The sequence below is a fragment of the Carassius gibelio genome, chromosome B16 (assembly GCF_023724105.1).
Source record: "Carassius gibelio isolate Cgi1373 ecotype wild population from Czech Republic chromosome B16, carGib1.2-hapl.c, whole genome shotgun sequence".
In the NCBI taxonomy this organism is placed as follows: domain Eukaryota; kingdom Metazoa; phylum Chordata; class Actinopteri; order Cypriniformes; family Cyprinidae; genus Carassius; species Carassius gibelio.
In genome coordinates, this window is record NC_068411.1 from 1731280 (window position 1) to 1875458 (window position 144179).

At 40.9% G+C, this 144179-nt stretch overlaps 1 protein-coding gene across 5 annotated transcripts; it reads left to right on the plus strand.

Moving 5' to 3' along the window:
- Positions 1-25783: 25783 nt before the first annotated feature.
- ca14 (carbonic anhydrase XIV) lies at positions 25784-103304 on the plus strand. Of its 5 annotated transcripts, XM_052577586.1 has the most exons (12): positions 25784-26115; positions 26376-26396; positions 55497-55676; positions 56087-56232; positions 57470-57565; positions 57649-57715; positions 57825-57982; positions 59775-59901; positions 60471-60494; positions 76267-76351; positions 79271-79324; positions 102614-103304. In XM_052577586.1, exons 1-12 carry the CDS (start codon positions 26049-26051, stop codon positions 102711-102713), a joined length of 1125 nt encoding a protein of 374 aa, XP_052433546.1. In that variant the 5' UTR covers positions 25784-26048; the 3' UTR covers positions 102714-103304. The 5 variants fall into 5 exon arrangements, 1 of the variants encoding a protein (XP_052433546.1); XR_008157283.1 differs by lacking the exons at positions 25784-26115; positions 26376-26396; positions 55497-55676; ... (5 more) ...; positions 60471-60494; positions 79271-79324 and adding exons at positions 66858-67121; positions 67435-67476; positions 67578-67610; positions 67700-68130 and having other exon boundaries at positions 68209-76351; XR_008157284.1 differs by lacking the exons at positions 25784-26115; positions 26376-26396; positions 55497-55676; ... (5 more) ...; positions 60471-60494; positions 102614-103304 and adding exons at positions 66858-67121; positions 67435-67476; positions 67578-67610; positions 67700-68130 and having other exon boundaries at positions 68209-76351; positions 79271-83092.
- Positions 103305-144179: the final 40875 nt, after the last annotated feature.

Below are 144179 nucleotides of genomic sequence, written 5' to 3' on the forward strand. Positions count from 1 at the left end.
AAAATGTAATATGTAGTATCACTGTTTCAAGTGACTTTAAGTAATGTAACTGATTACATTTGATTACTTTTCTAAATTTCTATTGTTTTCAAATTTTGATTATTTTGAATCATTTAAAGCAGGCAGGGTTAATGTTACAGTGGTACTCAACACTGATTACTCTCAGATTTCAGAATCCTTCTTCACTTAAATGAAGACTATAATTTAATTGTAAAGTACAACCACCTCAAAATAAGACTTTAGCAGCTCTTTTTACTTTGCAATATTTTTAGGTTAAATACAGATTTAAAATCATAAGATATAGTTTAATAGCTATGATACTGTTTTTGAAATCAAATCTTTGCATAGCTATGACAGGAAACATTGCAATCTAACAATGCTTTGGAAAAAAAGGCAGTTAATCTAAAAATTTAATAAATAAATAAATAATTTACATAAACCAAAATTGTCGGGGATTGGTAGGGGAGGAACTCAAGTGCAGACAGGATTCAACACAAAAGGGTTTATTTACAAAAAGGGAAAACAAAAATCCACGAGGGGGAAAACAGGACTAGGGCAGATACAACAAATACTAAATAGGACTGATTAAACAAGATAAACAAAGACTCAAAACAGGAGAACACTAACTACAAATAACACTCACGGTTATACAGGATACAATATCTCAAAGGGGAATACTCTTTCACAAGGCTGACAGGTAGGAACACATATGAGGAACACAATGAACGGACGCAAGACAGAGCACACTAGGAAAGCTAAATAGGGGAACAATTAAGACACGACAGGTGGCACAGATAGCAATCACGACACGACTAGGTTAACAAGGGGGGCGGGGCAAGGGAACGAGACAACACAAGCACATGGCCCAAAGGCAAGGCCATGTGCTTGTACACAAAACACGGGTCTGTCATGATCCTGCCTCAAGACTAGGAAAAATCAAGGACACGAGGGCAGAATCATGACAGAACCCCTCCCTTAAGGAGCGGCTTCCAGACGCTCCTCAAGGGAACATCAAACACGGGACATGACTGACATGACAGACTGGGACACAGACACAAACCAACAAGACATGACAAATAACAACAAAGGCAAACATGAGTACACAACGGCAGGGTTAGGGTGACAAATCAAAAAAAACAAACAGGGAAGGGGAGGGGGCGGGACCACAAAGTTCATGGGGGACAGACCAGGGCGGGTGGGTGGGGTAGGAATCTTAGGAGGACAGGACGAAGGCTGACGACGGGGGGTACGGGCAGGTCTGGGTGGTGAGGGGCGGGGAGGGGTCTCGGGACAACTGACAGGGGACATGACAGGAGCAGACAAGGGACGCGGGGCAAGACTTACGGGACGCGGGGAGATGACAGCTGGACACGGGGGGACAACATCTACGGGACACGGGGCAACATTAACGGGACACGGGGCCACATCAACAGGACACATGACTACATCAGCAGGACACGGGGCAACACTCACGGGACACGGGGAGACAACGGCAGGACACTCGGGATTTCGGGGGACAGGGTCTGGGGACAAGACAGGACTGACGGGGACTTCTAGGATCCGGACAAGACTAGACAAATAATCTGAAAAGGCTTTAGCAGCTAGGATAATTGGCATCTCCTTACGAGATGAGACAGACTGTACTAGAGTCTTTGCTGCAGAGTCGGCCGCGGCACTCTCCTCCGCTCTCACGACTGCAGACTTGCATACAGCTCTCTTCTTTGCCGGCTCGGGCACGCCAGCGCTCACCGCTGCTGGCTCGGGCACGCTCACCGCTGCTGGCTCGAGCACGCTCACCGCTGCTGGCTCGAGCACGCTCACTGCTGCTGGCTCGGGCACACCAGCGCTCTCCGCTGCTGGCTCGGGCACGCTCACCGCTGCTGGCTCGCGCACGCCAGCGCTCACCGCTGCTGGCACGGGCACGCCAGCTCTCTCCGCTGCTGGCACGGGCACGCCAGCGCTCACCGCTGCTGGCACGGGCACGCCAGCTCTCACAGCTGCTGGCTCGGGCATGCTCACCGCTGCAGGAGGCGACAGTGTCGCAGGACCGGGAGACCCCTTCTTCCTCCTCTTCCTTCTAGGCCGCGGTGCAGAGGTCACCGCTGGGACAGAGACGGGTTGGGGAAGTTCGGTCTCGGGCAGGGCAGACTCTGACGCCGACGCCTCCGAGGCTGACTCCCACGACAATCGTCTCCCTCGCTTCATGGGGAGACTGCTGGCTGTGGAAGGCGCCTCAGGACTCTGGGGGGGATCTGCCTGTTCCCCCAGTGTTGTGACGGCCAGGAGACGACCCTCTGGGATCGTTGGCAGCTGGGGGGGACCTCTGTGGCTCCTCCTGGCAGAGACTCTCCCACAGCCGGGCATAATTGCGGAGGATCCACTCCCCCTCGGGCGAGTAGGGGAGGGTGACCCCCTTCCTGTCGGTGGGAGATGACGTCCAGCACTGCCTCCGGAACTCCGCCTGACGCTGAAGCTCAGAGGCCCTCCTGCCTGCTGAGTTCCTTGGTGGTCGGTTCATTCTGTCTGGGATTGGTAGGGGAGGAACTCAAGTGCAGACAGGATTCTCAACACAAAAGGGTTTATTTACAAAAAGGGAAAACAAAAACCCACGAGGGGGAAAACAGGACTAGGGCAGATACAACAAATACTAAATAGGACTGATTAAACAAGATAAACAAAGACTCAAAACAGGAGAACACTAACTACAAATAACAATCACGGTTATACAGGATACAATATCTCAAAGGGGAATACTCTTTCACAAGGCTGACAGGTAGGAACACATATGAGGAACACAATGAACCGACGCAAGACAGAGCACACTAGGAAAGCTAAATAGGGGAACTATTAAGACACGACAGGTGGCACAGATAGCAATCACGACACGACTAGGTTAACAAGGGGGGCGGGGCAAGGGAACGAGACAACACAAGCACATGGCCCAAAGGCAAGGCCATGTGCTTGTACACAAAACACGGGTCTGTCATGATCCTGCCTCAAGACTAGGAAAAATCAAGGACACGAGGGCAGAATCATGACAAAAATAGGAAATAAAACAGTTATGGAATAAGGATGTGTCATATTCTGTCTTCAACTCCAGAAACATTGGTGTCTCATATTTTAAATATGTATGTGTGAAAATATTCAAATGTAACTCCCTTTGTAATCATTAACAATATCATAATTAACTGTGATTTAATTACATTTTACATTACATTAACAAATTGCTACATTTATTTTGCAATTAAATTACGTTATTTAGTTACATGTAACTAGTTACTGCCCAACGTCCTCCGAACGTCCGCCAGCGAACGTCAAAAGCGGACCAAATCCGGACGTCCCCCGAACGTCCGCCAGCGAACGTTATAAATCGGACGTACTGCAGACCTAAGCAGACGCTCGGAACGTCCGGGGGACGTCCCCTGTTTGCTGGGTATACACGTGAATTTTAACGTGTCTCTGTAAGGGTCTACTTTTTTTTGGATACACACATAATAACAACAAAACTTTGGGCACTTATAAAATAAACATAACAAACAAGGTGTGCTGTCAGCAGCCTTGGTCTGCTCTGATCTTCATTTACAAACACGTCATTAAAATGAACTGTAACTCCATGAATACTCAACGAAGAGACATGAGAGATATATCTATAGAAACCTTGACATGTCTACTTTTAAACTAAACAAGTGCTCCCGAACAAATATTCTGTGATAAAGTAATCCATATCAAAACAACGCGATGTCCTTTTTTCACGTCTCCCTCATTATATCTAATGTGTATGGAAGGCCAAGAGGGTCAAATACACGTGAATTTTAACGCGTCAACAACACGTTACATACGTGTATTTCATGCGTAGACAACACGTATTTAATATTATTTATTTATCGGCGCTGCACAACATGGTAAAGTCATTTATATATATTTTTAAGAGCTTCTTAAAATACTATATTACTCCGATATTATATCCAATATTATTTAACGAGTTAAATACGTGTTGTTTACACGTGAAAAATCAGCAGGTATTTAAGGTGTATTTCACGTGTTAAATACACATGAAATACACGTGAAGTACACGTTCAAAATCAGTTTGAAGAGGTCAATGTCATTGGCTGCTGAGGACTTGGGTCAAACCACTTCTGTGAGCTTAGAGGGGTGTACCATTCATAGACAGGCAACCACCATTTAACATGCTATAGATCAGCTTATTCAGCCTTATTATTTAGTCTTTTTTCTTTTCTGTTTTGTATAGCCTATAGAAATAATATATTTAAGTTTCAGTTTTATGAAATATTTATTTTCTAATAAATATTAATTAAAATTTTGTGGTGATAGTATAAAGTTTATAAAAGTTACAGTATTCTGTAATGAAACAGGACTTTTTGTTTAGCTCTTGACTCGCTGAAGTATACTATATATAGTGTCCCTTCTTTAATTTTTCAGTAATGTGTGATAACTTAAAATATGTTGTCAGTACTATTAAAATAAGATTAAATTGAATGGTATTTAGGAGATTATGGTTTTTGCATGACTTATTTCGCATTCTGCTAGACAACCCTGTCGTAGCTGTTATCATAGCCAAGGCTTTTTATTTAAAAAGAAAACAGCAAGGGACCATGGAAAAAGACTGTCGCAGGTGTATTTTTTTTATGGTATTATTATTATTTTTTTTTGGCAGCGGGGCAACTCAAGAATGCTGGGCACACAAGTACTGTGGCTCTTTTGCCCCATGGCCAGGAGGGCCAAGCCAACATCAAAGTTAGTTCACTAACTTTTAATTCTAGTTATGTTGGCTTGGCAACAAGCCAACATACTGTTATGCTATTTAAACTTCTCCTTCTTATTATTTTTCTGAGACTAAACGCTACTCCTCCTAGGGCTTTAAAGCCACAAGCCCCAAACTCGACAGACACCTGCGGGATAGAGCGGTGCTTGTTGCTATATCTTTTCAGACTGATCAGACTTAAAGTTTTTTTTTTATTAATTTTTAAATATCAATTCCCATAGACTTCCATTGTCTGAGAAAAATCGCGCCCCTACTGGTTGCAATACCCGGAGTTTTGTTTACTTTCACTTTTACATTGGTTAAAAATACAAGTAAATAATACAATTTCCTTCAAACTGACAAGCTAAACCAACATATCTGATTATTACAGGGGTCAGGGCTCATTAATAATTGATTTCTGGGCAGAGAGCAGTCAGAAAGATGAGAGAACAATCAGCTGCTGGTCATGCAGGTGTCTCCACGGAGCTCACAACGAGCGAATTCACTCTTATTTAAGACCTTTTAAAACGGCGATTGCACGCAATCTACCCATTAGAACACCCCAAGAGCTAAATTCAGATGTTTCTGGACTGTTTAAAGTAATAACATGATATATTCGCGGCAGCCAAATGTCCGCGAGTTCGCGATGTATTTCTCTGAACACTTGAAGTCCACATGATAGCCGCGTTTCGGGGCGAGATCGGACAAATAAATAGGCTACACATTTCATTCACACTGACAAGCTAAACCAACATATGTTATTATTACCGGGTCAGATCTCTATGTCTCTGGCCAAAGAACAGAGACAAAGACGAGAGAGAAATGAGCACTTCATCAGCATTTTTTAAGAGCTTCCAAAAATAATATCACAGCAAATGCAATAATCCACCCGTTAGAACACAACAAGAGCTGAATTCAGGTGTTTTTGAGCTGTTCATGTGTGCAAAATGAAAAATAATTTGACATCGAGATAAAGCTTATGAATACTGAAAGGAAAAAAGTCACGACAGCCTTTTAACTCTGGAGTCGATTAACGCATATACGCGTTTTGAGTAATTTTCTCCTGATAACCCCGAAAATTACTTAAATTACACTTTCAGGTTTAATAGTACAGATAACAGCAATACATCAATCGAATCTGTAAAGGGTCCACTTTTTTTGTATACAAACATAATAACAACAAAACTTTGTGCACTTATAAAATAAAGATAACAAACAAGGTGTGCTGTCTCCAGCCTTGGTCTGCGCTGATCTTCATTTACAAACACGTCATTAAAATGAACTGTAACTCCATGAATACTCAACGAAGAGACATGAGAGATATATCTATAGAAAGCTTGACATGTCTACTTTTAAATCAAACAAGTGCTGCCGAACAAATATTCTGTGATAAAGTAATCCATATCTAAACAACGCGATGTCCTTTTTTCACGTCTAATGTGTATGGAAGGCCAAGAAGGTCAAATACACGTGAATTTTAACGTGTCTCTGTAAAGGGTCTACTTTTTTTGGATACAAACATAATAACAACAAAACTTTGGGCACTTATAAAATAAAGATAACAAACAAGGTGTTCTGTCTGCAGCCTTGATCTGCGCTGATCTTCATTTACAAACACGTCATTAAAATGAACTGTAACTCCATGAATACTCAACGAAGAGACATGAGAGATATATCTATAGAAAGCTTGACATGTCTACTTTTAAACCAAACAAGTGCTCCCGAACAAATATTCTGTGATAAAGTAATCCATATCAAAACAACGCGATGTGCTTTTTTCACGTCTCCCTTCATTATATCTAATGTCTATGGAAGGCCAAGAGGGTCAAATACACATGAATTTTAACGCGTCAACAACACATTAAATACGTGTATTTCATGCGTAGACAACACATATTTAATATTACTTATTTATCGGCGCTGCACAACATGGTAAAATCATTTATATATTTTTTTAAGAGCTTCTTAAAATACTATATTACGCCGATATTATATCCAATATTGTTTTGTCTAACTAACTTTTAATTCTTCTCTGAACACTTGAAGTCCACATGACAGCCGCGTTTCGGGGCGAGATCGGACAAATAAATAGGCTACACATTTCATTCACACTGACAAGCTAAACCAACATGTTATTATTACCGGGTCAGATCTCATTTATAAATTTTGTCTCTGGCCAAAGAACAGAGAGAAAGACGAGAGAGAAATGAGCGCTTCATCAGCATTTTTTAAGAGCTTCCAAAAATAATATCACAGCAAATGCACTAATCCACCCATTAAAACACAACAATAGCAGAATTCAGGGTGTTTTTGAGCTGTTTATGTGTGCAAAATGAAAAATAATTTGACAGCGTGATACAGCTTATGAATACTGTAAGGAAAAAAAGTCACAACAGCCTTTTAACTCTGGAGTCGATACGCGTTTTGAGTCATTTTCTCCTGATAACCGCGAAAATTACTTAAATTACACTTTCAGTTTTAATCGTACAGGTAAGAGCAATACATCAATCGAATCTGTAAAGGGTCTACTTTTTTTTGGATACAAACATAATGAAAACAAAACTTTGTGCACTTATAAAATAAAGATAACAAACAAGGTGTGCTGTCTGCAGCCTTGGTCTGCGCTGATCTTCATTTACAAACACGTCATTAAAATGAACTGTAACTCCATGAATACTCAATGAAGAGACATGAGAGATATATCTATAGAAAGCTTGACATGTCTACTTATAAACCAAACAAGTGATGCCGAACAAATATTCTGTGATAAAGTAATCCATATCAAAACAACGCGATGTCCTTTTTCACGTCTCCCTTCATTATATCTAATGTGTATGGAAGGCCAAGAGGGTCAAATACACGTGAATTTTAGCACGTCAACAACACGTTAAATACGTGTATTTCACACGTAGACACCTCGTGAAAAATCAGCGCGCTTCTTATTTAGTCTTTTTTCTTTTCTGTTTTGTATAGCCTATATAAATAATATATTTAAGTTTCAGTTTTATGAAATATTATTTTTTAAATAATTATTAATTAAAATTTTGTGGTGATAATATAAAGTTTATAAAAGTTACAGTATTTTGTAATGAAACAGGACTTTTTGTTTAGCTCTTGACTCGCCGAAGTATACTATATATAGTGTCCCTTCTTTAATTTTTCAGTAATGTGTGATAACTTTAATATGTTGTCAGTACTGTTAAAATAAGATCAAATTGAATGGTATTAGGAGATTATGGTTTTTGCATGACTTATTTCGCATTCAGCTAGACGACCCTATCGTAGCTGTTCTCATAGCCTAGGCTTTTTATTAAAAAAGAAAAGAGCAAGGGACCATGGAAAAAGACTGTTGCAGGTGTATTTTTATGGTATTATTATTTTTATTTTTTTTGCAGCAGGGCAACTCAAGAATGTTGGGCACACAAGTACTGTGGCTCTTTTGCACCATGGCCAAGATGGCCAAGCCAACATCAAAGTTAGTTCACTAACTTTTAATTCTAGTTATTCTTCTTCTTATTATTTTTCTGGCCGCAAAATTTTTGGACACTAACTCCTCCTAGACCGTTCAAGCTACATACTCCAAACTTGGGTCAGACCTTCATACTGTTCTGAATTGGTGTGCTATATCTTTTCAGACTGGTTTGAGTTACGGTTTTCTTAAAAATTAATATTAAAAAGTCGTAAAAATCCCATAGACTTTCATTGACAGGATGTTCAGATGACCCAAGCTCCAAATCCCATTAGACTCAATCAAGCTTTGATGCTAATCAATTTAAACTCATTCAAACTCATCTAATCTATCTATCTGTTTGTCTATCTATCTATCTATCTATCTATCTATCTATCTATCTATCTATCTATCTATCTATCTATTAGGGGTGTAACGGTTCACAAAATTCACGGTTCGGTTCGATACGATACACTGATGTCACGGTTCGGTTCGGTTCGGTTCGATACGTTTTAGATACAGCAAAATGTAAAAACATCTCAACTTTTCAGAATGCCGCAAGCGCACCGCGGGTCATGTGACAAGAACTAACCAATCAGCTTCATCCTTTCCTGTAACAACGTTGAGAGCTCAGCCAAGATGAAGGATCAGCTGATCATAGTTGTATATGGATTGCAATTTTGAAATAAATTTAGTAGCAGAGCTACTGCAAGCGATTTTTAGAGCTGCAAATCCATTTATCCTTCGCTGAAATTTCCGCGTCTCATGGAGAGAGCACGTCATTGTTGCTTAGCAAAGACAGACGCCTCATGAGCGCTTCTGCCCAAGCGCTTTGGAAAGGAGGAGAAAGACGCGCTTAGCGTTTTCCATGCGTTTTTAGGCACGATATGTGAACGGCCCCTAAGGCGCTCGCTCACTCAGCACGCGCTGAAGGCTCGTTGCAAAATGTCGAATGGCTTTAACAGACCAGAAATATAAGATCCTAAAATAACCAACAGGTCTGGTGTTTGGGTTGGATTCCCTGTAAGCTATAGTGTCTAAATGCTGCAGGGATAGTTTGCTGCGTGCATGTTTCTCCTTTTTTTCGTCTTTTCCCAGATAGTACTGACGCATATATCCCAGATATTCCCGCTGGTGTTTTTTTTTTTTTTTTTTTATTCCCGCTGGTGTACCCTGTCATGTTGCAGATGCGACATACCGTTGTTTTTTATCCACCACTCTCTTACCATCACCATTATAGCTTAAAGGGAATCCAAAGTGCACCCAAACACCAGACCTGTTGGTTATTGGAGGATCTTCTCATTTCTAGTCTGTTAAACGCATTGGCTATTTTGCAACGAGCCTTCAGCGCGTACTGAGTGAGCGAGCGCCTGCTGAGTAGCCTAACATAAACATATAAGATGGTGATTTTTTCTTCTTCGGGAGTGTCAGGGGCATTGCCTGTTACGTTGTTTGGGTTATTGGGCTACCTTGTTGAACGCATATCATTATATTTCTCTCTCTCTCTTTTTTTTTTTTTTTTCAAATTTAATTAATTACTCCAACGAACCGTTCGGTATACATAATGCGTACCGCGTACCGAACCGAAAGCGTCGTACCGAACGGTTCAATACGAATACGCGTATCGTTACACCCCTACTATCTATCTACCCATCTATCCTAATATGCTAATCATGCTAAAATCATGCTTGCAACATGCTAGTCGCATGCTAGTCATCATGCTCGAAACATGCTAGCAACATGCTAGTCGCATGCTAGTCATGCTAGCAACATGCTAGAAACATGCTAGCAACATGCTAATCATGCTAGAAACATGTTAATCATACTAAAATCATGCTAGCAACATGCTAGTCTCATGCTAGTCATGCTAACAAGTTAATCATGCTAAAATAATGCTAGCAACATGCTAATCAAACTAGCAACTTGCTAGTCGCATGCTAGTCATGCTAGAAACAAGCTAGCAGCTTGCTAGCAACATGCTAACCATGGTAAAATCATGCTAGCAACATGCTAGTCACATGCTAGTCATGCTAGAAACATGCTAGTCATGCTAGAAACATGCTAATCATGCTAGCAACATGCTAGTTGCATGCTAATCATGCTAGAAACATGCTAACAACATGCTAGTTGCATGCTAGTCATGCTAGAAACATGCTGTCAGGGTTTGGGTAGAGGGATGAGGCGAGGACTCAATGATGCAGAGAGAAGAGCTCTTTAATAGTAATAATAATAAAACAAACAAAAACTACCCTGTATTTAAAATTACATCAATAATCAGGTAACAAGATGGGTGGGGTCAAGACAATTGACGAGAGCACATGGCACATAGGAACTAAGACAAAAGCCATGTGCTCACACAAAACAAAAACACAAGGACATGGCCAGCAAACCAATCGCAAGCCATGTGCTTGAATTGGACACAAACACGCAGCTAATGAGCAAGCTCATAAACCGCGTGTTCACACAAGACAGCACGCAGCCAGTAAAAACTAACCTGCGTGCGACAGCACAAGACAAAGTAGAACAAGAAAGTGCCGGGATCCGAACACCATGCTCCAACAAGAAATAGGACACGCAGACAAGAGTGCACGGCTCGAGCAGCCACCTGGCGTCCCTAACGTGGAATACCCAAAAACAAGAAGGGAACAAGACAGCACAGGCATGGCAACACAAACCTGGTACACAACAGAACACAAGACATGGAGATCAAAATACAGACAAAATAGGGGAGGGAGGGAAGGGAGCCCAGTCAAGCAACAGGAAAACCCAAACAATTATTAAAAGGGACCAGGGAGGGGCGGGAGGGCTGAGCCAAGGAGGCTCAGGCAGTCCAGGAGTCCCAGCAGCGGGCCAGGGTGGAGCCAGAGAGATGAGCCAGCGAGGATCTGGCTTAACAGAAACCCTGACAGACCACCAGGGCGGTGCCGGAGGCACAGACCAGCGAAGCTCCGGCCTAACAGGAACCCCGGCAGACCACCAGGGTGGTGCCGGAGGGACAGACCAGTGAGGCTCTGGCCTAACAGGAACCACAGCAGACCACCAGGGCGGAGCCGGAGGGACGAACCAGCGAGGATACAGCCTAACAGGAACCCCTTGCAAAACCGGCAAGGCACTCATCAAGGGTAGAGCCGGCCTAAGGGCATGGAGCTTAGACAGAGCCGGCATCAGGGCAAGGAGCTTGGGCGGCGCCGGCATCAGGGCAGGGAGCTGAGAGAGAGCCGGCATCAGGGCAAGGAGCTTGGGCGGCGCCGGCATCAGGGCAAGGAGCTTGGGCGGCACCGGCAGGGCAAGGAGCTTGGGCGGCGCCGGCAGGGCAAGGAGCTTGGGCATGACTGGAATGGCCTCCAGGCACGCAGTGGGCTCCTGAATGGCCTCCGGGCCATGTGGGATGGAGGAAGCCTTTCTCCTTCTCCTCCATCTCCAAGGCGGGGGCGCTGCAGCCTCATCAGGCTCCTCTGGCAGTAGTGCTGCAGCCTCATCAGGCTCCTCTGGCAGTGGCGCTGCAGCCTCATCAGGCTCCTCTGGCAGTGGCGCTGCAGCCTCATCAGGCTCCTCTGGCAGGCTCCTTTGGCAGTGGCGGTGCAGCCTCATCAGTCTCCTCTGGCAGTGGCGGGGCAGCCTCATCAGGCTCCTCTGGCAGTGGCGGGGCAGAGCCATTCCTCTTCTTTCCCCTCTTCCGTCTGCAAGAGTGAGGTGCTGCAGTCTCTTTGGCCACCTCTAGGGGTTCTGCACTGTCGCAAGTCACCTCTGGGGGTACTGCAGCTCCTTCATCCACCCCAGGGGGAACTGCAGCTTTGACGGGCACCACAGGCAGCACTGCAGCCTCCTTAGCTGGGGAATGTGCCACGAACTCCACAAATTCCCTAAACGATAGGTGGTCCAGCCCCCTCATTCTCCACCAGCTGAAAGGCTCATCAAGGGCGTAATTGAAGAGGTCCTTGAGGGCTGCATCATTGAACTCCAATCCCTCTGCAGTACCACTGAACTTCAGGGCAAAATCCCTCACATCAGTCCCTTGTTGATGGAGAGAGATCAAGGTCTTAAACTGGAGCATGCGCTGGTAGTGGGGACTGGAGAGAGTGGCATGCTAAAATCATGCTAGCAAAATGCTAATCATGCTAGAGACATGCTAGCGACATGCTAGCAACATGCTAATCATGCTAAAATCATGCTAGCAACATGCTAGTCGCATGCTAGTCATGCTAGAAACATGTTAACAACATGCTAGCAACATGCTAGTCGCATGCTAGTCATGCTAGAAACATGCTAGCGACAATGCTAGCAATATGCTAATCATGGTAAAATCATGCTAGCAACATGCTAGTCGCATGCTAATCATGTTAGAAACATGCTAACAACATGCTAATAATATTGCTAGCAACATGTTAGTTGCATGCTAGTCATGCTAGCAACATGCTAATCATGCTAGCAACATGCTAGCAACATGCTAGTCGCATGCTAATCATGCTAGCAAAATGCTAGTCACATGTTAATCATGCTAGAAACATGTTAACATGCTAACAACATGTTAATCATACTAGAAAAATGTTAACAACATGCTAATCATGCTAGAAAAATGTTAGCAACATGCTAATCATGCTAGAAAAATGCTAGCAACATGCTAGTCGCATGATAATCATGCTAGAAACATGCTAGCATCATGCTAATCAATAGTCGCAATGCTAGTCATGCTAAAAACATGCTAATCATGCTAGAAACATGCTAGCGACATACTAGCAATTTGCTAATCATGCTAGAATCATGCTAGTGACATGCTAGCAACATGCTAAACATGCTAGCAACATGCTAGTCGCATGTTAATCATGCTAGAAACATGTTAACAACATGATAGCAACATGATAGTCGCATGTTAATAATGCTAGAAACTTGTTAACAACATGCTAACATCATGTTAATCATACTAGAAACATGCTAACGACATGCTAACAACATGTCATGCTAATCATCAACAACTAATCATGCTAGAAATATGTTAGCAACATACTAATCATGCTAAAAAAATGCTAGCAACATGGTAGTCACATGCTAATCATGCTAGAAACATGCTAGCATCATGCTAATCATTGTAGCAACATGCTAGTCGAATGCTAGTCATGATAAAAACATGCTAGTAACATGCTAGCAACATGCTAATCATGTTAGATACATGCTAGCAAACATTCTAATCATGCTTGAAACATGCTAGCAACATGCTAATCATGGTAAAATCATGCTAGAAACATGCTAGTCGCATGCTAGTCATGCTAGAAACATGCTAGCAACATGCTAATCATGCTAGAAACATGCTAGTCGCATGCTAGTCATGTTAGAAACATGTTAACAACATGCTAATAATGCTAAAATAATGCTAGCAACATGCTAGTTGCATGCTAATCATGCTAGAAACATGCTAGCAACATGTTAATCGTGCTAGAGACATGTTAGCGACATGCTTGTAACATGCTAATCATGGTAAAATCATGCTAGAAAAATGCTAGTCGCATGCTAGTCATGCTAGAAACATGCTAGCAACATGCTAATCATGCTAGAAACATGCTAGTCGCATGCTAGTCATGTTAGAAACATGTTAACAACATGCTAATCATGCTAAAATAATGCTAGCAACATGCTAATTGTTGCTAACATGCAAACCTGCCCCTTCTACCCCCCAGGTGGCGCCCCCTAAGGAGCAGCACCCAGCTCGCCCCGCCTAGACGTCAGGGCCCCCGGCAAAGGATTGTGCTGGACCTGACGCCCTCTAAATCCTCCTGATCGTTGGGGAAGAAAGAGGAAGGGGCAAAGTCCCGCCGTGGCCGGACCACCCCAGAAGCTCTCTCGCCTGTCTGCTGTGCGACCCTGGCCCAGTGTTGTTGCGTCCACGCAAAGCGCCGTTGTTATGTCGAACACAATAAATATTTCACATTTTCAAAAAGAGAGCAGTTTTCCTCTTCCACACTCGTCAGTGTTCAGGCCCCTAATTAGCGGTCTGCCATCCGAAACTATCCAGCCCCTTGTCACGCGGGCCGAGGCCTGGCAGGCCATCCCGGAGTGTCCAAGTGGGTGTTGGGGATAATAAAACACGGCTACTCACTGCAGTTCGCCCGAAGACCCCCGCGTTTTCGCGGAGTGATTCCCACCTCGGTAGAGCCAGACGACGCTCAGGTCCTCCGCACCGAAGTGATGACGCTGTTAAGGAAGGGAGCCATAGAGATAGTTCCTCCCTCAGAAAGCGGGTCGGTGTTCTACAGCCGTTATTTCCTTGTCCCCAAGAAAGATGGCGGTCTCAGACCCATCTTAGACCTCAGACACCTGAACCTTTCCCTCATGAAACGGAAGTTCAAGATGTTGACACTGAAGCAGATCCTCACGCAGATTTGCCCCGAGGACTGGTTCTTCTCGCTGGACCTGAAAGATGCTTACTTTCACATCCAGATAGCCCCCCATCACAGATGATTCTTGAGATTCGCGTTCGAGGGTGTGGCTTACCAATATACAGTCCTTCCCTTTGGGCTGTCTCTAGCTCCCCGCACTTTCACGAAGTGCATGAACGAGGCGCTTTCCCCTCTGAGACAGATGGGAATCCGCATTCTGAACTATATCGACGACTGGCTCATTCTAGCCCAGTCACGAACCGAGCTAGACCTCAACAGATCCGTGCTCCTGAGCCACTTACAGTGCCTAGGACTCAGGGTCAATTTCGCCAAGAGCTCACTGCTCCCCAGCCAACGTATTACGTTCCTGGGAGCAGTTTTCGACTCCGTCAATATGAGGGCGGTCATATCACCAGAGCGCGCTCTGGTACTTCAGCAGCTGGCGGCCTCTGTCAAGAACAAAGCCTGTTTCCCTCTGAAGTTCTTTCAGAGGATGCTAGGGCTGATGGCTTCCGCCTCCCCAGTTTTACAGCTCGGTCTCCTACGAATGCGGCCCTTGCAGTACTGGCTGAAACTCCGGGTCCCACCTCATGCTTGGCGGCACGGCCTCTTTCGCATCAGGGTCAACCAGGCCTGTCTAGCAGCCCTGGAGCCTTGGATGTCCTACATAAATCACCAAGGCGGCCTTTCGTCCAGCCGCCTCTGCGCACTGGCAAAGCGCCTCTTGGAATGGGCATTACCCAAGTTGCGATCGCTCAAGGCGACACACATACCTGGCAAGACGAATCTGGGAGCATACATGTTTTCACGGAGCAATGTCCCCTCGGACGAGTGGATGCTCCATCCCCAGGCGGTTCTCAAAATCTGGGAGATTTTCGGGAAGGCAGAGGTCGACCTCTTCGCCTCAGAAAGCAACTCTCATTGCCCAACTTATTTTTCAAAGGAAACAGATGCGCTGGCCCACAACTGGCCCAGCCTCCTTCTTTATGCTTTTCCCCCGATCGCTCTGATCCCTCAGGTCTTTAGACGAGTCAGGGAAGACAGACACAGAGTCCTCCTAGTGGCCCCAATCTGGAGGACCCAAGTTTGGTCCTCGGAGCTTTTCATGGCCGATCCCCCTGAGGCGGGACCTCCTCTCTCAGGCGAACAGGACAATCTGGCATCCACAGCCAGAACTCTGGGCTCTGCATGTATGGTCCCTCGATGGGAGCCTCTGAGCCTCCCCGGGGACGTGCTACACACCATTGCTCAGGCAAGAGCCCCGTCTACAAGACGCCTCTATGCCCCAAAATGGTCAGTCTTTGTTGACTGGTGCTTAGCACAAAACAAAGACCCTGTTGAGTGTGATGTATCTCCGATACTGTCATTTCTCCTGGAGCGTCTAGAAAAGGGACCCTTCCACACTCAAAGTTTACGTAGCAGCCATTGCAGCATTTCATGCTCCTATTGCTGGCCAATCAGTGGGTCGAAACAGCCTCATTGTGCGTTTCCTGAGAGGTGCTAGGCGGTTGAAGCCCCCACGTCCTCTCACCGTTCCCACTTGGGACCTTCACACGGTCCTTGGAACACTCAAAGGACCTCCCTTTGAACCGCTGCGGTCAGCTGACCTTCGGCCCCTAATGCTCAAAACCGCTCTGCTACTTGCTCTAGCATCTTTCAAGCGTGTTGGTGATTTGCAGGCCCTCTCAGTGAGCCCTGCATGCCTTGAGTTTGGGCCCAATGACTCTAAGGTCATTTTAAAACCTAGGCATGGCTACGTACCTAAAGTGCTCTCGACGCCATTCAGAGCACAGGTAATTTCCCTCTCAGCTCTGCCTCTGTTGTCAGGTGAGCGAGAGCTGGATTTACTCTGCCCAGTGAGGGCTTTGAGAATTTACATTGAGCGGTCGCGGCCGTTCAGGCAATCTGACCAGCTTTTTGTCTGCTTTGGTGACCAAACCAAAGGGTCTTCGGTCTCAAAGCAACGCCTCTCGCGTTGGATAGTTGAAGCTATCGCTCTATGTTACTCCTCTATGGGTCTTGAGTGCCCCATAGGAGTTAGAGCCCACTCTACTAGAGGGATGGCCTCTTCATGGGCCTGGTCTAGTGGTGTCTCTATCAAGGACATCTGTGAGGCGGCCGGCTGGTCCTCGCCGTCCACTTTTGTCAGGTTCTATAACTTGGATATCCCGACCTTGCATGCTCGGGTTCTTTCGGTTTGATACGACGGCCTCTAGCAGACTCTGTCATCATACCACCTCCAGGGAGCTAGCTCCCTCTCAGCAGTGTAGCGTCAAGGGTTCGATGGCTCCGGCCCTCTCACTTATCCTCTGGACCCCAGGGTGTTCAAGTTAAGTCTTGTCGTTCCCTACCGTGGCACGGCGTGGTTGAATTCGTTCCCCATACGCAGTATGAGTGAAGTATCGAAAGGGAACGTACTCGGTTACGAACGTAACCTCGGTTCCCTGACATACGGAACGAGTACTGCGTTATATGCCGTGCCACGAGGCTGCGGGTTCAGTGTTGTCGCTTCAGTCGTATGACCTGATTTCCTCTGGCGATTGCCTGCTTATATAGCCATTCGCCCCGCCCATTTTGGCGGGCTTTGGCGCGCTGCATCGCCACAGGCTCGCGCAGCTACGCAGCGCTGTCATTGGTTTAAAAAAGTTTACAGATTAAACCAATGGCAGTGCAGTTGCACTGCGTTATTGAAAAAAGGCTTCTGTATCGAGGAAAAAAGGAGCTTTTCCCATACGCAGTACTCGTTCCGTATCTCAGGGAACCGAGGTTACGTTCGTAACCGAGTACGTTTCTGTGCTATTGTGGGGCCTAAAACCTGACTGAAATTCTTCATACAGATCATTTTTATGCAGGAAGGTGCTCAATTGAGCAGACACAACATTTTCTAAAATTTTAGACATAAATGGAAGATTTGAAATAGGCCTATAATTTGCCAGTACACTAGGATCTAGTTTTGGTTTCTTAATAAGAGGCTTGATAACCGCCAGCTTGAATGGTTTAGGGACGTGACCTAAAGATAACGACGAGTTAATGATATTGAGAAGCGGTTCTTTGGCTACAGGTAACAGCTCTTTCAGTAATTTAGTGGGTACAGGATCTAATAAACATGTTGTTGGTTTAGATACAGTGATAAGTTTATTTAGCTCTTCCTGTCCTATATTTGTAAAGCACTGCAGTTTATCTTTGGGTGCGATGGAAACTGAAGTGTTAGACGCTGTAGAATCTACATTCGCTATTGTATTTCTAATGCTATCTATTTTATCAGTGAAGAAATTCATAAAGTCATTACTATTTAACGTTGGTGGAATATTTGAATCAGGTGGCGTCTGGTAATTTGTTAACTTAGCCACTGTGCTAAATAAAAACCTTGGATTGTTTTGGTTATTTTCAATGAGTTTGTGTATATGCTCTGCCCTAGCAGTTTTTAGAGCCTGTCTATAGCTGGACATACTGTTTTTCCATGCAATTCTAAAAACTTCTAAGTTAGTTTTTCTCCATTTGCTTTCAAGACTACGAGTTACTTTCTTGAGAGAGTGAGTATTACTGTTATACCATGGTACAGTACGTTTTTCTCTAACCTTTTTCAATTTGATGGGGGCAACAGCTTCTAATATATTAGAGAGAATAGTGCCCATGTTGTCAGTAATTTCGTCTAATTCATGTGTATTTTTGGGTACAAATAGGAGTTGAGATAGATCAGGCAGGTTATTTGCGAATCTTTCTTTGGTGGCTGGAACAATAGTTCTGCCCAGACGGTATCGCTGAGACATATAGTTAATATCATTTATACGCAGCATGCACGATACAAGGAAATGGTCTGTAATATCATCACTTTGAGGTACAATATCTATAGCAGTAAGATTGATTCCATGCGATATAATTAAATCTAGTGTATGATTAAAATGATGAGTGGGCCGGTGACATTTTGCTTGACTCCAAAAGAGTTTATTAGGTCAGTAAACGCAAGTCCTAATGCATCATTTGCATTATCAACGTGAATATTAAAATCTCCCATGATTAGCGCCTTATCAACTGTAACTAGACGGTCTGAGAGGAAATCTGCAAATTCTTTTAGGAAATCTGTATATGGCCCTGGTGGTCTTATACACAGTAGCCAGAGCTAGAGATACATTAGATTTCTTTTGCATGTCTGACAGTGTAACATTTAGCAGAAGTATTTCAAAAGAGTTAAACCTGTATCCTGTTTTCTGGGTAACATTGAGAATATCACTATATATTGTTGCAACACCTCTGCCACGACCAGTCTGATGGGGCTCATGCTTATAACAGTAGTTTGGTGGAGTAGACTTATTTAGACCAAAATAATCATTCTGTTTTAGCCAGGTTTCAGTCAAGCAGAGTACATCAAAACTATTATCTGTGATAATTTCATTTACAATAACTGCTTTTGGTGTGAGTGATCTAATATTTATGAGCCCAAACTTAAAAAAATGTTTTTGTTCATTTACTTTACATTTTTCTGGTTTAATTGCGATTTTTTCTAGATCCTGTATTATATTTATATTTTGACCTCACTATTCAGGGAACAGACACAGTCTTAATAGTTTTTACAGTGCAAGTACTTTTATCATTTAAGCGGGTGGAACAAAACTCATCATAATGGTTATTTGATAATTGACTTACTAGTCACATGGAGCGAAGTGTCCTGGAGATGTTGTCAGAAAGCAGCTCCGCTCCGATTTTGCTGGGGTGTAATCCATCAGCGTGAAACAGCCTAGGACACTCCCAGAAAAGATTCCAGTTATTAACAAATAACAGTTTCTGTTCTTTACACCATGACAACAACCATTCATTTAAAGCAAAAAGTCTACTGAACCTTTCGTGTCCTCGTCGATACGTGGGCAGTGGTCCTGACACGACGATCGTCGCTGCAGGCGTCGATCAGGCTGCTGAAGTCCCTCTTCAGCGTCTCCGTCTGCCGCAGCGTAGTGTCGTTAACCCCGGTGTGAAGCACGACCGCTCTGGGGCTCTCGTCGGCCTTCAGGATCGCGGGTATCTGCAAAGAAACATTGAGAACATGAGCACCAGGCAAACAATGAGTGTGCACTTTACCTTCGGCTAACGTAGCACTTACGTGTCGGATGATGGAGTCTCCGATAATCACAGCGTCGCGTCCTGTCTCGCGGAGGGGAGCGAAGCGGATGGAGATCTCGAAGGCAGGAGGGGGAGAAGTCGTCGCCCGGGACCCGGCTCGCGTCCTCCGCTGTGGATGCACCCAGGGTCCGTGATGTCCCGGCGTCGCATTGAAGGACATCTGGCAAGATCGCATCCTGGGTGCACCGGGCCTGTGCAGAGAAACACACGGAGTAGACGTGGTGGGACTGTTAACAGCACGCTGTATACTTACCCCGGACTTGTGAGCGTCAGCCCGGGATGATTCCAGCGCGTCTCTCCGCTCTCTCAGCTGGGCCTGCCTCACCTCCAGTGGTAATGTGTGTGAATAGAGTATTAGCAATGTAAGCGCAGTTAGCAGCAACCACGCTTGCTGATGCTAACGGGCTAAAAGCTAATAGCGGACCCGGGAGATCAAAATAAACTAGTGATAGCGAGGCGCTCTGATTGTTTTTGTTGTAGAATACAATAGAGGATATATTCACACGTTATATAAACGGAAACGATGATGTATAAAATTGATTTTTAAGTTAAAAATAGTCAATGAAAAGAATATAGTGACGGAGCTCAAACGCAGTACAGCCGCCAACAACAAACAGGAAGTGTCCTTCCTGTAATATGACATTTCACTCTTGCCATAACTTGATTAATAGTCAAACAAGAAATCATTTAATAATATAATTAATATCAGTATGAAGGATATGGCAACTCGGCATCCACTCCTTCAGTCCCCCGTTTTAGATCAATGTGGGGTCTAATACCCCACATCTGGTCAAATAAATGAGGTCAGGTGTAGTTGTGATGCATGCTAATAATGCAGGCTGTTGGTCAACTTAAAGGGGGGGGGGGGGGTGAAATGCTATTTCATGCATACTGAGTTTTTTACACTGTTAAAGAGTTGGATTCCCATGCTAAACATGGACAAAATCTTAAAAAATTAAGTTGTACGTTTGAAGGAGTATTTCTGTTCCAAAAATACTCCTTCCGGTTTGTCACAAGTTTCGGAAAGTTTTTTTTGAGTATGGCTCTGTGTGACGTTAGATGGAGCAGAATTTCCTTAAATGGGTCCTAAGGGCATGTCTGCCGGAAGAGCGCGCGCTCCCGTATAGCAGAGCACTGAGAGCACAACAGACGTTCAATGATCAGAGCGAGAGCGTCGCGAAATGTCACAAAAGGAGTGTGTTTTTGGTTGCCAGGGCAAGACAACCCTGCACAGATTACCAAAAGAGAAACAGCATTAAGGGACCATTGGATGGAGTTTATTTTTACAGATCATCAACGGAAATGTGCAAGTGTTTGTGTTTGTTCCCCTGCATTTCAAAGATGCTTGTTTTACAAACAAGGCCCAGTTTGACGACGGATTTGCTTTTTCGTTTATTTCTTAAGGATGATGCAATCCCAACGGAAAAGGGCACGATCGTGTGTTGGAACCGCAGGCGGTGAGTAAAACTGCTTAAAATATCTCTGCCTCCTTGTTAGTGCGTCCGCCTCCCATGCCTGAGACCCGGGTTCGAGCCCCGCTCGGAGTGAGTCGTTGCTGCTGCTGCTCTCGTTCAGTTTCAGCCTCGGGATCTGATTCTGGATCATGAATAAATTTTTCCTCACGGTAATGTCACAGCTTCCAAACGCTCTCAACGTAAAAGCTCGTGATTCTTTAGCTCCGCCCACACGTCACGCCTCCAGCCGGTCGTGTTTTTCCGGGAAAAATCGGTACAGACTATCTTTCTCTTATAAATATAATAAAATAAAGACTTTTTGGAGTTATGAAGAATGCAGTACTACTCTATAGGTACTCAAGATTAACAGGATATTGAGTGAAAACAAGCATTTCACCCCCCCTTTAAGCAGGTGCATATACTTAAGATCTCTGGTGCTCTCTGACATTTCTAGTAATAAACACATTATTTTGTACAAAATACTTCCCATATACATTCTTACTTTATGAAAATCTATAATTTTCCCGATCAATAGTGCAATTAGAGGGATTGAATATCCATTATACCCTTTCACTCCAACTTGGTGTTAAAAACACAAAAATAAACAAACCAAAAATAAGTAAGATCAATATTGAGCCATCTTTAAAAATAAAAATAATCATAATCATTATTTTCTCGAAAACTTAGAGCAGTTTATAGTTTATTATTTATTAGCCCTTTTATTAAGTTTTACTTTCACCACGAATCCATTTGCAGTCATCATAGTTCACATGCTGTTTAAACATACATGAACCATAAACCTAAACTTGTCATTGTTAACAACTTTTGGTCAAAATTACATTTTAATTATCGAAGTGTCTAACTTCAAAAATACAACTAACCTGTCCACTTATAGTCATGCATGTATTTTTATACCATGAAATTACTGTTAATCATACTCATTGCCTTATTATTATTATTACTTTTAATGCAAATCTTTTAATGCAAATCTTGTCAATTATCATACCATATTACTGTACTCAGACTATATTAATGACACATTCAGAAGCAAATCCTCAATACTTTGTATAAAGTCAATTTAGTTCTCACTATTTTGTCAGTTAGAAATGCTTACAGGTCAGCTACCTGATCAATGTCTTAAAAACCCTTCGTTCATGTTTGTCATTTGGCAGTGATATTTATTTACTCAAAATTATTATAAACTGATATTATTATAAACTGTTATACCTCTGTCAGGGTATAACTGTGTGATTTTGAGTTGTACGGGGGGCGGCCTACGAACTCCGTCGAGAGTATTGAAGCTGACTTCTGCTGATGAAATTGCAAACTATTTTCTTCAAGTAAAATTATTATTATTAATTGAACTCATCTCTGACTCCTGGTCTTCATTGCCAAATATCTGGTCCTTGGGTTTTAACTATAAATTCCCCTACAGGATGCTTTAAAGGTGCCATATGCAGAAATTAAGGTAAAAATATCCATAACATGACCTACACGCATCAAAAGAATGAGAAGAAATAAGGGCGATGATGTAATTTAAAAAATGTCAAGTTATAGTGCTGCAGAGATATCAACCTTAATTAGCATTAGCATTACTAGCCCCGGCCCGACAGGTGTTGTAATACCAGTTTTGGCCGTGGGAGGCGATATGCGGGCAACATTATCACAAGCCAACCTGCAATACACGAATAACTCGCATACTGGACCTGATGTCAATCGTGTGGAAAGTACAGCCCACTACTTTCAGTTCAGAGAAGAGAGTGGAAGGATAGCTGAAGCCCTTGGCAAGAGACCAACACCCGCTACAGGGAAACAACTGCGCTCGGAATCACAAATCAAATCCGATAAGAATACCAGAGTAAACATCGGCACTGCTTTTAATCGCTGGAGACAACTGATGGACCTGAAAGAAATGAGGTTCGACTTCGAACTTGCAAGTTAGATGCTGTTAGTATTTCGCTAGAAGTTTGTTTTATATGTTTGTGTATTTGTTTTCGGGAAGTTATAACATAGAAATGTATCGAAGGCTGTTCGATAAACGTGCTAATGTTAGCGATGGCTAACCGTAGCTGCGTTTGATAATCAGCTAGCTATAACTTAACGTTACCCATTTTATTATATAGGGCTGTGCATGTCTTTACTCATGTACATCTCATCAGTAAAGATGCTCCTGTAATTAGGAGTATAACTCCAGCACGTGTGTTCAGATCAGGATTGCCAGTTTTTCACAACAAATCCTGCCCAGTTGCTTCTCAAAACCAGCCCAATCTCGCTTCCAGAAGGTTCCCCGATAAAACATTGCTTCCTGGGGTTAAAATATAGGTTTTTTAGCAGGGTTGCCTTGGTATAATTCGCATTTTAGGGGCTAAATATCACGTTATTTGTATTGGGGTCGCTGTGACCAGCGGACATGAAAAACAACCACCACAGACTTGGCAACACTGGTTGGCATTTACTACACAGAGCCGTAATTCACTGACAATCTACACAACATCGATGTTAAAATCGCAGGCGATTCTTTGTCGATTTTGAAAGCGATTTTGTGTTAGTTGTCAGTAGACTAAGGCTCTGTGCAGTAACTGCCGCTCCACCTGAACCAGTGTTGCCAAGTCTGCGGTTGTTTTTCATGTCCGCGGTTTGTAGCAATCCCAATACCAATAAAGTGATATTTAGCCCCTAAAATGCTAATTTTACCAGGGAAACCCTTCCCAAAAATTTATATTTTAACCCCGGGAAGCAATTTTTATCGGGGAACCTCACGGAAACGCGATTGGGCTAGTTTTGGACTAGTTTTAAGAAGCAACTGGGCAGGATTTGTTGTGAAAACCTGGCAACCCTGATCTGAATGCACATGCTGGAGATATACTTCTAATTACAGGAGCGTCTTTACTGATGAGAGGTGCATGAAAATCTCATTCGATTTTTTGCACAGCCCTATGTATCATAACTAACCTGCTCTGTCTAGTCTGTTGGTCTCCGTGTCCTCTTTGCTTCGTGGTTTTTCTGTGCGTGAAAAAATTGATGTGTGGCATGAAAGCGTGTGAAAAGAGTCAATTGTGTGTGTCTCACGGTGAATGCTTGAGAGTTGGCACATTAGTTCTCAAGCAGAATAAAGGACAGGTTGATTATTGCTGTTTAGCGTTTGTATTAATCTATGATGTGTCCCTGTTTGCCTACAGGGACATAAAAAAATAAATTAAAAGTGATACGTGGACCAAGGTGTCTGAGATTGTTCATTTTAAGTAAAGGATCCTAATATTTCATCCACAACAATATTTAATGAGGTTATAACTCCTTGTGATTAGTCTGCACGAGATCAACAAGCTTGTTTGCTTTGTGGCCGCTTTAAATACAAAATAAGCATTCGATCTACGTTAGAGCGTCTGAGCGCTCACAAATCTTTCTGCAGCGTCGTGAGCAGAGCGGCAAGAGCGATTTTTGACGCTCTAGAAGCCTGTGGTGTGAACGCACAGTTAGGCTTCGGCTATGGCTGTAGTGTTGTTGTGAAAGTAGGGGCGGAGCATAGAGACTATGCCGTTTCTCGTTTGTTACTCTAGAGTATACCAATTCACTTTATTGAGGCATACTGCCCCCATCTGGTATGGAATGTGTAGTATGACTAGATTTTTTTGCCAAACATTACAGATGGCACCTTTAAAGTCTTTTGAATGTTTAAATTGGCATGGTTTAAAAACACGTGAAAATGCTAAGCTTTCATGATGAAGGGCAGCAGTGGCCTGTCAACTGTCCTGAGTTTTTTTTTTTTTTTTTTTGGTTGGCTGGCTGGCCTCAGCCAGATGGTTCAGATCGCTGGGGGGCCCCCATCAGCCATTGCCCCCTATAATCGTCACCACCTTTTACCCCATAAAGGGAATCCAAAGCAAACATTGAAAAAAACTCAGTGTTCCAAAGAGATTAATTAATTATTGGCCAGTTAATTTAATGTAAAAGGCCTTAAATTTGTGTAATAATTCCTATAATATTAGCCTAAAAATAAATCTTAATAATCTTTCTTAAATCAAGTGTATACACAGGTACCCTGTATGAGATCAAATAACAATAACAGTACACACAAAGATACCACAGGAGAACTATATCTATTTTTTAAAATGTAGGTATCATATTTCAAAAGCTGACAATAAACATTTAAATACGAAAAAGAGGTTGTAGAAATTATAGGATGGAGTTTACTGCCCTCCATCGTTTGACAAATGAAGCACAATAAGGCATTCACTGGGTTTAAAAAGGTTCAGGGGACCTGGAAACCATTACAGGCCAATCTTTTTATACACAACTCACTTGTACTTTTATCTTTCATGACCATATTTTTTTTTTTTTACAATAGCATACATACTTTTTTTAATTAATTACAATACATTTTTAACAGCACAGAGTAATAGCATGCTAAATTTGTCAAATAGTAATTGTATTTTGCAATAGATAAGCTCCACCAATTTTACGCTTTCTGTCCTCTCTCCTTCTCATGGTCTCTATTTATTTCCTTATTAGCACCTCAGTACCCCTTCAGTCAGGCTTCCCCCCCCCCCCCCCCTCCCCCCTCAGCTAGTTGTTTCATACACATTTTTCAGTGTCCAGCAGCAAGTGATTTTCTCATTCACTTATCCCTTTCTCCTTTCAGTTCTCTTTGTTTCTCTCTCTTTCATCTGTGGCATGTGATGGGCTCTCTCTTCTACAATTCAGCTCACTGGACCAAGTCACTCAATTGCAGAAAAGGAACACAAATGATTCTTTCTTTGTGAACATTTTTGGACACATTTTTCAAGTTGTTCTGCTATAGACCTGTTAAGATTTTCCCACCAATTTTACTAGAGTACTGGTGTTTCTATTGCTTTCTCACTGTTTGAGTGTGTGCATCCTGTGGAGAGGAGAGTGAAATAATGGATCTTTTCTGGATAACACTGCCTTTTTTCCTCTTTTACAAGTGTTTGGAGTGCTCAGAAACTGGTAAGACTTTGATTATCTATGTAATATTAATGCAGTGGCCTGTTGTAACAACTTATTGGTGGTCAATGCTACTGACCAAAGACTTATTTGCTTTTTTGAAGCTTCAGAAACTTTTAATTGTTATATAAATAATCTGCCCTAATGTGCTAGTCACTGGTAGTCTTTTTTGTAAGTCTTAATAATTAGGTTGCAATTTAATTGTTACCTGAAATACACAGGGAATCTGTTTTAACTTTTCTATGTTCTTACTTTTTTTTAAGCTAAAGAATGGACATATGCAGGTAACAGTTTTTTATTATTTCCACTCTCTCAGATTAGGTGTAATGTTGTAATTAAATTGTCATAGATAACCTGGAAAATAGTATATACTTTTAAATCGTTTTGGTTCAAAGCTTCAGTTGGGTTCTTGAAAATTAACTTTTCTATATTTTTATCAAACTTACCTATTTTTCCCCTCAGTTTTAATTTTTGTTCAAACTGTGTTACTTCCAGTTCCCTATCTGTCGGTCACTACGAGTTATGTCGACCGACAAATGGGGTCTCACTTGGGAGGCCAATCATCTCTGATTTTAAGAGAAAACGCCAATGAAATTGGCAAGTGGATTAACACACCTGAGCCACTCCCCGTGCCAGCGGGTATAAATAGGGCGACAGGTGCATCCACTCATTAGATTTTTGCTTCGGAGCCGAGTGGTTGTATGAAAGCCGTTATACTCCACAAAGCCATTCATCTGCTGTGTCGGGAAGCTGTTCTGGTTGGCGGTACGGCGCAAACAGCGGTGTCCCTTTCAGCGATTCCCCTGGGCGCTTCAACTAAGAGAGCAGATTTCCTAAAAGAGTAAATCGAGGACGATTCGCGCCTTTTTCAAGACGCCGTTTCGTCCGCGTCCTTCTGGATGCGGTCGTTTCCTGTTCTCTGACAACGGCCACGTTCGCTCTCTTCTGTGTCTGGGCATTCAGCACGCTGAAGGCGCGTTCGTGGATGGTTCATGCACGCACTGCGTGTGTGACCATGGCAACGCTGTGATCGCGTCTCCCCTTTCTTAAAGGGAAGGGAGCAGACCCCTCTGTCACTACCCGTTCTGGTTTCTCTGTCTCGAGCAGAGGACCGCCGGCTAGTGCTCTGGGAGATTTGAAGGTGACCGTGAGAGCTTCTCCGCCGGGCCACGCCCCACGGACCTCTTACCCCTTCCGCAGTGTTTGTCCTGTGCAGCTGCTGGGTGATTTTGCTGGGCTGTCTTATGGCAGTCCCAGCGGGTCATTCAGTTTGCCGCCGGAGATCAGATGTCGATTGCAGCATCGGGGGATGGGTTATCGACCTCTGTGGATGAAGATTCGGCGGGGCTGCCCCCCTCGGGTGTTGTCGCCACTGCCGAATTGGACCCAGAGTCGACAGCCGTGCTTGCCCGGGCAGCTGTGAGCATCAGGATGGAGGTGAATGCACCGCCAGCCCTGAGTGCTCATGGCTGTTTGATTGGTTCTCGGTGTGGAGCGCGACTCACAACCGCGTTTTACTCTGGTTCCTTTCTTCCCGGATGTGCATGGGGAAGTGATGTAGTCGTGGATGGCCCCTTTTACGGCCGGAAGCAGCTCATTTCGTTCCTCCGTCCTCACTACCCTCGATGGCGAGGCAGCTAGGGGTGTGTTGACATTCCCCAGCAGGAGAGTGCGATTGCGGTGCACTTGTGTCCGCAAAACGCCGCCACTGGGAGGGATAGTCCGCGCCCCTCACCCAAGGCCTGTAAGCTGTCGGCCGCGCTCGCTACCAAGGCTTACAGTGCTGCGGGCCAAGCTGTCTCTGCTTTGCATGCCATGGCTATCCTGCAAACCCAACAAGCCAAGGCTTTAACAAATGCACGAGGGTAGGACCAACCCGAGGTTGATGCAGGAGCTGCGCATGGCGACTGACCTCCCCCTTCTGGGTGACGGAAGTCACAACGCAGTCCCTCGGGTAAGCGATGTCCACTCTGGTGGTCCAGTAGTGCCGTTTCAGGTTCAGCCTGGTCTGTATGAGAGACATTGACAAAGTGCATTTTCTCGATGCTCCCATGTCCCAGGCTGTCCTGTGTGGCGACGCTGTCAGGGGCTGTGCCCAGTAGTTCCTGACAGAACAACAGCAGACTGAGGCCATACAGCACATCTTGCCACGACGTGATCCTCTGGTTGCCACCATTCCGTCGCAGGCAGTGCCTCAGCCTGCTCGTCGCCGAGGGCGCCCCCCTGCGTCCTCCACACCAGCTCCGCCCCGTGCTGAGAGTTCTTCGAGGCCGGCGCGTCGAGCCCCGCGCAGGAGAGCGGCGCCCCCCGTGTCACTCCCGGCTGCAAAGTCCTCGAGGAAGTCGACTAAGCGGCCCTGACACGGGCAACTCGGAGATGCGGAGAACTGCTCTTCAGGAGATGGCGGAGAGAGCGCCACTCCCTCCCCCGGAGGAGGGCCGGGTGGAGAATCTTCTGGTTCTGTTCCGCCGCTGGTCGAACGGCCAGTGGCACCCACATTTTCATTGGAAGAGCAATTTCTCCTTCCTCCGAGTTGCAAGGCTTGTGGGCTGACAATGAGCGACGCACAGCTTCCTCATTCTCACCCACGACGCCCCCTTTCGCCAGCGGCCAAGAGGTCGCGGTTCGGAGACGCAACGCCTCTCCACGCGTCTCTGGCCAGTTCCTCCGGGAACACGGGGAGTGTGGTTGCGATGACCCAGGACGCAGTGCCTTCTGGGCCTTCCGGCACGACTCCCCATCGCTGCACCACTGCGGGTATGTCGACTGTCCCTTTGGTGCCACTTGTACGGTATCTGGGAGCGTGGCTTGCGCTGCCCAACCCGTCACGCTGGCTCATCCGGACGGTTCGACTCGGCTATGCGATTCAGTTCGCCCGGCGACCCCCCCAAGTTCAATGGCATGCTCGAGACTTCGGTGGCAGTCCAGGACGCCCCTGTCTTGCGCGAGGAGATTGCTGTCCTCCTGGCGAAGGATGCAATCAAGCCGGTCCCTCCAGCCGAGATGAGGACGGGGCTTTACTGCCCTTACTTCATCGTGCCCAAGAAAAGCGGTGGCCTTCGACCTATCCTGGTTCTGCGAGTCTTGAATCGGGCCCTACACAAGCTCCCGTTCAGGATGTTGACGCAGAAACGCGTTATCAAATGCGTCCAGCCCCAGGACTGGTTTGCAGCGATCGACCTGAAAGACGCGTACTTTCATGTCTCTATCCTCCCTCGTCACAGACCGTTCCTGCGCTTTGCTTCCGAGGGTCAGGCATGGCAGTACAAGGTCCTCCCCTTCGGGCTCTCCCTGTCCCCCCGTGTCTTCACGAAGGTCGCGGAGGGCGCCCTTGCCCCACTTTGGGAAGTGGGCATCAGGATCCTCAACTATCTCGACGACTGGCTCATTATGGCCCGGTCCCGAGAAGAGTTGTGCGATCACAGGGACTTCGTGCTTCGGCACCTCAGTCAGTTGGGGCTTCAGGTCAACCGGGAGAAGAGCAAGCTCTCCCCTGTGCAGAGAATCTCTTATCTCGGTATGGAGTTAGACTCGGTGAGTATGATGGCACGTCTCACCAGCGAGCGTGCCCACTCAGTGCTGAACTGCCTGAGTTCCTTCAGAGGCAGGACAGTGGTACCGCTGAAACACTTTCAGAGGCTCCTGGGGCATATGGCATCCGCAGCCGCAGTCACGCCGCTCGGGTTGCTTCATATGAGACCACTTCAGCACTAGTTACACTCCCGAGTCCCGAGATGGGCATGGCGCCGCGGTACACATCGTGTCACCATCACACTGATGTGTCGCCGCCTATTCAGTCCTTGGTCGGACCTTGCTTTTCTACGGGCCGGCGTGCCCTTAGAACAAGTGTCCCGGCACGTTGTTGTCACAACAGATGCCTCCAACTCGGGCTGGGGCGCGACATGCAACGGGCAGGCAGCTTCAGGGTCCTGGACAGGACCTCGACTGCTGTGGCACATCAACTGCCTGGAGTTGCTGGCAGTGCATCTAGCTTTGCGACGGTTTCGTCGGCTAGTGCTGGACAAGCACGTGTTGGTCCGCACGGACAACACTGCGGCTGTTTCGTACATCAACCGACAGGGCGGTTTACGATCACGTCGCATGTCTCAACTCGCCCGTCATCTCCTCCTCTGGAGTCAGACGTGGCTCAAGTCGCTCCGTGCTGTCCACATCCCGGGGGAGCTCAATCGTGCAGCCAGCGTGCTCTCACGACAGCTCACTTTCCCCGGGGAATGGCGACTCCATCCCCAGACGGTCCAGCTGATCTGGAGTCGATTCGGGGAAGCCCAGGTAGACCTGTTTGCTTCCCACGAGTCCTCCCACTGCCAGCTGTACTATTCCCTGTCCCAGGCCCCCCTGGGCACAGATGCACTGGCACACAGCTGGCCTCTGGCTTTACGCAAGTATGCGTTCCCCCAGTGAGCCTGCTCGCACAGACACTGTGCAAGGTCAGGGAGGACGAGGAACAGGTCCTGTTGGTTGCGCCTTACTGGCCCACCCGGACCTGGTTTTCGGAACTCATGCTCCTCGTGACAGCCCCTCCCTGGCGCATCCCCCTGAGGAGAGACCTTCTCTCTCAGGGGCCTGGCACCATTTGGCACCCGCGCCCAGATCTCTGGAACCTCCATGTGTGGCTTCTAGACGGGACGCGGCAGACCTAAGTGATCTGCCCCCAGCGGGGGTAGACACTATCACTCAGGCTAGAGCCCCTTCTACGAGGCAGGCCTATGCTCTGAAGTGGAGTCTGTTCACGAATTGGTGTTCTTCTCACCGGGAAGACCCCCGGAGATGCCCGGTCAGAGTCGTGCTTTCTTTCCTGCAAGGTAGGCTGGAGCGTGGGCTGTCACCCTCCACCCTGAAGGTGTATGTGGCTGCCATTGCAGCACATCACGATGCAGTGGACGGCCGGTCCCTGGGGAGGCATGACCTGATCGTTAGGTTCCTGAGGGGTGCCAGAAGGTTACATCCTCCTAGGACACCCCTGATTCCCTCCTGGGACCTCTCTATTGCCCTGGCGGGACTTCAGAGGGGTCCCTTTGAGCCGCTGGATTCGGTTGAGCTGAAGTTCCTGTCTCTCAAGACAGCGCTCCTGATCGCGCTCACTTCCATCAAGAGGGTCGGGGACCTCAAAGGATTTTCGGTAAGTGAAGAGTGCCTTGTGTTCGGGCCGGCCTACTCTCACGTTGTCCTGAGACCCCGGCCTGGATACGTGCCCAAGGTTCCCACCACTCCCTTCCGAGACCAGGTGGTGAACCTGCAAGCGCTGCCCCTGGAGGAGGCAGATCCAGCCTTGTCGTTGCTGTGTCCCGTAAGAGCACTTCGCATATACGTGGACCGCACCCAGAGCTTCAGAAGCTCTGAGCAGCTCCTGGTCTGCTTTGGAGGTCAGCAGAAGGGGAAGGCTGTCTCTAAGCAGAGGTTGGCCCACTGGATAGTGGACGCCATCGCCTTGGCTTACCATTCCCAAGGCGAGCCGTGCCCCCTGGGGGTGAGGGCCCACTCCACACGGAGTGTGGCCTCCTCCTATGCGTTGGCGCACGGCGCCTCTCTGGCAGACATTTGTCGAGCTGCGGGCTGGGCGACACCTAACACCTTTGCGAGGTTTTACAACCTCCGTGTAGGGCCAGTTTCCTCCCGTGTGTTGGGTAACAGGTAATTGGCGGGAAGGGCTGACTGGGTGTCTCGCTTGCTGCGCCATTCCCCCTAACACGGGGATGTGAGCGCCTTCTTCTCCCAGTAGAGTTCCCCGGTTGGCGTACCCTGGTCGAGCATCCTCCAGCACCCTCGGCGTCAGACTTGGCGGAGCAGTCTGTCGCCAGGCCCAGTACTGGCGTTAGCATGCCCGGAGCCGGTCAGCCCCTGTACTGGGCTAGGTGTCCATATGGCTGGGTTCCCTACGGGTAATCCCATATGTGTATTCTTCCACGGTAAGGTTTCCCTCTTGGCAAACCCGTGTCTTCCCTTGACAGATCGCTCTGTCAGTCTCTTCTGGCAGCCGTTCCATCCCTACTCCAAGGTAGGACCTGCCTCAGAGACCCTTTCCATATGTAGTACTGCCCCCTGGGTCAGTCCATATCGGTATATCCACATGTCACCTCCCTACGGGTAGGATGTGGTCTCCGTAGCGACCTTTCCTAAAGGCTCGCTCCCCCATTGTCTTGCCAGCTGAAAGAACAAATAGGGAAGATTTGAAGCAATCTTTCTCTGAAGGTTGAAATCCCTTCCATTTACTTTATGTGGGCGGAACAGCAGCATGGCCTTCTCCAGCAGCGATGTACTCACCCTTTGGCCCCTTCGGTACCAAGGTCAGTGAATTTGCGCTGGGGCTTTGGGAAGGTTACGACCTTAAGCGTAGCTTTTGTGGCACGCCAAGGCTTGTCAACAATTGCAGCGCCTCAGGGTTGTGACGAGGTTCAGGTTATGGCGTTTTCCATAGGACCCCATTTGTCGGTCGACATAACTCGTAGTGACCGACAGATAGGGAACGTCTCGGTTACGTACGTAACCCTCGTTCCCTGATGGAGGGAACGGAGACGTTATGTCCCCATGCCACAACCTTGAACCATTCGCTGTTGCCGGGACACGTTCTCGGCTCCTCAGCGTAAAACCTAATGAGTGGATGCACCTGTCGCCCTATTTATACCCGCTGGCACGGGGAGTGGCTCAGGTGTGTTAATCCACTTGCCAATTTCATTGGCGTTTTCTCTTAAAATCAGAGATGATTGGCCTCCCAAGTGAGACCCCATTTGTCGGTCGACATAACGTCTCCGTTCCCTCCATCAGGGAACGAGGGTTACGTACGTAACCGAGACGTTCAGCTCTTCAGTAGTTGCATTGCATAGTAGCATGAGTGTGAAAGAGAAAAGAGAGAGCAGGTGTCAGCAGGCGCTATAGTTTGCATATCCTCCCATCCAGGCCTAGTACATAGTACAGAGCTTAAAATGTGTGTTTCCATTTGATTAAAAAAAAAAATTTTGCGATAAAGAATTGGCAGACTGCTCTGCTTGGCACACAAGCATGCAATTCACACACACAAACACAGATTTGCATGCTCCAGTGTGTTAATTGTACTGTGATGGTTCAGTTAATAATGCTCATGTGATCAGACTCTAAGAAACCTTTGTGAGCAGATTTTAAACAAGAATACTTCACAAAATTCCACACATCCACATTAATGCCACAATTGGCTTCTGAGCCAAGACTTATTTGTTGATTGAATGATATGGAGTTAAAATACAAAATGTATTATTTTCCTGCAAAGAAATACCATTTGGGTGAACCCATAATGATCCTAGGAAATTCTTGGTGTAATAAGGCCGCTAGAAGGCCTGTATTTGCAATGCACGTTTTAAACTGTTATATAATGTGATCTCATATGTGAAAAGGGGTATACAAAACTTAAATTTACTTACACTTTCATAGCACTAAAACGTACAATACTTACACATTTACAGTATTTTTATGTGTGTGTGTGTGTGTGTATATATATATATATAATAATAATATATATAAAAAATTTATTTCAGTAATTCAACTCAAATTGTGAAAGTAGTGTTTTCAATAAATTCAGTGCATACAGACTAAAGTAGTTTAAGTATTTGGTTCTTTTATTTTGTGATGATTTTGGCTCACATTTCAAAAAAAAAAAAAAAAGAATATGGTGACATGCCAATCAGCTAATCAACTTTAAACACCTGCAAAGGTTTCCTGATTTTATTTTATTTTTCAGTATTTTAACGTGCATGCCTGAAGCAAATTTAGCCTATAAACAACTTTACAGGCATATTGAATCCAATTGATAGCTTTCAGTCCAGGGTTAAGTTCAAGCTCAAGCAGGTGCACATTTTGCTATGGTTTTCGGTTTGAACAACATGTTTCCCGGAAACGGTGTGCAACGGGGTTTGAGATACGTTTTCTCTTGTTTGGTGACAAAAATGTCAGCCCATTCAGCAGCAATATGTATATAAACCAAGCAGTATTAAAGAGACAGCTCGCACAATGTAATTAACATCAAAATACATTCACAAGAGCAAGTATTTGGTTTGCATGTGTTTATTTACATTAAAGGCAAAATAACTTAAATAATAAGAGCACAAGTATAGATCTGAAACATTTTTAAGTCTGTCTAAATATCATTTAGTAATTGCAATGTCTTCTGGTCCATATCCTTTCCTTAGCAAAGTGTGCTAGACACTGATTGATGTCACATAAAAATACTATACATATTTATATATTTTGGTATTGTATTGTGGAGTGACACTTTCATAAACTGTTCTATACTCCTCTGATAATATAATGGTTAATATTACAATAAAATAGCATAACAACAGTGATCAGTGATAATGATAAACTTAATACTCTCAATAAAAATAATACAGTCATATACATCATGACACAGTCTCAGAGGTAAGGAGTGGATTATCCTTCAACTGAAATGTTTGTCTTTTCATCCTGAAATGCGAGGCAAATGTTGGATCACAATAATTTGGAACCAAAGTTTCCAAAAATTCCTTCACTGGATTGGGATGTTCTCTTTTATTCTGCATGGCAAGGGCGGTGGCTGTAACATTGCATATACCGGGCTCCATTGTATCATCAGGCTCCGAAATTTCTTTAAAAAAAACCCCACAAAGAATGGACTTCTCAGCTGCCACAGTTGCAACTCTTGTGTAATCAGAACAGGGTATTCAATGCACCACTGTTCTGTTTAAAAAATGCTTTTCACCGTTTTGTTAGGGCTGAACGCAGCCCTGGAGGGCAAAACATCCATAGAATTGCAGCACAAATCTATAAATTTTCTTTCTGTTTCACAGACGCAAATATTTAGATCACCTCTCAACAGAATATAACAAAGGTATGTGAGCAAAATGCAGGTTTCGACCATTTGCAGTCTATTGCAATTGTTTTAAAGAAATATCACGATTCATGATTTTATCACGATTCTTTTTCATGTAGATTTTTCTATTTTTTTGTTTGAGCATTACAGCCAAACTAATTTCCCCGTTACAAAGACAAAAACTTTCAAGGTAACAAAATATAAAAAAGTAATGCAGATATTTAGGCCAAAGATGGTGAAGATAAAAATCTTTGTCATTATTTTATCTTTGTTATTAAAACATGAGAACAAAGATACACATTACAAATACACATAATACACAAATAAATTAACTGTTATATTTTCAGGTAGGCTACTATAGGAACAGGAGAATTAAAAAAAAATGTAATGAACAAATATAAAAATAAAACGCTATACTTTGATTCCTATTAAAACAAATGTATTAAAGTTTTTCAGTAGTGATTTTTATCTTTGTGTTTGGTGTTTTAATAATGTTAAAGGAATAACTCACCCAAAGTTTAAAATAGGCTAATGTTTTATTTTTATACCTTCATTTACCCACTCAGAAGTTGTTTTAAACCTGAATAAGTTTCCTACTTCTAAACATAAAATGCTATTTTGTGGAAGGTGGAAAACCAAAGAGTTGCTGGTCCACAGTGACTTACATAGTCAAGTCACCTTTATTTATATAGCACTTTAAACAAAATACATTGCGTCAAAGCAACTGAACAACATTCATTAGTAAAACATCAATAATGCAAAATGGCAGTTAAAGGCAGTTCATCATTGAATTCAGTGATGTCATCTCTGTTCAGTTTAAATAGTGTCTGTGCATTTATTTGCAATCAAGTCACCGATATCGCTGTAGATGACGTGACCCCAACTAAGCAAGCCAGAGGCGACAGCGGCAAGGAACCGAAACTCCATCGGTGACAGAATGGAGAAAAAAACCTTGGGAGTAACCAGGCTCAGTTGGGGGGCCAGTTCTCCTCTGACCAGACGAAACCAGTAGTTCAATTCCAGGCTGCAGCAAAGTCAGATTGTGCAGAAGAATAGTATTTTTTTTCCTACTATCAAATGTGGACCAGCAACTTACACATTATGCAAAATATTTTATTTTGTATTTAACACAAGAAAGAAATTAATATAGGTTTTTTGAACAACATGTGAGTGAATAAATAGTGATATAAATTACATTTTAGGGTGAATTATCCCTTTAATTAGAGTCGGAAGCATGTAGCCTACTGTCCTTTAATGACCTGCACGCATCAAGTAGGCACACAGCTGTTTCTTTCAGTTGTTTACTTTCATTTTAGACATAACCAACTGAATCTATAAATAAACCTTTGTGTGCTTTGACAATATTAGCACAAAAAATTACTTGTCTTAGTTCAATAATCAGGCACTGTTTGATAGGCTTTTTCGTTTTCGTGTGCGAGTGTGTTCAGAAAAAAAATGCTTGTTAGAACAATATACAAATTAAATATTTAATCAGTAAGGCTTTAAAGCAGATGCAAAAAATTTACTTATGTGATTGTGAAAAAGTGCAGTATCCTGTGAGAGCAACTCGGAGTTAAAGGGATAGTTCACCAAAAAATCTAAATTATGTCATTAATCACTCACCCTCATGTCATTCCAAACCAGTAAGACCTCCATTTATCTTCGTAACCGTTTAAGATATTTTAGATTCAGTCTGAGAGCTCTCAGTCCCTCCATAGAAACTGTGTGTACGGTATACTGTTCATGTCCAGAAAGGTAAGAAAAACATCAACTAGTCAGACAGAGGGTCAGTTAGAATATTTTAAAGCATCGAAAATACATTTTGGTCCAAAAATAGCAAAAACTACGACTTTATTCAGCATTGTTTTCTCTTCCGTGTCTGTTGTGAGAGAGTTCAAAACAAAGCAGTTTGTCATATCTGGTTCGCGAACGAATCATTCGATGTAACTGGATCTTTTTGAAGTTTGACAGTAGTTAATCCACAAATGACTTAAGCTGTTAACTTTTTTAATGTGGCTGACACTCCCTCGGAGTTAAAACAAACCAGTATCCCGGAGTAATTCATTTACTCACACTGACTGAACTGCTGTAAAGAGAGAACTGAAGACGAACACCGAGCCGAGCCAGATAATGACTCGTTCACTATTGCAGCTGGTTCCTGCAGGACAAATGGGATGGGGATATACAGAACCTTCAGTGGGGGGACAGACACATTGCACACACCTCAGGGTTCACACAGGAGAGGGGAACATGGAGAATGGAACGCTGGAGAAACTCGGGAAAGATGCCCCCCTCCAACTCAGATGTATGAGGCTCAAGAACTCCTCCACATTATCTCCAGGAGATAACCTCAGCCCAGTTCATTTTCCGTTTTAGGTCCGATCTTCTGTAACACATGGACACCGGGACAGAAGGGAAGAGCAAGTTAGTTTGAGTAGAGTATGGGAGAAATGCAGAGGATATGGTGAACTATTGCAGCTGGTTCTGGCAGGACAAACGGGATGGGGATATCCAGAGCCGTTGGTGGGGTGACAGACACGTTGCACACACCTCAAGGTTCACACAGGAGAGGGGAACTTGGAACACTGGAGTGTCACGAAATCGCACACACAAACAGGGAGATCCATGTGCAGGATTTTGAGAAATCCAAAAATCATAATCCAGTCAAGCAAAAAGTCTTAATCCAGGTAAGCAGTCAGAATAAGAAACATGAATGTCCACAAGGAAACACGAAAGAGCAGGGTGAATAAACCAAGGACTCCATGAAAATGACAGAGCAAACTGGGCATTTAAAGACAGGTGCAAACAATGAATGTGGGAACAGCTGAGTGCAATTAACAGTGATGAATCCAGACAAAGGCTTGTGGGAAATGTAGTACCTGCAGTGGGGTGACTATATGGGGAAGGGAGACCACTAGTGGACACCCAGGGATACACAAGCCAGACACTATGACATGGAGACACTCGGAAGAGACACAGGGATCTAGGAGAGAACTCAATGGTAGGTAAGTAGCAAGGATTGTATTGAGTCTGTACAAGTAGCCTTACAACAGGAGAGGTTCCACTATACAGTTACAAGATCGGACCATGAGGGAGACTTAGGTGTGTGGTTTTATATGGAGGTGAACAGATGGGTTGAAGGTGAACAGGTGTTGGTGATTAGACGATTGGATGGTGAACAGGTGCTGGAGAAAATGAGTGAGTGAGGGAGTGTGCAGAGGGTGATGAGCCTGACTGACTTTGGAGGGAGGGAGGGAGGAAAGGATGATGCTTAAAAATTAAGCTTTGAAATAACACAAATAAATTACAATTTAATTCATTCAGATAGAAAGCAGTTATTTGATTAGACTTGGTGAGCAGAAGACAATTATTTAAAAACATTAAAAATCTTACTGACTGGTAATGTAGGTTGAGGGGTCTAAAAATCTAAATGCATTGATACAAATAGCTTAATGCTAAAAAATATTTGGAAATTGTGGCGAGTGGGGCGGGGTCGAGAGGCGTGGGAATGAGGAGTGAGGCCAGGTGTAGTGATTGAAGATGAGCTGCACCTGCGCCCCACCGCCGGTATCGAGTCCCACCGTAGGAGATGGAAGGATATAAAACTGGAGCGACTATAGTGAAGGACAAGAGAGGACCAGGCCTGGGACATTATTTTATGTTTGCTTTTTATTTTGTGCGCACCAGTCGTCCGTGAGGGGCTGTGAGCGAGTTGCCGGGGACGGGCGAGCTTGCTGCTGGCCGGCCACGATATGGAGGGGCGGCTGCCATCCGTGAGGGAGCGGAGGAGTCGGCGCCGTTCGCCAGGGGGCCGGAGCCTGCTGCCTCCGCGATGGAATCCGGAGGGGCAGGAAACAGAGGACTCCTGCCGCTGCCCAAAATCAGAGGAGCCATCGCCGTCCATCCGCCGAGGGCCGTCCAGTGCCACTGACAGGCACCACGGAGGAGATCACCCAGCTGGTGGAGGGCCGAGCAGCAGTGCGTCTGGGAACCGAATTTTTTTTTTCTCTCTCCCCTCTCTCGTCTCTGTCGCTCCTCCTTCCATCTCCTTTTCTCTCGCCTCGTCTGTCCTACCCCCAGGTTCCCGCAGGTCCCCATGAGCGGTCCCCCCCGGAGGAAAGGGGGGGGGGTGGAGGTAGAGCGCAGTCTCGGGACTACCCCCCGGCCTGCGAGGGGCGATGGGGGTATGTGGCGAGTGGGGCGGGGCCGAGAGGCGGGGGCCGTAGGAGATGGAAGGATATAAAACTGGAGCGACTATAGTGAAGGACGAGAGAGGACCAGGCCTGGGACATTATTTTATGTTTGCTTTTTATTTTGTGCGCACCAGTCGTCCGTGAGGGGCTGGTGCACTGTTTTGTGTTTATTTTTCAATTATTAAAGTTTCATTGATTGTGCGCCGGTTCCCGCCTCCTTCTTCTTCCGGATGATTACAAAGGTTATATCGTTACATAAATATTTGTAAAAAATTTAGCCAATAATATGAAGCAATTAGTCATTTTTATGCTTTAAATGTTACAATACATCAAAATTTTACTTTTCAGTATTCAATTCAATTTAAGTTTATTTATATATCGCTTTTCATGACAAATCGTTGCAAAGCAGCTTTACAGAATATTTTTAGTTTTTACATTATATTTAGAAGGGTTATTAGTGTTGATGGATTATATGTTGCAATTAAATTTTGTGATTGTAATTAAACATTGTGATAAAGCAAAATTTGGTAGTTTTATAAGTTGTTCCAGGGTTAGCAACATTTGATGTCTTCTGGGGGGTTTACATCATCTCTTCTCATGAGGTTTGGTCATCTCAGATCTTTGTAAGGGTTGAATCCAGACTGAAGCTTGTGTAATTCCTAGTTGCCTCGGGGTTCGAGTTCCATGCCAGAAACACAGAAGCAAATGCAGACTAAATTAGCGTAGCTGCTGTTCCAATCAAGCAAATGTTATGTGTTCAACCCAAGCAAAAGAATGAAAATGTGTCTATTTGATCAGATATAGCATAAAGTGCAAAATTAAAAGATACATTATGTGATGTCCTTCATACAGTCATGATTTCCACTTCCTTCTACAGTAAAGAAACCCCATAACAGGATTGATCCACCTCAGGGCCGGCCCGAGGCATAAGCGAACTAAGCGGCTGCTTGGGGCCCCCTCGCCACCAGGGGCCCCCCCAATAATAATAATAATAATAATTATTTTTATTTTTTTGTTTACAATTAAATAACTTAAACAAGTGATATAAATGAATGAATGAATGAATGAATGAATAATGAACGAATAAATTAATAATTCAAGACAAAAAAAAAACGTATTTACCAACAACTGCTGCTGTGTCAGCTAGCGTTTGAGTCATGCGCAGAGTCATGCGTTTGAGTCATGTGCAATATTTATTAAAATAAACTGTAAAGTATATGTAAATTATGCTACTTTTTCACATGGGCTCAAAGGCAAATTTGAAGCTCAGTAGCATTTGAGGAGAAAGACTTGCAGTCACCTTATACATTTTTAATATATATCAAAATAAATTATAAAATTTTTTGGTAAAAATGAGGCCCGTTTATCACTTTCAGGCACATTCCTGTTAAAGTTTTTTTTTGTTTTTCTCAGGTTCCCTTACGAAAATGACCCATGGTTTAATCAATAACACCACAAATCATCGTTCTTGTAGCAATGGCAACTGCAAATTAATCATGGTTTTGTTACTTTAAATAATAATTTACAAAGAAGTATTAATATACTGTAATATTTTGTTGTTGTTGTTGCAATAAAAACAGATCTAAGCCATCAATAGCCTTTAAATTGAATTCATACAAATTATTGCATTATATTAAAAAAAATATTAGGCAATAATGATTGGTTAATAATAACACTGTTTAAATACATACTGTAGGCACATACAAAATAAACAATTTATGTACATGTTATTACAAATGTCTGCACAGGGAGCCAAATGCCATGTAATTGCTGCTGTTACATTTTTGCTATAGATTACACAGCCTATTTAATTTCTTCATCAAAAAACGTGCATATCACAACCCTTAAAAAAAAACATGGTTTTATCATAGTAAAACTGCTTCATTTCCCATTGCATGATTTCTGAATTCTTACAGGGTTCCTACAGGTTTCCTCAAGTTAAATTCAAGTCTTTTTAAGACCTTTTTAAGACCATTTATATAAAAAATTAATACCTATTTCACGTCCCCACCAGAAAAGAAAAACAAAATCATTGAACTTGTTTTCATTTATTTTTCAAATGTGGAATGGGTTAAAGATAAGCCAAGGAGGTGTGAAAAATTAAAACATTTCAGTAGGCCACAAAACAGTTTGCCGAACAATGTTAAGTTTTTTTTTTTTTTTTTTACATTAGCTAGCTACTTATTCCATGCTGGGAATATGGGGAACTGAGAGACCCCTGAACAATAAACATTGAAAATGAGAACTCAACAATACATTAAATTAAGAAACAGAGTCAACTCCTTAGCTCTTCACTCAGGACAGAAATCTCTTTATCAATGACAGCCAGTTCTGTCAACTTCTCCTTTATCGTGACCGCAAGTAAATATTTAGCGATGTCGGAGTCAGGGAACATGCATTTGAAAAGCTCTGAGATACCCTCATTTCCATTGTAGGACTGGTGTTTAGCGATTGTGTTAAGAGTCCACAACACCTTGGCTTTCATTGTTGGCGTGGACCCAAAAGCTGTGTGCAGATCCACTCTAGTTGCGGTCATAGCTTAAGGATCTGCAGCGCTAGCAGCAAGCTGGCTAATTAGGGGCCGTTCACATTTCGCGGCTAAAACGTGTGGAAAACGCTAGGCGTGCCGCTTTCTCCTTTTCTAAGCGCTTGGGCAGAAGCACTCCAGAGGCGTCTGCCGTTGCTAAGTAACCATGACGTGCCCTCTCCATAAAGATGCGGAAATTTCAGCATAGGATAAATGGATTTGCAGCACAAAAAAAAAATCGCTTGCAGTAGCTCTGCTACTAAATTTATTTCAAAATGGCAATCCATATACTGCTATGATTAGCTGTTCCTTCATCTTGGCTGAGCTTTCAACGTTGTTATGGGAAAGGATGAAGCTGATTGGTTAGTTCTTGTCACATGACCCGCGGTGCACTTGTGGCATTCTGAAAAGTTGAGATGTTTTTAACTCGATGCCCGACCGCGTTGCTTCCATTATGAGCGTGCATACCGCGCCTTTATTGGAAATAACGAACTTGAGTGCGCAAAAGAAGTGAACGGCCCTTAACACTAGTTGGTTGAAACACGCAAGCGATGGAAGGAGTTTGTTTTTGTCCATTGAGAGAATTCATGTGCTTGGATGACTTGGCATTAGACTCTAATGCCTTCATTCCCCTTTAGCTGAATCCTTTTTGTGCATAAGGTGCAAAAATCCTCAAAAACACTGCTGTCCAATGACGAAAATAGTTTTTATCCAGCCACGCTTCATTAAATTTAGATTTCCCCATAACCTCAGAATGAAATTGGTAACGTTAGCTAGCTAACGTAAAAACAAACTTTAAAAATATGACGGCGTCAGTCAACCTTTTCCTGTGGAATGCTGAGATTTTCTTTGATTTTTCGCGCTTCTCCTTTGCTTGTTGTAGTCTATGGTTGTAGTGCTGTAGCACATGATCTCCATTTACTGAATGCATCACATGTTCGCAGTATTTTGTACTGTGACCGTGGCTGCATTGCGTTCTGAATTATTGATTCCGCCACTCTTTATTTATGCTACGTCATTTAATCAAAATAATCGTGGTTGACAAATGAAACTTTTGAGGAAAATTACAATACATAGAAGTTACATACAGCACAATTTTTAAGACCCAGGCATCAAAATTCAAGACTTTTTAAAGTCTTTTTAAGGTATTATTTCCAAATGAATAAATTCAATGCTTTTAAGGCTTTTTAAGACTCTGCAGGAACCCTGTTCTTAAGACTATGAAATAAAGTAGTCATAATAAAGTTAGAGCAATAGGTAAATGTTGAATGGTACAATTGTAATTAGTAAATAAGAAAATTTATTCTTTTATTTTTTTATTTGATTAAAGTCCTATTTTCACCCCTATAGTAGGTGTTTATTTTCCATCATCATATTTGAGGAAGGGGGGCACAACAATACAATCCTCCTGTCCTGATGTCATCAGTGACTTTGCCTCCTGAAAAGCTAGCAAGGAACAATTTTGAGGTCATTGTTGTACAATTGTCATTGTTGAATCCTAGCTGTTCTTATGTTTGCTTTCATTATTTAAGTTTTTAACTATTTTTTGTAACATTATATTTTTTATTAATGTTTGTCTATTTTGGTTTCATTTAAAAGGTTGCACATTTAATGCACATTTCCATTTGGACATTTGCAAATTATTTCATGTTTTGTGATAGTTTGTATTTAGAAGTTTAAGAGTAAAGTATTTTATTTAAGTATTGATTTTTATTTATTTATTTTGTATTAATACATAACCTCACTGTATTCATTTATAATGTAACATTATAATGTGACATTTGTGTCAATAATCTTGAAGCACAGGTGACTCCGCATGGTGGGAAGGGGGGCCCCCAAATCAAATTCTGCTTAGGGCCCCCAAGAGGCTCGGGCCGGCACTGATCCACCTCCAAGTTTGAGGATGGAGATGGTGTTCTTCTGCTTATGAGCTTTGCCATTTTTTGCAGCAGACATACCGCTGATCCATGGGTCCAAAAAGTTGAATAGGGATTGAATAATTATGACATAGCAGTATTATAAACAAATCTTATAACTCAAATATATTACATTATATATTGACAATATAACTTTTAATATGCCAGTGAACTGTTATAGATGCAAGTTTTATTATATCCTGGATCTTCAGAAAAGCTTGTATTTGTAAAGTACTGCAGTCTCTAGGGGGTTGAATAATTGTTGAATAATTGAATAAACTGTATCACTGCATCTAAACCAGCAACAAGTTTATTACATCATGTACCCACTAAATTACAGAAAGAGATGTTACCTGTAGTAGAAGAACCGCTTCTCAACATTATTAATGCATTGTTATCTTTAGCTCACGTCCCAAAACCATTCAAGCTTGCGGTTATTAAGCCTCTTATTAAGAAACCACAACTAGATCCTAGTGAACTGGCAAATTAAAGGCCAATCTCAAATCTTCCATTTATGTCTAATATTTTAGACGTTGTGCTTGCTCAATTGTGCTTCATCCTGCAAAAAAATATATATATATATATCTGCATGAAGAATTTCAGTCAGGTTTCAGGCCCCACCATAGCACAAGAACGGTTAAAATGTTAAATGACTTGCTTCTGCATTAGATCAAGGCTGCATCTCATTGCTAGTGCTGCATTCGACACCATAGATTGATTACAAAACTATACAGGTATTCAAGGACAGGCTTTAAGATGGTTTAGATCCTATCTGTCTGATCGCTACTACTTTGTTTATTTAAATGGGGAGTCATCTGACAAAGACTGGATGACCGATAATTTTCTCCTATTGAATTTGGACAATACAAAGATATTGTCATGACTTAGGTCTGAGTTGCTGCATTTTTGTCTTGTTGTCTGTGTGCCTAGTCTCTGAACACATTGGTTTTGTTTTGGCAGTTCATGTGTTCTGCTGTCAGTGTTATTTCTTCCCCCTCCCACTCATTATCCTTAATACTCTGTGTTCTGTCACACCTGTAGCCACTCTTTCCTCATTAGCTCTCCTCTATTTTAGCTCCTTTCGTGCTTTGTCTTTTGTCAGACCGTTGTAAGTTATTTAATGTTTTGCTGGTGACTGTCTTTGTCTTGTCTTGTTTGCCTAGTCCTGCCATGTTATGTTGTCTTTGGCTCCAATTGTTTTGTTTTGGTCTGGAACTGTTCCCTCATCCTGTCAGACTTCAGGGAGTTTGGTAGGCCTTTGATGCTGTGTTCCAGGGACACTCCGATCGGTGTGACTTTGACATTGCGTCCCCAATGACGCTCTGGTTGATGTGACTTTGATGTTGTGTCACGGAAGACGCTAGGACCAGTCCCCGCTGAGAGGTTTCTTTTTGGCCCTGTGCTCTTGGAGTGATCATTCATTTGTTTTCCCTGTTTGCCCAGTGAGGGTGAAATAAGCTTTTTGTTACCTGCAATTGAATCCTTTGTTTAAATTATTTTTTTTTTTTGTTTCATTACTAAGCCTATATTATTATATACTGCAATTATATTTATCCATTAGAATTATATTTTTAATTATTGTTTTGTTCTGATAAATTAGTTAAATTTAAAGGATATGTTGTAAAATATTTTAACTTTTTTAGAGTGTTTAAAAAAAATAAAGAAAACATTCAGCAAATGAAAATAGTCGATTAATCCGTTAAAATGTGTTACTCTTGGTTAACAGTAACTATAATTATTTTACTTCAGAACAGAGCCTGGGACTAATCTAGGTTATCCATGTTTTTTTTTTTTTTTTTTTTCATTGCATCTGAAAATGACTTTGTCCATTACATTCACTTCACGTGATCTGGCGCAGATCAGCCTCCCGCAAAGCTCAGCTGTGGACGACTTAAAAATATTTGATATAAAGCAGTGGTTCTCAACCCGGGGCCCGTCACAAATTCAAATGTGGCCTGCACCACATGCGAAAAAAAAAAAAAAACGTTATCAGTTTGTAAAATATTATTGTTTACATCAATTAAAAAAAAATAACTAATGATAATGAAATATAAGCTATATCCTAATGTTTTTATGTGATTTTTTTCAGACATGAGCACTGGCATAAGCATTTAACGAACACAAGCGCGTACTTTGGCAGAATTCAATTCAAATAGTCATCAACAGCCATTAGGTAAATTGCCTTTAAGATAAAATTGTGTATCAGAATGGACAAATTTGTTTTTTAAGGGAGAAAAAAAAAGAAATTAAAAAAATGCCAGCGAATGAACATGTACAAACTGTGAATAGTCGCAGTATCAGTATTGAAGGAGAAGTGCTGGATTTTCTTTTTTTTTTTTTTTTTTTTTTTGCCCCGCAACTCACTTGAAGAAGTTATAAATGGAAACACCATACACTATGTAACAATCCTTAATTGAATAAATGTGGCAAAATATCTCAAGAGAGAACCTCATATTATTAAATTCAAAAGTGCTTTCCATATTTGGATCAAAATAGGCTACATTTGTGAATGTTTTCTAAAATGTTGAGCGTCAGGTCATCCAAGCCTGCATCTTAAAGCCATGTAAAACTTTCTGCGTCCGCGAGTCCGCTATGGACCGTTAGGTAGGCGTGACATAAAAATCATCATTGGAGAGTGTGTGCAGAGGCTCTGCGCAGATGACCGCACGGACAGGACATAATCGCCATGGGGAAAATAAAATGAGAATGGATTAACTTTACACCGCTTTCCTGCTAGGAGGCACGACTACGGAGACCATAACATCTGAATATTAATTTATATAGCTTAAGTCAACATTGAAAATAAGGGAAATTTCTCGAGTTACTCATCCAAAATACGGGAAATTTCAACATTCATATTTTTGTTGCTATCCCTCTGCTGACAGCAAAAATGTGTACTTTAAAACTGCTGCATTAACTAACGATTTGTGAAGCTAGGTCTAACGTGACTTTAGTTACAGATTGGCGTGAAATCGTGCTCTCACAACAACCACGCTATCTTAAAAAGCCCAACATCACGCTAAGGTCGCTTTCAAGTAAGCAAAACGATGCTTTGAAAACATCTGTTTCGTTGAAAGGACAAGGAGTAGCAACAGGACAACAACACAGAGACTTGACAGGTCTGATGGAGGGGCTAATGGGATATTTTACACGAAAATACTAAAACGGGAAGACAGCGGGGAAAGAGCTCAAATACGTGAGAACCCCGGAAAAAACGGGAGGGTTGACAGCTACTAACTACACTTTTGAAACACATTGTTAAAAGTCCCTGTGTGAATGGTTGTTAGCACTAACGGTTACTAAACTAGCAGTTAAGTAACGTTAGAGCGCAGCTTACCGGATTACTGTATACTGTGAACTGTACATGAGACTTCAATGACTTGTAGCTTCGGAACTATTCTGAAGTGTAGGCGCTCACAAAACAAAAAAGGTAGCCGAAGATATCTGTAATGCAAAAGTGTGGCAACAAGTCTCCATCGGTACTCCACTATTTGTTGGGAATTTCATATGGATCCAAACCGCTAACAGTGCCGATTTTGTCCACATACCGGTCCTTGGCATCCCTATTTAGCGTATCCCTATATATCCCACAACCTTTTCGCGATTTTGACATCTTTTTTCTTTCTCCCAACTCTGCTCTTCTCATTCAACTTGCTGTATGTTTACATTCGCGAAGCTGGCAACATGGCCGCCACGTCCCAGAATGCAACTCGGCGCCCAAGCCCTATTAGCATTAGTCTAAAAAATGAAATATAATACAGAAAACACTCAACATGTCAACAAAACGATAACAGAACATCTTCCCAAACTTTTCCCGCCTAAGTTTCTGCCTCAGAGCGGCACAGAGCGGCCAGAGAAACGGAGGAGCGACTGTAGTAAGGCGTTTGTGCAAAACTGTGTTAAAACACCCACATACCCCATGGGTGCGACGCCCCTGGTCTTCCTTCCGTTAGAATTTTCCTGCCTTGCTAAATGTTGGGCTCATGATCAATAAGTTCGCCTCAATCTGATTCAGTAAAGTCGAACCGCAGACAGTGAACAGAGGACTCCGCTTGGTCTTAAAGCCTCACGCAAACATCCATGATCACAAATAACAATGATTTTCATAAAATAATTATTAATTATTAATTGATGATTTTTTTATTATCATTATGGTCTTGTGAAAATAATAAAATGGGCTGCGAGAAAATTATGAATACAAAGAATAGCCTAGTGCTGCTGAGTGCAGGCATGTTTCAGCCCAGTAACACACCGTTCCTCAGAGCCAAAACACAGACCGAATTCTGTTCAGCTGGAGGGGGTTGGGTTTTGGATAGCTATTCATGGCTTGTGGGGGTCGAGATAAAGGTGTGAATTGCTCTTTCATATGGACAGTGTATTATGAGGCTTTCACTTGCTGAACCGGTTTATATAGGACTGTTGTTTTGGTTATATTCACAGTGCTGGCTCTCTATGACGAGAGAAATGCAACATTCACACATTACACTATTCCTTTTCGTTTAAAAACATTTCAAGCTTTCTGTAGATATATTTTTAATGTACCTATTTTAGACACCACGATATGTTAATTAAAAAATTATACATTCATTATCATGAAAAATTAGACAAGACGGCACCTCCCTGTCATTAATGCACATTAATAATTTTTGCACAAACACTTGAATATGAGCTTCTTATCACGAGTAAAATTCATGCTAACAGCCAACATATTTAGCTTGATCACAAGGTTGACTGCAAGAGTCGAGCGGGATGTTAAGAGTTTGTCTGTTTCTTTTACTGATTATTTTCGGGTTAAAGCATGATTTTAACAGATTCACACTCAATCGCTTTCGCAATAATGCGTTCAAACAAATGTAATCATACAGTGCTACATTATCAGCATGCTATCTGATTTTGAAATCTTGAAGTAAATCGATCTGTTTAGATAAAATAACTGACAAAAATATACTGTTATTTTCATCACAAACAAAATTTTCACAGCAGAAAGCAGAAATTAAAGATGTAATGCTTACTATGTTATTAGTTTGGCATGTGATAGGCTATAGGGAAAAAAGTTTACACAAAATAGCTTAAACCACTTTGAAACTCTCCTGTTATTTTTTTTATTATTATTATTTTATATGCTATGTTATGAACATAACATTTCAAACATACTGAAATACTTTATTCACGGAGTGAAGGCGGAGCGTGTTTCTGGTATCAGTTCGCGCGGAGGGGAAGTTGTTGCTTCTCACGGACTCTGCTGTGATTGAGAGAGATGTTTCACCTGACGAAACCAAGACGACCGCGCGAATACAAGCAAAGCACATCCGCCAAAAATCAACCTGCAGCAATGCTGGTTCATCGACTCGCCAAGCTTTACTTTTGTAGGTCGCATGGCAGTAGCTAAATAATTCGATAATATGACCATGCAGTCAATACAGATATTTAATAAAAACATTAAAACAAGCAGGGCTGTAAAATAAAACAATAAAAAACGCATGCCAGGTCTACACCGGACACGAGTGGAACGATCTAAACAAAAGACAGCAGAACACAGTGATGGATACACTGGACACGATCCCCATCAGTGAACTGATGCTCGTTCTGTTTATGATGAAATGTTCTGACACTGTGTTCAGATGATTTGACACTATAGTGTGATGTCTTCAAGTTTAGACACACTTTTCGCTGTGGGGCACAGATGACAACTCTCGCGTCCGGTGTTGACACAGACAGTAACTGCTCTATTTACAAATAAGTTCTATAAGAAAAACTAAAACTAAAACTAAACCAGTGGCAAAACGAGATGGTCCTCCATCCATGACACTGACTCACTGCTGAGCTGCCAGTTTTAATCTGAACAGCTCTTAAAGCTGAGTGGATGGTTAAATGCATGATGGGCTAGTATTAAAAAAAAAAAGAAAAAGCATCTTTTCAGCATTAAGGTAATAACAGTACTGTTTTTTTAATCATCTTGTTGCAGTCATGAATTTGACTGCTAAATGAATGATAAAGAACTATATTAAAGCTTGTTTTGTAAAATTTCTTCGTCATTTGAATATTGATTTAAAAATGTATTTTTTATTAAAGGAAAAAATATATTTATATTTAAAATATAAATTAAAATATAGGCATAATATATTAAAATATTGACATTTTGCATATTAATCCATGTAGCCTACCCCCCTAAAATAGGCTACCACTTTTAATGCTCGGATGCAAAGTAAACCACAATTTCTTTTGAATAATATAACACATAATTGATATAATATAAATAATACTGCACACCTTTTAAATGTGTCCAATCTAAAATATGGTTTAATACCATGTAGCTTAGAAAATATAAGCACAGACTCAGGCACACTATTGACATTTATCCTGCTTGAATTCGTTCTAAGAAATGCACATAACTTCATAAATACCAAACTTTCATCGGTGAATATTAAATATTACATATATTAAAAATTTAAACTATAGTGTTTTTCCTTCTTTTTCCGTGACTGAAGCAGTCAAATGTAACACATCAGCAAGGCAAAACTGACGTCTATTTACGAAAATGTGCTTTGTTGCGTTTGTTTGATAACTTGTGGTTAAAGCGCCACTCAGCAGTCAAAAGCTGCAAATGCATTTTACCACCAAAAAGGCGTTTTCGATGTCTACTTAGTGTATATGAGACCCCAACTTGTCTTTTGAAAACCATATTTCCATTATTACAAAAACACCATTGTTCCATCTTAGAAACATGATACGAAAGCTACGAAACATGTTACCTGTTTCTAATGCGGGAAAGCTAGTTCATAAATTAATGACCTCTAGACTTGACTATTGTAATGCACTGCTAGGTGGTTGTCCTGCATCTTCAACATGCTACAGGTAGTCCAAAATGCAGTGGCTAGAGTCCTTGCCAGGTCAAGAAAATGTGATCATATTACCCCAATTCTACAGTCTCTGCACTGGCTACCTATTAAGTTCCGTATCAAATACAAAATATTATTACTCAACTATAAGCCCCTTAATGGTTTAGCTCCTGCATACCTAACTAGCCTTCTATCACGCTCCCTAAGGTTACAAAATGCTGGACTTTTGATAGTACCTAGGATAGCAAAGTCCACTAAAGGAGGTAGAGCTTTTTCACATTTGGATCCCAAACTCTGTAATAGCCTTCTTGATAATGTTCGGGGTTCAGACACTCTCTGTTTAAATCTAGTTAAAATCTCTTTCGCTAAGCATTCAAATAATGCATCTCATAATTTTGAACTGCAGTTATATCTGATCAAATGCACATTATTATTCTTTAGCTTGGGTTAAACTAATTTATTTTACTTGGTTGGAACTGCAGCTACGTTAATTATGTCTCTATTTGTTTCTCTGTTTTTCTGTGGGATTAACATCCCGTGGTAACTAGGATTTACACAAGCTTCAGTCTGGATGCAGAACACCTGAGAAGAGATTATGTCACTCCCTCAGAGGACCTCAGATGATGCTAACCTTGAAACAACATACTGTTATAACATTACTGTTATAATTTCTGCCATATTTGTATTGTAAAAAGTGCTATACAAATAATTTTGAATTTAATTTAATTTTGGCTTAGATGATTCAAAAGTTTCATCTGGTCTTGTAGAAATATATAGTGGAGTATCATCAGCATAACAATGGAAACTAATCCTGTATTTTCTAATAATATTACCAAGGGGAAACATGTATATTGAAAATAGCAGAGTCTGTCTATAGTTGGGACAGTGGTGGTAAGTAACGAAGTAAAAATACTTTGCTACTTTACTTAAGTATTTTTTTCAGGGATCTTTACTTTACTTGAGTATGTTTTATTTGCATCTACTTTCACTCTTACTCCACTAATATATTAAAGACAAAGTTTACTTTTTACTCTGATACATTTCCCCATGCCCGCTTCAAGTATTTATTACACTGATTTTACAAAACAAAGAAAAATTTGGTTTTCTTTTGAAAAAAAGAACGCGCGACTTCACAAGTTCTTTGCCAACATACACTCACACAGCAGTTCGAGGTGGAAGATGACCGCTAAAATAGGTGATAGTGCGGCTCTTGCTGCCCGCAATGATCCTGAGATTCCCGACAGGGATCACCCATGGCCATATCTCAAGGATATGTTTGAGTTCACTGAAGTCAAGGGAGATTCTTATTGGCTGAAATGTCTTCTTTGCCTGCCACGGGTGAATGAAATTTCAGTAGTGCTGTGGAAAAAAATCGAATGCGATTTTCATGCTCATCTCATCAGTAAAGATGCTCCTGTAATTAGAAGTATATCTCCAGCACATGCGTTCAGATCAGGGTTGCCAGGTTTTCACAACATATCCTGACCAGTTGCTTCTCAAAACTAGTCCAAAACTAGCCCAAACGCGTTTCCAGGAGGTTCCCCGATAAAAAAATTGCTTCCCGGGGCTTTAAATATCAAGTTATTGGGATTGGGTTTTCTTCGACCAGCGGACATGAAAAACAACCCCGGACCTGGCAACACTGGTTCAGGTGGAGCGGCAGTTACTACACAGAGCCGTAGTCCACCGACAACTAACACAAATTCGCTTTCAAAATCGAGAAAAAAAATTGTTTTTGTGTAGATTGTCAGTGAATTACGGCTCTGTGTAGTATATGCCAACCAGTGTTGCCAAGTCTGTGGTTGTTTTTCGTGTCCGCAGGTCGAAGCGACAATACCAATAACATGATATTTAAAATGTGAATGACAGAATTTTAATTTTTGGGAGAACTAACTCTTTAGGTGGTTCTTCCTCATTGAGGATACTTCATTAATGGATTCTGAAACAGTCTTACCTTGTATCTTGCACATGTTCTGTTTGATGCAGCTATGATGTTCTGGAACATGTCTATTCAAAGTTCAATCCCTATACTGCGATAAGGTTCTTCATTGTCTCTTTTGATTGTAAATCTAACAAATACTTAAGTATCTAATCTCATAATTTGTTCAATTAAAACTGCATATCACTCCCAAAACAACTGATCTGCTTAATTGTTTATATTTACAGTTACATTTGAATATTTACTTTTTACTTCCGGTACTTAAGTATGTTTTAAATCGGATACTTTTGTACTTTTACTCAAGTGATGTTTGAATGGAGGACTTTCTACTTTTACTGGAGTCATTTTTTATTTAGATACATCTACTTTTACTTGAGTATAACTTTTGAGTACTTTTACCACCCCTCTGGGTATACTGTTTTCCACGCAATTATAAACATTTCCAAGTTAGTTTTTCTCCATTTGTGCTCACGATTACAAGTTTCTTTCTTGAGAGAATGGGTTGTACCATGGCACAGTACTTTTTTCTCTAACTTTTTTTAATTCAATGGGGGAAACAGCTTCTAATGTATTAGAGAAAATAGTGGCTATATCACTACTCATTTCATCTAGTTCATGTGTATTTATGGGTACACAGAGCAGTTTAGGTTAAATCAGGCAGGTTATTTCTGAACCTGTCTTTGGTGGTTGGAACAATGGTTCTACCTGGACGATAACATGGCATATAGTAAATATCAGTAATACGCATGCATGATACAAGGTAGTGGTCAGTAATATCACTTTGAGTTAAAATCCCTATATCAGCAAGATCAATTCCATTTAATATAATTATATCTAGCGTATGATTAAAATGATGAGTGGGCCTGGTGACATTTTCCTTGACTCCAAAAGAGTTTAATAAGTCTGTGAACAAAAGTCCTAGAACATTATTTGTATTATCAATGTGAATGTTAAAGTCTCAGATGCTTAGCACTTTATCAGCATTAACCAATAGGTCTGAAATAAAATCTGCAAGTTATTTTAAGAAATCTGTACATGACCCTGGTGGTCTATACACAGTAGCCAGAGCAAGAGAAAGGAGAGATTTCTTTTGCATATCTGACAGTATAACATTAAGTATAAGTATTTCGAATTGGTTAAACCTGTTTCCTGTTTTCTAAGTAACATTGAGAGTATCACTATATATTTCTGCAACATCGCCACAATGAACAATCTGACGGTGCTCATGTTTATAACAGTAGTTTGGTGGAATAGACTCATTTAGACCAATATACCAATATACTCACTTGTTTTGAGCCAGGATTCAGTCAAGCAGAGTACATCAAAACTATTATCTGTGATAATTTAATTTACAATAACTGCTGAAGTGAACTAATCTTTTTTTTTATTTTTTTTTTTTTAGCATTTTTCCAGTTTAATCATAAAAACATACAAAAAAATATTTTTTTGGTTTCACCCACTGTCCCCCTGAAGCAAGGTGTCCCTCAGGGATCCGTTCTTGGGCCATTATTATTTATAATCTATATAATCCCTCTTGGTCAGATCCTCCGCCGTCATGGTTTTAATTATCATTTTTACGCTGACGACATTCAATTATATACTACCTGTACATCAACTTTATCTTTCACAACTGACAAAATCTCTGCTTGTGTACATGAAATAAAAGATTGGCTTCATTCAAATTTTCTAAAACTTAACATGGACAAAACTGAGATTATTTTCACTGGACCTTCATCACTCCTAAAATTCCTACCAACTTCACTTGTGAGATCGCTGGCTCTCTTATCAAACCATCTAGTACTGTTAAAAATCTTGGTGTAATTTTTGATTCCTATCCATCTTAGCTCTGTCCCTTTATCAGTATCTCAGATGCTGAAACTGTCATCCATGCATTTGTCACCTCACGTCTTGATTACTGCAATGCACTTTTCATTGGCCTACCAGCTAGCTCCATTTCCAAATTACAATATATTCAAAACTCTGCTGCTAGACTACTCACCCACACCAAGCGTTCTGCACATATTTCCCAAATTCTGCATGATCTTCACTGGCTTCCTGTGGCTTACTGTATTGAATTCAAAATTCTCCTTCTCACTTTTAAGTCTCTGCACGGCCTTTCTCCCCCCTATCTCTGTAACCTGCTTCTCCTCTTCACCCCTACTCGCTCTTTACGATCCGCTGATTCCAGCCTTCTCGTTGTCCCTCGGCATCACCTTGCTTCAGTGGGGGGCAGATCATTCAGTGTTGTTGCACCCAAAATGTGGAACTCTCTCCCCCGATCATTCCGTTCTGTTAACACTATCTGTGAATTCAAATCCATGCTCAAAACACACCTATTTTCTGAATGCTATAGGTTTTAGTTTTTTATTTTTTATTTATTTTTTTTTTGCTGGTTGCTGCCCCATCTACCCAATTCTCACTTACCGTACTTGCAATCTCAATTGCCTACTGTTGTTCTGTCTGCTCTCTTCATTAATTGCCTTTATTGTTGTTTGTTTATTGTAAAGTGTCCTTGAGCTCTGGAAAGGCGCTATATAAATAAAACTTATTATTATTATTATTTTTGTGCTTGCAAACATTACATAATAATACGCACATATAATCACTGACACCAGGCAGCATTTATAATAAGGCCTTATCAGTGTTTTGCTAAATACACAACAGGCCGAGCAAATAATGAGGGTAAATCTGCAATCTGAGAAGAACTTGTCTAGGTTATATTTAACTTTCTCATGTTTGGGGAAGCATGCAACAGTATGTCAGTTGTCATAGAGATCTCCTTGGAAACTACAGATCAGTGAAAGCAACTCTTCCACCCCCTCCCCTTGAACAGGGGTTGGGGGGGGGGTTAATCTTGGTGAACAGTGAGATTGAGTGGGCCTCTAATCCCTGTGTATACAGAACTGCCTTGGCACCAAACTGAAACACTCAGACTAACTGTGTGTCTGTGTGGGTGTACAGTAGTCTATGCTCTCCTCATTAACTTGCATGACTTAACACTTCATTATGAGCTTCCATAACATGTTATAAAGAGTAAAACATACATTTTGTAATATACTGTTCATTGATTTTTCATTGATTAACCTCCACCCCAGCATTCACTTCACTTTATCACCCTTTTGTGATTGTGTTAGGTGCTGTGGGACAGCCAGAATGGGCTGGGGTTTTTCCTGACTGTGGTGGTTCTAATCAGTCACCCATAAACTTGGACACATCGCAAACACTGTATGATCCAACACTAATCCCTGTGCAGCCCCTGGGATACAACCATTATGGGAAGAAGCCATTCACCCTCTACAATAATGGCCATACAGGTAAATTTGTCTTTTGTTACCCATTCAAAATGGTCTCAGACTTAGACACCGGACAGAAACTATGAAACTCTGCCACCCAGTACTTTTTACAATATACATGGTTTCAAGCAGCTTCATATCATATTTTTGTGTTTATATCGTTGTGCCTCATAGTTGCAATTTAGCAAATTCAATATATTTTGCAACTATAAGTTACGAAGATATTAAGATTTAGAAAATATAATTTTAATAAAGTGGCCTGAAAATGTATTCGGATGCTTAAGTCACACTTAATGCAATGACATTTATACATTTGAGTGTGACTAAAGTCTATGTCACTGAGCATAAAACTGTGTGACAATGAATTACTGTTTGCTAAATATTACCCTTTTCTTTAAACTCTTAAACTTCCCACTTGTTTTGTCACACAGTGCAGATGACATTGCCACATTGGATGAGCGTGGCTGGGTTGCCATGGCATTATAGTGCTGTACAGCTACACCTGCACTGGGGTAGTGAAGTAGGAGTGGCTACAGGAAGTGAACACACCATTAATGGACAGAGCACTGCAGCAGAGGTGCGTGCTTATGTTGTGCCATACTTAATACAATGTTTTAAGTCTTTTTGTAGATTTGTATAAACAAGGACAATATTATTGTCTGTATATGGAACTTTTTGAAAAAGCAATTTAAAACACATTTTTGTATAATCATTATTGTATAAACGTACCCTGAGAAGCACTGCTTTAAGGCCTAGAGATGAAGTCATGAGCCTCACAGGTGCTGATTCCAATGTTTCATTTGGAGGCCAAGTGAGCTCTTCCAAGACAGGTCCCAGGAAGGAACAGAAATGGGACAGAAAGGTCTTAACACCTCGCACCATGCATAACATGTAATATATAAGTGAATGCCTCTCCAGAGAAACATGTAACGTCCTATTGGAGGGAAACGTTGCATTAAAAATGGTTTCCTTTACCCTAGGGGAAAGCCATACCAGCATTGAGTCTATGTCAAATACTAAGCCTATAAATTCTGCAGTAGAAGTTATGCAGTAGAACAGGATCCATCCCCAAACTTATATCTCGCAATTGATTGAGAACATTATTGACACTGACACACTAAACTCTAGTGCTAGAGTCAGCCAACTGAAGAGGAAGGTCAGCACATGAATGGGCTTGGTAAGTTTTGCCCCCAAAACAAACCTTAGAAACTTAATTTATCTCTGTGAAATCTGATTGAAGTAAAGATCCATGAGATCAATGGTCTCTCAGCCTGATCTGCACCATGACATACTTTTTGGTCAGCTTTCTGAAACTGCACTTCTAAAAAGTGTAGGACAATCAGTGCAATACAAGAATGGCATAGACCCCATCCTTTTTTTGGCACCTGTAAGTGCCAGCAGTAAAAGTCATACTCTTTTTTTTTTTAGAAGAAGACATATCTTTTCTTAGCCCAAAATTGTAGCACTTGAGCCTAAAATAGAAGGCATGGCAGCTTGTGTTGTTGGGGCAGTGCCTGCAGTTTCTCCAATTGCAACATATACCTTAGAGGTATAAAATTGTTTTGTGCCTCTGCATAAAGCAGACTGCCTTGGGCAGGACCCTGAGGTAATTGAACTGTAGGGAGAATCTATTCTAAAGGAAGAATGATCAAACTTGCCAAAAGAGAACCAGCATGAACCATGGGGGCACCACTCATTGTGACCATATTGTTTCGGATTTGTGACACAAGGCACAACTGAGCTCTGAAAGAATGACTGAAACTGTCTTCTGTAAGATGCCTATAGCTCAAAACACTCTTTTTCCTTTCTGTCAGCTCCATATTGTCCATTACAATACAGAGATTTATGCTAATATGTCAGAAGCTAAGAACCAGGAGAATGGCCTGGCTGTGTTGGCAATCCTAATTGAGGTGAGTTTTTTTGTTTTTACTCTAATCTTATTAATATCCACATAATATATATCTTTATCTAATTCAGTTGTTTGCTTTCTCAGGCAGGCGAGGAGATTAATCAAGGATATTGCAGTATTCTTAACTATCTGGGCCACATCAGATATGCAGGCATGTGTATGTGTGCATGTCTACGTATGTGTACATGCATATGATTATCTTCCTTAAACATTATGGGATAACTTTGTAGATTTTTTTTTTTTTGCTTAATTTATTCTAGGCCAGAAGGTGGCTATACCTGCATTTGATATAAAGTTGCTGCTGCCTGACAACCTTAGCCAATATTTCCGCTACAACGGCTCACTCACCACTCCTCCATGCCACCAGAGTGTCCTCTGGACTATCTTCAGAGAAAGAGTTAAAATCTCTCATTCACAGGTACGAAGAGTCTTAGTAAAAGCACAAACAATGCATACTTCACATACTAAGTAGTTTGTGTGGAATGAGGAATTTCTTATATATGAGGAAAATGTTATATAAATAACATACCTTATTTGAATGAATGTTCATCTCTATCTCCACCTTCAATACCACAACTAAGGCACTGAACCCCCAACTGCTCCCCTGGGTACTACGGCATAATGTCTGCCCACTGCTCCTGGGGCCTGTACCATGATGGTAGCTGAACAAATTCAGAGTTACAGGATTAGTTTTGAGTTGACAAAACCAAACCTCTCCAATCCGGCTTTGTTGGTACCATGATGCTGTTCATCAACTTTCTTTGTCAACTCAGGTTTTGATGCTGAGTTTGTGGAGCGCGTGCACATGAATGTGTGACATCACTGGCAAACAGCCAATCACAAGCCTTGCAACAAAAAGCAAGTTTGATTTACTTCTCGCGAGAGACCCAGCGAGATTCAAAAGTAAAGGTTAAATGTTTTGCCTAAGGTTAAGAGATTGAAGAATATGACAAATTTAAAAATCATATAAAAAATAAAGGAGGACAAATAAAATAAATAATCTTGCTCTTTCAGTGCAGTGACAAGTGAAACTTGTTAAATTAGTTTATATATTTAAAAATATATAGAGACTCGAACATGTAAGGTCAGATTTTTTATTTTTTAAATAGTGCAATCTTTTGATACTACAGATTTTTTATATTACATGATCTGTATACATTAATATTTATTTAAAATAAATGGTTTAAAATAACTGTTAAACTAAAATTGCTTGTGTGTAAAAGATAAATAATAATAATGATAATATGAATCACAATAATTATATAAATCATAAAATGACTCAGTAATTATCATTAAAGCCAGACTTCTATTTTATTTTTTATTTTTATTTATTTTTTTGCATTAGTGACCTTTGATTTAGAGCAAGATAAACTGGGGGAGTGACTTTGTGTCAGACATGTGTCACTTCTCTCACATCTGATTGGTCCACCTTCAGTCTGAGATCTTGAATCCAGAACATAACCTGCCCCGGAGCAGGTTAGCCGTGCAGCGTAAGATACGATGGCAACGAACACCGATTAAAGCCGAGCTACTTTCATAGTACCTAAAACCCAGGGTTGGCGGAAACTAAGCTGAAACATAGCTGGCTAGCCACCTAATCCGGCTCCATGGTACAGGCCCCTGCTGTGTTCACGGTGTGTGTGTGTGTGTGTGTGTGTGTGTGTGATATCACTGCTGTGTGTGTGCACATTGGATGGGTTAAATGGAGAGCACGAATTCTGAGCCTGGGTCACCATGCTTAGCTGTATGTCATGTCATTTTCAATTTCACTTTTTCACTTTTCACTTCAAATTAAAAATCTGTTATGAACTCTCAGATAAATGTTATTTTTTATGCTTAAATAATGTATATTTCAGTTTGGTCAAACCAATGCATATTTATAGTTATCATGGCAGCTGTAGCAACACAATGTATTACCAGTTTTGGCAAATGGTTGTATAATAGAATGCGAGAGTTCGTCATATTGTCATAAACCATAGCAACCATAGCATATCAAGTAAATATGAGTGAACTGTATTAGTATATTTACATTATTGGCTTAGATGTATAGGTAGCAAATCTCCCTGAAATTTTACATATAAAGAACTCTTCAGCTTGTGAAATAGAGTTTCATGACTGAACTTTATATAATTTACATGGCTGACAAATTTCTCTTCTCTTCTCTTCTCTTCTCTTCTCTTCTCTTCTCTTCTCTTCTCTTCTCTTCTCAGCTGATTAAATTACAAACAGTGTTGTACTCCAGTAAAGAAGAAGAGGCAGATCCCATGGCTCTCCAGGATAACTACCGCACCACCCAGCCACTCAATAACAGAACTGTCCTGTCCTCTTTCACTCCGGGTAGGAGAAAGCGAAAAAGAATGAAAGAGGAAAGGGGGGAGAGAACAGAGCTGGGGGTGGGGGATTATGTAGATGTGCCCATTGTTTATATGATGGCTGATTAGGTTTTAAAAATCTCTTGTGAACACAGAGTTTATTGTAATCATGTGAGCCTGTGTGAGTGCAGCCCGAGTGGGGAGAGCAGCTATAAGACTCAGTTGATATAACAGTGCTTGATGAAGTTATTTATGATTGTTTCAAATATTTCCAATATAAATAACAGTGATCAGCAGACAGCCCTTTTCTCCCTTCCAGGGAAGATTTGGAAGGTTTAAAAGAATAGTAAACCTAAATTACATGCTATGAACTGTTTTACACAGAGAAGTGCTGTGTAAAGATTCTTCAAAAAAAAAAAAAAAGGCCTGTTGTGTTCCACCAAAACAATTACAATATACAATTTTGGATTAACTTAGTGATGAGTAAATGATTATAGAATTGTCATTTGTCAAAATTACAATCCTATATTCATTCATATACTCATAGTGCTTATGCTGTCTCTAACTTCTCTTTATCTCTTTATCTCTCTCCAGTCTCAGTAAAAATGTATACTGCAGGTGAGAATTTTTTTTTATACTAAGCATTATATTAACCACATTATTGTCTAAACATTCAATTTTACTATTAACATGTCAATGCAGGATTTTTTTTTCTGATGTATTATTATTATTACATTTTTTTAACAGCATTACAAATACCTAACAGTTAACGCAGGGTGGAGCTAGGGTTTGCAACCCCACGCACAACTGTTGCTTTTTTTTCCTCGACAAGAATTGCATTTATTTAGAGACTTATTATCGCCTCAGTGCCAGGTGGAAGCACGCAAAAGGTACTTTGCAGGTGACGAGGAGTTTCAGTAGAACATCGGTGAGACGAGATGAGAGTCAGATGAGATGCTGTCAAGCCATATGTCAGTAAGACAATATCTCTGTCATGTCATACTGTACTCGTAGTGCATGCTCTTCAATTACATGCTCAAATACATAGTCTGCATAATTTCACACTAAATAGCAGCCAAATAACCTGATAATCCAGTTGATATGATGTCTGTTCATTAAAGAACAAAAGAAAAAAAGAGGAGATCAATAACTTTTGTAGCTTTAAGAATGAATCTATAATCAATTTAGAATTTAGTGTTTGTTAACTTTTTTCAGTTTCTGTATACAGGTGCATCTCAATAAATTAGAATGTCGTGGAAAAGTAAATTTATTTCAGTAATTCAACTCAAATTGTGAAACTTATGTATTAAATAAATTCAGTGCACACAGACTGAAGTAGTTTGTCTTTGGTTCTTTTAATTGTGATGATTTTGGCTCACATTTAACAAGAACCTACCAACTGACTATCTCAACAAATTAGAATATGATGACATTCCAGTCAGCTAAGCAACTCAAAACAACTGAAAAGGTTTCCTGAGCCTTCAGAATGGTCTCTTAGTTTGGTTCACTAGGCTACAAAATCATGGGAAAGACTGCTGATCTGACAGTTGTCCTGAAGACAATCATAGACACCCTTCACAAGGAGGGTAAGCCACAAACATTCATTGCCAAAGAAGCTGGCTGTTCACAGAGTGCTGTATCCAAGCATGTTAACAGAAAGTTGAGTGGAAGGAAAAAGTGTGGAAGAAAAAGATGCACAACCAACTGAGAGAACCACAGCCTTATGAGGACTGTCAAGCAAAATTGATTCAGCAATTGGAGTGAACTTCACAAGGAATGGACTGAGGCTGGAGTCAAGGCATACAGACGGGTCAAGGTATTGGGCTACAGTTGTCGTATTCCTCCTGGTAAGCCACTCCTGAACCACAAACAATGTCACAGGCATCTTACCTGGTCAAGGAGAAGAAGAACTGGACTTTTGCCCAGTGGTTCATAGTCCTCTTTTCAGATGAGAGTAGATGAGAGTTTTGTATTTTATTTGGAAACCAAGGTCCTAGAGTCTGGAGGAAGGGTGGAGAAGCTCATAGCCCAAGTTGCTTGAAGTCCAGTATTAAGTTTCCATAGTCTGTGATGATTTGGGGTGCAATGTCATCTGCTGGTGTTGGTTCACTGTGTTTTTTTGAAACCAAAGTGACTGCACCCATTTACTTCATGTTTCCTTCTGCTGACCAGCTTTTTGAAGATGCTGATTTCGTTGTCCAGCAGGATTTGGTACCTGCCCACGCTGCCAAAAGCACCAAAAGTTGGTTCAATGACTATGGTGTTGTGTGCTTGACTGGCCAGCAAAATCACCAGACCTGAACCCCATAAAGAATCTATGGGGTATTGTCAAGAGGAAAATGAGAAACAAGAGACCAAAAAAAAAAAAAAAAAAAAAAAAAAATGCAGATGACCTGAAGGCCACTGTCAAAGAAACCTAGGCTTCCATACCACCTCAGCAGTGCCACATATTGATCACCTCCATGCAACACCGAATTGAGGCAGTAAATAAAGCAAAAGCAGCCCCTAAAAAGTATTGAGTACATGTACAGTAAACAAACAATTAATTGGTCTTATGGAGTATTCTAATTTGTTTAGATAGTGAATTGGTGGGTTTTTGTTAAATATGAGCTAAAATCACACAAGAACCAAAAGACTTAATCTACTTCAGTCTGTGTGCATTTAATTTAATACAAAAGTTTTACAATTTGAGTTTATGTGAAAGATCTGTCACGAGCCTGAGCAGATCACAACAACAAAAAATTAGTCCATAGCCACAAAACAGGAAGCAAAGTGGTCTTCAATTGTTATAGGTTTATTAATTCTTGCTTACGCAAGATAAAAAGTGATCAAACCTCATTAGAGAGGAAAAAGACCAAAAATTGTATTCCATGTAGATTACATCACAGGAAATTCACAAATGACATAATTGGCCATGATTCTCTCAAACTGACAGAAGACAACATTCCACACCACCTTTACCAGGGTACAATAAGTAACCACTTCACTAGACAAAACATACACTGAATTTATAGGAGGTGGCCAGCACCATGAAAGAAAACAAGGGGAAACAAAACAATAAATTTGGAATGAATAGTACATTTAACTAAATTTAGAGCCATGGATAAATTTTTGTTCATGAAAAAGGATTCTATTAGACAAATATCATACTGATCAAGACATCACATTTTCCTATGTCCCCTCTTATACAGCAAAGTTGGTATAGTCTCATTTCCTTTAGAATTCCCATAAAACAGAACAACTTCCTGTTTGAATCTCTTTGTTACTAGGCTGGTCCATTCCCACAACAGACCAGGTGTTAAACATTTAAGTCATTTTAATTACAAGAATGAACTTTCATAATTTGCTAGATTTGTATAAAAGTACATTTAAGCCAAAGAGGAATTTTAACAAGTTTTAACGTTTTAACCTTAAGCCAAATAACTAAGCCAGTGCACTGACTCAGTACAATGACAAATAAAGATTGTAAACCAAACCAATATAGTGATGTCATTTTACTTGATCAACTGCAAAGATTAATGTTTAAGAATTGTGTGGTTTAAATCCAGGCCATCACAGTTGAATTACTGAAATTAGCTACTTCAGTACATTTTATTTTATTGAGATGGACCTTGTGGCGAGTGGGGCGGGGACGAGAGCCGTGGGAACGGAGCGAGGCCGGTGGAGTGATTGGAAATGAGTGACACCTGCTCGACCCACAAGTCTCGAGTCCCACAGAGGAGATGGAAGGCTATAAAAGATTAGCGACAACAGTGAAGGAAGAGAGAGGACCAGGGCTGGATTTTAGTTGTGTTTGGTTTTTGTTTGTGCGAGGCAGTGGTCCGTGAGGGGCTGCTGCGCTGTTTTGTTTTTATTTTATTATTAAACTTGATTTGATTGTCCGCCGGTTCCCCCCTTCTTCTTACCATAATTAGGAAGTTTAATGTGTTACAGACCTGTACTTCCTATTTGCTGAAAGGTTCAGGTAACTTTTACTTTTATTATAAAGGGTTTAAGTGAAGGTTGTTTTAAATTGACTTAAATTAGAAGTAATTATTTTCCAAATAATGTTAAAATTGATAGCTTTTAATTATACTGTAATGTTGAATGGCTATAATCAGTGGTTAAATATTAGAGGAAAAAAATAACAATTTCATAGAGTCATCAGTAGTATAGTTATCACTGATACCCAGTGTTGGGAACGTTACTTTAAGAAAGTAATTAGTTATAGTTACTCACTACTTGTTCCAAAAAGTAACTGAGTTAGTAACTGAATTACTCTATAATAATAAAGTAACTTGTTACCAGCGAAAGTAACAATTTGCGTTACTGTAAAAAAAAAAAAAAAAAAGTTGCTACATGTCAGAGAATTTGTACTTTTTTTTTTTTTTGCAGTTTTCACAAGTCAGTTGAAATGAGTAGAACAGACAGGTACATAACTTTCAATATTTATTGCACGTCAACAGACAGCAAGAGTTTTATCCTGCACTTCCAAGTATTATCTTTGTAAGAAAAGTGTTTTTGGCCACTAGCTTTGTAGATGCGTGTCACACATTATATGTACACATTAGATGCACGTTCTTGCCTATGACCACAATGAATTTGAAGTAGTGCTTATATCTTCACCTTGAAAATGCCAACTTTTCATCGGATTGCTCCTGACTCGCCATCTCTGCTGCAAATCTCTGTGTAGCTGTTGCGTGTGTGTGTGTTTGGCGCCGCTGGCGCAGCCGCGTGTGCCGGCATGTGTGTAAAAACACTGTCTCTGATTGGCTACCATGAAACACATGACTCTGTGTGAGCCAGTGGTCCGTTCAGATTGCATAGTTTATTAAATCAATGCATAGTAACGCACTGCATTTAACGTTCAGTAACGTTAACGGCGTTTGTAACGTCGGGAAAAGTAATTAGTTAGATTACCGCATTACTGAAAAAATAACGTCGTTACCTAACGCCGTTCTTTTAAACGTCGTTATTCCAAACACTGGTGATACCAGCCTTCAGTCATACAAAAAAAATATTATTATATATATATATATATATATATATTAGTTTTTGTTGTTGTTGTTGTTTCTACATTAATTTTAAGATTTAAATGTGAATTATTGCAACATAAAGGTACATTTAAAACCATTTTATTGTTAGGTGAGATTAATCATGATTAATTTAAATGTGCTGTAAGTTTTTGACTCTACTAAAGCATAAGAATACCATAAAATGTTTGCAGATATTTAAGAAACATGCTAAGTTAACATATTGTACTAGTAATGATTATGATACACTTTGTGTCAAGATGATTTACGACTTTGACGTTTTACCTTTTTGACAGGTTAAACTTCCGGTAACCTTTCTGAATGAGTTCATGGGTTAACCTATTGACCCCTTCCCACGCATTGATCATGTGGTTTTGACAGAAGCTTTTACCTTAATGACCTAGTTAGTTCTAAATCATAGTTTTTGACGGGTAGTTTTACTGTATACGAACCCTCCCCACGCATCAATCATGTGGTTTTGACAGAAGCTTTTACCCTATTTACCCTATTGACCTAGTTAGTTCTAAATCATAGTTTTTGACGGGTAATTTTACGGTATACGAACCCTCCCCACGCATCGATCATGTGGTTTTGACCGAAGCTATTTGCCGGTTGTTTGAACTTTGTCCCAGTTAGGTTGTTTGAACTTTGGGTTATGTGTGTGTGTGCGGTTGGCTGCATGCAGAGAGAACTGTCTGACACAGACCCCATTTTATACTGTTTAGGAATGTAATGGGAGTGGATGTCAGACAGTTATTTCACACACACACACACACATATATATATATATATATATATATATATATATATATATATATATATATATATATATAATATGTTTTATATAATATTTATAATATAAATTATCATGCTAAAGTTTAAAACACACCATTCTTTATATTCTATCCTTTATATAATATACATAATCTTAAGCAATTTAACTAAGGTTGAAAAACATTTTGTTCTTTAAAAGAATTATAAAAAGCTTACTGAAACCAATCCACCTACCTTATTTTAGACAGACGCTTCAGCTTTGTGAGAAACGGGCTCGCAGCTCCATCTGTCGGACTCTCGCTGAATCAGCGATCACAATGAGACACGGTCAATGTTTTGTTATGGTTAAAATGATTTTCAAATTATAATCCCTAATTTTTAAAAAGTTGTAATAATGTTTTGAGTTGTTTTCACATCACCTTTTTCCTGACCCCAGTGTCTGTGTTTGCACGCTACAGTTAACTCTCGTCCGAATTTACTAGCCAATCATAGTATCTGGACACAAGACATTGTTAATTAAAACCAACGTATCTCATGCAGGAGTACCATGTTTTTGACAGTTTTCTGACGGGTGCATCTATGAATTATGGCGCTCAGCGTCTACCATCTCTCGTGCCCATGAATTTATGATGACACGTGTGACCCATGCTCAGCTTCCCACCTATTGAACAAGTTCATTCATAGAACAAGGATGACACCCAGCGGTCGCTCAACACCGACTTCTTTCACATGGTCCCTTTATAAATCCAATTTGACGTATTACAAAGCATTACTTTGAACCAAAAAACTTTCTCGGACGGTTCTCCAAGACATTTGCTTTCCAAGACAATGGATGAAAGTGAGTATTTTATCATTTCATGTTATCTGATGGTAGTGATATTTAAATACTATTAATTGATCAAAGTATGTTATGCTATTTTTACATTCTACGATGTTCGTCTTTAAACCATATTACATTTCATTCCTGTAATAAAACATGCATCGGTATTTTATTTAATCTGCTGATAGAGATATTTTAACACTATATTCATAAAGTATGTGTTATTTGACTTAATATCGATGCATCTAATGTCTCAATCACCGCCAGACTGTTTGTATGGGAAAAAACACTTTTATTTTGAAAGGACGGTGACATCCTGTTGAAAATACTTTTATTTTGAAAATATGACAATATCCTGTTGAAAATATTTTTATTTTGAAAAGAAGTGACATCCTTTCGACACGTGCTTAGCTTTCCGTGCTTCAATTCAGTTTGCTATGTATAGGATTTCAGAAAAACAATTCTGTGTCCGTTAAATCGACGTTTTACCACCGCGGTATCCGTTTGTCATCTATGAACACGACATCGCGGGATGTAAGCATTCCCGGTTAGGAATGCACGGTTCTATCTCAGCACCATTTTCCTGGTTGCTAACTGCTCTCAGTGAAACGACATATGATGGTGAAATTTCTCCCCCCGGTGAGTCTGGGGTGAAATGATCCTGTTATAATGAAAATTGTGCCATCTCCGGCAGTTTAATGGTATGATACAGTGTTATAGTGAAAATTGTGCCATCTGCGGAGGTTTAATGTTATGGCACCGTGTTATAGTGAAAATTGTGCCATCTGCGGAGGTTTAATGTTATGACATCATGATTTCTTTGTCACAGTCTGTCTGTTTGTGTGTGTGTTTTTGTGCTCTATTAAACTAGCAAATAAAAACCCTCTCCATGTGTTTTAAATCATAACGGGTTTTTTATATTTTTTTTTGTCTTTTTATTTATATTTCTCAGGTTCAAATATTGAGCAGCAAGCCTTTGACGGTATTAATACACGTAAGTACGTATTAACTATTGTTTTTATAAATTAAAATGAACGTATTTTAATTTTGTCTTTTTATAAAAAAAATTTTTTTATTTTTTATTTATTTTCACAGTGGGCGTGATTGATCCAGACAGCGCAGCCGATGGTAAAACAAGATCCATCTCCAACATTTTTATGAGAAATCAAAATTTTAGATTTCTTTTACGCTTATGAGAAATCTAATTTTATTTTTAGATTTCATACAATTTATCACCCAACCCAGCTTCCAGACAGTTATCGATCTCACGCAAGATGGTGATGAAGATCCCACCGTCAACGTAACAGACAAACCTCACATCCTACCTGGTTCCAATCCGGCGCACGTCGAGAATCCAGTAGGATCCGGCAGCGAACCACTTCCTGGACCCAGGATGAACAAGCTAAAAAGGAGCCTAGAAAAACTAATCGTCCCACCTCGCCGGTCAGTCCTGGAACAGACGGTGAACCACCAAGAAAGACTTATCGTTTTACAGCGGTGGTCCGACCTGAACCGAATGGCGAACTACCAAGAAAGGCTTAACGTTTTACCCCGGCGATCAGTCCTGAGAGCTCTCCAGAGAGGAAAACTCTTTGTCTGACACCACCGAACAGCCCGGGGACCAGTCCTGAGACTGCGCTGTTTTATGGTAAGACTATCTACATTATTTGCATTTAAACTCTGACAGAGTAAAACCATTAAGATTTTTTATTTTTACACCCAGCAGACTCGAGTAGAAGCCTCTTGGACGAGCGAGCGTGACGAGGTGTCAACCACCAACCTGGGTCAAACACCATATCCTTCTCGCTCACCGTCTTCGGAAGGAGTAGAAGTGGAAGAAGTGCCGGCGCCTCAGCCGGTTGATGAACCATTCGGTGATCTGCCTCCGACACGCAGGTTGACATAAACAACAAATATGTCGAACTCCATGACTTACAAGATGATATTAACAACAAATTGATTGCATTGCGCAGCGAGTCTCGTGACAGACAAATCGAAACCTATAGCAGATTAGACGCGTTGCACAGCGAGCTACATGCCTCGAGACGTGCAGTCGATTCGATGCACAGGATCACTTTATTCAGGATCTGGCCAATTAAATATTTCGTCGCGTCAATGCTATGAGATCAGTGATTGATCAGCAGTTTGATAGGAATGATCGTATGGTGAGTCAATACCAACGGGAATTGGTGCTCATTTTGCATCACCTTATTCTCACCATCATAGATGAGACCACAGAGTCAAATCGAATATAGATATAGTATTCCGAGTAATTCTTATATCGCACGTCTGCTATGATTTTTTTATATTTCATGTATGCTTTTTATACTTTGTTTACATATAATCCGATATTTCATTTATACTCTGATTTTGTAATAGTTCATTTATGATTTTTTATACTATATGAAATTTGTAATAGTTCATGTATGTTTTAACTCTATGATTTTGTAATAGTACGTGTTTTGGTCTGAAACCAAAAAAATGGACGGGTCAGATGATTTATGTCAATCAGACCAATCCTCCACAGAACTGACGACAGACGAGATCGAAATGCTAAGTGTACTGCCGGACTTTTTAGAACAGTATTTGTTTAATCTAGAATCCCCTGCTATTTTTTTGCTATGTAAATCCAAATATGAATTTGTTTGATCCTCTGCTAAGCCTAGACAACGATCCCATTGTACAACACGGCTGCGTTTTAAACAGACCACTGGCAGCGTGTACCGAGGCTGATCCTGACAACATAGAGCACCCCGTCAGTAATGATACTTCGCAACCGTCCGCATCAGGTAATGTCGACCCTACTACACAGACTCGATTAAGCTGTACAGACGTTGATAGGTTGATTCACGAGGGTGGGGACGTTAACGGATATCATGTTTTACCACGACCTCATTTCAATAGCGTGCCATTGAGAAGGACTACGAATCTGAGAGAGATTAACTCTACAGATTTGGGCTCTTACCACATCCACTTACATGACATGCTTACTGGAAATGTGAATTTCGCTAGGGAATTTGACCAAAATTCTCCGGTGATCGATATCACATTGACGGCTCCCAATTTACAGACACCCGTTGGTGGGATTTTAACCCACGGTAATAATTACGACATGGATGGGTTTAAGGATTAAATTTGATAGAGTTTTACAGAGCAACGACCGGTTACTATCTGACCGAACCGTAGAATTTGAACCTTCCGTAGCCATGAACAGACAAGGCGGCGGTCGTCGGAAACTCGTGGACTTGGCTGTTGATGAGGTGATCAAAAGGAAAAAGACGAGTTTATTTTGCGCGACCAATATTTCAAATAATTTGTGCTTCTCCATCTGTCTCGCCCGTTTTCTTAACCCCCAACATCCCGAGAGTGAGTTAGAAAAACTGGATACAGTCATCCAAAACAGCGTCGGCTTCTCAATCCAAGACCGAATCGGATTTCACAGATATTTCACAGATCTATCACCATGATCTTAGAAACCTACAAAAATTCAGACGAACCCCATCCAAAAACGGTGTTGCTGTATCTCCACGACAACCACTACTACATGATAACGAGTTTGAAGGCATTCATCGGTTCAACATTTGTGAGTCCATTTTGCTACAAATCTTACACCAACCGCAGTGCCCATCGATGTAAACACGCCTGCAACATCTGTTTCGATGCGGAATGTTACAGGTCCCCTGTAAGAATCATACATTGACCCGATTGTTTGCGTTATTGTAATCGACTTATTGTCGATTTAATCGACTTATTGTTTCGAAATGCATTAAACAAACCCACCTCCCGGTCAGGAAAACCCCACCTGTGATATGATCAAATACTGCAAACTATGTAATAGACGTTACAGCGTAAAACCGGGCAATGAGAAAACCAAACACATATGTGCCCCAGACAAATGTGTGCATTGTCGAGAGCGTCTGATGGACGATGGGGCACATCAATGCTTCATTCAACCTCTAGAGCCTAAGGAACCGTGTGAAAAATACGTCTTTTACGATTTTGAAACGCGTTACGAAAACTGCCGCCACGAGGCTAATTTTGTCTGTGCCCTGACATTCAAAGGTCAGAAATGTACCGCCTACGGTACGGACTGCATCGCTAAGGTAATCAAGCGCTTCAGACAACTCCGATACAAAGGCTACTGCTTCATCGCTCATTACGCCTCCAGATTTGACACCTTTCTAATTCTGGAGTATTTTTGCAAAGCAGGGATCGTGCTTGAGGTCATAATGCAAGGGTGCAAACTTCTGGTGTACGACGACGCATGTGCCCAACGATACATCGATAGCTACTAATTTTTCCCATTCGCTCTCGCCAAAATGCCCGCGACGTTATACTTGACGACGACTGAAAAAGGCTATTTCCCCCATCTTTTCAACAGGGTGGAAAATGAGAACTACGTCGGACCGTACCCTGACAAAAGTTCTACAACTACGAGAACATGTCGGATAAAGTTTGAGGCGTGGTACAGCATGGTGAAGGGCAAGTTCTTTAACTTCAAGAAAGAACTGTATGCCTACGGCGTTAACGACGTTGTGTTATTGCGTGAAGGATGCATGAAGTACAGGACGTCATTCCTACACTGCACCCAACTCGACCCTTTTGGGTTCACGACGATCGCCAGCTGCGCAGTGGGGGTCTTCAAAACACATTATCTCACCAGAAACACGCTCGCCCTGATGCATAACAAAGCATACATTCATCAGAATAAGTCCTACTCAAGCGGTTCGATCCAGTGGCTCGAGTATATAAAAAAGACTTGAAACGTGGAAGGTCATCACGCCGTAAACCACGGCGAAGTATAGATCGGTAAGTACTTTTAGACTGCTACTACGAGCAGGACGGCGTCAGGCACGGCTTAGAATGGGGGGGTGCGTCATCCATGGACACTGCTGTCGCTTTGAACCCAATCAGACGCACCCCCTGTCCGGAGTACCCTACGGGGTTCTCAGGAACCAGTTTGACGATAAGGTTGAAATTCTCCGGAACACGTATGGTTTGCAAATCGAGGTTCTGTGGGAATACGAATGGAATCGGATGAAAAAGACCGATCCCTCTGTGATAGAATTTATGGCTGATTATTCCGCCCCAGAGAGATTGAATCCATGTGATGCGCATTACGGAGGCCGAACCGAACGCCTATAAACTATACTACAAAGTGAGCGGCGATGAGAAAATAAGATATCTGGATTTCACCAGTCTGTACCCTTTCTGTCAGGCCAGGAAAAGCTACCCAATCGGACACCCCGAAATCATTTTCACAGATTTCGAACCGATTGAAAATTATTACGGACTTATCACAGCCACCGTGTACCCTCCCCGCAACTTACTGCACGGCATCCTCGCTTTCAGATCCCGAGGAAAACTCATGTTTCTGCTATGTAGAACCTGCGCTCAAGACCAAAACCAGACCTCGAGCTTTACCCACACAGACCAGGAAAGATCGCTTTCGGGCTGGTGGGTCAGTATTGAGCTTATAAAAGCCATCGAGAAGGGCTATGTGGTAGCCAAGATAGATGAGGTTTGGCATTTTCCACAACGGTCAGACACGTTGTTTGCTGAATACGTAAAAACCTTCTTGCGTTTGAAACAAGTTTCGGGCTACCCATCGAACGTCGTCACGGATGCAGAGAAAGAGGCTTACATTCGTGACTATTTTGAAAAAGAGGGCATTCAACTTGACCCAGAAAAAATCAATAACAACGCTGCCCAAAGGGCCAAATACATCCTGGCTCAGACAGAAAACATTGTGAGAGATAAAAAAGACTCTCACATTACAAAACAAATCAGTCTTTAAAAGGTTCAAGGTCGTCTACGATAAACATTGGCTTTTAAGCGATTATACCACGCTTCCTTTGGGCTACTGATCAGATGACGATGCACAGAGGGTCTCAGGATGTGTCCGATTTTGATTTCAGACTTCAACACCCTTTCAGCTGTGTTGTATCTGGACCGTCCAATTCCGGAAAGTCTTATTTTGCAAAACTTTTGTTGGAAAAAGGTTTGAATATCATTTCAAAGAAAATTGAAAAGTTTGTTGTATGATTGCTGGCAAACTTTGAACGATGATTTACTTCAATTGTATGACATTACATTTATACAAGAAATACCCCAGAGTCTGAATGATGATGATTTACTGCCTGTTACCACTGCTTACCTTCTCGTGGTCGACGATCTCAATGTTTGGTGGTGTCAGACAAAGAGTTTTCCTCTCTGGAGAGCTCTCAGGACTGATCCCCGGGGTAAAACGATAAGCCTTTCTTGGTAGTTCGCCGTTCGGTTCAGGTCGAACCACCGCTGTAAAACGATAAGTCTTTCTTTGTGGTTCGCCGTCCGGTCCAGGACTGACCGGCGAGGTGGGAAGATTCGTTTATCTAGGCTTCTTTCTTGCTGGTTCGTCGCAGGGTCCAGGAAGTGGTTTTCCGCCGGATCCTATTGGATTCTCGACGTGCTCTGGAGTGGAATCAGGTAGGATGTGAGGTTTGTCTGTTATGTTGATGGTGGGATCTTCGTCGCCATCTTGCGTGAGATCGATTACTGTCTGGAAGCCGGGTTGGGCGATAAATTGTATGAAATCTAAAAATAAAATTTGATTTCTTATAAGCATAAAAGAAATCTAAAATTTACATTTCTCATAAAAATGTTGGAGATGGATCTTGTTTTACCATCGGCTGTGCTGTCTGGATCAATCGCGCCCACTGTGAAAAAAAAAAATTACATTTATAAAAAGACAAAATTAAAATACGTTCAGTTTAATTTATAAAAAGAATAGTTCATATGTACTTATGTGTATTAATACAGTCAAAGGCTTGCTGCTCAATATTTGAACCTGAGATAAAAAATAAAAAACCTGTTATGATTTAAAACACATGGAGAGGGTTTTTATTTGCTAGTTTAATGGAGCACACACACACAGACAGACTGTGACAAAGAAATCATGATGTCATAACATTAAACCGCAAGCAGATGGCACAATTTTCACTATAACACGGTGTCATAACATTAAACCTCCGCAGATGGCACAATTTTCACTATAACACTGTGTCATACCATTAAACTGCCGGAGATGGCACAATTTTCACTATAACAGGATCATTTCACCACAGACTCACCGGGGGGAGCCATTTCACCATCATATGTCGTTTCACTGAGAGCAGTTAGCAACCGGGAAAATGGTGCTGAGATAGAACCGTGCATTCCTAACCGGGAGCGCTTACACCCCGCAATGTCGTGTTCATAGATGACAAACGGATAACGCGGTGGTAAAACGTCGATTTAACAGACACAGAATTGTTTTTCTGAAATCCTATACATAGCGAACTGAATTGAAGCACGGAAAGCTAAGCACGTGTCGAAAGGATGTCACGTCTTTTCAAAATAAAAGTATTTTCAACAGGATGTCACCATCTTTTCAAAATAAAAGTTTTTTTTCATACAAACAGCCTGGCGGTGATTGGGACATTAGATGCATCGATATTAAGTCAAATAACATACTTTATGAATATAGTGTTAAAATATCTCTATCAGCAGATGAAATAAAATACAGATGCATGTTTTATTACAGGAATTAAATGTAATATGGTTTAAAGATGAACATTGTAGAATGTAAAAATAGCATAACATACTTTGATCAATTAATATTTAAATATCACTACAATCAGATAAAATAAGACAGCAAAAACTTGAAGAAAATTACAGGAATTAAATGTAATATGGTTTAAAGGCATCATATACTGTAAAAATAGCATAACACACTTTGATCAATTAATAGTATTTAAATATCACTACCATCAGATAACATGAAATGATAAAATACTCACTTTTATCCATTGTCTTGGAAAGCAAATGTCTTGGAGAACCGTCCGAGAAAGTTTTTTGGTATAAAGTGATGCTTTGTAACACGCGAAAATGGATTTATAAAGGGACCATGTGAAAGAAATCGGTGTTGAGTGACCGCTAAGTGTCATCCTTGTTCTATGAATGAACTTGTTCAATAGGTGGGAAGCTGAGCATGGTTCACGCGTGTCATAATAAATTTGTGGGCATGAGAGATGGTAGACGCTGATCGTCGTAATTCATAGATGCACCCGTCAGAAAACTGTAAAAAACATGGTACTCCTGCATGAGATACGTTGGTTTTAATTAACAATGTCTTTAAAGGTATTATGATTGGGTAGTAAATTTGGACGAGAGTGAACTGTAGCGTGCAAACACAGACACTGGGGTCAGGAAAAAGGTGATGTGAAAACAACTCCTTCAGAAAACATTATTACAACTTTAAAATTTAGGGATTATAATTTGAAAATAATTTTAACCATAACAAAACATTGGCCGTGTCTCATTGTGATCGCTGATTCAGAGAGAGTCTGACAGACGGAGCTGCGAGCCTGTTTCTCACAAAGCTGAAGCTTCTGTCTAAAATAAGGTAGGTGGATTGGTTTCAGTAAGCTTTTTATAATTCTTTTAAAGAACAGAATGTTTTTCAACCTTAGTTAAATTGCTTTAGATTATGTATAATATATAAAGGATAGAATATAAAGAACAGTGTGTTTTCATAGGGTTTTATATATAAATGTTAAATAACTGAAATGTTTTTCAACCTTTAATTGTTTTAGATTATATAAATTATAGACTGTTTTATATATAAATGTGAAATAACTGAAATGTTTTTCAACCTTTAATTGTTTTAGATTATGTATATTATATAAATTATAGAATATAAAGAACGGCATGTTTTCAACTTTAGCATGAAAATTTATTATATTATATAAATTATATAAATTATAGAATGTTTTATATATATATATATATAAATGTGAAATGACTGTCTGACATCCACTCCCATTACATTCCTGAGCAGTATAAAAATGGGGTCGGTGTCAGACAGTTCTCTCTGTATGCAGCCAACCGCACACACACACACACACACAAACATACACACACATAACCCATATAACTGGGACAAAGTTCAAACAACCGGCAAATAGCTTCTGTCAAAACCACATGATCGATGTGGGGAGGTGTGGGGAGGGTTAGTATACCGTAAAACTACCCGTCAAAAACTATGATTTAGAACTAACTAGGTCAATAGGGTAAAGGCTTCTGTCAAAACCACATGATCGATGCGTGGGGAGGGTTCGTATACCATAAAACTACCCGTCAAAAACTATGATTTAAAACTAACTAGGTCAATAGGGTAAAAGCTTCTGTCAAAACCAAATGATCGATGCGTGGGAAGGGGTCAATAGGTTAATCGATGAACTCATTCGGAAAGTTCAACCCGTCCATCATAAGGTTACCGGAAGTTCAACCTGTCAAAAAGGTCAAAGGTCAAAGTCGTAAATCATCTTGACACAAAGTGTATCATAATCACTACTTGTACTTTTTTAGCTGAAAAATAATGCTACAGTTGGAGGAAAACACAGCGTATTTCATTTCATTCATCATCAAGTGTGCTCATTCCTGTTGATGTCATTAATCTGGCAACCTGTGTGTACGTCAAGTCTGAGGAGGAGGGGCCGTGTAAAAACAAACCTTTTCCAATATTTCGAATTTGGACTGCAATACCTAGTTCAATCACTCTGTGTAAATCCTACATACAGCACCTTTTAGAAAATGTGCAATTAATTAGTAAATATTTTTAATTGATTGACAGCACTGATTATTAATCTGCTGTCTTTATTGTTATTTTTCAGCCAGTTCTCTAAGAAGAGACTTTTATGCTTAATATTTGCTCAATTATTACAGTTTTCTTGAGAAATGTAACATATTTTTTCTGTTTAAGGTGAAATCGCAGCTATTGTGATTGGATCTCTGTGTGGATGTATAGGCTTGGCTGTTATCATCTGCTTTATTGTGAAAACCATTCGGTAAGAATGTTAACAATCCAAACATTTATCATGTGTAATAAAAAGCTGGCTGAAGATGGTATGGAATGGTGTTCAATAACTTTTGTACATGCTCTGTTACACACAATCATGTGTGCAGTTCAAAACTTGCCAAGAATGCGTTATCTGTACATGTGTGTAATTCCTCAAATAATTTCCTGCTTTTTTACTTCTTTTTGCTTTTTGTTTTTATCTGGTTTCGACACTCACCTAACATGTATGATAATTTATATACAGTGCCCTCCACTATATTTGGCACCCTTGGTAAATATGGGCAAACGTGATTTGACCAAGTACAACATGTTCCTGGATCAACATCCTTGTTGATACTGGAAAAACATTCCAATCAACCAATCAGAAATTGCTGTTTTAGGCTTACAGAACAATCAGGGTAAGGTCCTTATACACTCTTATCAATCAGCTATCATTTCCCACTGATTTTAGGAATAAATTATGGGTAGGGTTAGGTTTAGGGGTAAGGATTGGGATAATTCTATATTTTTAGACAATAATGTTGCTCCAGAATCATCAAAAGATATGAAGCAAATATGAGCAAAGGTGGCTGTGAAAAAAAAAAAACTGCCTTGTTTAACCTTTTGATCTTTTATTAAAAAAAATTCCAAACATTCATTGAAGCAAAACAACTCTACGTGGGGGGGAAATCTCATTGTGAAATAAATGTTTTCTCTAATTCATGTTGGCCACAATTATTGGCATCCAATTATTGCAACATCCTTTTCCAAAGATAACAGCTCTGAGTTTGGAGAACACCTGATAAGAGATCAGATACCATTCCTTTATGCAGAATCTCTACAGGTCCTATAACAGATTTTTTATAATTTGGTATCTGATTGAAAACATTATGCCATGTTTCTGAACATGATGTCCAGGATCCCTGGCAGTAAATTTTTGTTTGTTTGTTTTGTCTTACCATAGAAGGCAGTGACATTTGAAGTTCCAGTAGTGTCTTTATAGCAGTGCCAGTAATTGTGGCCAACATGCAATTATTGCAACTGAAACATGCAATTGAAACAATTATTTCATTTTTCTCCACTTTCAATTGTTTTACTTTAATGATACGTTAGAATTTTGTAAAATTTTTTTAATTTCAAAAGGATAATCAATGCAGATTTAGTCTCACAGCCATCTTTGCTTATATTTACTAAGGGTGCCAATAATAGTGGAGGTCACTGTGTGTGTGTGTGTGTGTGTGTGTGTGTGTATATATATATATATATATATATATATATATAATATTCAGAACAACAAGCAGAATATGAGACATAAAAATGAAGCAGCATTTCATTATATACATTTTTTTTATTATTAAATAAAACAAATATACTGCATTGGCAGCCTGATAATTGTTTATCACACAAGAAAGTTCAGTCCAGACAAGGTCATCTACATTTTCAATAATTGATTTAAAATTAAATTCAGTTTATGGTTCAAATTTGGGGTAGGTCACTAAAAAGCAATAGCGCTGTTCCTTTTCAAATGTTCTCTCAAGTTGTGTATGTGGGAAAACTCCTGTTTTACTCTGAACAGAAGCCTAATTTGTTCACATTTGTGTAGCTGCACAAACCAATGGCACTTAGTCTGCCAGAAGGGGCTATTTCATCAGAATCTTGTCCTTCAGGGATGAGGATAATCTCTTCGCAGACTCTGCAGGAAGACAGAAAAAAAGCTCAGCATCCGGCACCTTATAAAATTTATGAAACAAATTTCCAGCACGTGTTGTTGCAAATGGTGTACCCATGCAGAGGCTGCACTCATCAAAGGCTTGTGTTCTCACTTGTGAGAACATGAGTGCTGCCTGTCTCCACTCGTAGATCGCCTTCTTTAACGAAGATGGTCCTTTTTTTCTGCTCTCCTGTTTCCTTTCCCACCTAAGAGGAAGAAACAACTGAGCAGCACATCCGATGAACAGCCACTGCTTTGAGAGTGTATTTTGAGCTCTCCAGCCTGTTCAGACAGATGGAGCAGCTTTTTGTTTGCTTTGGAGGTCACTCTAAAGGGCTGCCAGTTACAAAGCAGAGAATTTCTTGTTGGATAGTTGATGCTATAAACTTGGCTTATGCCTCGGAACTTACTTGGCCCTTAACTAAGTGCTTCAAGATCGTTTTGTATCTGCTGATAGCACAGCGTGATTGGATGTATTGCCCATACACAATGTGAGGGACAGTTTGAAAGGGTGTGTGCTCTGGTTACTGAAGTAACCTCTGTTCCCTGAAATAAGGGAACAAGCATTGTCACTGACAATGAAAAAATTGACTCACATGGTCCAAAAGAGTAGGCTATATGTAATGAATTTTATCAAACAAAATATTTCTTGCTGAACCTACTTTTTGTAATGCCTGTTTGATGCTTTACATAGCAACGACTTTAGATTATCTTTTGGGAATAATTTCTACAAATTTGATGTGAGATTAAATCGATTAATTAATCCCCACATCCTTTAATTAACTTTAATCGCTTACCATCCCTAAAATAATTACATCACTGATGTAAAAGTATTAAGCAATACATAATAAAACTAGACAAATTACAGGCTTCTTATAAAACAAGCTAAGTTAAAATAATCGACAGAGATCAATATGTCCAAATACAGTCTACACTCCAGTTGTAAAATTATTTGTAACTAAATCAGTTAAACAATGGCAAAAAGATAACTGCCCAATATTAACGTTTCTGCTAACTCTGAAGTAAAATAAATAATAAAATAAATAAAAAAATCTGATTTGGAATTCATGAATTAGAAAACTGACTCAACTTAATTATTACAATATAGATTGTCTTTTACTGTATGTAATACTGTGCATATTTTCTTCTTAATCATACCATTTTTGATCATGTTTGTTTGTGATTGCTTTGTGATTGTTTCTTTTCATCACATGACAGCTTAACATCCAGCTGGGATGTCTTACCAAGTATCCGACCTTCTCACCAGCCAAGGTCAACTTTTTTAATGACCATTCATGACCTCTAACCACAAGCTTTAAACCCTTAACCTCAGTAACCCCTAAAATCAAGTCATCCATCCATCCATCCATTAAGTTAGGTAACATTTTATTTAGAATAATTTTGTATGGGAGGAACATTTTTAACGTACAATTCAACCAAAGTCCCTTTAAGGGAAGTAATTTCACTCTCACTCTCAAACCTAGGCAGTTGGTCTCATTCAGTCTCACGGTACTTTGATAGCACATGTGATCGTAAGGCATCTACAGTATCGATCAAAGTCTAAGAAAATTTCGAACCATTTTTTTGCGGCATCGCATGAAGTCGAACAAACCTATTGCCTTAAACGATTAGCAATTAGCTATTTTACTTAGAAGGTGGGGCTTCCTTCAACAGAGTGGTCATATTGATGGAGCGTTCACACCATATCATACGCTGCTTTCCAAGGCAGCATTTCAAGGCATTAAGGCATCAAGGCATGTCCGAACACAAATTCTGCTTCACTTCCTGTCTTCAGAGGTACCTTCTTCTGATCGAGTTTTGAAGTCAGCTTAAATACATAGTGCATTCCATTCCTTGATGGTTGGGATAAAAAAATAAAGAAAGTGTCTGAAAGTTACATTTGGTGGTCTTGTGTGTAAATGTATGCTTCTGACCAAATTTTTTGCACTTTTGTTGTTATTTCTATGAAGAAATCAGTATTATAATAATAACATATTTGTTTAGTTATCATCAAAACTCATTCTATTTTGTTGTAGATCATTAAACTGTTACGCTGCCTCAAAAGCCTGTCTGAAATGAGTTTCATGAGGTGCCTTTATGCAAAAACTTTGCCTGCAAAGTCACATGCCTAGTAAGGCAGCGAGGCAGCAAGTCTTTTGGACACAGCCATAATTGCCATTATTCCGAGATGATAACAAGTGATGTTAAACTCTGTGCTGTTCACGTACTCAGACAGGAGATTATCTGTTTCTATAGCAACGGTCAACAAAATGAACCCACCTGAAAGAATGCTACAGTATGTTACTGGCAGCTGTCAAGCACATAATCACAACATTAGATTTGCAGAACAAAGAATGCATGTCATGTAAAAATAATTACTTGTTTGTTATTATTAATGACAGCAATAAATGTGATATTGTAAACTTAAACAAACAACAACAAAAAATAACAGTATGAAAACTTACAAAATAAGTTTTTATATTATTGTACATAGTATCTATATGTATCTTTGTTCCTCTTTTTAGAGCAGTATTAGCTTTTCTTGAAAGTGCTGCCCTTTTTCTCTGGTTCTGCATGAGATGCAGTGGTCACATGGTACAAGCCGTAGCTCTCAGAAAACTCCCAGCTCTAACCAAAGACTATATATAGAATACACAAGACGTATCACTCCTTTTGTTTTGTATTTTATTGTTTTTTTTTGTTTGTTTTTGTTTTCATTATTGCCAAGGTACCAAATATAAAAGTACAGAGAATATCAACATTGTGTACAAAGAGGTAACATTACATGCAAAGCACCATTTATAGATGTATGCAATAAAAAATAAATAATACAAAACGAAAGCTAAACACAAGATCAAATAAATGAACTGTTTTAAAAGTCTTAAGATTCTTAGAAGATGAAATAGTCTGAATATACTTTTAAACCTTTTGATGATTGAATTTACTGCAGTGAATATGAAATTTAGCAAGAAATAATAATAGGTTAATAATAAAATATTAATAAATTTTGTCTTCTTGCATATTAAAGAATCCAAACAGTACATCCTTAAAAGGAGAGAGAAACCCTGAAGCATAATGTGATTGAAAGCATTAGAGAATTCAATACAAAATAGCTGTGTGTAAGGATGATCCCAAAAGATATGCATATTCTCCAACTCTGATTCGGCTGAGGATTGCAGCGGATTCCTACTCCAATGCTCGCTGGTCCTGGAGATTCAACCACACTTATACCCTGCCGAAATAGCTAAGGTGGCCTTCCTGATATCTCAATTGCAAGGTAAAGCACTTCAGTGGGCCGATTCAATTTGGACACAGAATAACCCAGTTATCCAGTCTTATTCCAGCTTCATCGACCATTTCAGAGAAACCTAGAATCTGTGTCTCCACTGTGCCTCTACCACCGGAGTGGGAGCGGTCCTGTCACAGCAGCAGGGGAATCCTAGTCACCTCCACCCATGCGCCTTCTTCTCTTGTGAGCTGCTGGCCATCAAGTTGGCCATGGAGGAATGGAGGCATTGGCTGGAGGGAGCCAAACACCCTTTTCTAGTCCTCACAGACTACGAGAACCTCAAATATCTATGGGTAGCCAAGAGGCTGAATCCGAGACAGGCCCGCTGGGCGCTATTCTTCACCCACTTCCACTTTACCATCTCGTATCGCCCAGGGGCCAAGAACGTGAAGGCTGACGCCCCCTGGTCTGCAGAGACCTTTCTTCCTCCAATCCTGCTACCAACACCCCGCCGGGTTGCCCACCGGACACCAATACATCCCCAGGACGCGGCACACTCCACTCATTCACTCCGCTCACACATCTCTTGCCAATGTCACCCGGGGGTCAATGAAACCCCCTCGTTGCTAAGGGAATGCTTCTGGTGGCCTAACATGGCTTCTGATGTCATAAGGTACGTGAACGGATGTACATACTGCGCCATCTTCAAAAGTCCATGCCATCTACCATCAGGCAAGCTCCACCCTCTGCCCATCCCTAATCACCCGTGGTCAAACCTAGGGGTGGACTTTATCACTGACCTTCCTCCTTCCAACAATAATACCTGCATCCTAGTCATTGTATGGCCATTGTAGGGTCATTGGGTGGGCCAAGTATGCACAAAACTCCATGCGACAACCTACAGCCGACCTTTGCCGATCCGAGACCCCTGAATACCAACCTGGTCAGAAGGTCTGGTTGTCCACCTGAGACATCCGCCTGTGCCTACCCTGCTGCAAGCTGAGTCCCAGATTCATTGGCCCATTCACCATCCTAGAGCAGATCAATCCTTTCAAACTCCAACTACCACCAGAGTGCTGGATTTACCCCACTTTCTTTGTGTCCCTCCTCAAGCCTTACCATCCCTCTGTTTCTCCCTCCACAGAACCTGGCGTAGCCGAAGCCCCCCCTCCACTCCACCTTGAAGACGGTGCTGCCCATGTAGTTCGAGACATCCTGGACTCCCGGCGGCATGGTGGACAACTTGAGTACCTAGTGGATTGGTAAGGATATGTTCCAGAGGAACACTCATGGGTCCCACGCAATGACATCCTGGATCCAGACCTACTAGACACCTTCCACTCCAGTCATCCCAACAGACTGGCTCCTTGAGGAAGAGGACATCCACCATGTCGTCGGGGTCCTTGGCCCTCAGGAGTGGGCCGTGGGGAGGGGGGTACTGTTACAGACATGCCAGGTTCCACCTCCTTCCAATCACAGTGCACTCCCTCACCTGAATACTAATCACTCCCACCTGATCTTCATCCACCTTCAATCACTGCAGCACTACAAAAACCACACACACGCACTCAGTCAGCGTCCGGTCTCATTCGCAACAAGGTCTTGCCTGTATGCTAACTCTAAAGGACTAACCCTTTCTCTACTTACCTCTCTCCAGCAATCTCCAGAAGCCTCCAGTCTTCATTGTGCATGTGTGTGGTACACCCTCTTCCTCCAGCGTCAAAACCGTTCATCAATGGATCCATTCTTCACGGCCTCCAGCACCATCACTTTATCCAGCACTACCCGCTCCTCTGCTTATGCCTCAATAAACTGTGTTTCTGTTACCCACAGCCTCCTGTATTGGTATTCCGTAACATATCAGTTTCATTAGGGTCAATTAAATTTTTTCCGATAAATATGATCAACCAAATTCTTCCAATAAGACATCACGTATGGAGTTGTTACAAGCTCCTTTTGAAAAAGCAATCTAATCTTATAGTTACGTGATGGAGGATGTGACAAAAAGCAAAGTTTTTCTACTTGGATTTTCAAATGAGTCTAAAGAAATAGATAGGTTCTTGACTCAAGAGGGAGGGTCAGCCACATTAAAAAAGTTAACAGCTTAAGTCATTTGTGGATTAATGCATATTGGAAACGAGTACCGTTTCAAACGATTCAGTTCGATTTGGTGAACTGGTTCAAGAAGATCTGGTTACCTCGAGTGATTCGTTCGCGAACCGGATATTGCTAAACCGCTGTGTTTTGAACTCACTCACAACAGACATGGAAGAGAAGACAATGCTGAATCAAGTCGTAGTTTTTGCTATTTTTGGACCAAAATGTATTTTCGATGCTTCAAAAAATTCTAACTGACCCTCTGATGTCACAGGGACTACTTTAGAGATGTTTTTATAACCTTTCTGGACATGGACAGTATACCATACATACGTTTTCAATGGAGGGACAGAAAGCTCTCGGAGTAAATCTAAAATATCTTAAACTGTGTTCCGAAGATGAACAGAGGCCTCACGGGTTTGGAACGACATTATAGTTATAAATTACATAATTTTAATTTTTCTGTGAACTAACCCTTAAGAATACCCTTATACTGTATTATAAATACGGACTTCAAAGAGTGTTACCAAAAAGTTTCATATAATTAATTGCTATAGGGAGCTGGAAAGCATCTCTAAAAAATAAGGTGGTGTCATCTGCTAATTGATTAATAAATATTTATCGAGCCGCTATACAGATACCCTGAACACCACTTTCACATTCAAATGTTGACAGTAGCTGCACACAAAGAAGAAATTAATAGGGAGAAATGGGACAACCTTGTCTCACTCCTCTGGATAAACTAAACCTGGGTGAAGTTTTTTTATTTAATCAAAGCACTTCAAAGCACTTTTAATTACTCTGCAAAACATATGCCCAAAACCAAATTTATCTAATGAATTAATGATAAACTGGTGTTCTAAAGAATTCAAAGCCTTATAGAAATCTAAGAAAGGATTGATGCTGTCCTCCTGAATATATCTGAATAATCTTATAAATCAAGAATCAGTCTTTTATTGTTTACAATGTGTCTTTTGTTTAAAAAGCCAGATTGTGTCTCATCTATAACGGAACCCAATACAGATACAGATTTAGTCTTTTAGCAAGCATTATAGCTAAAATTTTAAATCACTGTTAAGCAGAGAAATGGGACATCAATTGTCAGTTAAAAGTAAATATTTCATGGTGTCGAAATTAAAGTAATTAAGCCTTGAGTGAGGGTCTGGGGGAGAGTCTCATTCTGTAAGATTTCTTCAAAAACCTTTAGTAAAAAAGGAGACAATTCTTTAGAGAACTGTTTATAAAACTCTGCGGTAAGCCTGTCTGTTCCGTGAGATTTATTGTTTTTAAGTTCTAGAATTGAGTTACTTCAGATAAGCCAATTTCACTACCACAAAGATTTTTGTCATCTCTTGAGATAGTCTTACAATCTTAAACAGACTCCAAAAAAGTAGGTGCTGCCTCTTCAGATTTTATATATATATATAATAAAATCTGAAGAGGCAGCACCTACTTTTTTGGATATAGTTGCAATATATATATATATATATATGTTTGTGTGTGTGTGTGTGTGTGTGTGTGTGTTTGGGTCAAATTTTGCACAGAAATGTGCAATTGCCTGAGGATTATTAGTGATGGCCCCCTCGAAATTAAGAGTTTAAATTAGTGAAGTACTTAAAGGTATAGTTTATCTAAATTGAACAGGTGACTTTGTTTCTTTAGTAGAACACAAAGATTTTTAACTCAAACTGTTGCAGTCTGTAATGTATGTGATATAATGTAAGTGATTGGGAATCACGGCTTTGAGAGTCAAAAAAACATACACAAACAAATCCAGATTACACCCTGTGACTCTTGACGATACATTGATGTGTTTAGTTTAAAATCTTTATTTGTGTTCTACTGAAGAAACAAATGGATGCCCTGTGGGTAAGCAGATAAACATCATATTTTCATTTTTGGGTAAACTATCCCTTTAAGAGACTCTTTTCTAATAAAAATAAATAATAATATATATATATATATATATATATATATATATATATATATATATATATATATATATATATATATATATATAGGTCCTTCTCAAAAAATTAGCATATTGTGATAAAAGTTCATTATTTTCTATAATGTAATGATAAAAATTAAACCAACTGAAATATTTCAGGTCTTTTATTGTTTTAATACTGATGATTTTTCCATACAGCTCATGAAAACCCAAAATTCCTATCTCAAAAAATTAGCATATCATGAAAGGTTCTCTAAACGAGCTATTAACCTAATCATCTGAATCAACTAATTAACTCTAAACACCTGCAAAAGATTCCTGAGGCTTTTAAAAACTCCCAGCCTGGTTCATTACTCAAAACCGCAATCATGGGTAAGACTGCCGACCTGACTGCTGTCCAGAAGGCCATCATTGACACCCTCAAGCGAGAGGGTAAGACACAGAAAGAAATTTCTGAACGAATAGGCTGTTCCCAGAGTGCTGTATCAAGGCACCTCAGTAGGAAGTCTGTGGGAAGGAAAAAGTGTGGCAAAAAACGCTGCACAACGAGAAGAGGTGACCGGACCCTGAGGAAGATTGTGGAGAAGGACCGATTCCAGACCTTGGGGGACCTGCGGAAGCAGTGGACTGAATCTGGAGTAGAAACATCCAGAGCCACCGTGCACAGGCGTGTGCAGGAAATGGGCTACAGGTGCCGCATTCCCCAGGTCAAGCCACTTTGGGCTACAGAGACGCAGCACTGGACTGTTGCTCAGTGGTCCAAAATACTTTTTTCGGATGAAAGCAAATTTTGCATGTCATCCGGAAATCAAGGTGCCAGAGTCTGGAGGAAGACTGGGGAGAAGGAAATGCCAAAATGCCTGAAGTCCAGTCTCAAGTACCCACAGTCAGTGATGCCATGTGCCATGTCAGCTGCTGGTGTTGGTCCAATGTTTTTTATCAAGGGCAGGGTAAATGCAGCTAGCTATATGGAGATTTTGGAGCACTTCATGCTTCCATCTGCTGAAAAGCTTTATGGAGATGAAGATTTTGTTTTTCAGCACGACCTGGCACCTGCTCACAGTGCCAAAACCACTGGTAAATGGTTTACTGACCATGGTATTACTGTGCTCAATTGGCCTGCCAACTCTCCTGGCCTTAACCCCATAGAGAACCTGTGGGATATTGTGAAGAGGAAGTTGAGAGACGCAAGACCCAACACCCAGGATGAGCTTAAGGCCGCTATCGAAGCATCCTGGGCCTCCATAACACCTCAGCAGTGCCACAGGCTGATTGTCTCCATGCCAAGCCGCATTGAAGCAGTCATTTCTGCAAAAGGATTCCCGACCAAGTATTGAGTGCATAACTGAACAGAATTATTTGAAGGTTGACTTTTTTAATTTTTTTGATTAAAAACACTTTTCTTTAACTGATCGGATGAAATATGCAAATTTTTTGAGATAGGAATTTTGGGTTTACATGAGCTGTATGCCAAATCATCAGTATTAAAACAATAAAAGACCTGAAATATTTCAGTTGGTGTGCAATGAATCTAAAATATATTAAAGTTTAATTTTTATCATTACATTATGGAAAATAATGAACTTTTATAACAATATGCAAATTTTTTGAGAAGGAGAGAAGGACCTGTATATATAGATATGCTTTACATTCTCCCTCCTCCATCCATCTTGGCCACCTGAGCAAAAATATTCTTTATACCAGACCTGTACAGCACGCACACAAAAAGGGTGTAACTTTTAACTTTAATTTGGTATTTATATTTCATTTGACACTTGATGTAACTAAATTATGTACATTTTAGGTTACCTGAGAAAACATTTTTACAGTATAATACACTGCCGTTCAAAAGTTAGGATCAGTAAAAAAAATTTAAGAAGTTTCTTATGCTCGTCAAAGCTGTATGTATTTGATAAAAGATAATGAATACTATTTCAAAAAATAATATTGTGAAATATAGTTGCAATTTAAAACAAGTTTTCTATTTTAATATACTTTAAAGTATAATTTATTCCTGTAAAGCAAAGCTGAATTTTCAGTGTCACATGATCCTTCAGAAATCATTGTAATATGCTAATTTATAATCAGTTTTGGAAACAGCCTTAAGGAGCATAAGAGGCTCTATTAAAAAAAAACAAGTTCAATGATTTATTAGGATTAGAATATAGGCCTAACATAATATAATATCATAACAAAATGAAGCATTTAAACTGATAGAAGAGAATAGAAAACAAAATGAAACATTTAAACTGAGATCTGTAAATTTAATATTTAAAAAAAAGGGGGACTGTGAATTCTTCTATAGTTATATAAACATCCCTATGAATTACAGTTTGCACAATTTTGTATTTTGTTACAGTTCTGTGCCCATCATCCACTATTTCTAGCACTTCATCAAGCCACTCTTCTTTGAAAATATTATTCATATTCTTAGTCTTATTTCACATGTCATTGTGTTTGCTTTGGCTCTTGATTCAAGCTATTTCGTCTGCAACCATTGTAGTATTTGGTTTCTACAGTAACTCATTTGCTCAAATCATTCTATGAAACCGCATTTAATGGTTCTAACTCTTTAGCGGCATCAACTTTATGGTGATTTACCTGATCATTGCAATTCTTTCGTTTTTACTATAATACAATAAAATGGCTTTCTATGAAGAGAAAATGACATCAAAAAGATTTGCATACGCAGGGTAATATTTGTGGAAGTGTACATTGTAAAAAATGTACTGTAGAATTTACAGGATTTTACTGGCAAAAAAGTTGCCAATAAAATCCTGTAAAAATGATGTTAATTGCTGTAAAATGGATTACAGGACATTACTGCAAAGCAAATAACAGTTAATTGCTGTATGTGTAATATAGTAGTTTGTAGTATTTTTTACAGTAACATTGAATTTTACGGCAATATTTTGTAAATTCACCAAAGTACAGTATTTACCTGGCAAAAATAGTTGCCAATAAAGTCCTGTAAATATATTTTACAGCTTTTTTTTTTTTATTTCATTAAATTACAGTATTTAACTGGCAACAAAAGTTGCCAATAAAATCATGTAAATACCGCTAAATACAATATGATGTTGTAATAATTTAACAATGAAACTGCTTTAAAGAATAATTGTAACAGTAAACTATGAAATACTGATATAAATGCATTATCATGAGCTCTATCTTAATACATTTACAAATTAATAAAAACCAAGTCAATGATGTTGCAAATAAATATTTATTAAAACTGGCAGAAAGACATTGAAAGTAATGTCTGGTAAAATAAATTACTGGTGAAATAAATTTTGGTAAAAATATATATATATATATATGTTTTAAAGAAAATGATTAAAATAAAATGCTGGAATCAACATTAAATCACAAATTCTGTTGTTTGAGCTTATGTTCTATTAAATTAAGAATATTCCTGCAAAAGACAATTTAATAAATACATACTGAAAGTCCATCAACTTTCTGAGATGAGCACACACACGAGGGTTGTCCCTCTTGTTTTGCCTCTATGTGTCCGTCTTGCATCCAGTGAGTGTTGTGATTCCAAGAAAACATCTGCAACATAAAAACAAGCAAAAGCATCAGGATAAAGTTATGTATCAAATGAAACTAATGAAATAAATGTCAAAATGCCAGTTATACAATACAATCAGCATTTACCAGTACCTAAAAGGTTACTCCACCCCAAAAAGAAAATCTTGCCATTAATCACTTACCTCCATGTCATTCCAAACCTGTAAAAGCTTTGTTCGTCTTCGGGACACGATTTGAGATATTTTGAGACTACATAGCCTGTTCTGTGTCAGCTGGGTCACATGGACACACTTTCTATGTTTATTTACGCTTTGATTTGAACGAAAACAGTATCCATATCCGTGTATCCATGTGGTGCGGCTGACATAATAAAAAATAACGACTTTGTTGAATAAAGTTGTTCTTTTTGTTTTCTTTGCGTAAAAAAAGTATTCTTGTAGCTTCGTACACAGTTGAATCACTGATGGCAGATGGACTATTCTGACAGTTCTTTTCATACTTTTCTGGGCTTAGACATTGTTAATTGTTTGGCAGCCATGGGACAGAATCAAGCCTCCCAGTTCTCATATGAAATATCTTAAAGTGTGTTCTGAAGACGAACATAGCTTTTACAGGTTTGGAACGACATTAATAACTGTTATCAGTTAACAGTGATGAATGACTACATTTTCATTATGGGGTGGAGTAACCCTTTAAATAAGTAACCTTTTTCACAAATGAAATTACTTAAGTAAAACTTGTTACCTTTGAAAAAATTAATGTGTGAAAAAGATGCCTGCTCCCAGGACGCACAATGTTGATGTATGAATTCACAACCATCTGACCCTCAAATAGTCAAAAGCCACTGGGTGGACCTGAAATGAATAAATATAAGTAATAATGTAACCTACAATGCAGTATTTCAATATAAAATGTAATCTAAATTACAAGTTTATCAAATTATTTAAATAATTAATGCATTACCTAATAAAATCAGCTTCAGAGTCTTGAAGCATCGAACATTTCTCCACATCAGCTGCTATTCTTTGCACCAACAAGACATAAAGAAAATAATCTTGTGATTTCTTTAAAGCATTATTGTACTGTAAATGAGACCAAAATTAACACTCAAAAATGCATATATTTTAGAATAAACACACTATTATAAATTGTATAATTTACAATTATAAATTGTAATATTACTTTGTAGAACTGTACCACCAATCAAATTAATAATTAACAGTGCAAAATTACAACTGTGTAATGACATGAAATTTGAAAATACAATTAATAAATGTTGGAAAATGCAATACTTATTAAACCTGAAACTAATCCAACATTAGGTGGCAGTAAATAACTTAATGATTGAATAAACTGAGTCATTCATTGAACCGATCTGTTCAAAAAGATGAATCCTTTAGCTAAAGTTTGGAGAGTTTTGATTTGAGAATGAGCAAAATAGTTTTGCTTTGGTCATTGTTTGGAACTATATTCATTGGTGAAATACAACAACAGTTATTATTGTGTCTAAAAAAGTAAGTAACTTGTTAACTAATTGTTTATTGAACTATGTATTTGCAATCGTGATACTCAGCAAAACAGCTCACTTGTGATGCTTCTTATATCATATGTTATAAATAAATTCAACAGTTGAACATTTACCTCATTTATTTTCTTTTTTTTTTTTACTTATACATTTTTTTTTTAAACTCATAAAGATGTCTTTCACCTATTATAGTAAGGCGTCAAATCAGTATGGGACAGTTGAACACAACAAATTTTGCTGATCGTCAGTTATTTCAATAGATAGTAGTTACTATGACAATCGTTCGCATTAGGCTTTATTTTAAGTTAGGTAACGTTAAACACTACTTTGCTCTCAATAAGAACATTTTACTTCCAAAAATTTTACATTTGGCTTAACTATGCTATGATAGCAATTCCCAGTTTACTGCGCAGAAGTTACCAAGCCCACTAAATGTCAGGATAGGAGGCTATTGTGACATGAAATCGCTTATACATTAACTTAAATAAATATAAAAGGATATATTTCTTAAGTATAATTAAGTGAACTTACCAGGAATTATGAATAAAGCCGATCTTCAATCGTTCTTGGGCTGCTCCAGTCGGCTGGGTTTCTGATTTGAATGAAGCGCGCGCAATACCATAATGCCACAGTACAGTAAGTTAGTGTAAAAAGCAGGGACTACAGTGACAACACCTGCTTCTTGTAAATGAATTACAGTTGACGTGGAAATATAATGTTAACAACTGTAAAACCTTATTTGACCCATAATGCATTGCGAATTACAGCTGCATCTTGTAAAATGTTTATACAGTACAATTCTGTAAAATTTTAGAAACTACAGCAATTGTTTACAGTGTACATTCCACCAAAAGACGGTCAAAAGCCCTGGAAGCCTGTGAACAGTGATTTGCAAGCGAAAACAACAGTTAAAATAACTGCATGATTGATTGACTGCAGAGAACCTGTATGTGTAAAAAAAAAAAAACTGTTGCAAATATCTAAATGACTTATTGTGCATGTGGGCCAAAAAGTTCCCAAAATAAACCGATATCTACAGCTCCGTCTTTCATTTCTCTGTGCTTACAATTTTGGCATGATTTTCTAACTACTGAGTTTTGCAAGCGTGAGGGGAGGTCGGGTCCACTGCCTTCTTGTAGCCAATCAAATGAGGCTCTCACTGACTCTCCATTTGTGCTTATCTGATTGGTTCAATATATACATCATACACCAAGACATTAATTTTTGTTCAGTTCAGGATCCTTACTGCCGGATTGGTACTTCTAACATACACATACAGTAAAAAAAAAAAAAAAAAAAATTAAAAACTTTTATAAGCTGTGTACCATTAGGCTATGTGTTCATACTGAATTTCAAGCTGTGTAGTTTCCTTCTCCTCCTCAACAGGCTATATGAAATATTAGTTTATTGTAATATTATATTCAATAATATTGAACTAACAGAAACAACAGGATTTCCACATAATTAGTTACTTGAATTTGGATATATATTTAGACATTATTAAAGACATATTTATAAAAAACAATTTTGCATTAGTCAAATCTGGACACAAAGAAAGCATTTTGTTACTCATTCTTTCTTCATATAATAGCTTGATCAGTCACATGAAAATAATCAGTACCATCAATACCATTCATATATAACTCATACTCAAATTCATATTTAAGTAGTTTTAATGGCATAGTAAAAAGGTTTTTACAAAGTATAGCACTCCGATACCATAGTGCTGAGCATTGTCACATAACATAATTTTGATTATGATGTTTAACATCAGCTCAGTGGTGTAAGCAGATTATGGAATTCCAATGTAAAGTCAAATCAAATAATGTCAACACCAGACTGCAATTCAGTATGAACACATTGCAGTCTAGCCTAAAGGAACACAGCTTATAAAATAAGCATGTTTTAATTAAGTCGTTATTTGTTAATAAAAATTTAACTGTATGTGTACGTTAATAGGACCATTCCGGAAGCAAGAATGATCCTGAACTAAATGAAGATTAACATTTTGGCATATGATGTGTTTATTGAACCAATCAGATAAGAGTAAATGGATAGTCATTGAGTGGCTCATTTGATTGGCTACAAGAAGGTGGACCCGCCCTCATCCTCACACTTGCAAAACTCGGTTAGTGAGAGAATCGTGCCAAAATTATAAGCGCAGAGAAAAGAAAGACGGGGCTGTACACATCAGATCATTTCAGGAACTTTTTTTGCCCCACATGCACAACAAGTCATTAATACATTTGCAAAGGACTTTTTTTCTTTTTTTTTTTTACATACAGATTGGTTCTATGCAGTCAATCTATTTTACAGTTCTTTAAACTATTGTTTTCGCTTGCAAATCACTGTTTACAGGTTTGCAGTACTTTTTACCTGCTGATCGCTCTGTGCTGTGCGACATCCATACATCACTGCTCCACTGGGACCTCCAAAATTTAAAATCGTTCTGTATGGAATATGTTTCTTGAAAGAACCAAAAGTCTGATCCATGGTTTTAACAAACAAAAAGAGGGCTTTGTGCTTCACATTGCTTCTTAGGCCCCTGGCATTAAGAGAAATGAACTTATCGACATTGATAAACAGAAATGAACAGCTATTAACATGAATCCAAACAAAGGAAAAAGGCAAAACTGATCAATAGATGAGAAGAAAACTGAGATGAACAGAGCTTAACTGACTTAAATTATCAATTTAAGGGTCCAGCTGAAATACAATGATAGTTCAAATGCCATAGTGACTGTTAACAGTCACCATCTTAAAAAAGAGTTCACGATCCTCATGACGGAACTCACAACCCGGCCAGCTATGACATGTGGGGCCCAGATGGGTTAAGTACGGTTCATGGTTAATGTGTGGGCATGGGCTTTGGCTGGGTGAAATCAGCGGTTCCCATGTAGGTTTTGTAGTATGAGTCCCACATAGGAAGCCCATATGAGCTGATTACATGGGCCCCAAAAGGGACAGGCATGGGCCAATTGGGCATGGGTTTGAACTGAGAACACATACTGTATATGGGTCATGCATAGCATATTTATGGGCCAAGTGGGCATGGGTTTGATCTGGGAACACATATATGGGTTTTTGATTGGTATATTTATGGGCTGAGCGGGGATGGCCGGAAAAAGGAGCGTCCACCACACAGACGCCATGAGTGTATTAATGTCTTTTTTGGAGAGATGTTTTTTTTCAGAGATTTAAAAAGAATTTTTGTTTTGTTTTGTTTACCGGTATTTAAACATTTAAATAGTTTATAAGATCTTTTTTTTTTGTTCAATTTAACAATATATTTCTTGCAGTTCAAAGCGTCAAGTGTCTTGCATTTATCTTGGACTTACATTCATTCTTCATTTTTAGTTTTTCTTAGATTGTTTCCTTAAACCATTTGGCATGGTTGGGCTTAGATAGGCCTTGCATGAATTGCCCAGTTAGGACCCACATAAGATCCTTACAGAGCCCACTTTAAGCCCATAGGGGCATTCACGGTTGAATCCTGGTGCAAGCCTACTTTAAACACCCTTTAAGCAGGTGGGATCCAAACGGGTCTGTCATGAATTGCCCGGTTAAGATCCCACATAAAACCCTTATAGATCCCTTTTAAAGCCCATCTGGGCATCCATGGCTAGATCCTGGGTGCAAACCCACTTTCGACCCATTTGGGCAGGTGGGGTGTAAATTGATCTGACATGAATTGCCCAATTAAGACCCATGCAGTACCCTTGCAGGTCCCACTTTAAGTACGTCTGGGCTTCCACGGCTTGCCCCAATGTGGATTCCGGGTGCAAGACCATAATGGGGCCCACACTTGCCGACCATGAAGCCCTCATCTGGGCCCCACATGTCATTTCTTGCTGGGAAAGTAATCTCCACACCTTCAATGAACGCACACGCTCCGACGTAATAGGCGATTTCTCCAGCAGTCCTTGCTTCTGTCACACTCAGCCACAAGCTCTTCTGTCTGTCTCGGTCCAGCAAAGTCAGATCCTCTGCAAAGTGCAGGTTGTTGTCTTTGAGAAACTGGGACTTCTTGGCAGCTTTCCATAAGTCATTGTGGATAACCTGTGAGGTAAACTGCATGATAATCGCACAAGTTTTTGTGTTGTAACCTCTCCTTCTAACCGATGCACATTGTCAACAATATCAGGGTACGTGCTCTTGGCCTTGGGATATGTCTCGCTGCAGATTCAAATGACCTCGGATCTGATATCTACCTTGAACGTCTCAGGCACTCCAAACAATCTCAATTTCCACCTGCGAGAGTGTCTCTCCAGATCAGAAATGCATGTTTCCCCGTGCTCGTGAGAAATTTTTGATCTTTAAGCCTGGAATCTACATCTGTCAAATTCTTTTTTAGATCTTGTACCTCGGCACACAAAAAGTCTACCATTTTCATCAGCCATTCATAGCAATCATTCCTTCAAGTGCGTCAGACCAAGTATTGATCAAAGAGAAGAGTGTGGAAATGGTGGCAGAGTTGGCTTACTTGTTTTGTTATGCTCTTAACTGAATGTACTGAACTCTAATTGAGCAAATGTAACAAATGTGTGCATGCCCAGTAACTGCAGCTACGAGTCCATAAATCAGAGAAGCATGTATATTAACTTTGGTGGACTTACACTTGAAAAAATGTTTGTTCCGCAGTTGAAATAAAATACTTTCTGATGATTATTCATGTTCATTTTGTGATTTACGTGAATATGAAAAGATGGTCAATGGTCAATTACAAGTTCTATGAGGATGTGATCAAAATTGAGAGCTACAGATTGTATCATGTGAGTCACATGATGTGACCACTGCACCAGGAACCAGAGAAAAATAGTTGTGCTTTCAAACAAAGCTACTACTATTCTGAAGAGGAAAATATATATATATTTATTTAGATACTATGATGTACTATAATATAAAAACATTATGTAAGTGTTTATACTGTTATAATTTTGTTGTTGTTTGTTTAGGTTAGCAATAATACATTTAACGCCATTATTAACAAGTCAAGTCAAGTCACCTTTATTTATATAGCGTTTTAAACAAAATACATTGCGTCAAAGCAACTGAACAACATTCATTAGGAAAACAGTGTGTCAATAATGCAAAATTATAGTTAAAGGCAGTTCATCGTTGAATTCAGTGATGTCAACTCTGTTCAGTTAAATACAATTTACAAATAACAAATAATAAACATCAAACAAACTGATATTTTTACCTGACACGCTTTATCTGCATTATTTAACAGTAGCATACAAAAGTAATGTAATGTTGTAATGATGAGTTTTCAGCTGCCAGTATCATTCTTTCACATGGGTTCATTTTGTTGACTATCGCTATAGAAATTGATAATCCCCAGTCTGAGGATGTGAAAAACCACTGTGTCACAAAGTCCCTTTAAATTTTTCTGTAGTCTTTTGTCGAACATCACATGTTGTCATCTCGGAATTACAGTATATGACATGGCGTGACCGCAGCATGAGTGTTGCATGTCTCCCCATTGAAATATGAGTGACACTTCTTGGGTATTATAGTCTTTGATTCAACACACTGTCCTAGGCCGTCTGCTTGTATGTACAAAATATGTTTAATGAACTATACATAGATATTAGTCCCAAATATATTAAATATTCCATTTATTAAAAGTATGTACTTTGTACTCAACACGAGCCTTAAATGCAAAAAAAAAAGGCTAATTAGGATCCATTTCCAAAATATAGAAAATGTAAAAACAAATTGTAAATTTTGTTTATTTGCAAAAATTTCTATTTACTATGTTGCTGTGTGATTTTTAGTGAATTGTATTAAAAGTAGGGTATGTTTGATCTGCAAACATCATTAAAATATTATATTTTGAACATAAACAAAAACTGTACAAGGATGACACCTGCTAGTGCACGTGTTGAACGTCTGCTTTTATGCGAGTATGGAGTACATAATGGCCATTTCCAAAGACTTTGGTTATACAAAGACGATGCACTCATATTTCTTATGAATGGGAGAAAGGGCAATGCACAATTTTATGGAATAGTTTATCCAAATGTAAAGTAAATATCCGTGTGGCAGAACCAGATTTGACATAAAATGCCTAATAATACTTAATAATTAGATTATGTTGATATACAAAGTTTTTGGATACATAAACCAGACTTAATGTCTGAATTTTATTCAAATAGATATAAAATATCAAAATAAGTATAATCTACAAAATGATACTGGAGCTTATTTCGAAAGGTTTCCCCCCCATCCTTAATAATCCATTAGGTTTTCTGTCAATTAAATCCACTTCACACCCTTAATACTCAAATAAGGTAAATATTATGGAAACTTTTTTTTCAGGATTCTTTGAATAGAAAAGTTAAAAAGAAAGGCATTTATGTCAAATGGAATCCTTTGCAACATAGTTCTAACATAAACCTCAAGGTGCTACTTGGACACGTCATCAGTGATAAACCCAGGGTCAACAGGTGTTTTTGGTCTTTAATCAACAGACACCCTCGCCCGGGCGACCCTGCTGGGGGTGATCAGTCCGTGCTGGGGGTGCTACTCCAAGGATCTCACCTCCGGATCCACAACCATCGTGAAGCTTTTTCGGCAGCCTCAGCTATGTTCTTTATGTCTCGCCTGCACTTTAACTCCAAGGATTTTGAGTGTTCTGAGCAACAACTGTCCAGCAAAGCATCCGACCTCCACTGGCTCACTTCTTGCTTTCTAGCCACCGCTCCTGCACTCCTCCACCAGCTCCGCATACTTGGCTCTCTTGCACTCATTTGCCTCCTCCAGTCTGTCTTCCCAGGGGCCTGTAAGCTCCACTATGACCACCTGCCTAGTCGACTCAGATGTTATCACCACGTCTTGGCGGAGTGAAGTGACCGTGATGTAATTCGGGAACTTGAGCTGCCTTCCCAGGTCCACTTGAAGATGCCAGTCTCTTGCATTTGCAAGGAACCCACCTGTGGAGCATGGCTGCTGATATTCCTTCTCCCCAGCTCTGAAAAAAGCAGATTGTTTGCTTGGAGGGATGCTGACACTTACTGCTTTAGATTGCTGCAGTGATTGTATCTGCCAAAGCCCTGAGGACTTGGTCATGTCGCCAGCGATACCGCCCATCCCCCAACGCCTTTGGACAGCAGCTGAGGATATGTTCCAGTGTGCCCCTCCTTTGGCACAGTTGGCATACTGGTGAGTCTACCAAGCCCCAGCGGTGTAGTTTGGATGGGCAAGGTAGGAGATCGCACATTGAACTGTATGCCACTTTGCCTTTCTTTAAAACCAGGGACCTGGACTTTGCTAGGTTAAAGCTTGTCCTTGCCCATAGGATGAGGCATTGGAGCCCCTGAAGAAGCCATCTACAACCCGGAACTGAAGCTGCTGTCATGGTGAAGTCATGCATGAAGGCTCTTATAGGTGGCTGCTGAGTACCTACATGGGGCCTCTACATTCCATCTCTGCTGATTTGACGATCATGTTCATGGCTAGAGCAAAGAGTGGTACAGAGATTGTACTGCCGGTAATAATTCCCTTCTCTAGCCGTTGCCAGACAGTTGTCACCTTTTCTGATGAAACTCTCAATCTGAAACTGCTGTATTAATATAGAATGAGGTTGCGGATCGTTTCTAGCACATGATGTCTTGTCAGTGTTTCTTTGACTAGCTTGTGGGGTATAGACCCATAGGTGTTGGTGAGATCCAGCCAGAGTACGGTTAGGTCAACTGGCTCACCACTCCTGTGTGCTCTAAGCATCCCGGTACTCCTGGGACTCCCCCCTTCTGCACTGATGTGTCTATGTACCTGTTCTTCAAGAGGAACTCCATTAGTCGTTGGGACACGATCTTGAAGAAGATTTTCCCTTCAACGCAGAGCAGCGAGATTATACAGAACTTCTCGATGGTGCTTGCATTCTCTTCTTTGGGTATCCAGATCCCCTCGGTTGTTCTCCATTGGGAAGCCACCTTCCCTCTGTGCCAAAACAGTTTCAGGATTTTCCAGAGTTGAACAAGTAGCCTTGGGCACTGTTTATAGACCCTATAAGGTACTTCACTAGGACCAGGAGCGGAACTTGATCTTGCTGCCATTACCGCCTCCTTCACCTCTTTCAAAGTGGGCCTGGAGATGTTGAACTGGGCTACTGGTTCTGGAGGTTTGATAAGCTTCTTGCAGGGGCCGAGATCTTGCTCCCTAGCAGAGTCACTGAATGTAAAACTAAGGTGGTAGTTCATCTCCTCTGCAGAGCACATGTGGTTGCCGCTTTTATTCTGCCCCAGGAGTCTCTTAGTGAAACCAAAGGGGTTTGAGATAAATGCCTTTCACTTGTGGGCTCGGTCCTTGCCCTTTTTTTGGTGCCACTCCGCCCGCCTGAGAGTTGTGAGCCTCCTTACAATCTCTCTGAATTCTGTCAGGGCCGTTTTCTCCTCCTCCTTTGCTGCCTTGTACTGGCATTTCAGGGATCGTAGATCTCGTCTCAGCTGGCTGATCTTTACCTCTCGCCAGTTTGATTGTGCTGGAATAGTTGTGCTACATCTTTCTGTGATGCCAAACCGCTCTGTGCCTATGCCCATTGTGAGGGTGCACATGGTATGGAGTTTCTGTTCAACATTCCCCTTGCATGTTGCCTCCAGGATCTTATCGAGGTCCTCGTCGAACTGGTGCCAATCCTTCTTGTTAGTGGCAGGTCACTTCACCCAGCACTGTTCTGGCATTTTGCCTTGAGAAGAGGCTGGTGCTGCTTGGAGGTTCCGGGCACTGTGGTGTGGCTCCAGGCCTGGCTCCTCCTCCATCTGACCAGGTTCTGCAACCAGCGCTCCAGACACTGAGGTACTGGCAACTGCCCCTGTACATAGCTGCATTCGCCCACCCTTAAGGCAAGCCATCTTGGTCTGATGGATCTTCTGACCTGTCAGGTTTTTGCAAACCTTGCCGCAGATACATACTGTGCTCATTGTCAGTTGTCCGTTTGCTTGGGTCAAAGCCTGAAAGTCCGTCCAGTTGGGATCCCCCCCCCCCAGTGTATATATATATATTTATATATATACACAGTTGAAGATAAAATTATTATTATTAGCCCCCCCCCCCCCCCCCCCTATGACATTTTTATTTCCCAAGTGATGTTTAACAGAGCAAGGGCATTTTTCATACTTTCCTGGACCTTGACAGTGTGACTTACTTGGCAGTATATTGGTCAGTCACAAGCCTCCCAGTTTTCATCCAAAATATCTTAAATTGTGTTCCGAAAGCGAATTAAGCTTTTACAGGTTTGGAACAACATGAGGGTAAGTGATGAATGACAACATTTTCATTTTGGAGTGGAGTATCTTTTTAAGCCTACTCTGCCTGTTTGTCATGTAATGATAACACAAAATATAATTGGAAGGGAAGTCTAGTTTATTTTGCCACAACAGTAAACAAGCAAGATGCAAGGAGGATGTGAAAGTGAGCAGGTGAGTAGGTTTATGTGACACAGAGACTGCAAGGCACTGGCCCAATCCAACTCTGACAGAATTCCAGGAACAAAACGGCGAACCACACTTGATGGCAATTCAAGGCTGAGAGCAAACATGACTCAAAAGATTGGACAGAGAGTATGGCATAGACAAACTCAAACAACGATCTGACAACATGCAGTACCAAACATGAGACAGATAAAGACAGGACAGAACAAGCAGCAGGTGCAGCCACACTGATAAGCTTGTCAGCCCCGCGGTTGTCGGACCAATGCTGAACGAGGTCAGACAGGAAACAAGATACTGACCCACAGAAAGAACACACGGATCCATGAACCGTGACAGTAACCCTCCTCCTAGGAGCGGCTCCTTGTGCTTCCAGAGGAACCGATTTTAATCATCGATAAGCGAATGATCCTATATGTCCCTGGCAGGAACCCAACTCTTCTCCTCCGGACTGTAACCCTCCCAGTCTGACTAGGTACTGAAATCCATATCCCCCCTACCATGTCCAGAATGCATTTTACTGAATACGTGAGTTCCCCATATACGAGTCGTGGCAGTGGGGGAACTGTGACAGGCAAATTAATGCTGGAATGAAAAATTGGTTTTAATTTGGAGACATGGAAGATGGAATGATTTCTCCGGTATGCAGGAGGAGGTTTGAGGTGAACTGCCACTGGACTAATAATCTTGGTGACAGTAAACGGGCCAGTTAATTTGGGAGAATGCTTAGTACAGATGGTACAGAGAGGAATATTCTTATATGAAAGCCACACTTTTTGACCAAAAATGTAGATGGGAGGCTTTGACGGTAACGATCATCCTGGGCCTTGGTGCACAACTCGACCCAGAGTATGATTTCTCTAGCCCTCTTCCAGGTGCGGTGGAACCTCTGGACAAAGGCATGGGCAGAGGGGATGGCGACTTCGGATTCTATACTCTGAAAGATGTGACTGGTAACCTATGCTACACTCAAATGGAGATAGGTCCGTGGATTACACTGGTTTTGTGTGCATACTCCACCCATGAGAGTTGCTGACTCCAAGAGGATTTGTTTTGAGACACCAAAAACCGCAACAAACATTTCAAATCTTGGTTGGCCCTCTCCGTCTGATGATTACTCTGGGGATGAAACCCAGAAAAGAGACTAACAGTCGCCCCTAACAAACGACAAAATTCTTTCCAAAATTTGGAAACAAACCAAGGCCCCCTGTCAGAGACCACGTCCACCAGGAGGTCATGAATATGAAAGATTTGATCAATGACAGCAACCTCTGTTTCTCTGGCTGAGGGTAATTTGCACAGAGGAACAAAATTAGTTGCCTTGAGAACCGGGCCACCACGGTCAAAACTACTGTGTTACCCTAGCACAGTGAGTCCCAAAGTCCCAAAACAAAATCTACTAAAATGTGGGACCAGGGTTTCGTAGGAACCGACAGCAGTTGAAGGAGTCCAGCAGGGGGTCAATTGGAACCTTAGAAATGGCACAAACAGAGCAAGCCAAAACAAAATGTTTTATATCCCGAGTGCCACCAGAACTGTTGTTTAATGAGAAACACTGTTTGATTAATCCCTGGATGACATGCTACTTTGGAACAATGGCCCCAACGGATGATCTAAGACCATAATCCTTCTGGCACAAATGACACCATTCTTCCAAAGCAAGCTTAACTGCCAGCAACTTTCTATTACCAATGTCGCAATTACATTTGGCAGGAGACAAACTTGTCTTACCATCTGCAGAAGAATGGTGGGAAAGAACCACACCAGCCCCTGAGAGGAGGGATAAGGGGCCAACAGAATGGGAGCTGAAAAAAAGCTAATTTTAAGTTTGCAAAACACAGCCTCTGCCATGCTAGGCCACCTGAATGTGGTCTTGGTGGAGGTCAAGGCAGTCAAAGGGGTGGCTAGCTGGCTGTAACTGCGAATCAGAGGATGGGTACATGGGGGTCATAAAGGATGGACATGGTCAGAATGCTCAGGTAGGCTGTGGCATTTAAACGATGCCCAACTGGCACTAAGGGGCCTAAACTGTGCCAAGAAAACATCCTCCACACAATTACACCACCAGCAGCAGCCTTCACAGTGGTAACAAGGCATGATTTTTGGTCTGTACTGTATATATATATATATATATATATATATATATATATATATATATAGTACAGACCAAAAGTTTGGGGACACCTTCTCATTCAAAGAGTTTTCTTTATTTTCATGACTATGAAATTGTACATTCACACTGAAGGCATCAAAACTATGAATTAACACATGTGGAATTATATATGGAATTATATACATAACAAAAAAGTATGAAACAACTGAAAATATGTCATATTCTAGGTTCTTCAAAGTAGCCACCTTTTGCTTTGATTACTGCTTTGCACACTCTTGGCATTCTCTTGATGAGCTTCAAGAGGTAATCACCTGAAATGGTCTTCCAACAGTCTTGAAGTAGTTCTCCGAGAGATGCTTAGCACTTGTTGGCCCTTTTGCCTTCTGTCTGCGGTCCAGCTCAACCCTAAACCATCTCGATTGGGTTCAGGTCCGGTGACTGTGGAGGCCAGGTCATCTGGCACAGCACCCCATTACTCTCCTTCTTGGTCAAATAGCCCTTGATGCCTTCAGTGTGACTATATATATATATGTGTGTGTGTGTGTGTGTGTGCGCACTCTACTTGAAATAGAAAACATTAGCTAGTCTTGGAAATGTTACATAATGTGTTGTCTAAGAGAATAAAATATTATGATATACTAAACCAAGTTCAACCATTTTTTCTTTGGTTTCATTATATAGATCGCAAGATATGGCAAAAGGACGCAAAGAGGATATGGCTTTAAAGACGACCTCTAACCAAACAAAACCAGAAGAAGCTGCCCCTCAGCCTGAAATTTGATTCTAAACATTCCATGTGTATCTTGGCATTTTTGTCTAATGAAAGAAAAATTATACATTTAATTGATGTCTTCTAGTTATTTCTCAGTAAAAGATCAAGTAATTTTGAACCACCTTCCTTCATTTGCACATTTTTCTCACTGCTACATCATGGTTTAGCTGAGGGCTTCTATTTCTCTCTCTCTCTCTCTCTCTCTCTCTCTCTCTCTCTCTCTCTATCTCTGTGTCTGTGTGTGGTTTTCATGTTTTGCATTTTCTTCACTACATCTATATCAGTTAGTTTTTTTTTTATTTTATTTAGAGTTTTATTGTACATACTATAAATAAATTAGTAAATTACTGAAATTATATCATGATTGTTCCTTGTAATTGAATGGTGTGATTATACTATTATTGGCAGATATATGGAACGTAGTTCAAAATGTACACTGAAAATAAAAAAGAGCAAATTAAACAGTTTTGTTTTCCCATTCATATAATTTGTAATCTTCTCTTTGCTTTGAAATCTCTAAATTTACCACATTGTAAAAGTAATTAGTTACTCAGCAAAGTAACTGTGACGTTTTTCTTTTTCTGCTCCATAATGCTATTATGTCATATAACATCTTTAATATATAAGATGTTTATATTGACTGATTGAAGAATAAAAACACCAAGTATTTTAGAATATTTTGTATTTATTTGAACTCAATAGATTGCAGCTTGCCATATGATATGCATAGAAATAAAACATAAAAAATTAATATTGAAAATAAAATTCAAGTGCAAAATTAAGACAAACAAATTTAAACTTGGGTAAAAAGAAACAAAGGGAAACCTGGCCATTAGTGCAAATGTCTGTAATTGTATATTAGGCCTAACATTACTGCACAATGAACAGAACACTATCCAACTCTTATGGTGCGTTCACATCAGACGCAAATAGAGCATCTGGGGCGAGTGATTTCAATGTCGAGTCAATACAAAGACGCGAATAGACAACCTCCGAAAATCAGAAAACACATTCTTAAATATACGCTGTCTTTATAAATAAACCGCATATGTGCGTTTAAAACAACTACATTCTTGCATTAAATACTTTTAAAACTAGATTTATTTGCGCAAGTCGCGTCTGGTGTGAATGTATCAGAATGCCAGTATAGCTGATGCCGTCTTGTGTTTAGTGGTTGTCAGAGCGTGCAGTGAGACAGCGTGAGCAGGGCACCGCCCACCCAGCCAATCATCATCGGATTTGCAACGGTGTCAGCAGGCAGCTGATGTGTAGCCACTAGCCAAAGCATACCTCGCGCTTTATTCAACCAAACTGTAGTAACGCGACACTTTACATTCTCAGTAACGATAATGGCGTTGCAATGTCGGGAAAAGTAATTAATTAGATTACTCCGTTACTGAAAATTTAACTCCGTTAGTAACGCCGTTATACTTAAACCCCGTTACTCCCAACACTGATGATTACATTATGTTAAATGAGTCCACCCCCCAAGATTACTGTTATAAACATGAGCCGCGTCCAAAAGGCAAAGGGGGAGCTTTTGCTTTAATTTATAACAATGTTTCCAGGATTTCTCAGAGGGCAGGCTTCAATTATAACTCGTTTGAAGTAATGGTGCTTCATATAACATTATCCAGAAAAACAAATGTTAATGATAAATCCCCTGTGATGTTTGTACTGGCTAATGTATACAGGCCACCAGGGCACAATGCAGACTTTATTAAAGAGTTTGGTGATTTTACATCCGAGTTAGTTCTGGCTAGTATAGACATTCTGAACTCTATTGGGGTTAGACAACACATTTCAGGACCTACTCATTGTCGAAATCATACTCTAGATTTAATACTGTCACATGGAATTGATGTCGATAGTGTTGAAATTATCCAGCCAAGTGATGATATCTCAGGTCATTATTTAATTTTGTGCAAACTTCATATAGCCAAAATTGTAAATTCTACTTCTTTTTACAAGTATGGTAGAACCATCACTTCTACCACAAAAGACTGCTTTGTAAGTTATCTTCCTGATGTATCCGAATTCCTTAGCATATCCAAAACCTCAGAACAACTTGATGTAACAAAAACTATGGACTCTCTCTTTTCTAGCATTATAGATACAGCTGCTCCTTTACACTTAAGGAGGGTTAAGGAAACCAGTCTGACACCATGGTATAATGAGCATACTCGCACCCTAAAGAGAGCAGCCCGAAAAATGGAGCGCAGCTGGAGGAAAACAAATCTAGAGGTATTTCGTATTTCTTGGTGGGAAAGTAACCTATCCTACAGAAAAGCATTAAAAACTACTAGATGCAATTACTTTTATTCTCTTTTTGAAGAAAACAAACATAAACCCAGGTATTTATTCAATACAGTGGCTAATTAACGAAAAATAAATCCTCCCAACATCACAGCAGTAATGACTTTATGAAGTAGTTAATTAAATACCAATCTCGAATCTCTGTTTTCTGTCCAAGATACTAGAAAAGGTAGTATCCTCACAATTATATTCCTTCTTAGAGAAAAATGGTATCTGTGATGATTTCCAGTCAGGATTTAGACCGTATCATAGTACTAAGACTGCTCTCCTTAGAGTTACAAATGACCTGCTCTTATCATCTGATCGTGGTTTTATCTCTCTATAAGTTCTTGTAGGGACCTCGGTGAACAGTCACGCCAATAACTGCAGAATAGGCTACTTCTGCCAAAGGAATTATAAAAGCCTACTTCCTCTCATCAGCGATTTGAACACAGTTAATGATTAGCTGAGGAAAAACAATGCTCAAGATTGTCTGGACCCCTTTCCTGTCAAGGAAACAAATGGCTAAAGGACCTTACGACTGTTGCAAAATGAGTCTGTTGCAAAATGCCCCCACTTATGAGAAAAATAATGGGACATCGACATCCTGAATTCCTAAAAGGAAGCTGATTTAATTAACTCTTTTTACAAGATACAAGGACCCTGTGTATCACAGCATCACATGATCCCAACGTATGGAAACGCCACAGGAATCGTTAATAATTAGTGGACCTCAACACAAAGAACCAATACAGGATTATCCCATGACTTTGCTTCCTGCTTGCTTGAGAATCTTTCTACGAACTGAACTTTTCAACAAACTATCTCAAAAGGACAACCATTAAGAAATCTGAAGTTTAACTAGTTCAAGTCTGCTTTATTGTCAATTTCCACATGTACAGTACATACATACATACAGAGAATCGAAATTGCGTTACTCTCAGACCCCGGTGCATACAGATAACATTAACATTAAAGCCTAAAAAATAACTAGATCAAATATAAAATGTAGATACAACTATACAATAAGGGAATGATATGAAAAAAGACATAAAATAAAAATTTAAAATAAAGTTAAAAATAAAGTTAAATAAAGTGAACAACAGTGCAGTTAAAAGATTTTTTAGTGCAAAAAAAATAACTTATTAAGAATATCTTATTAAGTCTGATTAAAGTGACAACTAGATTCACAAATAAAGTTTTATGTCTTATAATTGTTTGATGTGTTCAATGTAATCTGTGTAACTTTAATCATTGTTTTATAACCCTGTTAACGGATAGTGCTATTAAAGTTGCAGTAGGTAACTTTGGTAAAAATTTATTTTGTTAAACCTGTCATTATGTCCTGACAGTAGAATAGGAGATCTGTGAAAAAAATCAAGCTCATCTGGCTCCTCCCAGTGGTCCTATTGCCATTTGCAGGAATACATCGCTCCTGGTAAGAAACAACCAATCAGAGCTGCGGTCCGTAATTTTTTTATGTGTTCAAAATTTACAAAATGTATATAATAAGTGAGTACACCATGAATCAATTTTCCAAACCGTGTTTTTAGCCTGTCTTGAATCACTAGGGTACACCTATAATAAGTGTTTATAATCAGAATATTTTAGATTGCTTCGGGGGCACCGCGGCAGAGTAACCCAGTACCTTTGTGATTCTTCATAGACATAAACAGAGAGAAGTAGATCCGGCTACAATGTTCAAGACGCAAGCAGTTCTGTTTATTAACCGCTAGAGCATCAAAAGTTACCAACTGCTTATGATTCCAGCCAACCTTTCGTTTCATCACAATTTCAGCATCAATTTAGGCACATCAACCATAACTCCTTCAAAAAAAGCTAGAAGCCTTGGAGTTATGATTGATGATCAGCTGACTTTCTCAGACCACATTGCTAAAACTGTCAGATCCTGCAGATTTGCTTCATTCAACATCAAGAAGATCAAGCCCTTTCTTTCGGAACATGCTGCACAACTCCTTTTTTCAAGCTCTTGTTCTGTCTAGGCTGGACTATTGCAATGCCCTCTTGGCAGGTCTTCCAGCCAATTCTATCAAACCTTTACAATTAATTCAGAATGTGGCAGCAAGATTCATTTTTAATGAGCCAAAAAGAATACGTCACACGCCTCTGTTTATCAATTCGCACTGGCTTCCAATAGCTGCTCGCATAAAATTCAAGGCATTGATGTTTGCCTACAAAACTACCACTGGCTCTGCACCCATTTACCTAAATTTGTTACTTCAGACTTATGTGCCCTCTAGAAGGTTGCGTTCTGCATGTGAACGTCGCTTGATTGTGCCATCCAAAAGAAGCACAGTCACTTTTACGGACTTTTAAATTAAATGTTCCCTCCTGGTGGAATGACCTCCCCAACATAATCCGGGCAGCATAATCCTTAGCCATCTTCAAAAATCGTCTTAAAACACATCTCTTCCATCTTTATTTTACCCTCTAACTTTAAAACTCACTATTCTAATTATATTCTTTAAAAAATCTAACTACCTTTCTAATCTTTTTGTATTCCATTTTCTTTTCATTAATTATGCAATTTTATGTGTGTGTATGTGTAAAAACCTCTAACACTAGCTTGCTCTATTCTTTTTTATTCTGTTTTCTTTTTTTATTTATTCTATTATTTAAAATCCCATGCTATGTGTACTGTGTTAACCTAACTGAGACTTGTTATAGCACTTATATATCATTTCTCTTTTTGTTGTTTTTAATTGCTTCCACTGTCCTCATCTGTAAGTCGCTTTGGACTGTCCTCATCTGTAAGTCGCTTTGGATAAAAGCGTCTGCTAAATGAATAAATAATACGTTGGTACACATCATAAAACATGTTAAGATTTTGTGAAGGGAACTCACCATATTTCCCGCTATACTAAAGCCAAGATAATGGGGTGGCAGCGTTTCATTGCTGAGTGCCAGCCCCAGCAGACCCCACATGGGCTTGTAGGCTGCGTGTCGGCAGCCAAAAGAGTCTCAAATCCCAGCTAGTCTCTCCCCAGCAAAACAGGCACTAGCAGATCCTTTACCACCCCAACTTCTACAGGCCAGGTTCCAGGAGACGCTGAAATGGTTACACGGTGGGCAGGCACCTGCTGCATGTCGCCAAGTATGCAGGTTATTGGCAGCAGGGACTTGGCTTTGCCATTGGGAGGTAGGATGTGCGCCTGGATGAGTCTAACTGCACTACCTGAGTCCAGCAATGCCATAAATGGATGGCCATTGATTTTTATCCTCATCTCTGGGGCTCCAGGGGGCAGTTCTTTATGAAGAATGCAGCCTATTAGCCATGTCTAAGCTCATCTTGTGGACTGGGGACCGCTGGCCTGGCAATATGCCAGTGGGCCAGTGCGTGTGCCCAATCGTCGCTGTCCCACCCTTCCATCGTGGCAGTGTTCTTGAACATTTGGAGATACATCTTGATGTGTTCATGGTCAGTCATTTTCGACAGCAGCTAGGCAGTCTGCACCCTTGGGTTCGGTAATGGAACGATGTGGTGGGCGTCTGTACGGAGGGTTGCGAGCTCCTGCTCTGCCTCACCCTGGTGTGTGGCGAGGTGCTCCACGATTTGATGTTGGCGGATGCTGACCTCCGGCAGATGCTGAAAGATTTCGTCCATTTCGTGGGGAGGAGCAGCCGCTGTCCTAAAAGAAACCCACGAGACCGGTGGGTGAGTGAAAGTAGATCACTTGTCGGTGTAACTGCCGCTAATCTGCCTGCATTCTCCACCAGCTTGTCATGGGTGGAAGGAGCACACAACAAGGAGAGCTCAAAAAAAATACCCCGGAGGGTAGATTTCTTTTACAAACAATGAACTAAAAGAAGTAGAATGGTTCTGAGGTGAGTATGTGCTCTCCGTTTGGGTGTCCAGTGTTTGGTGGTTCCGTGCGGCGCTCGTGGCTTTGTTGATCAGCTACGCAATCATTTCTGGAAGAGAGAGGAAAATGCAAGTTAATATATTATACATATTATGCACGAATAAAGATTTTTATATCATTAAAAAAGTGTTATATTGTGATATCAATAATATAACGTTAGCAGAAATAATAAAAAAGACTGAACAAGTTGTATTGAACAATGAATGACGTGACGCGATCAAATAGAGGTGTTAACTAATGCAGCAAAAATGACGGCAGTGTGGAAGCATTTAAAACTGTCAGAGAAAGACCCAAAAATCATTACAAGCATTGACTGTGAGAGAGCGTTTAGTACTGTATCGCATGTCTAGAGGAAGAGGTGGTTGTAGCTGGTTACTGTATGATGATTGAAATCCCGAAATGTCCTTAACAATTAAATATGCTGCAGAACATTATGCTTTCTAATTCACGCATGAATTGCATTCAAACAGTGCTGCAGGAGCTCTCGACGCTTCTCTTTCAAGGTAACGACTGGTCTTGTGGAGTGATTCTTTCAGGCGTGCATGCGCACAATTCTATATGTTCTGTACTGGAATTAACTCCATTACTTCTACCACATGGTCAGACCTCAGGAGAAGAAGGTGGCAGCAATCCTCTCCGTGCCGCGGCTCACCTCCAAGATGCAGGTACGGGCCTTTTTGGGGTTGGCAGGATATTACAGCTGCTTTATCCGCTGCTATAACTTCTCCTCCTTAGCCTCTCCCCTGACAGATCTGATCAGGAAGGGGCAACCGGAGAAGGTCCCGTGGACCCCCGAGACGGAGGCGGCGTTCCACCAGATAAAGGCAGCCCTCACAACGGAGCGCCCGACTTTAACTGTCCCTTCCTGGTGCAGACGGACGCATCCGACACTGGGTTCGGAGGCGTCCTCTCCCAGGTCCACGATGGTGAGGAACACCCGGTGATCTACATAAGCCAAAAGCTGACCCCCATGGAGCAACGGTACACTACGGTGGAGAGGGAGGCGCTGGCCGTCAAGTGGGCAGTCCTGAAGCTCAGGTATTACCTCCTCGACCGCCCCTTCACTCTCATTACAGATCACGCCCTCCTGCAGTGGATGGCTCGGGCCAAGGAGACGAACGCGAAAGTGACGCAGTGGTTCCTGGCGCTCCAGGACTTCAACATCGAGCGGGGACGGCCAAATCACTCTCTAGGATTTGGCCAGCTTTCGCAGGTCTGTCAGGGTCCACTCCCTGCCCTCCCCCAGTTTCCCCGCATCTCCACAGGACAAGGATGACGTTTTTGTGACACGTGTCCCGAGCTCTCATCAGCGTCACCCTGGAAACCGAGCAGTCACACCTGCTCCTGCTCTTCACGGGCTGAGCAGCCACACCTGTGGATCATCAAGTGCTGCCTATTTAAACACAGCAAACGAACACAGAGGTGAGAGATGTCTACACGAGAGCACCCTGCACCGGACCACCTCACCTCACCGCCTTCTGCCACAATATTTATTAATAAAATCCACCCTTCGGGGAACTCACCTGTACTTACTCGTTGTGTCCTTCTTCACCCCGCCACACAGTCCTTTATGCAATAGATAGCTTTAAGGTATTAAACATGAAAATACACGTCAGTGTCACTAGAATTATAACTTGCATTCCTGTTATAAAGCAGCTCTCCAGTGTGGAGCTAGCTAATGATAAAATCATTGTATAAGTGGGGGAAATATTTCATTATAAGTTTTAGTTCTGCGCTAGATCAAACCAAACTGTTTTGATTATCATAACCCAACAAGGTATTTTAAGACAGATTGTATTTATTAATAAAATGTTTAATCAAAAAATAAAACATCCTATCACCAGTGTTGGGCACTGGTTACTAATAACGCGTTACTGTAACGCAGTTACTTTGGCAGTAACTAATACTGTAATGCATGACTTTTTAAATAAATTAACTCCATTACTGTTACCACATGGTGCATTGTCCGTTACTTTTTTAAATTAATTATTCAGTTTAATTAATTAAATTTAATTAAAAGTGTAGCCTACAGCCTAACCTGTTTGCAGCAGCGACGGATTGGTGGATTCCAATCACTGTAAACACGAAAACGCACTGTGAGCGTGTTTCCGTTTATTCAAGTTTGTGCGGCAGTCATGGCAAGTCAAGGCGTGAGCGACACAAGTTTCTCAAATTGGACATATGCTCATTATTACACTTTAGTTGAACATAAAGACAAAAACCTCTTAGTCAAATGTCAGCTGTGTCTTTCTGGTTTGAACGTACAGAGCCCCACATTTCACCTGTAGGAGAAAAAAAAAATCATTCCGTGGCCATGGTTTTGCAATCCGTCCTGTCAGTTCATAAACCGTACTCACAAATTCATAAACTGTTCCCTCGGTTTAACAAAAAAATAGCCCACGGATTAACAAATTGTGCCAACAAATTTCCAATCCGTGCGCTCATATTTTGTAAACCGTACCCTAGGTTTTAGAATCTGTACCCACTAATTAATTATCCGTGAGCATGCTTTCGCAATCCGTTCCCTTGGATTTGTAAACTTTACTCACGGATTCATGCAGCAAGCTCCTACATGTTAACATACAGTTTTAATGAATATTATTATGTGTAAACAAAGTGTCTTAATTTATTCTCTTTCAAGTGTAGTAAGAGGTAGAATACAACGATTTAATAAGAAAGATGTGCATCAAAATTTTGTTTAATTTTTGATAATCTTAGCACTTGATTATTATTATGAAATAAACATTTTAAAGGCATTGTGACTGACTCTGGAGTAATTTGTTCCTCTTTTGTAAGTTGTTTTGGATAAAAGTTTCTTATGCATAAACTGTATAATAATATATAATAATGATAAAAAACAATAGTTACTTTTATTATTATTGTTTTAATTTATAGGCTTAATCAATGAGTGCACTTAAGAAAGTAAAAATGTTTGTCATAAAATAATTCATGAATGCCTTATTTCTAAATAACCCTTAACAGTTTTGGAAATGTTTGTGCACTATTCTTTTCGTAACATTAAGACTTATTTTGTTAATTTTATTATAAGCTCCAAACAGAGTTAGATGCATGCTTTACTGTTAATGTTATTATTACTGTTAATGTTATTATTACATAATTAGGCCTATTATAAAATTTCATTCAGTTAGAAAAGAAATTACAACATAACCAGCATATTATTTGTTTTGTATTGCTTTTTACCTATTTTTCTTCTTCTTTTTAGCTTTTATTTTAGGCTATAAAACACAGGCGGCGGTGTCTTATCCTATTGGTGATTAATGTAAAATAAACGCTAAAAAGCTGGTCATGGTCTCATATGATACTATGACAAAATAATGTTTAATAAACAGAAATTAATCTGCCGGTGGGATGGGATTGCGAAAGCTGCGCACAAATAATGAATTTGTGGGTACAGATTCAAATCTCTGACCGCACCAATTGAAAATTTGTTTAACCGATGGAACAGTTTAAGAATTCATGAGCATGGTTTATAAACTGAGCAGACGGATTACAATACCGCTGCCATGGATTGTATGTTTTTTTCCTAAAGGTGAAACATTGTTAAAAACATGCAGCCTATACTGTGGAGTTGCCGGCTTTTCAGGCAGCTCGGTAGCATGATAACATAGATTTCATTTTTAAACAACATTTATATTTTTTATGTTTTCTTTTTATTGCATATAATTTATGGTTGTCAATAATATGATTTTTTTGGAGCTGAGTTTCTCGAAATTGATTCTGAATAGTTCCGATTGCTTTATTGTATTACAAAATGTTTTATGTTGTACATTGTTGATAGTTTTCATACTTAAGCTGTGAAAGGAACATTGTTAAGGGCTCAGCACAACAGCTTTTACGATGCAGAAGCCACTTTAGTTTTTGATTCTGAATATATTATTCAGGTGTTTTGTTATTTAATTCAGAAATCATTGTGATATACAATATTTAGTTTCTGATGGTCTGACGTAATCAAAATAGTGTTTAAAATTACTTTCTGTATAAGTCAGTTTTGTGTTTGTATAGACCATAATGCATAAAAGGGCATTAATGGGAACAGTAAAGAAATTTCTTTAAAAAAGTAACTAAAAAGTTAATTTTAACAGTTAATTTTTACTTTTTGAATGAAGTAACTGTAACTAGTTATTATTTCTTAGTAACTAGCACAACATTGCTTACCATTACTTGTATTATACATATGGCTTACTGTGACGACTGGGCGAAGGAGAAGCTGGAAACAAGTGCGGTATGAACAATATTTAATGAAAACAAAACAAACAAGAATACAAATAACGAAGGGAAGACGACAATCCAAGATGGTAGAAGGGTGGTGAGTAATCCAGATGGTGATGGTGACTTGGCAGCAGGAGAGGATGGCATAGGAACTGCGGGGAATCGAGCCGAAGGTAAGTGGTGATGCTTGTGAAGTTGCGATGAGTGGATGAGGTTCCGGGGGAAGACATGGACATCCAAACGCAGAACAACACAGAAGCAAAGAACAGTTACCAACATGAAACAACACTCTGGCAAACACAAGACGTGAGACAAGCCATTATATAGGGAGAGAGTGATGAGTGACAGTGACAGCTGATGACAATTAATGGAGATGCCCACAAGCTAATCAGTGCAGACGCAAAACACAAAGACTTCACCACAAAGTGCAAAACCCAGAGATCACTGGTTTACCAACAGTACCCCCCCCCCCCCCCCCCCTAAAAATGCGTCCTGGAATTCCCAGAAGGGCCTACCTGCTGATTGTAATCATCAATAAGGGAGTGATCCAATATGTCCCTAGCAGGTACCCAACTCCTTTCCTCCGGACCGTAACCTTCCCAGTCCACCAGGTGCTGGAATCCTCACCCTCTCCGTCTCGAGTCCAGAATGCTATTAACCTAATAAGTCAGTTCCCCATCTATGAGACGAGGCGGCGGGGGAACCGGAGCAGGCGGATTAATATGTGCATAAAACACGGGTTTAATTTTGGACACATGAAAGGCGGGGTGTATCCTCCTGTACTCTGGAGGTAGTTTGAAGCAGACTGTCACCGGACTAATGATCTTGGTGATAGTAAATCGGCCAATAAATTTGGGAGCTAACTTGTTAGATACGGATCGCAGAGGAATGTTATTGGTAGAAAGCCACACTTTTTGACCCACAACGTAAACGGGAGGCTTTGACCGGTGGCGATCGGCCTTGACTTTAGTGCGCTCCCTCATCCGGAGCAGAGTCTCGCGGGCTCTGGTCAAGGTGCGGTGGCACCTCTGGACAAACACATGAGTGGAGGGGACCACGACTTCAGATTCCAGAATGGGAAAAACTGGTGGCTGGTAACCAAAGCTGCACTGGAACGGAGAAAAGCCTGTGGCTGACACTGATAACGAATTGTGAGCGTACTCCACCATAGAGAGTTGTTGGCTCCAGGAAGAAGGATTCTTGGAGACCAAATCTTGGTTGGCTCACTCAGACTGCCCGTTACTTTGGGGATGATAACCCTAGGACAAGCTAACTGACGCTCTAGCAATTTACAAAACTCTTTCCAAATTTTGGATATAAATTGAGATCCCCTGTCAGAAACCACGTCTACCGGGAGGCCATGAAGCCAAAAGACGTGATCTAGGACAGTGAATGCTGTCTCCTTGGCTGTCAGTAATTTAGGAAAGGGAGTGAAATGTGCTGCCTTCGAGAACCGGTCCACTACGGTCAAAACGACCGTCATGCCATTAGAGGGCGGGAGGGCGGTAACAAAATCTAGTGCGATGTGAGACCAGGGTCTCTAAGGGACAGACAGCGGTTGAAGGAGCCCATCAGGAGGTCAGTTAGATGACTTACCGCTGGCGCAAACTGAGCAAGCCAAAACAAAATCGTGGATATTACGAGCCATAAGTGGCCACCAGAATCGTTGTTTAACTATCCCATTAGTTCGACTTATCCATGGATGACAAGGAACGTTAGAGCAGTGACCCCACAGAATGACTTCAGACCTTAAGTCCTCCGGCACAAATAAACGAAAGTGGAAACACTTGTTTGTTTACTGTGTTGAGACGTGCTGCGTTTGGTCTCGTACTCTATCGCATACGTTGTCAGTGTTGTGCGCTTGCTTAGACCTTGTTGTGATAAACAGTAAAGTGTGTTCAAGCACCAGCCAAGAGAGTGTAAAGAAATACCATTTGTGAGAAGCAGTTAAATCAGCGGGAGTTAAAAGCAGATCGTAAGTGTATTTATTTCTTGTCTCATTAGTGTTTAGCGCAGTTGTCGTTGCTAGGAAACACTTGTTTGTTTACTGTGTTGAGACGTGCTGCATTTGGTCTCGTACTCTATCGCATACAATGTCAGTGTTGTGCGCTTGCTTAGACCTTTGTTGTGATAAACAGTAAAGTGTGTTCAAGCACCAGCCAAGAGAGTGTAAAGAAATACCATTTGTGAGAAGCAGTTAAATTAGCGGGAGTTAAAAGCAGATCGTAAGTGTATTTATTTCTTGTCTCATTAGTGTTTAGCGCAGTTGTCGTTGCTAGGAAACACTTGTTTGTTTACTGTGTTGAGACGTGCTGCGTTTGGTCTCGTACTCTATCGCATACGTTGTCAGTGTTGTGCGCTTGCTTAGACCTTTGTTGTGATAAACAGTAAAGTGTGTTCAAGCACCAGCCAAGAGAGTGTAAAGAAATACCATTTGTGAGAAGCAGTTAAATCAGCGGGAGTTAAAAGCAGATCGTAAGTGTATTTATTTATTGTCTCATTAGTGTTTAGCGCAGTTGTCGTTGCTAGGAAACACTTGTTTGTTTACTGTGTTGAGACGTGCTGCGTTTGGTCTCATACTCTATCGCATACGTTGTCAGTGTTGTGCGCTTGCTTAGACCTTTGTTGTGATAAACAGTAAAGTGTGTTCAAGCACCAGCCAAGAGAGTGTAAAGAAATACCATTTGTGAGAAGCAGTTAAATCAGCGGGAGTTAAAAGCAGATCGTAAGTTTATTTATTTCTTGTCTCATTAGTGTTTAGCGCAGTTGTCGTTGCTAGGAAACACTTGTTTGTTTACTGTGTTGAAACGTGCTGCGTTTGGTCTCGTACTCTATCGCATACGTTGTCAGTGTTGTGCACTTGCTTAGACCTTTGTTGTGATAAACAGTAAAGTACGTTCAGCTGAATTCAATTTCCGTTTTGTCGGGTTTAAAAAAGATAAGTATACCGGGCAGCGGTCGCGGCAGCCCTCCAGTTAAGGCCTCCTCGTGTGAAGACCGAAGAGTGTAAAGACCATCAACTCTACCGTGCGACTCCAACGGGCAGGGACATCGGCAGGGGATATAAGTATGTCTGCTAATACACTACTTTCTTTTCCTATTGGTCTCTGGAATTGCCAGTCTGCTGTAAACAAAACCGATTTCATTGCTTCTATTATTAGTCATTCAAAGCTTAATCTCATGGCCCTAACAGAGACCTGGATCAAACCAGAGGACACCGCTACACCTGCAGCACTCTCCAATAATTTCTCATTTTCCCACTCTCCCTGTTTGACTGGAAGAGGTGGAGGTACTGGTCTGCTCATCACTAATGATTGGAAATTTAATCCTTTACCATCTTTGGGTATCAACAGCTCCTTTGAATCTCATTCAGTTACTGTTACCTACCCTTTTAAAATACATTTTTAGTTGTCTATCGACCCCCAGGTCCACTGGGTAACTTTTTGGATGAATTAGATGTGTTGCTCCACACTCTGCTTGCCTCTTTTGATCTCAACCGAGTGTCAACTACTGCTACTCACAAATCAGGCATCCAACTGGACCTTATTTACACACGAAACTGCTCTACTGATCATGTTCTGGTTACTCCACTGCACACGTCGGATCACTTCCTCCTCACTCTTAACCTCAACATGATCCCTGACACATCACTTACCCCTCCACATGTCATCTTTCGACGAAACCTACGCACACTTTCACCCTCCCGGCTGCAATGGTTTCATCTTCACTTCCTTCCCCTAAACTGTTTGCATCTTTGGATGCTAACAGTGCTACTGATACTTTCTGCTCCACTCTTACATCTTGTTTAGACACTGTTTGCCCCTTATCTTCCAGGCCAGCCCGTAACACCCCTTCTGCCCCTTGGTTATCTGATGTTCTACGCGAACACCGTTCTAAGCTTAGAGCTGCTGAAAGGGTATGACGCAAGTCCAAAAATACTACTGATCTTATTGTGTATCAGTCACTCCTATCTTCTTTCTCTGCTAATGTCTCCTCTGCTAAAAGGACATACTACCATAACAAAATTAACAATTCATCTAACTCTCGCATGCTTTTTAAAAGATTTTCCTCACTTCTTTGTCCTCCTCCTCCTCCTCCTGCTTCATCTCTAGTAGCTGACGACTTTGCAACGTTTTTCATTAATAAAATTAAACACATTAGTGCACAATTTTCCACACCACAATCAGTCAAGCTCATATCACCAGCAAACTTTCACTCATTTACATCCTTCTCTTCACTCTCTGAGGCAGAAGTGTCAAAACTCATCCTTTCTAATCACCCTACAACTTGCCCCCTTGATCCAATTCCATCTCATCTCCTTCAAGCCATTTCTCCTGAAGTTGTACCTGCACTCACTCACATCATCAACACTTCCCTCCACACTGGTGTTTTTCCCTCATCATTTAGACAGGCACGTATAACTCCACTACTTAAGAAACCCAACCTCAACCCATCTCTTTTAGAGAACTACAGACCAGTTTCCCTTCTTCCTTTTATTGCAAAAACACTTGAACGAGCTGTGTTCAAACAAGTCTCTACATTTCTCACACACAACAATCTCCTTGACAGCAACCAATCTGGCTGCAGAAGTGGACATTCAACTGAGACGGCCTTGCTCTCAGTTGTTGAAGCTCTAAGACTGGCAAAAGCAGAATCCAAATCTTCAGTACTTATCCTGCTTGATCTGTCCGCTGCTTTTGACACAGTTAACCACCAGATCCTCCTATCAACGCTACTGGCAAAACGCATCTCAGGAACAACACTTCAATGGTTTGAGTCTTACCTATCAGATAGGTCCTTCAAAGTATCTTGGAGAGGTGAGGTGTCCAAGTCTCAGCATCTAACTACTGGGGTGCCTCAGGGCTCGGTTCTTGGACCACTTCTCTTCTCTGTGTACATGGCATCATTAGGTTCTGTCATTCAGAAACATGGTTTTTCATACCACTGCTATGCTGATGACACTCAACTCTACCTCTCATTCCATCCTGATGATCCGACGGTAGCTATTCGCATCTCAGCTTGTCTAACTGACATTTCTTCCTGGATGATTGACCATCACCTTCAACTCAACCTTGCCAAGACAGAACTGCTTGTGATTCCAGCAAACCCATCGTTCCATCAAAATTTCACCATCAAGTTAGGCACATCAACCATAACTCCTTCAAAAACAGCTAGAAGCCTTGGAGTTATGATTGATGATCAGCTGACTTTCTCAGACCACATTGCTAAAACTGTCCGATCCTGCAGATTTGCTTTATTCAACATCAAGATCAAGCCCTTTCTTTCGGAACATGCTGCACAACTCCTTATTCAAGCTCTTGTTCTGTCCAGGCTTGACTATTGCAATGCCCTCTTTGCAGGTCTTCCAGCCAATTCTATCAAACCTTTACAATTAATTCAGAACGCGGCAGCAAGATTCATTTTTAATGAGCCAAAAAGAATAAAGGTTTTTCTTTTTATTTATTATATTAGTTAAAATCCCATGCTACGTGTACTGTGTTAACTGAGACTTGTTATAGCACTTATATATCATTGCTCTTTTTGTTGTTTTTGATTTATTCCACTGTCTTCATCTGTAAGTCGCTTTGGATAAAAGCGTCTGCTAAATGAATAAATGTAAATGTAAATGTAAACGGTTCGGTTGACAACCGGCCAAAGGTGTTACCCCTTCTAAGGCCGTCTTGAACTTCGACTCGACCTCCCATACGAGTGCTGAGACCACTACTTTCTCAGGTAAAATACACTCTGGAGTCATCGGTGGGCGGAGGGATCAAAAAGATGTGACAAAGAATCGGGATTGACATTTTTGGAACTAGGGCGGTGTAAGGGAAACAGGTCAATTTAGCTCAAAGGGAATCATTTAAGATTTTAAAGGGAATTTGAACAGAATCACTGTTTCACGGCTGGTCACGGAGACACCCTGCGATTCAGTGAACTAGCCGTTTAACATCAAATCTGCGCTGGATACTAATATCCAAACTATAGTGAAACACTATCAATTAGCACAGTAACAAGATCGACAGTTTAAGACATTAACTTGTAAGCACAAAACACAAGATACTACTCTTTTCAATATGAATAAGGCTTTATTAGATAAATCTAAGACATATAAACTAATCTAACACATAAACGCACGCACACACACATTCACACAAGTTGCAGGAAGGTCGAAAGTTAAGGAAAGATGAGTTTAAGAGAATGGAAATATGGAATCCCAAGTTTACAGCAACACGTTAAATTGCATAGACATGAACAACCATCAATCACGTAATTAGCCCTTGCATTGAGTTCCTCAATGTGACTAAAATTATATTAGATACACCAGCACAACAAATATCTGGGGATACGTTGCCTTAGTTTCCTGTGAAAGGGACTCCCGTTGAAAGAGGTAACCTGGTGTCGCTGATTGGCTGGAAGTTCAGTAGTGAAGTGACGTCTTGGGAAGCCCGTGGTTGTTGGGCGTTGGCTGAAAGTGCAGAGTCGTGTGCTCTGGTCGAAGTTGAACGTGCATCCGAGGTCAGGCGTCGGAGACTCGACGTTACAAAACTTAACTCAGAACACGAAACTCTCAAACGGAAAAGAAAAGAAATAAAGTTTGACGAGACTAGGTTGTGTTGAACGCTGGAGCCGCGCTCAAAGAACAATGATGACTAACCGCATGGCTAGATGCTACAAGCTAAAGCTATGTAGCAATGCTACAAGCTAAAAGCTAAGAGCAGGCATGACTAATAGCACGAGCAAGGCTGGAACTAAAAGCAGACTAAAAGCAAGGCATGACTGATAGCACAAGCAATGCTAGACTAAAAGCAGACTAAAAGCCGACATGGCTAATAGCAGCAGCTAGCGACTAAAAGCAGACTAAAAGCAAGGCATGACTGATAGCACAAGCAATGCTAGAACTAAAAGCCGACTAAAAAGCGAAATTACATCGTGTCCAAAGTATTTAAAACTGCCTTGTTGGCCACCCCTCAAATGTTGCCTTGACCAATCAGATATGGTCTTAGGTCTGGGGTCATAAATCATTTGTTTATCTTACCAAGCATGTGGTTCCTGCCTCGCAGGATCTAATTTTGGACATGATTCCTATAACACAAGTATGATATATTTTACAAATAAATGATTGTCAGGACAATATCAAGCAAGAAAATTCGATTATGTCAATACTAGACATGACTATGTATCCTATAGTTATCAAAATACATACACAATAAGTGATTATACATGATAGTCAAATGTGTGGGTTACACATAAATGAATATGGAGTTAAGTAATGGAACAATTCATTTAGAAGTCTTTTTGAGTTCATTCTGGTCCATATATAATGTACAGAAATCAGTTTCTTTGCCATTCTCTGGCAAAGGGACTTTTCTGTGAAGACAAAGGTTTAAAGCCCTTCCCCCTTAGGAATTTCAGTCTGGTTCTGCTGGATGGGGGAAGTCAGTGCAAGTATTTAACATGATCTCCTGGGTTTACATGTGATGTCCAGCGTTGCATTTCAATCACGAACAATAAATTTGACAATCTCTTCTTCGAATTAAAATTGTTAATAATTGTTCTATTGGTGTTAATGTTGAAAGCTGTTGTGTGAACAAGTTGGTTGGTTGGTTATCTTGCTTGGTTCTTGTGGCACTAGAACTGATTTATGACTTCCTGTGGAGTTCGGCTCTCGTTTCAATGCACACAGCTCTGATAGACTCTTTGATTTGTCTGATTCGACTCATTTCTGCTACAGCGGTACGATAAAGTAAAATCCTGGATGCCTGGAATTGAGTCTTTTTGCAGTCCTCTTTTGGCAGTGTTCTAAATTCTTATGATCGGTCCAAACAATGAAAGGTACCCCTGAGCCTTCCTGCCAGTGAAGCTACTCCTCTATAGCTAATTTGACAGCCAACAATTCTCAGCAGGAGATAAACGATGGGAAAAAAACGCGCAAGGATGTACCCGAGGCAGCACACTGGAACAACACTTCTCCTACCCCCACCTCGGAGGCGTCAACCTCCACCACGAACTGCCGTGTGGGGTCAGGGGCCACAAGGATGGGAGCCGAAACTAAGCGGCTTTTGAGGTTAGTGAACGCAGTCTCAGCTGCATCCTACCACCTGAACGGAGTACTGGGCAGGTCAAGGCCGTCAGAGGTGAGGCTAGTTGGCTGAAATTGTGAATAAAACGCTGATAGAAATTGGCGAACCCCAGAAACCGCTGTAGGGCCTTACGGGAATCTGGAGATGGCCAATCTATCACAGCCTTAATCTTGTCAGGGTCCATACCTATTCCCTCGGACGAGACGATATACCATAGGAAGGGAACAGACTGTGCATGGAATACACATTTCTCCGCCTTGACAAAAAGACCATTCTCAAGTAATCTCTGGAGCACTCATCTGACGTGTTGAACGTGTTCCTGGAGAGATGAAGAAAAAAACCAGTATGCCATCCAGGTAAACATATACAAACTGATCTACCATATCTCCCAACACGGCATTAACGAGTGCTTGGAAAACCCCTGGCGAGTTGGAGAGCCTGAACGGCATCACCAAGTATTCAAAGTGCCCTCTAGGGGTATTAAAGGCGGTTTTCCATTCATCCCCCTTCCTGGGGGTGGAGACTTACCTGGCACTAAGTCTATGGCACAGTCGTAGGGACGATGCGGAAGAAGAGAATCAGCACGGGACTTACTGAACACCTTCTTAAGGTCCAGATACTCTGCGGGCACATTTGATAATACCATGTTCTCCTTCCCTTAAGAAAAATAACCATGGTTTTATTATAGTAAAACTGTAGTAACCCATGGTTTTTTGGCGTATTGACTGCCATTTGTAAAACCACAGATTTACTACAAATACCATGGTTAAACTATGGTTAATATAGCAAAACCATGGTTAATTTGTGGTTACCATGGTTTAACTACAGTAACTATGGTTTTTTGGTTTTATTTGTAGTAAAACCATGGTTAATTTTCGTAAGGGTTCTGAAAGACAGAGACAGGGACAACAGGACAAGCAGAAACCAGACAAGACTCATGACAAATTTCACTCCACAATGTGACTGTGATGTAACCCCAATCCACTCGTGGATTATGCTTCATTAACCATGGGTGACCTAAGACAATGGGAGCTACGGGGGAGTTCATGAGAAAAAAGGATATGGTTTGCAATGATTGCCTGAAGTGAGCAGATTGATGGGTTCAGTGTAGTGGGTGACGTGAGGCAGTTCCTGGCCGAATGTTCAGGTGACGTGCAAGGAGTGAGTCGATGAAATTACCTTCGGCTCCGGAGTCCAGAAGGGCGTAACAGCCGTGTGTGTGATTCTCCCACCTCAGTTTCACCGGAAGGAGAGTCGATGATGTTGTTGAGGACTTCCCAGCGGAGATCCCAGCCGATCGTAGCCTCATTTTTACTACCGGGCTGGCTCTTTTACTGGGCAGGAATAGATGGTATGTTCTGAGTCTCCGCAGTATAAGCATAGTCCTTGGGACCTCCGCCGCTCTCTCTCCCTCCGGGACAGCCGAGCTCTACCCACCTGCATGGGTTTGTGGTCGTCGACGGGTCCAACCGCGTTCTCTCAACTCGAGCGCCCCCTTTCCGGAGAGATGGGATGGCGTATAGAACTGGTCTGTCTACCCAGACAATTAATCCGGGCATCAACTCGCAGGGCTAGGTCGATGAGACCGTTAAGTGTGGGGGGCAGCTCGAGGAGGTAGATCTCCTTCTGAACACAGTCGGCCAGCCCATGCAGGAATCGATCCCACTGCGCCACCTCTTTCCACTGGTTCTGGGGCGACTGGGTGAAGGAGAAGCTGGAAACAAGTGCGAGTATGAACATTATTTAATGAAAACAAAACAAACAAGAATACAAACAACGTTGGGAAGACGACAATCCAAGATGGTGGAAGGCGGTGAGTAATCCAGATGGTGATGGTGAGTTGGCAGCAGGAGAGGATGGCATAGGAACTGCGGGGAATCGAGCCCAAGGTAAGTGGTGATGTTTGTGAAGGTGCGATGAGTGGATGAGGTTCCGGGGGAAGACATGGACATCCAAACGCAGAACAACACAGAAGCAAAGAACAGTTACCAACATGAAACAACACTCTGGCAAACACAAGACGTGAGACAAGACATTATATAGGGAGAGAGTGATGAGTGACAGCTGCTGCTGATGACAATTAACGGAGATGCCCACAAGCTAATCAGTGCAGACGCGAAACACACAGACTTCGCCACAAAGTCCAAACCCAGAGATTACGGTTTACCAACCGTGACACTTACAATAAGAGATATTAATAGGCAGAATGATTTGTCATTCACTAATCAAATGGCGAATAGGAGTTTCTCCCTTATCTCATTTTGTGTGCCAAATATATTTATTTGTATAAATTAATTGTATACTAGTAATACATAATGACTTTCAAAAGCGGAAGTAATTACCTTTATTCGCTAGAATATGTATATTTTAACTAATTGCAAAAGCTGACCGAGTTTGGAGACCCCTGGCTCAGCACAGTGAAAGTATTTGAAGTTTTATGAACTTCAAATACTTTCACTGGTAATATTATTACTTTAAACCGGACACTACTCTGAGCTGTTTACATTATACAAATGCTCCAGTGTGACATTCAGAGACCCAGTGAAACACAGGGAACGAGAGATCCAATTGCAGTATGATTTATTTAGGGTAATCCAAATCATAATCCAACAAGCCGGGGTCAAAACCAGAACACAATCCAAATAAACAAACAAAGAAGGAACAGGAAGGGAACAGGAACGGAAACAGGAACAGGAACAGGAACTCGGAATGCGAGGAACTCGGAAGATGAGAAGACTGGGTACGGAAGGAAATGGAAGGAAAGACTCCATGCAGACAACAGGAAAAGATTTGTAATATAGGGAGGCTAATGACTAATAAGTGAATGCACCTGGTGCAATTAACAGGAGTGCAATTACTGTGATGAAGGGACGAGGCTAGTGGGAATTGTAGTGCCTACGGTGAGGTGCCTAAGGGGAAGTGAGCCCACTAGTGGACACCCAGGGAAACAGAGACCAGACAGCCTGACATTACCCCCTCCTCCACGGAGCAGCTACCAGATGCTCCACCTAAACCCAAGAAGAGACCAAAGAAAAAAGAAACCAGGAGGGAGGTGGAGTGTTGGAGGACCAGGGGGAGGGACGGAGGGCCAGGTAAAATGAGGAAACAGAGACAAGAGGATCTGGTAAAATGGGGAAACAGAGACAAAAGGACCAGGTAAAATGGGGAAACAGAGACAAGAAGTGAAAACACAAAAACAAGGAGCTCAGGAGGGAGGTGGACCGGCGGAGGATCAGGGGGAGGGATGGAGGGCCAGGTCCTAAGAGGGAAACAGAGAGAAAGACAAAGACAAGGAACCCAGGAGGGAGGTGGACTGGCGGAGGATCAGGGGGAGGGACAGAGGGCCAGGTCCATAGATGGAAACAGACAGAAGAGGAGCAAAAACAAAAAACAACAAAACACAAGTCCAGGAAGGACATAAGATGAAGCCCACCAGTGCGGAGCAGAAGACCACCACATCCGTGTGGTCGACACAGAAGCCCACCAGGGCAGCACAGAAAACCACCACATCCCTGCGGTTGAGACAGAAGCCCACCAAGACGTCACAGAAGCCCAACACATCTGTGTGGTCAAGAGAGAAGCCCACCAGGGCGGAGCAGAAGACAACCACATCCGTGTGGTCGAGACAGAAGCCCACCAGGGTGGCGCAGAAGACTACCACATCCATGTGGTCGAGACAGAAGCCCACCAGGGCGGCGCAGAAGACCACCACAGTGGGATCGATGACACAGGAGAGCAAGTCTGGTTAGGCAAGTCTGAAACAGAGAACATGAACAAGTTAAGAGTAGCTTCTGTGGCCACGACAGGATCAGTCAAGCGCTCAGAGAGTTCGGCTGAGAAGTGACAAGGCTCTGGAAGTTCCGCAGAGGCGAGGAGAGACTCTGGTAGTTCAGCCGAGACAAGGAGAGGCTCTAGTAGTACAGCAGAGACGTGGAGCGGCTCTGTTAGTTCAGCAGAGACATGGAGAGGCCCAGGTAGTTCATCAGAGGCATGGAGAGGCTCTGTTAGTTCAGCAGAGATGTGGGGAGGCTCTGGTAGTTCCACAGAGACGTGGAGAGACTCTGGTAATCCCATGGTGTTTAGACTGGATTCCAGAAGATCAATGTTGACTTGACTCTGCTCATGAAGATCATTGGTGGCCCTGACTCTGCTCAATAAGATCAATGGTGACTGGACTTTGTTCATGAAAAATACTGGTGACTGGACTTTGCCCATGAAGATCATTGGTGACTTGCCCTTGTCCATGAATTTCACCGGTGACTTGACATGACTCCGGAGTGTCAACGGTGACTAGCCCTGACTCCGGAAGGTCAACAGTGACTAACCCTGACTCTGGAAGGTCAACGGTGACTAGCCCTGACTCTGGAAGGTCAACGATGACTAGCCCTAACTCTGGAGGGTCAACGGTGACTAGCCCTGACTCAGGGCAGTCAACGGGAACCTGACTCGACTCTAGAGGGTCAACGGGAACCTGACTCGACTCTGGAGGGTCAACGGGAACCTGACTCGACTCTGGAGGGTCAACGAGAACCTGACTCAACTCTGAAGGGTCAATGGGAACCTGACTTGACTCTGGAGGGTCAACGGGAACCTGACATGACTCTGGAGGGTCAACTGTGGTTGTCATTCTGTGCAGAGGCGCTGGACAAGCAGCCATCTTGTGCCATGACTCTGGACCGGCGGCCATCTTGGGCCATGGCGCTGGTCCGGTGGCCATTTTGGGCAGTGGCGCTGGGCCGGCAGCCATCCTGGGCAGTGGTGCTGGGCTTGCGGCCATCTCGTGTTGTGGCGCTGGGCTGGCGGCCATCTTGTGTCCTGACGCTGGCCTGGTGACCACCTTGTGCTGTGGTGCTGGACTGGTGTCCATCTTGCCTCATGATGCTGGAAACAGGAACAGGAACTCGGAATGCGAGGAACTTGGAAGACGAGAAGACTGGGTACGGAAGGAAACGGAAGGAAAGGACTCCATGCAGACAACAGGAAAAGACTGGTTAATATAGGGAGGTTAATGACTAATAAGTGAAGGCACCTGGTGCAATTAACAGGAGTGCAATTATTGTGATGAAGGAACAAGGCTAGTGGGAATTGTTTTGCCTACGGTGAGGTGACTAAGGGGAAGTGAGCCCACTAGTGGACACCCAGGGAAACAGAGACCAGACAGCGTGACATCCAGATAATGTAATCAGGTTCACCGTTTTGGAATGGTAAACATGACACTATTCATCACTCACACAAATAAATCATTTAATATTTTGATAATTGAATTGGTTTTTTGCTGTTAAACTTTTTTTTTCTTTTTTAGCACATAGCACTTCATCTGTTTACAGATTTGTGCAGAATTTGAGACATACAGATTTACCATAGGGCCATTAGAATCAACAATCTTTGCCAAACTGGATTCGCACTGCAAAACTTAAGAAAATGTCTTCATACTGAAGAAGAGTACTTGGAGTACTTGGTGCCCACTACACAGGTAAGAACAACTGCACTCAACACAACCTTGAATTGAAACATTATTCTCTCACTGGCCACTGAGTTTCAGGGTTATGGAAATTAACAAAAAATATAATAGTTTAGGTTTATTAATACAATAAATACAAAATATGTGGTATTACTATAAACTGACAGATTATGAATGCATTTGCCTCCCAAAAACAATTTATTTTGATGCAATGCAGGGGTGTCCAGACCAGCTCTAGGAAAGCCAGTGTTCTGTGGAGTTTAGCTCTAACATACCTGCCTGGAACTTCTAGTAAGACTTTTTTGTTTTAAAATTCCCAAGAACCTTGAATAACTGGTTCAGGTGTATTTAAATAGCTAGATCACCCAAAAATAAACATGTCATTAATTATTCACCCTCATGTAGTTTCAAATCCGTAAGACCATCATTCATCTTCAGAACACAAATTATGATATTTTTTAGGGATGCCCCGATACCGATTTTTTACAAGCAAACTGGCCAATTCCAATAACGATTTACGATTTTTTATATCTTTAAGCAACAAACAAGAAAAAAGGAAAGTATGCATAAACAAGATGATTATTTGGTATTTAATAGGCTAAACTGGCTTTTGGCTATTGAAAACAATAACCGTGACCATCTGAAATTAACAGCAGTAACTGCAGGTTAAGTAGCCTACATTCAATACAAACATAGATGCTAGATGAGCCCATGCACACTGAAGCCTTCTCCTCTGGTTGATAGGCTTGAGCTTCAGAGCAGTTAAGGTCTGCTTTCAGGCCCGTTCCTCGCCGTTCTGGACTAAGGGCAGCACGGTCAGCCTGATCAAGACCTCCATATTACCTCCGCGAGCCGACACCAAGACCAAGCTCTGCATAACCTGTGTGCACGGCAATACCAGGGGAGTACCTGCGCGGCGAGTCACCATTACTACGCCGGTCGGCGCCTGGCCGATAGACGTTGGGCTCGTCTGAGACCTCCCCGTATCGGTCCTCCTGGGAAGGGACTGGCCAGGGTATGACTGCCTACTCGCCGAGAAGACCCTGCTGGTGGTCTGGCACAGCAAGACAGAGGCGGTTGTCGAGATCGTCCATGCCCATATGATGGCAGGCCAGCTCGGAGACAAAAATATCATACAGCGCCTCCGTGATCGTTTCCACTGGCCGGGCCTCGAGGCTGAGGTCCGTTGATTCTGCCAGGCCTGTCCAATGTGCCAGCGGACGTCGCCTCGAGCCCCTCCCCCCAGCCAGCTAATACAGCTACCTATCATAGAGGTGCCCTTCGAGCGGATTGGGATGGATTTGGTCGGGCCGCTGCCAAAGTCCGCCCGGGGGCACGAACACATCCTGGTGGACTACGCCACCCAGTACCCTGAGGCTATCCCCCTCCGGAAGGCAACAACCAAGGCCATAGCCCAGTAGCTCTTCCACCACTGTGACGGGAGGAGCAAAAGACAGACACAGTGGGCGTGGCGTCAGGCCTCGGAGAGGCTTTTATTAACAGAAAATCAAATAACAGGGGATAAAGTGTCCAAAACCACCAACTACAACGGGCCTTACGTAGACGCAGGATGACAGCAGACCTTCACTGCTCCGAAGCTCCAGCCTATCAACCAGGATAGAAGGTCTGGCTGTCAACTAGGGACATTTGCCTGCGTCTACCATGCCGCAAACTGAGTTCCAGATTCATTGACCCATTCACCATCACAGAGCAGATCAACCCGATCACCTAAAATCTGCAACTCCCTCCTGAGTATCGCATTCACCCCACATTCCATGTGAGACTCCTTAGACCTCACCATCCTTCTGTTCCTCTCTGCACAGAGCCTGGCGTAGCTGCACCAAAACCCCCCTTCCACTCATCCTGCGTACGAGGTTCGTGAAATCTCGGATTCCCGACGCCGTGGTGGACAGCTCGAGTACCTTGTGGACTGGGAAGGTTATGGTCCAGAGGAACGCTCATGGGTCCCATGCAACGACATCCTCGACCCAAACCTACAGGACTCCTTTCACGCTAATCATCCCAACAGACCTGCCCCGCAGGGAAGAGGAAGACCACCACGACGTCGGGGTCCTCGGTCCGCAGGAGCTGGCCGTGGGGAGGGGGTTACTGTCACAGGCACACCAGGCTCCAACATCCTCCAATCACAGCGCACTCCCTCACCTGAGTACCGACCACACCTGCCCCACATCAGCACTCCAATCTACCTGCTCATAAAAGACACTCACACACACGCAGTCACTGTCCGGTCTCATTCGCAACTAGGTCAAGCCTACTTGCTTACTTCAAGGACTACCCGTGTTATAATTACCTGTCTCCAGCGATCTCTAGTTACCTCTTGGGCCCTATTTTAACGATCTGAAACGCAAGTGTCAAAGCGCGAAGCGCAAGTAAGTTTGTGGGCGGGTCTCGGCGCTGTTGCTATTTTCCCGGCGGGATAAATGGCTCTTGCGCCCGGCGCAAATCTAAAATGGGTTGGTCTGAAGTAGCTTCATTATTCATAGGTGTGGTTTGGGCGTAACGTGAAATAAACCAATCGGAGCGTCATCCAACATTCCCTTTAAAAGCAGGTGCGCAAGTTCCATTATGGATTGCTATTATTATGGCGTATTTACCAGGCGCACGCCAGGAGCGGTTCACAGCCGAGGAGACTGATGTTCTTGTAAGAGCAGTGAAAGACAGAGAAGTTGTGTTGTATGGGGATGGGAGAAACCCACCCAAAATAGCGTCGGTTAAACAGGCGTGGGAGGAAATAGCCACAATTGTTTCATCGATTTTTTTTTTTTTCCTGGTTCTTGACGGACAAACAAATTTGTCAGATGTCCTTATATACATATATGTCTTGCCACTATCGGGCAAACAGGTCTGATCCTTAATTACTACAATTAGCCTGAATAATTTGTAAGCAAGATTTCACAATGATTTCCGTCATCTCATGTGTTAATATTTTTTTAGTGTAACAATTTATGATTTGCAAAAATAACTGTTGCATCTGTGTAGATTACATGAGCAAAGTATATGCGCGTTGTGCACGCTATACATTATGGTCAAGCATGCGCCCTTAAAATAGCATAATGAACAACGCGCAACGCGCCACTGACTTTAGACTAGGTTTTTTCTGGTCAGTGGCGCAATTGATTAATGGAACAGCAAAATAGCACCAGGGATTGTTTGCGCCGGAACACGCCTCCTTTTTTGCGCTGAACCGCCCAGGGAGCGCAAGTTCATTCACTAGTTTAGCGACGTGCTTCTGTGGAGGGAAAAGCGCGCTTTGCGCGGGTGCAAAATAGGAATGACACATGCGTCGGTGTACAAAGTCAATTGCGCTGGGTGCAAGATAGGGCCCCTTGTGTTCATTGTGTGTGTGTGTGTGTGTGTGTGTGTCATCATCCTCCATCCTCTCAAACCACAATCTCTCGGATCTTCACTCCTCCAAGACACTAAGGACAGTATCACCACCCAATTCACTCACTATTCACCCCTACATCTTCAGTCTGACTCACCTGTGTTCACCATTACCTCTGCTTGTGTCTAATAAACATCTTTCCCTGTGATCCTCTGTCTCCGGCCCATCTGTACTATAACATTAAACACTTTGGTTTTGGTCGAAAATGTATAAATATTGTTAGAATGCTCTATAAAGCAATTAACCGCACTGTAGCTCTTACTCAAGGTACATGTTCACGATTCTCTGTCAAAAGATTTATTAGACAAGTGTGTGGTTGTTTACCTTTACTTTTTATCATTAATCAAAATTGATGATACAACTCTTGGCTTCATCACTCTGTCTCCTCTTCACCAGTAAGCTGGTGTGTGGTGAGCGTTCTGGCGCAATATGGCTGCCGTCGCATCATCCAGGTGGATGCTGCACACTTTGTGGTGGACGAGGAGATAGCCCCTGACAAATGTAAAGTGCTTTGAGTGCCTAGAAAGCGTTATATAAATGTAAGGAATTTGTATTATTATTATTATTATTATTATTATTATTATTATCCAAGAAAACTGTTAATTAAGAAAACTTAAATATTGATAAAAATATAGAGAAATGTAGATTAATAATGAACAATTTGTTACAGAGAGACCTAATGATCATTGGTAGACTCTTATTAATGAAAGGCATTCTAGATTCATTTATCCATGTTTTTTTCCCTTAGGAGAGTAGGGTTGGGAATCGTTAGAAATTTTCTGGTTCCGGTTCCACCTAACAGTTCCGGTTCTGATTCCGGTTCCAATTAAAATCATTAAACAATTATTAAGAAATAGTGGTAAAGAAAAATGCACTATACTCAACTACTCAGTGCTCAATACTGTCTATTACTTACTGTCCACTTAATTTAAAGTTTGGCAATGTCAAAATGCAACATATATTACAGTGTACAGATCTTCATAAGTAGGCTTGGGTATTTTTAGAAATTTTCTGGTTCCATTTAAATTAACTTTTTTTTTTTTTTTTTACTATTTTATCTTCACTGAATGTAGGGTTGCTGGAAGGTAGTAAGTAATGTTGAGTAATGCCAGTCCATCAATCAGCATGTGTTTCAAAGTTGATGTTTTTTACACTATCAATAACGTTTTGCTTTTCAAGCAGGAATAAGCTTGTTGGCCATATAGTCCCTTGAGGGCTGAAACACTTGTTAATTACCCTTAATTAATGAAATATAAACGGTTAAACTTTTAAACATGTATACACACTCTCCATAAAGTCCCTATTTTACAAATAATAATGCAGTCAGGAGATAGTGTGATGCAATGAATGGTTTCCACATTTTTAAACATTTAAAATGCATTAAGATAAAAATTTTCTATCACTTTGTTTATCACTCTTGAAATTACCTGTTCACTAAATAATCTAACCCTCATACTTGCATAACAATAGCAGTCTATTTATTTAGTGGTCCAAGTTGAAGCCTGTATTTATATTAATGACAATATGGGACACATATAATGTAATTTAGTGGTGGCAGATGCAGCGCACTGCCGTTAGATGTACAGTCAGACAAAACAATGTGCACAGTTATCAAAGGTGCACATACAGTCATGGGAAACAATGTGTTCGGCAATTAAAGACGCGAAAGCGCAATGAGTCTGTGGAATGCACGTCAATGGAATCAGTGGGTCTCATTCACGAAACACGAGCAGAACGAATTTTTGTGTAAATCGCGTGTAAAGTGGTTTTGGCGTAAATTTTCGGATTCATTAAAACGTTCGTATTTTCCAAATGTTAGTTGGTACGAAAGAAATCTACACCTGCTCCCAGCCACGCGTAAATAGTGCGTTTAACGTCTGAACGTTTTGCTCATTAATACGGCTGCATTTTAATTCACCTTAATCGGGTACATATTTACACAGCATTTTGAAAAAAATATTATATATATTAATTACATACGGTTTTTCTTTTAACTTTTATTATGAGAGCCAGTAATAGGATCTGCAATATGCTGCCAAACTTCCTTTTTTTTAGGACCTGATACGCCACTAGTACGCTTGAAAATAAAATGTGGCGTTTTGAATGCACTTCTGGTAATCTGAACTTCTGAACTTCAATTTCTGCAGCTGAGAAATATGTTTCTTTTTCAGTCGCTTTTGAGAAGACATGTTGAAATCCTTCATTTGGTGTCATAATATGATGTAGTTGTCAGTCGGATTTATTAGGCAGGATTTATGGTGAGTGAGCGTGCATGCGCGTCCCATTTACGACTGATTGGAATTCATTAACACACACACACATTTCACTATCACATCTGACGTTTACGAAGTTTTTGTGAATCAGGAGAAGAGTTTTCGGAAAGTTCTCTTTACACGCAAATCACTCAGATATTTACTCGTATATTTACGAATGTTTCATGAATGAGACCCAATGTGCTCAGTAATTAAAGAGGCACGGAGGCGTGTCTGTTATTCGGTTTGTGACATCCTTTACGGGAAACGGTGAATATATATATATATATATATATATATATATATATATATATATATATATATATATATATATATATATATATATATATATATATATATATTTGGTTTCACATGGAAAATGAGAAGTCATTATATATTGAAAAGTGATATGAGTAAGTATTATGAAGAGGGTCGTCTTAAAGCAATTGTTTTTGATATTATGAATGGGGTCACTAAACTTAATGGTACAATTTGTAAGATATTTGCAGTAAAATATCCAAAAACCTCTAGGCTAGTGTTATATATTATGTCCAGCTGATGACTAACAAGTTCTCTAATGTTTTCAACTACTTGTAAATCATGAGAAAATTCCCATTCTAAACAATTACATGGGGCAGTGCAGTCGCCTGTCAATGACGTTAGTTACCCTTTGTTACCGCCTTTACTGATGTAGAAACCACATGACAACAGTGTCGTGGACAAATGGAAGTAATGTCTAGCATCCAGCAAACCAATAGCTTGCTTCAAGCAGTTCCTTATTTACTTCTTGCATGTTTTATGGTGGATTGTGTTACGTATTTATCGAACATAATTATTGTTTACTGTCTGCCGCTGGTTCTGTCGACAAGTACAGCTCCCATAAACGTAAGCGTAATTGCCAATTAAACGAATGAAGAAGAGTTTGGGACAAGAGGAGAGTAAGAGTGAGGATCAATATTGGTGTTGCATTTTCTAGATGGAGAGAGAAACCAGAAGTAGAAAAAGATGCAGATCTCGCTTGTGTTTTACTTGACAGGTGAGTTGTTTTGATTCGTATTTTACAGAAAATGTATGCTATTACAACAATCAATATGATTAGTATTATGTGGCATACACGCCAAACTTGGGGCATCGCATCTCTATACCCGCTCGAGGACGCATTTGATCCATAGTATATTCGCATCTTTGCATAGACTTTGTATGTTATCTACTTGTGCAAATCCATGATATATCTATCCATCTGATTGATGACCATCAGCGGTTGGGTAGAAGACAAAAAAATCCCATCATTCCACGCTCCTTCTTAGTGTCATCAAACCACGCGATTGTTATTGTTTTGGTAATGCACCCTCCAGTGGCAGGTCCTACAACTTGTACCTTTAAGTCAAGTCAAGTCACCTTTATTTATATACAAAATACATTGCATCAAAGCAACTGAACAACATTCATTAGGAAAACAGTGTGTCAATAATGCAAAATGATAGTTAAAGGCAGTTCATTATTTAATTCAGTGATGTCCTCTCTGTTCAGTTAAATAGTGTCTGTGCATTTATTTGCAATCAAGTCAACTATATTTCTGTAGATGAAGTGACCCCAACTAAGCAAGCCAGAGGCGACAGCGGCAAGGAACTGAAACTCCATCGGTAACAGAATGGAGAAAAAAAACTTTGGCAGAAACCAGGCTCAGTTGGGGGGCCAGTTCTCCTCTGACCAGACGAAACCAGAAGTTCAATTCCAGGCTGCAGCAAAGTCAGATTGTGCAAATGAATCATCTGTTTCCTGTGGTCTTGTCCTGGTGCTACTCTGAGACGAGGTCTTTACAGGGGATCTGTATCTGGGGCTCTAGTTGTCCTGGTCTCCGCTGTCTTTCAGGGCAGTGGAGGTCCTTTCTAGGTGCTGATCCACAATCTGGTCTGGATACATACTGGATCCGGGTGACTGCAGTGACCCTCTGATCTGGATACAGACTGGATCTGGTTGCTACGGTGACCTCGGAATAAGAGAGAAACAGACAAATATTAGCGTAGATGCCATTCTTCTAATGATGTAGCAAGTACATAGGGTGTTATGGGAAGTGTTCCCGGTTCAAGGTTTACCTAATTTATGCAGCCTAAAAATCCTTTAACGGATTTGGATATTAAAGCATATTAGTATGTTATGTGTAAGCCAGGTTAAAGAGATGGGTCTTTAATCTAAATTTAAACTGCAAGAGTGTGTCTGCCTCCCGAACAATGTTAGGTAGGTTATTCCAGAGTTTAGGTGCCAAATAGGAAAAGGATCTGGCAGATTATAATGTAAAAGGAGCTCATTCAAATACTAAGATGCTAAACCATTCAGGGCTTTATAAGTAATTAGCAATATTTTAAAATCTATACGATGTTTGATAGGGAGCCAGTGCAGTGTTGACAGGACCGGGCTAATATGGTCATACTTCCTGGTTCTAGTAAGAACTCTTGCTGCTGCATTTTGGACTAGCTGTAGTTTGTTTACTAAGCATGCAGAAAACCACCCAATAAAGCATTACAATAATCTGACCTTGAGGTCATACATGCATGGATTAACATTTCTGCATTTGACATTGAGATCATAGGCCGTAATTTAGAAATATTTTTGAGATGGAAAAATGCAGTTCTACAAATGCTAGAAACGTGGCTGTCTAAGGAAAGATTGTGATCAAATAGTACACCTAGGTTCCTAACTGATGACGAAGAATTGACAGAGCAACCATCAAGTCTTAGACAGTGTTCTGGGTTATTACAAGCACAGTTTTAGGTCCTATAATTAGCAATATAATTATAGGACCTATAATCTGTTTTCGTCATCCAGTTTTTTATAATCGACTATGTATTCCAATAGTTTTTCAAATTGGTGTGTTTCACTGGGCCGCAAAGAAATATAGAGCTGAGTATCATCAGCATAACAGTGAAAGCTAACACCATGTTTCCTGATGATATCTCCCAAGGGTAACATATAAAGCGTGAAGAGTAGCGGCCCTAGTACTGAGCCTTGAGGTACTCCATACTGCACTTGTGATCGATATGATATATCTTCTTTCACTGCTACGAACTGATGGCGGTCATATGAGTACGATTTAAACCATGCTAATGCACTTCCATTAATGCCAACAAAGTGTTCAGGTCTATGCAAAAGAATGTTGTGGTCAATTGTGTCAAACGCAGCACTAAGATTCAATAAAACTAATAGAGAGATACACCCACGATCAGATGATAAGAGCAGATAATTTATAACTCTAAGGAGAGCAGTCTAAGTACTATGATACGGTCTAAATCCAGACTGGAATTCCTCACATATACAATTTTTTCTCTAAGAAGGAATATAATTGTGAGGATACCACCTTTTCTAGTATCTTGGACAGAAAAGGGAGATTCGAGATTGGTCTATAATTAACTAGTTCTTTGGGGTCAAATTGTGGAGAGGCTTAATAACAGCCAGTTTGAATGTTTTGGGGACATATCCTAATGACAATGAAGAATTTATAATAGTCAGAAGAGGATCTATGACTTCTGGAAGCACCTCTTTTAGGAGCTTAGATGGTATAGGGTCTAACATACATGTTGTTGGTTTAGATGATTTAACAAGTTTATACAATTCTTCCTCTCCTATAGTAGAGAATGAGTGGAACTGTTCCTCAGGGGGTCTATAGTGTATTGTCTGATGCGATACTGTAGCTGACGGCTGAATGGTTGCAATTTTAACTTTAATAGTATCGATTTTATAAGTAAAGTTGTTCATAAAGTCATTACTGCTGTGGTGTTGGGAAATATCAACACTTGTTGAGGCTTTATTTTTCGTTAATTTGGCCACTGTATTGAATAAATACCTGGGGTTATGTTTGTTTTCTTCTAAAAGAGAAGAAAAGTAATCAGATCTAGCAGTTTTTAATGCTTTTCTGTAGGATATGTTACTTTCCCGCCAAGCAATACGAAATACCTCTAGTTTAGTTTTCCTCCAGTTACGCTCCATTTTTCGGGCTGCTCTCTTTAGGGTCGAGTATGCTCATTATAACATGGTGTCAAACTGTTTTCCTTAACCTTCCTTAAGCGTAAAGGAGCAACTGTATTTAAAGTTCTAGAAAAGAGAGAGTCCATAGTTTTTGTTACATCATCAAGTTGTTCTGAGGTTTTGGATATGCTACGGAATTTGGATGCATCAGGAAGGTAACTTAAAAAGCAGTCTTTTGTAGTAGAAATGATGGTTCTACCATACTTGTAACAAGAAGTAAAATTTACAATTTTGGCTATATGAAGTTTGCACAAAACTAAATAATGATCTGAGATATCATCACTTGGCTGCATAATTTCAACACTATCAACATCAATTCCATGTGACAGTATTAAATCTAGAGTATGATTTTGACAATGAGTGGGTCCTGAAACTTGTTGTCTAACCCCAATAGAGTTCTGAATGTCTATAAATGCTGATTCCAATGCATCTTTTTCATTATCAACATGGATATTAAAATCACCAACTATTAAAACTTTATCTGCAGCCAGAACTAACTCGGATGTAAATTCACCAAACTCTTTATAAATTCTGTATGGTGCCCTGGTGGCCTGTATACAGTAGCCAGTACAAACATAACAGGGGATTTATCATCAACATTTGTTTTTCTGGATAATGTTATATGAAGCAACATTACTTCAAACGAGTTATACTTGAAGCCTGCCCTCTGAGAAATCCTGAAAACGTTGTTATCAATTGAAGCAACACCTCCCCCTTTGCCTTTTAGACGCGGCTCATGTTTATAACAGTAATCTTGGGTGGTGGACTCATTTAAAATAATGTAATCATCAGGTTTTAGCCAGGTTTTTGTCAAACAGAGCACATCTATATTATGATCAGTGATCATATTATTTTAAAAAAGTGTTTTCGTAGAAAGGGATCTGATATTCAATAAGCCAAGCTTTATCATTTGTTTATCCATATTGCATCTGTTTTTAATTTGTTGAACCTCAATTAAATTGTTAATATTAACTTGGTTTGGACGTTTTTTGTATTTTCTAGTTCGGGGAACAGACACAGTCTCTATAGTGTGATATCTAGGTGAAAGAATCTCTATGTGCTGAGAATTAGCTGACCTCTGTGACATGAGGCAGCTAGCAGACGGTTGGTTTAGCCAGTCTGTCTGCTTCCTGACCTGGGCCCCAGTTAGTCAAGTTCCATACAGTAGAATCACTGATAATTAGAGCACTTTCATCAGGTTTCTCAGTGGGTGCATCACTGAGTTAGGAGAACCTGTTTAATGTTTTGATCGGAACACAAGAGCGGTGTTTTGACCCATGACTACGCTGCCTCACTGTCACCCAGTTGCCCTGCTGCAGGGGCTCTGTTGCCGGAACTGGACAATGTACAGGAATCCCTGAGCTAGACTCATCCAAAGCCTATCTAGAGCCCTAACATTCTTACTGTCCTCAATTAAAGTTTGGATGCATGTCTCTAATTCTGAAATCTTCACTGTCAGCCTATTTCCCTTTATTTATCGCATGTGAATCCCTCATCTGCGACAGAGATAGATAAACTGCTAATGACAAGCTAATGAGTGCTAACGCTTTGCAGGTGTACTACACTCACAGATATAAAATAAAAGTGAACGATCAAAATTAATCTGATAAGATTGATCGATAATATCAGAAATATGGTGTGAATTAAGTTATATTTTATCACTTTAAAAAACAGAGAGTGACAGTAGATGGTTACTGTCGGGGCTCGGGGCTAAGCACCTGCCTTTGGGGTTGTGAATGTGTTTGTGTGTGTTTGGATGGTTTGACAGTTTGATTTGAGTTTTTCCCCACCCTCCTTGTTTCTCCGTTGTTAACCTTAATTGTTCGCCACCTGTTCTCAATACTCATACGATACTCATCTGCCTTGTCTCCTCTGCTTACAATAAAGCTCAGTGTCAACCCGCAACTGAAACCATCCTGTTTCTCCAGACAGAACAGTTTGACCAATTATGGATTCAGCGGGATTTGATCCACTTCGCTCGGCTCTATTACAGCAGGGAATTTTGTTGGGTCAGCTTGCCATCCAGCTCAACACCATTGCGCAGCATGGAGATGCTCTTAGTGCCCAAGTCTCCGAACTCCTCACACGGGTGGATAGCCTTCAGCGAGAGGCGACGAACCGGGGGTCCGTTCTTCACACCGGTATGTCCCACTATTCCGAACTCCATGCCAACAATCTGCCGGTTTACGATGGCGAGTGCCCCGTGGTCACTCCTGTTTTCTTTACAGATGTTGTCAAGTCCCCAAAGATCACTTCTCTCATGTCCACAGATGTTGTCAAGTACCCAGAGATCACTCCTGTCATGTCCACAGATGTTCTCAAGTGTCCAGTGATCACTCCTGTCATATCCACAGATATTACCAAGTGTCCAGAGATCACACCTTCAGAGGTTGCCCCTACCTACTTTGACTTTTTGGCCATAGAGATGGTTCCTGTCTTGTCAAGTCTTCAAGTGTTCCTACCCGTCACATCTGGGCCATGCAAAGTGTTCCTGCCTGTCCTGTCAGACCTACAGAGGTCATTCCTGCCAGTTAGGTCATGGCCTTAGACGGTGTTCCTGCCTGTCAAGTTATGGTCATGTAAAATGTTCCTGTCGGTCCGGTTATGTCCTCTGAGGTCATCTTTGCCAGTTGGGTCATGGCCATGGAGATGTGTTCCTGTTTGTCTTGTCAAGACCAAGGAGGTTGTTCCTAATAGAAGTTACGATCACTGAGATCATACCAGACCAGCTATCTGCTGTTTCTGACGAGTTCCTCGGAGGATGCTCCTACTAGTTGTCAGCCATCTCAAAAGGCTATCCTGTCTGTTTTGTCCTGTCCTTGAAGATTGTTTCTGTTTGTCTTGTCAAACCCATGGAGGTAGGCCCCTTCCTGGAGTGTCAGGTGACGCTCCTGGGAGGGGGGTACTGTCAGGGCTAATCTCCTGCCTTTTGGGGTTGTGAATTTGTTTGCGTGTGTTTGGATGGTTTGACAGCTCACCGCATCTGCCTGTTTGATTTGAGTTTTTCCCCACCCTCCTTGTTTCTCCGTTGTTAGCCTTAAGTGTTCGCCACCTGTTCTCAATGTTATTCTAATTTTTTTCCTCTTTATAATTCCCTGTGTTTCTCTGTCCCTTGTCAGACTGTTGTTCCTCGTACCAATAGCTCCGATCTACTAGCTGGTCTGTGTACTCACCTTGTCGTGTCTCCTCAGGCTCCAGTGTCTTTTGCTGTTTTGCTCTGCCTTTTGTTCTCACAAATGCAGTACTCTTAGAAGATTCCAGCTCTCATGTCTCTGGTACTCGGCTGTCGAATGAGCTAAACTGTGGAATGATACTCATCTGCCTTGACTCATCTGCTTTCAATAAAGCTCAGTGTAAACCCGAAACTGAAACCAGCCCGTTTCTCCTGACAGTTACACTCCTTCATTAATAATGAATCTTCATTTTGGTTTTGAGATACCTACAGCTATATTAAAAATAAAATTATGGCATTAGTTTTTTATTACAATGTGATTTTGAATTGTCTAAACTTCCCATAAAATGTTTTACTTTTCATCAACAATTATTATTATATTGGTGTAAGGGAAACAGGTCAATTTAGCTCAAAGGGAATCATTTAAGATTTTAAAGGGAATTTGAACAGAATCACTGTTTCACGGTTGGTCACGGAGACGCCCTGCGATTCAGTGAACTAGCCGTTTAACATCAAATCTGCGTTGGATACTAATATCCAAACTATAGTGAAACACTATCAATTAGCACAGTAACAAGATCGGCAGCTTAAGACATTAACTTGTAAGCACAAAACACAAGATACTTCTCTTTTCAATATGAATAAGGCTTTATTAGATAAATCTAAGACATAAACTAATCTAACACATAAACGCACGCACACACACATTCACACAAGTTGCAGGAAGATCGAAAGTTAGGGAAAGATGAGTTTAAGAGAATGGAAATATGGAATCCCAAGTTTACAGCAATACGTTAAATTGCATAGACATGAACAACCATCAATCACGTAATTAGCCCTTGCATTGAGTTCCTCAATGTGACTAAAATTATATTAGATACACCAGCACAACAAATATCTGGGGATACGTTGCCTTAGTTTCCTGTGAAAGGGACTCCCGTTGAAAGGGGTATCCCGGTGTCGCTGATTGGCTGGAAGTTCAGTAGTGAAGTGACGTCTTGGGAAGCCCGTGGTTGTTGGGCGTTGGCTGAAAGTGCAGAGTCGTGTGCGCTGGTTGAAGTTGAACGGGCATCCGAGGTCAGGCGTCGGAGACTCGACGTTACAAAACTTAACTCAAAACACGAAACTCTCAAACGGAAAAGAAAAGAAATAAAGTTTGACGAGACTAGGTTGTGTTCCTTCTCATCGTGGCTTAGTAGCAGCAGGCAGGCACGCTGGAACCGCGCTCAAAGAACAATGATGACTAACCGCATGGCTAGATGCTACAAGCTAAAGCTAGGTAGCAAAGCTACAAGCTAAAAGCTAAGAGCAGGCATGACTAATAGCATGACTGATAGCACGAGCAAGTCTGGAACTAAAAGCAGACATGGCTAATAGCAGCAGCTAGGGACTAAAAGCAGACTAAAAGCAAGGCATGACTGATAGCACAAGCAATGCTAGAACTAAAAGCCGACATGGCTAATAGCAGCAGCTAGACTAGAACTAAAAGCAGACTAAAAGCAAGGCATGACTGATAGCGCAAGCAATGCTAGAACTAGAAGCCGACATGGCTAATAGCAGCAGCTAGACTAGAACTAAAAGCCGACTAAAAGCAAAATTACATTGTGTCCAACGTATTTAAACTTCCTTGTTGGCCACCTCTCAAATGTTGCCTTGACCAATCAGATATGGTCTTGAGTCTGGGGTCATAAATCATTTGTTTATCTTACCAAGCATGTGGTTCCTGCCTCGCAGGATCTAATTTTGGACATGATTCCTATAACACAATTATGATATATTTAACAAATAAATGATTGTCAGGACAATATCAAGCAAGAAAATTCGATTATATCAATACTAGTCATGACTATGTATCCTATAGTTATCAAAAGACATACACAATAAGTGATTATACATGATAGTCAAATGTGTGGGTTACACATAAATGAATATGGAGTTAAGCAATGGAACGATTCTTTTATAAGTCTTTTTGAGTTCATTCTGGTCCATATATAATGTACAACAAGCAGTTTCTTTGCCATTCTCTGGCAAAGGGACTTTTCTGTGAAGACAAAGGTTTAAAGCCCTTCCCCCTTAGGAATTTCAGTCTGGCTCTGCTGGATGGGGGAAGTCAATGCAAGTATTTAACTTGATCTCCTGGGTTTACATGTGATGTCCAGCATTGCATCTCAATCATGAACAATAAATTTGACAATCTCTTCTTCGAAATAAAATTGTCAATAATTGTTCTATTGGTGTTAATGTTGAAAGCTGTTGTGTGAACAAGTTGGTTGGTTGGTTATCTTGCTTGGTTCCTGTGGCACTAGAACTGATTTATGACTTCCTGAGGAGTTCGGCTCTCGTTTCAATGCACACAGCTCTGATAGACTCTTTCATTTGTCTGATTCGACTCATTTCTGCTACATTGGAAACAGATTTTTAAACATCATTTTAGCCCATAACATGTATATCTCAAATAACAGGTGTATTTTGGTGAATAGAAAATCTGTGTTTATTGATGAGTGGTGGAAGAAAGGCATATGGTCACTTATACATGTTATAGACAACTTAGGGCAGGGGTGCCCATACCTGCTCCTGGCGATCGACTGTCCTATAAAGTTTAGCTCCAATCCTAATCAAACACACCTGAAGCAACTAATTAAGGTTTTCTGTCTCACTTACAAATAAAAGGCAGGTGTGTTTGATTAGGGTAGGAGCCAAATTTTGCAGGAGAGTCGATCCTCAGGAGCAGGGCTGGGCACCCCTGACTTAGGGAATATATTGAGCTATGATGATATTTGTGACAAATATAATGTAAGTTGCTCCTCTAAAATGTATGATAAAGTAATAAAGAATATACCATTGCAGATGATTAAATTAGTCAAGGAACAAAAAAAAATACCTGATCTTATGATAAAAAATGTTAACTTTGCTGATAAACAAAATGTTTTAACAGATTTTTGAGGAATTGTCTGTTACAACGTTGTTTTCCAGGACCAGTAAAGAGATCTTATATATTTTGTCATTATGGTAGGAAAAGAGTGTCTTAAGTTAGAACTAATTTCCTGTCAACCCTAAATGTAAAGAGGTGCATTTTAAAATTATGAATCATATTTATCCTGCAAAATAATTTTTAAGAGTAAGATTTAATGTTGGGGACTCTGATATGTGCCAATTATGCAATTTGGAGATAGAAAGAGTTGAACATCTGTATTTTCAGTATAATTTGGTACAACCATTCTGGAATAATGCATTCTGTAGGCTACACCAAAGATTACCTTTAAGACTGATCCTCTCATGGGAAAGTGTTAAGTTTGGCTTGTTATTTAAGGATAAAAAGATTGATTTTGCAAATTTACATTTATCAAAACTCCCCCATGATTAGTGGTGTTTAAAGAGGAATTTGTAATGTATTTGGAGATGTTAAAAGGAATGAAAAGTCCCAAAGATTTTTGTATACTTCATTATAGGACTTTGGTTTCTTAATGTGAAAACCTATTACTCCCCTACTTTTTCTTTTTATTTATTTAATTAATTTTCTTCATTGTTGTTAATTTATTTTATTTTACATTTATTTTGTTTTATGATGTAAAGAGTGTGAATGAAAATTTACTGTAATCTCAGTCAGTATTTGTAAATCTCCCAGTTAACACCTTTCTGTTAATGTTCGAAGCATTGAATAAAATAAAAAAAGTTCACCTGTTTCAGTCAATGCAGTCTGAGCCAGAAAGAGAATTGATTAGTTCATCTCACGATGTGGGTTTTTTCGAGTCCTGCCCATAAATATTGAATAAAAGTGTGTATCCAATGTGTATTAGAGAAAAAAAAAACATTTATTTCATAATGATATTTCCCACCATTTTGAATTCTTATTCTCAGATGAAAGGTTAGATTTTTGTGATTTAAAAAAATAATAATAATAATAGCTTAAAAGGATTAGCAATGCAGATTTATTTCCACAACATTCTTTGATCATATTTACCAAGGGTATCAACAATTCTGACCATGTGTGTACATTAACATTTACATGGGAACATATATGTTACATATATAATGAACCAAATCTAACAAATATATTTTGCAGTATATATCCACATACAGTATGTATGTATACATCCCGTAATGTATCACTCTATTTGTGTGTATTGTGATGAGTCGGCGGCCCCTAACTATTTTTCATCGTCACCCCATCTCTTAATCACTACCCTTCACCAGGCTCCTGACAGGAGGGGGTGTGTGAGAGAGGAGGGGCACTGGCTGGTGAGAGCTGGCTGGTGGCGTGTGATGGGGTACACCAGATGGAGCCTCATCACCACCACTGTTTAAATGCCGAGTGTGCCTCTCTTTGGGAGACCGGTGTCTTCCCCGTGCATGCACCTGGTGTCCTTGTGGGTCCAGGAAGGGTAAGTAGAGGGACTCCTGGGCTGCCAGAGACGTGAGCTCTGAGAGGGGTGGTGTTGGCACAGTGAATTAGACACATGCCTTTGGTGTGAGAGACCAGGGTTCGTATCCACTGTGAGACACCAATGTGTCCCTGAGCAAGACACTTAACCCCTAGTTATAAATAAAATGTATTATTATTATTATTATTATTATTAGTTGCTCCAGAGGCGTGCGACCTCTGATATATATAGCAATTGTAAGTCGCTTTGGATAAAAGCATCAGCTAAATGAATAAATGTAAGCTGCCGG

Bases quoted from the DNA above. Each gene is read 5' to 3' on its own strand.
- ca14 (XM_052577586.1), top strand. From the start codon at position 26,049: ATGGATCTTTTCTGGATAACACTGCCTTTTTTCCTCTTTTACAAGTGT. The intron at 57,566-57,648 runs GTGAGTTTTTTT...TTGCTTTCTCAG, and splicing joins TGTTGGCAATCCTAATTGAG to GCAGGCGAGGAGATTAATCA. The intron at 76,352-79,270 runs GTAAGAATGTTA...ATCACATGACAG, and splicing joins TTTATTGTGAAAACCATTCG to CTTAACATCCAGCTGGGATG.